Below are 144,179 nucleotides of genomic sequence, written 5' to 3' on the forward strand. Positions count from 1 at the left end.
CCATGCACACACCTTAGCACCATAGCGTTTGGGTGTGTGCATTAGTCTAGCATAGGTTTTGTACAGGAAGGCTACCCTTCCTGTACAAAATACAATGCCCAGACACGATGCAAAGCTTTTCCCACTTTGCATGGGGAGAGAAGTTGGCCTAAAGGCTAGGGCAGTCAACCTCGAATCTGGGGAACTGGGTTCGAGTCTCGGCAATGATGCTGAACATCCTGTGATTCTGGGCAAATCACTTAATCTCCCCGTGCCTAACAAAAAATGAATGTGTACTCATGTAATGCAACTGGTGCTTTGTAAAGCGCTCTGATACCTGATACTTTCGGGAAAGTTTGCGCTATATTAAAGCTCCGTAAAAAAAGTATGTGTGCTAAACAGTGCAGCACACATGTAAAGTCAGAAGAAGATGGAGAAATAAAAGCATTTCTCATCCCTTGGAGGGGCTTACAATTCGAAGGCCTGCATGAGAGTGCATCGCACAGCTGCTGTTCCGAGGAGACTGCGTGCTGCGATGTGGAATCTGGAATCAGGGATGTGTTGGGCTGTGGTGGTGCCGATGTGGCTGCGAGGAGATGTGTCACACTGCTTCACCTCTGAGTACAGTATCACAGCTGGGCCGACAGAGCAACTTCAGGCCCACTCAATGGTCCTGAAGTGAGGTGGCACCTCTTGAGGGGCAAGACACACAACATGTAGAGTCTAGGTGCTGGGATCAAGATGGTTGGAGCCTTATTTGTCCCTGAGGCTCTGATTAGGAGGCCAGCCAACTAGCCTTTGGAGTCACACTGGTGGTCCTGGTATCAAGATTCACCTTCAGTTCTTTTTCCCAGGCTGCAGGGCAGAGGTCAAAAGGGCAGCACAGTGGCAGTTCTTCTTGCAGCGCAGCACAGAAGTTCTTCTGAGTCTTCCACAGGTCCAGGGGACTACTAAAGAATTGGGTCTGAAGGTTATTATATTTATATTGTATTATTCATACCTGGCAACAGTATTGAAGTACAAGAGGGTTCTGGAGGTTTCCATTCCTAAAGGTGTTTAGAATTTTCAGCCTTCCTGCCCTAGCCCCAGCTTATCTGGGGTACAAAGAATTTAGTGTCAAACCCTTTGTAAATGTGCCCAGGCAGAGCCCATGTGATATATATGTGTTGTAGATATCAGCTCCTCCCCCTCATAAAGTCAGATGTGGCCTATTCTGCCAGATCAAAATGGCAGCTTTAAACTGCACACACAGGCTGCAATGTAGTACCACCTTACTAGGGACTTACAAATAAATTAAATGTGCCCACTGAGTGTAAGCCAAACCTATTGAAAAGGCTATGAATGCACAACTCTCAGAATATATTACCGAGCATAGTGGGTTAGATATTACACAAAATGGCTTCAGGGCTGGTCATAGCTTAGAATCTGCACTGATTAAATCAGTGGAGGAAATCAGAGAAGCTTTGGACAATGGAGGCAAGGCCGCACTTGTCCTATTAGACTTGACTGCGGCCTCGATACCTTCTACCATGCTATCTTGGTGTATCGGTTAGCGGCTATTGGGGTGCAGGGATCTGCTCTTAGTCTCTTAAAATTGTTTTTGAAAGATATGACCCAATTTGTGGCCCTAGACCCATTCAAGTCAGAGCCTTACTATCTTCCTTGCGGAGTGCCTCAAGGTTCCTCCATTAACCCACACTTTTTAATATCTATATAGCAGCCCTGGCACCGATTATCAAATCTTTCAGCTTTGCTTTAACATTATAAGCTGATGACACCCAGATTGCCGTAGCAGTCACCAATCGACCGAATACCATTGGAAAGAAATGTCATGACTGTATGAGAGCAGTCATTTCTTGGATGAGCAGTAAGTGTTTAAAGCTCAATTCCAATAAAACAGAGGTGGTGCTTTTCGGAAATGATCTATGTTTCTGGTCTCCGAGTTGGTGGCAGAAAGATTTGGGCTGCCTACCTAAGCTGGTTGATAAAGCTAAAAATGTGGCTGCTCTCATAGATAATAAGTTCTCCTTTGCAGCCAGATTAATGCACTGATATCGTCTATGTTTTTTATTCTGAAGAAGATCAAAAGGATCTTAGCTTTTATCTCCCCCAAACTCTCAAAAAATGGTAATATATGCCTTGGTGTTGGCCAGGTTAGAATATTGTAATAGACTATACCTGGATCTTCAGCAGCAACACCTAAAAGAAAGGCAGGTTCTGCAAAACAAGGCAGCTAGAGTTCTCTCTTGCGCTCCTAAATTTGCATCAGTGACAAAGTTTATTCAAGAGTTGCACTGGTTGCCTGTGAAAAACTGAGTACAATTCAAGTCTCTTTATATCGCATATAAGGCGCTGCATAGCCAGGGACCTTCCTACATGGCACAGAAGTTCAGATGGTATATTCCCAATAGATCACTTAGATCGGCTAACTCTAAACTTGGTAGTACCCAGCCGCGGCCCGTGAAGGGAGTTCCGTGGGGCAGAGAGCCGGGGCGGGGGAGGGGCAGGGTGGGGGGTACTAAAAACTGGAATATGGATAATTGGAGGTAAGTAAACAATTAAATAAACAAAACGAATTTCGTAGCGTGCGCTGCATGGCATTTTGAGATGCAGCGCGCGCTACGAAATTTGTTTTATTTATTTAATTGTTTGCTTACCTCGAAATATCCATATTCTGGTTTTTAGTACCCCCCACCCTGCCCCTCCCCCGCCCCGCCTCTCTGCCCCACAGAACTCCCTCCACGGGCCGCGGGTGATATTACCAATGTTCAAGAAAATGAATTGGGGAGGAAGAAGTCTTTTCACTAAGGGAAATAACTTCCCTTAGGGATCCGCTCAGCCCCCAATTTGCAGATATTTAGAAAGGCTTTGAAAACATGGTTAGTCAGTAATTAAGATCACGGCATGGTCATAAGTTTCCACCAAGTCGAGATCAGGGAGCTATCTCCAGGACACCTAAGGGTAACAGTGCACTCTACAAATCCTATTAACAATAACAATAAGCAAATTTAACCATGTTTAAAGGACAAAGCAAATGCACTTTAGCATTGGTTAGCAGTGGTAAAATTCACAGAGTCCTACAAGCCAACAAAAATGGACTCAGAAGGGTGAAGGAAAAATGTTTGGGGATGGCCCTGCAGAAAGGGCCAAGTCCAACACCTTTTACATATGGTATGTCTAACACAAAGTTGCTGTGTGAAAAGACTGCACAACTGTGCAGGCCATTGAGTCATGTTGTTCTTAAGCCAGAAACTTTCATTACCTTTCCTATTCAGAAAACATATGTGGTTGTCTCTACCTAAACTTACCAGTCATTCAGAAGCAATGACCAATCATAAAACCCCAGATTCCAATATGGCATAGTGCTTTGATTAGCCTAATTTGCTGGGGCAGAGTCATCACAAGGCAGGCACAACTTACATCTGATTGGCATTTCTTCAGCCTACACTGGCCTGCTGTGAAATATAGCCTAGTAAAATAACTGCTGCTCTAGAGATCTCTATTTTATTTGCAGGAGCCAGATATTTTGTTAGGTTCATCTGTTTGCTGCAGAAGGCTGCAAGCACCCCAAGCAGCAGTACTGTGAGTCTGAAAGTATCCAATTTGGTCTGCCATGTCACAGATGGCTACTATAGCAGAATATTCATCTTTTAAAAATGCTTTCATATGTAGATAATCCTGCCATGGTCAGCACACTGCAAATCCTTCACCTTAGACACATTATTGTGGAAACAATAGTCAGGGCATCTAGTTTCCACCCTTGCTGCAGCCGTAAAATGTTTAAAACACACAGTTTGCCACTAATTTCCCAGAATATTCTTGATGGATATGCTCCAAGCTCTCTATAAAGTTATTGTAAGTTAGTGGTGAGTCAAATTAAAACTTCTCTAATGAATTTGGTTGGAATTAGTAAACTCCACACTTCACGAAGCAGATGAACTTTCCTAATTTTATGTGAGGTAAGGTTTATCCTTTCAGACCTTCCACGTGTGATCATTTTCTGATGCAGATTGTCCCAGGTAGGCCATTGTCAAGCAAAACAATTTTGAGTGTAGAGGCTGGACATCCACCATCTGAGGTAAGAGGTGTGGGAGGGATGGCTCTGAGCTGATGTTAGCTTATTGTTTTAAAAAGAACATGATAATTTTGAATTGGTCAAAGCTTGAACACTTTAGAAAATACACAAAGTTGCAAGTCAGACTTTACACCTTCTACTTTAAATCCCTTTTAATTGATAGGATTTAAAGTTGGATTGTGGAAAGTGGATTGGGCGTGCTTTATTCTCTACCTTAAAAACATCCACTTATTCCTTCACAGAGAATCACATGGTGTGCACAAGAATATCAAAACCAGAACATCAAAGGCACAGAATATTGATGACACAATATCATATCCAAAATATAGACAGGTAAGCAAGATTAGGTTTTCAATTCCTTACTGCACATACATGCACCTACACGTTATATATATATATTCATCTTCAAGGTATGTAGATTTTGAATTAGGAATAGTAAATCTATACATCCTATATATGCACTTACCTAATAATATTCTGTCTCCAATATTCTTGTACGGCAGTATTCTGGGGGTCAATATTTAGTAGGATAACTAGTATTTGGGAAATAATACACCTTTAGAGTACAGCTTTAATGTGTGATCATAGCTGAGGGCCATGCACCCCAAAAATATATTTCTCTCTACAGGCTTACTGCCAAGGATTCTAGGAAGGCTAATTCTTACCCGCCAATCTCACTATTGAATGCAGATTGTAAGGTTTTTACTAGTATTTTCGCTGGGAGATTGGCCACGCTAGCCCCCCTCTACCAGTTTATACATCCAGATCAGAAGGGCTCCATGCTAAAGTGACAAATTCATGAGCTTACTCGGCAGCTGATCAGATCTATAGACCTACCCACTGCCCATTGATTCCTTTGGCAGTTGTCACAACAGATGCAGCCAAGGCATTCAACTGAGTTTGTTGAGCGTACTTGTGGGAGGTTCTGGGGGTATTGGGTTTCAGTCCCTGCCTTTTTAATACTCCATTTAACAATGCGTTGGCCAGAATTTTACTCAATTGCTCATTGACAAGGAAATTCAGTATTCATAGAGGTACTCGGTAAGGTTGCCCCTTGTCTCTTCTACTCTTCGATATCTACATTGAGCCATTTGCCCAGCCACTTAGAAGGGATGTTCAGGAAATTCCTTTCTGTTCCTACCATTTTAGTAATTAGATCACTCTATATGCGAATGACCTGGTCATCTATACATCAGATCCCAGCCAGATTATAACTAGGGTGGAAAGACAGGTGGAGGAATTTGGGGCTTTATTGGGATATCTAGTGAACAATTGTAAGTCAGAGTTGATGTGTTAGAATGTAGCAGGTTGGAGATTAAGTACCTGGGCATCATTATTGTTAATCCCCTGAAGGCAATGCCACAGCACAATCTGGGGAGGGTAGCAAAGGAGGTGGATGTATTATTCACCAGAAGGAAGAATCTGCCATCAGGACTGGCTTAAGCGCTGGTGGTGCCCAGTGCGACAATGTTTGTTGGCACCCCCTATCTGTGGTGGAGGTGGTGACCATCTCTACTGTGAATTTCCTCACCACCACTTTTAAGCAGTGCCCCTTAAGTCTCCATAGCCACTCTATTTCAGATGCATGTAATTAGTTATATAGTGCCACTCATACCAGTGTAGAGTGTCAGAGCACTTTGCATCACATGCACATTACACAGAGACAATCGATCAAATGTGTGTAAATCAGTGTGTAGAAAATGTTACATAAACCGGAGGACTACAATGTGTAGGAGTCACATGTCATCCAAACTGTTTGGCAGTATACTTTAAGAGTGCTTGGGATTGAGAAGCACAAACTCAGAATTGAAAATGGAACACCACAGTTGGGGGTTCTCTTTAATAATAAGAACCAATTTCTACCCAAATGAAGTCTTTTTGCAAAATAAATCTATCTTCTAATCTATACTTTGCAGTGTGCATGCAGTTCTTTGATGACAGTTAATAATTCAATGTTCTATATTAGGATTTTAACTTATAAACTGCAAATAACAAACAGATGTCTCTTTAAAAAGCAGTAACCTACTGACCTATTTACATTTTATGCACTTTGTGACCTGCATGGTACACGTTCAACGCAGCAGGCATATTAACCTTCTGTGCTTTTTTAATATCGTTCAAAACCTCAACTAGACAAAACTCCTATCTCTCACCAGGAAAAACATTAATCTGCAGAGTTATCTTGCCATTTTTATTGTTGCCCGAAAATTGGGTGGCCAGAAACAAGGCAGCCGGTGCTTTTAAAACCAAAATAAACCTGCAAACTTGGCCCCCCCTCAAGGCAGCACCCGGTGTAGTGGCAATGGTTGCACTGCCCTAGAACCAGCCGCGCCTGCCATTTACAATTTACAGGCAGGTGAACTTCATGAATATGTTGATACTCCCCGAATTGACGTATCTTTTTAATTGTATCCCTCTTGCATTTCCAAAATCGGTTATTGACAAGCTCTAGAGGAAAATAACAAAATTCATATTGGCCTCCATTGGGTCTAGGCCAGCGTGGAAAAAGTTGCGGCACAGGCTCGAGAAGGGTGGTCTAGCTCTGTCGGACCTGAATTTGTATTGCATGGCCTTTCAGTTTAAAAACTGTAAGATGCTTTTGGGTAAGCCAGACAGCTCAACCTGAGGGGTGTTAGTAGCAGAGATGATTAGAGATCCAGGATCCACTGGGTTCCTATATATCATTGGTGGCCCTAAATTATAAAAAAAAATGGGTAAAGAGTCCCAAAGGCTGCACTGAGGTTGTGATTTACAGTTAGAAGATCTTGTATATTGGTTACTAGTCCAACTTTGTATCCATTTGGGATTACCCAGGTACCCCAGAGTCTTAGAGGAGCCTCTCACTAAGGAGGGTTGGGATAGCCACCTGGGGGAGCTGGTAGCAGTGCAAGGGGTATTACCCTGAGACGTTTTGAGCGCCAAGACTGGCGTCTCCTCGTCAAGGTTCAAATATCCGCAGTTGTCTTCCTGGTTCATAAGTGCTACCCAGAAGATGGAGGGCACCTGTGAAATTGAGTCGACACTACAGAGTGTGAGACCTAAAAGTAAGGAGGTTGCCATTTGATATTGGATGTTTTTTGGGTGACAAGAATAGGAAAATGAAAGCGCCATACTCAGCATGGGAAGGAATCATTCAGGAGACTAAACTGCAACCTATACGGCAAACCTCCTTGAAGTTTTTGTACTCTATGGTTAAACCAGCCAAACTGAAGTGAACTGACTTCTTTACCATTAACAGACTATATTGGACCCCTCAAAAGATTGCTAAGATTGTACAGGAGCCGACCCCTTGATGTAGAAGGTGTGGTCATTTAAGAGCCAACAATGAACACGTTTTTTTTACTTGTTCCAGGATCACGGGTTTTTCGGAGGACGTCAAGAATGTTGTAAAGGATATCTTGGGTGTCAATATTATGTTAAGTCTTGTGTTGGTTCTAGTGGGGATGGATATGGCCTCACATAGTCTGTTGAGTAGAGCACAGAGGGGCCTTCTGTTCTGTCTTGTGCTTTTAGCCAAGTGCGACATTTGTAAGCATTAGACTGATCCATCACCCCCAAACGCAACACAAAAACAATCCAGCCTACAATACAGGTACCCTTGCACCATTGTGCAAGGGTGCCTGTATTGTTGCTAGGCTGCCAAAGTGGCACCAGTGCAAAGGAAAATGTCAGCAATGTGTCGTATTGGATAAATACGGCACATTCCTGCCCTTTCCCTGTGACACAGGGCAGAGCAGCGAGGTGACTTGTTGTGTGGCCCTGTGCCACAAAATTAATAAATTTGGCGCCCAGTTTTATTTTTTTGAGGTGAGTGGGGTTTTTTCCTCTTCTTCATACCTGGAGGAAATAGGGCATGGAAAACTGACCACTTCTCAGGAACACCATGCATAATGAGCATTGGCAGTGCCTGTAGTTATGTATTTTACCTGAAAATGTCATTGAGCACAAAATAAGTAAACATGCATGCATGCTTTCTGTCACTCGCCCTTGCACTCATACATCTATTTATCCACCCACTGACTTATCCTTGCATTCACCCACTTACCCATCTGCAAATAGACAGACACAAAGTCAACAAATGTAGAAGATAAATTAAAGGAATACAAGTAGAAAAAAACATCCACCTAAATTTGACAGGCTTATCAATGTAATACAAAAATACAAAAGTTAAACATAGCAGAATATGGCAATCTTGAATAGTATTTTACAAAGTGTATCTTTGATTTAGAGTTCCAACATTACTGAAGCATTTAAAGGTAACATATTTGCAATCTTGCAGCCAAAAACAATGACACACTATGCACAATATAATTTTAGGACAACTGGTTAGTAAAGATTACACTGGGTGACCATCTTCGAATGCTAAAGTGTATCACTAAGCTGGCCACCATAATGCTTCTAAAAATGGTGGATCTCATAGAATGGTAAACAAATGACACACTATGGACAATACCAATCCAAGATGACCACCCAGTTTATAAAAAGTGTCAACACAGGATGCAGCACAGCAGGGATGAAATGAGCCTTACACAAGTGGGCCAGGAGGACTGTGAGTGAAGCTGAAGAACACTAAAAAAGTATGAAATAAATGAAAGGAGGCAAATAAAGGGAACAACATGGAAAGTTGAAGGACTGGCCACCAGCCAAGATACCTAAGTACACTCATTTTCAGCTGGATGTACACACATGATCAGGCAAAATGCTGTTAATCACAGGGCAATACAGTCAATGGCAAAAGTTGGCTAAGACATTGCCCAATGCAACATGCTGTCTTGGGGAAAAGCTGAATGTGAATGACTCTCAAACAGACAGAAATGGTCTGTCCCAAAGGCCCTGTATGTAAATATATAGATATGTAGAAGTTTTTTTATTACCAAGGCCTAACATACATCTACACCAATCCATCACAGGAGGGAATATCAAGGAGTATTACATGAACATCTTTTACCCCCAAGATTTGTCTAAGGAAGAAACCAATGCCAAATTTCTTGCTTACTGCACTGTCACCCTGTATGGTATCCACACATTGTGCTGGTGTGAGACTAGCAAAACCTAAGGCCTACTGGGACAGGCCTTCAGTTGCTTGAAGAACTAAAAAAAGTGGTGAGGAGGCCCCTATTTTTGTAGCCGAAGGAGAACTCATGCTTTAGGAGCAAATTAGGAGACAACTCCACCACTTGATCTGCTTTTCTGTATGCATTGGATGTGTGCAAGTAGCAGTCTGTATGAGTGGAGATGTTTAGAAGCTTTGTGAAAGCATATGCAATTGTTAAGGTATTCTGGGCCAGTGTTATGTAATGTCTTGAAAGTGTGGGTGAGGAATATGAATTGCGCTTGCTTGTGTATTGGGAGCCGAGGGAGTTCCTTATGTGTGGTGTAATGTCAGTGCCGTGTGGGAGGTTGAGAGTGATTTTGGTCGCCCAGTTCTGAATGGTCTGCAGCCTTCTGGTGAGCTTTTTGTTGATCCCAGCAATGTGATGTATTGGTTTTAACAAATTACTTTTACAAGAAATGTCAGTCCTACTCGGGGGAATCTGTATTTAGGCGGAGCCAAAAGTTCCTCTCTCAGTAGCCACAAAATAAGATCGATTTTTCAAATTACAATTGGCAAAACAAAATACAGCCCTACCTAAATTGGCATAACAAGGATTGTGAAACAGAAAATCTTATATCCTGTGTGTTTATCACAAAAGGAAACCAACTCCAAAGCTCCTGTGATTGTCTGTGAGATTCCCTGTAAGAAACTAGTTATCTCTAAGTTTCTTTTAACATAGTTTAATGCTAATTCACCCTGAAAGCTTATTGGCTATACCATTTGCTTTTTGCAATATGTAAGTCAGCGCTACTGCCTTTCCTTAACTGTTGATAATAAACAGATGAGGCCTATAGCCTTCATTAGTGGCTTGTCACCATACCATAACCAACTAAATCCCATTGTATTATGCACAAGCTTCCCCATAAGTTAAAACGTACTACACAAACACTCTTTTTTTAGTGGAAGCACAGAACGTCTACCCAATCAAAATCTGTACTCAACAACTGTGTGGAGCCATGGTGCATATTTTATTGTTATTTAAAGCCCTTTTCCTTGTCATTAAAGTCGGGGAACACCTGGGGCTGTAATATGAAAGTGCCCAGGGGGCACAACTGGTGTTAGCGCCCACTTTGCGCACCACACCTGGGCACTTTGGTGTTACAGAAGGGGCCGCAGACCCTTGTGCGGCCCCTTCTGATATACCGATAGTGCTGGCGCACTTAAAGTGCCCATGTTATCTTCAGAGGGCGTCCTCTCATTTGCATGAGGGTGTGTCCCATGCAAATGAGGGGATCCATTTGCCTCTGCGGCCGCGCTGTATTAAAGACGCAGTATCAGACCACAGGAGGTAGCCCATAAACCACAGTGAGACTGGGGCAGTACATGATATCTAACAACAATGTCTCAATGTGGAATTCATTGGGAAGACAAATTATTCAAAAGTGAGCCGTATCAGGAAGTATAAGAGGAATCAATCCATACAGAGAAGACACAGGGAGACCAAGAATGTCGGAAAGAATTATATTTTTCAACACATGATGGACATATTACGTCATATGTACATATCATATAGGTTAAAAGCACTGCGTAACACTTAGTGAAAGTGTAACCAACAAAATACTGTGCACAAGTGCTCGTGGAGTTTTGTGACGGCGCAAGTGACACATAAAGTGGTATGTACAGCGGTGAAGGGGCACAAAGAACAAATGGTACATTAAATATGTCAGTGTTAGAGCATTTACACAATTAATGTAAGAATTTACAGAAAACAATAGAGCAAATGCCCATGTAACAAATGTGCCAAAAGTAACGCTGTTGTAGTCGACGGCGTTTCGGCCCGTAACATTCTAGGCCATCATCAGGACGGAGACCGCGTGGTCTGTCAGGTCAGTCCGTGCGAGTCGTGATTCAGCGGGGAGGGGGACGCAATCAATGAGGAAGAATTGTAGGCGAATCAATCACCGAAGGGGGTCCGAAGTTAGTAGCTAGCCAGCACGAGTCAGGAGGTGAAAGATTGTACCTCCTGACAGGACCACGCGGTCTCCGTCCTGTTTCTCCCCGTTCCACCTCACACTGCCCTAAATAGGTGTAACCAGTCCTGATGATGGCCTAGAATGTTACGGGCCGAAACGCCGTCGACTACAACAGCGTTACTTTTGGCACATTTGTTACATGGGCATTTGCTCTATTGTTTTCTGTAAATTCTTACATTAATTGTGTAAATGCTCTAACACTGACATATTTAATGTACCATTTGTTCTTTGTGCCCCTTCACCGCTGTACATACCACTTTATGTGTCACTTGCGCCGTCACAAAACTCCACGAGCACTTGTGCACAGTATTTTGTTGGTTACACTTTCACTAAGTGTTACGCAGTGCTTTTAACCTATATGATATGTACATATGACGTAATATGTCCATCATGTGTTGAAAAATATAATTCTTTCCGACATTCTTGGTCTCCCTGTGTCTTCTCTGTATGGATTGATTCCTCTTATACTTCCTGATACGGCTCACTTTTGAATAATTTGTCTTCCCAATGAATTCCACATTGAGACATTGTTGTATTAAAGACGCAGGCAGAGATGCAAAGAAGATTTTTGGAGGCACACTGACATTGGGCCATCTAAAAGATGGTGCAGTGGGCCCCCTGAGAGAAGCTCTCTGGAGGGGGTCCTATGGACCCACCAGACAGCTCTAATACCCTTTAAAAATGCAGGTGGGTTGCTGCCTGCACTGTAAAAACACAAAGCAGCTTCAAAGCAACCACTCCATTTTTCACAGGAATGGGCTGCACCCAGGGCAGCGTGAGTTCACGGTTGTCCTGGGGGGAGAGCATTCATGGTAATACTGCGCATTTTTATTGTTTGCGCTGGGCACACTTTTCAAAAGGTGCACCTGTAGCAAGAGAGGAAATTGTACCTTCAGTGTAATACGGCCCCTGCACTGTAAAAACCAGACCTCAAAATGGTCACAAATATTGTTTAGAAAAATTATTTCTAATCGCAAGGGCAATGACTCTTGATTGGTTTCACAAATAGGCACAAAGCAATGTGGTAACAGTATTCAATGTGTTCATTTTTCCCCCCATGTTTGCAGAGCTTGCTCAATAAGTATGAATGGCAACCAACTACCCTATGTGAAAGTTAGGACTAGCTGTAAAACTGATTGCTAATATTAAAAACGCATTTAAAAAACAATTGCCCAGTGCCGCAAACCATTTCACTGCGCAGATTTGTGTAATTTTAAAAGCACAGGGATGAATCGTATTAACAACAATACAATTTATTCATGCGCTTTCCCCTGTGCTGGCGCACATTTGGCTGCCTTGAGCCAGCGCAGGCACCCTTACATCATGTTGCAAGGGTACCTTTGTTGTGTGTATGATTGTTTTTGTGGAGGGAGGGACACCTTCCTACACAAAAGCAATCATTGATGGCATGTTCCTCTTTCTATGTAAGCTGCAGAATGCACCACGCATAGAAAGAGAAAAAAAACTAGGAGAAATTAAAATATTTCTTCTTGTTACACCACTCCTACACCTCCCCTGGGGAGCCGTAAGATTCAGACACATTTCCAGCTTTACAAAGCTTTGTAAATCTGGGAATGTGTCAGGTTCCATGGAGGCTGCGTTGCAACACCCACATCAATACCTACAGAATGCCCTTTTCATGCAGAGTAATGCATGAAAGGGGCCCATATTTACAAGGCCATGAAAAGTCACACAGTGTGACTTTATGTGGCTTTGTAAATTAAGACAGGCAAACTGCGCTGCCAGTGCATCAAAAAAGTGACGTACCAGTGGCGGAATTGCCTTGTAAATGAGGACCTCAAAGTTTAAGAAAAACTTCTCAGAATCAGAGCCCATACTGAAATTAACATGTAGCAGTAAGAAGACTTCTGCCCTAATGTATCATGCCATTTTACAGATGTTAAGGCTCCAGTTCATGAAATCAGAGCCTTTTCGAATTCAAAATGGCATGTTTAAATTCATCAAACCCAATTCGCGACTCAGTAATATGTTACCGAATCGCTAATTTGGTTTCGAGATAGATACCGAATGTGTATTTGGAAGCGGCGTGAAAAGGGCATACCTTCTAAATACAGATTCAGGTCACAAAACATTAATATTTTACCTCCTCATCAAAGCAGATAGTAGGCCATTCCCAGATGGGAAAGGAGTTCTCAAGGGACACTTTCCTCTTTGTGAATGTTAAATAAAAACGTTTTTTATGAGCAGGGAGTGGTCCATGAGACCACTGTCTGCTAACAGAAATAGAAATGTGTAATTTTTTTAAAAATACGTCCAGGGTTCCCTTAAGGAATATGGGCTGCATTTAAAAAAAAAAAAAAGTTTGCTTTATTTAAAAGCAATCACATACATGTTGTCTGCTGACCCCAGCAGGCCACAATGCCTGTTACTGCAGTCAATCATAGAATGTACTACCTACCCCATGCATATTAATGAGGTAGGTCGAATTGTGACCCACTACTATTTAGTATTGTGAGAACCAGGGGCCATTTGTATGAAATTTAGGGATTGCCATTTCCTAATTGCGATTCAGATTCTTACTAAATCGCAATTGGGAAATCAAAATTCCCAATGTACAAAAATGAACAAGCATTAAATAGTGATTCCTAATGGGTCACAAATCGAGCTACCTTGTGAATATCAATCAATCAATCAATGCCAGATTTATTCGATTTTTGTGCAAAAATCATAAACCATACAGTTTAAAGCATCCATATTACATGATAAAAAGTGCCTAAGGTACTTTTAAATACAAATTACTCGATAATACAGCGTTTCATTCCTACAATAAGTTAAAAATTAATTTTGTCATCTCCATCGAATTTCATATAAGAATTCCTTTCCTACAGTTTACAATACTTTTTAAAACAGATGCTATTAACTTTACCGAAACATTCATTTTCTAAAAACTGTAGTGATAAAAGCACTGGCCTGCATTGTCTCAATCCTAAAAATCTTAAAATTGGTGAAAATCCATCACCTTCTTTGCATTACATAAAATTTGCAAAATAATACCACGTGCATTGTAGTATGCTGAGATTGTTTATCACATGGGAAGCTACTTAATTTTGTACACCAATCGTTTAATTCAGGGAAGCTTATCAAGCGATGAAAAAATCAGAGTCTGAAATAGGTTAGAACGAAACGGTTATACCCACTTAGTGCAAAGTTTTGGTACGGCTGCATACCATAAGTGGTGAGTATGAGTTAGATTGTACCGACGACATAGCTGCCTCAACAGCAAATCTATTTGCCTCCATATGTGTCAAGCAGCATTTTTTTAAATGCTTCTGGTGACTTAATGTAAACTTTCCAGTATTATTGAAGTATTCAAAGTGGCCCAAATCACTCATAAAGATTTTTATATATTTCAGCCAAGGAATCTCAAAAGCCCGACCTAACAAGAGGCTATGCTTTAAAATGTCACAATTAAAGGTGGTTTTTGGAGAAATCCAGATCTTATGCCACAACAGAAATGGTTGGACTTGTATCAAGTCTGAAATGTAAGGCAATCCTAGTTCTGATTAGCATACATAGGTGGAAGTACTATCTGGGACTGCCAAAAGATATTTTAAGAAAGCGTTCTCCACTTGTTGTATAAGTTTGGTATAGCGATAACCCCACACACCCGCACCATATATCGCTATACTAATACACTGTGCCCTATAAATTTGTAGGAACTCCCCAGGTGGTTTTCTGCCTGACTTCTTCGCAAAATTGGATAGAGCTGCAGTAGCTTTCATAAAAAACAACCTACTGTTTTTTCAGCCTGGTACCATGTCTCCTTATTATCCAATAAAATACCTAGATAAGGAAATGTTTCGGTCGGTTCCACCTTTTTATTGCCGATACAAATATCCCTGCACCTAGAGCTATTTTTGCCACACTTCATTATAAAAGTTTTTGTAATATTAGCTCGTAGACCCAGCTTCTCCATATACTCGGTATAGCTAGTGAGTACCCTTTGGAGTCCTAGTTGTGTTCAGGCCATCAACACAGCGTCGTCCGCGTACAGTAGGGCAGGTATGGGACGCTTATTTATTTGTGGCAAGTCCTGGCACTGCTCTATCAATACTTGTTCCAAACCGTTAGTATAGAGTGTAAATGAAAACGGTGCTAGGACGCATCCCTGTCTGACACCCCTCTCCATGTTGAATGGCGCGGTCCATTCTCCCTTAAGTCCATAGTGAACCCTTGCTTTCACGTTACAGTGCAATTGTCTTAAAAATTGAATCAGTGATGTCTCTACCTCCCTAGTGGCTAAGATCTCCCATAATTTACTATTTATCACGCAGTCAAATGCTGCCGTAAGATCTACGAAGGCAAGATATAATCTACCTTGTTTGGACCGTGTGTACTTCCCTATCAAAATATTAAGGTTTAATCCTTGTTCGATTGTACCCAATCCTGGCAGAACCCAAATTGAACATCTGAGAGCACATGATTATCTTCTTCCCATTCTTGGAGCTGATTGAGCGCAATCCGTCCCGCTATCTTTACTAGCAAATCCAGCAAAGATATTGGATGACAACAAGCTGGATTCTGCCGGTCGCCCTTTTTGAAAATAGGTACCAGAATGGATTCTGACCACGTCTCGATGAATCCAGTAGAACAGCAGACTGCTAAAATCTATGTTTAAAGTGGGCCCCATAAGACCAGATTTGATTTTAAAAGATCAACTGGGACTCTGTCAGGACTAGGTGCCTTACCTCCCTTGCTCTAATTTATTACGCGTTCTACCCCTTATAGGGAGTAAAAAAGATCAATGGGATATTTAACTGTGGTCGTTAGTCCCTGTGATATATGTGTGTTGTTTATAATACTATTCTCCATTTCCAGTTCATATACTTTAGAGAAAAAACCCACCCATTGAAGTTTGTCAATGGCAATCTCCATAGTTGGTGTATCTTTATCTTTAAGAAATGGGGCGTTTGCTGCTCACCAACATGCTGCACTGTCCCTATTCTGTGATGCTTCATGTAGCATTACCCATGTCTCGTCTTCTAATTCCTTTTTACAGGCTTTCTGGGCCAGATTATATTCCCTTCTACACGTCCTTATCTCATTGATATGTCTTTCTGATTTATGCAAAGCATGTTTTAATTCTGTGTAGGCTTTAGTGCAATGCGTGTCAAACCATCCATGGTTACTCTTTTGTAATTTTCTATTCTCGACCCAGAAGGCATCTTTTATTTCACCTGTGAGCTGTGCATATGATTCTAGAATATTAGGTTGGGTGTTTGTCTCGTCCAAACAGATTAAAAAGGAGTTAAAACTTTTTTCCACAATTTTTCTAGTGAACTCTGTTGGATCTAGCTTCCCCCACTGTAAAGAATAGCCATTAGATTTTTCCCATAGATATATTTTTGACCGTGGATACTGGATTATACTCGTTATTTCGCATTCTGTTAGGCCAAGTTAGTATTATACTCAATGGGAAATGGTCGCTTACAGCGATCTTATGAGTTTTACAATTTTTGAGTCTTGTGGCCCATCTGTTAGGTAGTATTATATCATCAATAAGTGAATTTGTGCCTCTCTCGTTAAACGTCTGACTAAAAACAACTGGAGGAGAACAAAGAATATTCACAAGACCTAAATCGAAAGAGAATAGAAGCTCATTTAAAAGGTCACCATATGTTGAATGGGGAAAATGAGGGCATACATCATTGTTCTCTAATTGCAATCCACAATTTATCCCTCGACTTAGCGGGCACAGTCTATTGTTAAAATCACCCCCCCCAAACAACAACCACTTTTTTTGCATTCCCACACTGTAATTTGTTAAAATCCCTAATCAGACTACTTAAAACACCCATAATTTGGTACCTCTTGGCATTATTAGAAAAATGTATCAATGCATAGCAATGATGTTTATCTACATACATGGTCACAATTTGATAATAAATATCAGATGTCATCAGGGCTATCTTATTAACAGTCACTTGTTTTGAGATGTAAATACATAAACCCCCCTTAGATCTCCCATGTATAGCAGAAAAAGCAGGTGTATGAAACGTCTTGTATCCATTAATAAGGGTTTCAGCTATCATCCATGTTTCCTGAAGGCATAAAATATTAAACTTTCAATGAACTCTAAGCATGCTGGGCTTATCAGCTTTGAGCGAAGACTTGCAATGTTCCAAAATAATACCAAAACATTCCCCATCTTATCTTCATTGACTTCTAACCTGTCAGGTAGTTCTAGGTTTGGGTGTGTTAAATCTTGTATCACACCCAACTCCCTTGAGGGAATGTCACCTGGAATACACAATGGAATGCCTTCTGTCGTACCCAGCTTGCTTAAATGGTTTTCCCCCATAGTACTCAATGAAATATCAGGCCCTATATTAGTGTTGCCAAGTGATTCATCTTCATAAAAACTTGAGAATTTATTTTCTGACTTCGGGACACCTTTCAGAGTGTTGCCAGTTATATCTAGTGTGGAACATATATACCATTATTCCATTGGGGCGTGTTTCTACCTTTTCGAATATTGAGTCAATCATCCTCTTCTAACATAGATAGGGAATCAAACCTGTTTTCTACCATCACATTGCATGTATTATAATTGTTCCCTGATATATCTCATCTGTTCATTCTAAAACTAATGTCGAGGGGCAGTTGATAAAAATAAACCAAAGGTAGAACATTAATGCCTTGTATTGTTATATTGTTGTTTCCTGCTTTTCAGAGAATGCTTTCTACTAGGCGTGGTGTTTTAAATGACAGGACAACACAATCCCCAGGTAATGTTTTTCCATCTCGCCCGGGCTAATTCTTCTCGCCATTTTGAGGTCCGTGAAGAGTATCTCGGTTAACCCTGTCTTAGCCCCCAGCCAGTGCAATGTTTTATTTCTTAAAGAGTCCCAGGGTTCATTTTCCTGCGCCAATAGTCTTGAGACATTAGCAAGAATAACTGTATATGGCGTGGCTGCTGGTGGTAAGTCCAGAAAATTAGAAATAACTGGAGTTCTCATTCAAATTGGGTATTTGAGGCGCTCGTTGTTAATTTGAAAGAACTTCTGTTTGTGCAATTAAATGCTTGCGTTGCTTTGACTGATTTACCATTGGACTGGTTAGGAGGAAGAGAACTCGGGGGTTCTACTGTGGTCCGTAGTGTATTCACTGGGTGACTCCCATTGACTTGCATCCCTTCTCTACCACTGGCTTTTCCGTGAGGCTCATGTATGGTGGAGTTGCCTGTTGTGACAATCCTGGTTGGTTGCCAAAGGCCCTCTTTATTCTGGGGTTGATTATCATGTTTAATGTTGTGATAAAAGCCTTGGCCATTATTGAATCTCTGTTCGATCGTGGCAACCCTATCAGCTATTTTTGCTAATATGTCTCTTACGAAAGAGTCTAATTCTTTAACTAAAATAGTTATATTTTCTAGCTCAATAGGGGGAACAGTGGTTTGTGCTTTAAAATGGGGCCTTGACTTTTCTCCCAGTTTAGATAAAGTTGATGTTTTACTGCACTTGCTTGGTTTTTTGCGAGGCTTTAGGAGCGATGGCTTAGGCTCCCCGAGAGGTGTCTTATCTTTTTTTGACATCTATCTTTGGTTTTCTTGTTGCCTCTGGATTTCTTGGGCACTTAGAGGGTGGTTTTGTATTCTGCTCCTGATCACTAACCGAAATATGATCGGACACATTAGGAATGCATCCATTTTGTAATTGTATACCTTTTGAATACCCAGAGGGCCAGCCTTGTTATCTATCTCATCAAGTACCCTGGCCGAAACCCCCTGTTTATCCAAGTGTAATGATTCTTCCACCATAATAATTTGCTTTTCAATGGCCCCAACTGCCCGGTCAGGTAACTCAGTAGTGTTTGGCGAGATGACCCCTTTGCTACTGTAGAGGGAGGTGGTAGGTTATTTGTAGCATTTCTCTTTCTCATCTCCGTAGTATAAACGATCTTTAAAGGATCACCGCGGGTATCACAAATACCCCAAAACCCCAGTGATTATATACAAATCCCCCAAGCCTGTATAGAATGGCCAATACAGCAATGCAGCAATTTTCCCAGATAATGACAAACATACGAGTCGAAAGTCAGTGTTAGAGTTTTGGTTATTTTTTTAAAAAACTTACAGTCGTCACCTGAGTCCAATGTGTCCGTGGTTAGATGTAGATGTAATCTGCCCGGGAACAGCTGGCTTTCTTATGGGTCTTTAATGGTGCAATGAGTCCACAATCCTGGGACCAATACAATCTCCAAGTCCAATATTAATATCACTCAGAGCCAAGAGGGGTGGCCCAGCCCAGCCTCCTTTGGACTCTGACGGGCTAATACTGGCCCGTTTTTGCCCGGTCTTCGCCTGGGCCGAGCCAGGGCACGACCCCGCACTACCGGACCTCCGCTGGACTTTTCAGGCGTCCCACACCCCTCCTCTTTGCTGATATAACAAACAATGGGTCCAGAATTCCTGTGGCAAGTCAAGAAAAAAGGGATTGAAAAAAATCAATAATGTGCAGCAGAGCAAATCCACCATCCACTTAGGCTCCGAGATCCCACAGTGGATCAGAAAGTAAGGCAAGGTGTCAATCAGAGATAAAGAACAATTCCACTATCCGTCTGGAGTCGCCTGCAGCAATGTGTAAAGGAGAGTAGACCACCACCAGAAGGTTGGGGTCTCACTGGAGATCTGCAGCTCAAACAGTTTTGGCATCAGTTAAGGTCCACTATGAGATAATTTAATTGTCCCACCAAATGGGGTCAGAGGCTGCAGAGTGAATCCAGCGTAAGCCATGCGTCAATGGAGTTCTGAATATGAATGAGGTAGGTCGCAATTTATGACCCATTAGGAATTCCAGCTATCACAGGAATGGTGGCCTGCTTGTTCAGCAGACCACCATGTCTGTGATTGCTTTTTTGATAAAGCAAAACCAAAGGGGATGATGGACGGAGTGTTGAACAATGCAAGCACTAACCCCCAGTCAACTGATCTGGGTTTAATCCATCATTATTCTTTAGCTCACTCTGCCACCCCAGTTCAGACATGGCCATATGCAAATCAGTCTGACCCTGTGCCTCATGGGAACAGTCCAGTCTGAACTGCCAGGTCATGTCTTCCCTGGAACGGAAACAAGCATCCTGGGACCGGCTTCTGGCTAATCAGCCGTCATCAGCGAGGCTAGCTTGAATCCAGTGGCAAAGTGAGCAAGGGACCAACGTCTGGGCATACCCTGCCAACTTAGGGTGAACAAAGCAAAACCAAAGGGGACGATGAATGGAGTGTTGAACATTGTAAGCACTCACCCCCAGTCAACTGATTCAGGTTTAATCCATCATCCTTCTTTAGCTCACTCCACCACCCCAGTTCAGACATGGCCATATGCAAATCAGTCTGACCCTGTGCCTCATGGGAACAGTCCAGCACGAACTGCCAAGCCATGTCTTCCCTGGAAGAGAAAGCAGCATCCTGGGACATTTTTCATGTTCATAACCCTCATCAGCCAGGCTATCTTGAATCCAGTGGCAAAGTGAGCAAGGGACCCACGTCTGGGCATACCCTGCTAACTTAGGGCGTGCAATTCAAAACCAAAGGCGATAATGGATGGAGTGTTGAACATTGCAAGCACTCCCCCCCAGTCAACTGATCTGGGTTTAATCCATCATCATCCGTTAGCTCACTCCGCCACCCCAGTTCAGACATGGCCATATGCAAATCAGTCTGACCCTGTGCCTCATGGGAACAGTCCAGCCTGAACTGCCAGGCCATGTCTTCCCTGGACCGAAAACAAGCATCCTGGGACCGGTTTCTGGCTAATCAGCCATCATCAGCCAGGCTAGCTTGAATCCATTGGCAAAGTGAGCAAGGGACCCATGTCTGGGCATACCCTGCCAATTTAGGACGAACAAAGCAAAACCAAAGGGGATGATGAACGGAGTGATGACCATTGCAAGCACTAACCCCCAGTCAAATGATCTGGGTTTAATCTATCATCATTCTTTAGCTCACTCCACCACCCCCGTTCAGACATGTGTGTGTTTTAAGACCACAATCATCTCGAAGTACAAACGCAAAGTATTCACTGTTGGCTCTGAGGCATGCTTGAAGAGTAAATGCGCATCACAATATGTGGAGGTTACATGGCTGTTGCAGGCCTTGTGGTATTTACAGGCCTCTGCTGCAGAGCAGCGGGAGAAACAGACAAGAGCTGTGCGCAGTCTGCAGCCAGGACACCTTGTAGAGCAGGCATGTCTGGGACCCAAGGCAACCACTTAACTCTTCCTCCTGTCCCTGATAGAGTCACCAATCACCAGAGTCGCTCTGTCAGCCCTGCGCGAGGTGACGTGCACGAAACGTCCACCGCAACCTCCTAAATTAGCAATTTGGCGATGCAAGTCTATCTATCCTGCATACAACTTGAAGCCAAGACATGAGCCTCCTTCAAAAAAGAAGTAAAAATGCATCTAATTAACAAATTCACATCCTAAGACTTTAAATCATACGTGACTGTTAGTAACATAATCCTATCTACCACTGTCTACCTCTTTTGTATTGAATGTCGATTATTGAATGTATGTATATTACCCCCCAACCATCTAACATTTCTGAACGGTGTAATGCAAAGCACTCTGATACCCTCTAGGATCATGTTCGCGCTATATAAAACTTTATAAACTGTATAGGAGAGGTTGACAAATCAATATTGTCACACAAATGCATATTATACCTCCTTCAACCATTTCGGAATTCCTTGCCAAAACTTTTGTGTTGCATGTTAAAATGAATATATACTGTGCTTAGTGCTGCTGAGTCAGCTGCAAGAACCACTGACAATTACTGAAGTACGAGATTGTACTCATCGCGAAAAGCATGTGTGTGTTGAGCATTAAGCGGAGCGTTGTGTTTTGCTAGTGTAATATTACTTAAGCAATGCTTCCAAATGCTTCCAAACATACACAGACGCAGTGGGTGGCGGGAGATCATTACGCACAGTCTTCTTCATAACAATGCCTTGGCCTGTGAGGACCTCTGCGCCTGTTTCTGACTCCTGTTTTTACTTCTACTGTTTGTTTGAACCATTCTCCGGTCCAGTTATCCACAGGTAGCCTGCTGGCTGCAAAGGAGCTATAACACGATGCTACCATGCTCCTCAGCGTCAAACTCCGCTGTATATGAATGCATGTTTTGTATATGTCCAGTTAGGGTATTTTGGTAGTCTTGAAGTCTTTGAAGTGAAAGTAGGCTGCTAGGCCACTGCAGAGGTCAGGTATGGACAGCTTAGAAAACATTGCAAGAATGCATAAACACAAATCCAACTGCAGTGCCGAGCTTTTTCAAAGTATGTTATAAAAACAGAATTATGAGAGCAACTTTTTATGGCTTGAAAAAAATTGATTTCTAGTTACAGGCTTCTTTTTCTGACATTCTGTGTAATTAGCTCTCACTGTTCACAAGCTGCTAATCGCACAGCAGCAGACAGTCTTCCACCTCGTGCACAAATCTCAGGTTATTTCAGAATTCATGGTATTCAACGCACGAGGGTTCAGCCAAGGGTAGCGGGGCGTTCAGCTGTGGGTTGCTGATTCGTAACTAACTCTGGGTTTGCCATCCTTGGAAGGCTGAGAGTGTCTTGCCAAGACTGGAACTCATGATACGCCGATGTCAGCAGTGAGCGTTTAACTCCTTGGATAAACTGGCTGTCAGGTGCAGAACACTTTGTGTAACAAGTCAAGAAAAGTGCATCTCACTCCCAGAATGCATTGCTTATTCGGTAAAGGCCCCTGACATGGAATAATCTGGTGAGGCTGCCTTTTTAATCACTTGTGATGATTTGATGCAGACACTAGTGACTATTGTGAGAAAACTCAAATTCACTTTGCTCGCTTATGCAGTGTTCTAATTGTAAACGTTATATGTCCGTAATTAGTAAAATATATTTCACATTTGTATTCCCTTTTCTCTTCATAGAGTACTCTTATTTAAGTGTTTTCCCTTCCTGCTGCCACCTTGTGGCAGTATTGAATATTATTACTCTTGCCTGGATTGTAAGCAGGCCGGATGTTTGTGAATAGCCACAAATGTGTCTCACTCACCCTTTTCCACTGCATTGCCTTTAGCTCGGTGTTGGCATTACCCTGAGAAGGCTCGTCTACTCATCTTAGTGTCATGTACAAATGTAAAGGTTGCCCGTACATTGTGTGACATGTTTTTGCCTGATCACCCGATCACGAACTTTTTAAATGTAGACATTCCACCACTGGGACAGGCAGATAGAAGTTGCCAGCATGGACAGGACAAAAAACAACCTCAAGACATTATTTATTGTTAATACTTTTTTAATATGGTCATTCAGTTGTACATAATGCTTTTTTGGTCATAATCAAGGTAACTAAAATGCTTTTGACACTTCTTTATTATAACTTTTCAGCATGATGCAGACTACTGACAGCACAGCTTAAAGACACAGGCAAAGTCAATATCTCTAGCTAAACACTTATAAGGTCCCAAAGGCGAGACCTATTGGCTATGCCAGTGCTTGTTTTAAGAGCCAACAGTGGTCCTTAGGACCACTGCCTGCTCTTAAAAAATATGTGTTCCGATATCCACAAAGGGAAGGGGTCCTGTAGAGGCTGCTTCCCTTTTGTGAATGGTTACCACCAAATTGATGTTTTACAACCATAATTCGGTCACAAAAGATTCATACATAGAACTGTAATGTGGTATTTGGAAGGGACGCCCCTTCTTAATACTGAATCACTAAACACAAATTGTGATTCGATAATGTTACCGAATCACACTTTGTGCTCTTGTACATATGAAAAAAGCATTTTTGCTGGTGGAGGCGTCGCCATTTTATAATTCGGGCCGTTTCTGACCCCAAAAATTCTCTTGTACATATAACACCAACCTATTTATACATAGGTCAGTCATCAAAATACCTATGGATTCCTTAGATGAGGGTGCGCAAATTGCAACCATTTCTAACAAATCTATTTTGTACACTTTCTTTATGGGATCACAAATTTCGAATCCTTTCTTGTCGCAATTCACGGTTACTTCAATGGAATCTTTGTACATGAGGACCTCAATAACTAAAGAACTCAACTATAGAATGTTATAGATATTCCACATAAAAAAGGCACAATTTTCTTCCCCGCCACCCTGCATCGCAAAGTGTTTTAGGAAGGTATTTGTAATTTTACCGTTCATATTTAAAAGAGATATTCCATCTGTTTATATTTTTTCTCTGGACCCTCCCTCAGTATTCCCCAATGTTCCCGTTTGGACAGATATTGCGAATTTCAAATATTTATTTTCAGTTTCATCCTTTTCATTTTTCAACCCAAATAATTGTTGCTCCATTTAAGTCATTATGGCCGGAGTCCTCACTGCTTCTGCATCTGTCTGAGGCACGCGGCGTATAAATAAAAATAAAAACACTCAAAACTATCTCCTTGTAGGAAAACACGGTTAAAGAAAATTACTCAATAAGGGGCATATCAGCAAGCAGGTGTTAAAAAATTATCGCCGCTTTTGCATCCGTTTTCGGACGAAAAGCAGTGATAATTTTATCGCCTTATCTGCAAGGTCACACTATCGCGTGTAACCTTGCCTTATCTCCATTTCCCTTAACGCCCATCTTTGCATCTCTAATGAGATGCAAAGTGGGCGTTCCTCCCCAGGATAACGGGAGAAATGTCGCTAAGCGACATTTCTCCTATTATCAAGCCTCACGCAAAGCAGCATAGCGACAGGAAAAGTAGCGATAACCTCTGTTATCGCTACTTTCCTTACGCCTGCTTTGAAACTGACTTAGCCATGATATCCTATGGAAGGTGGATATCATGGCTAAGTATGTGAGGTCCTATCAGAAAGCTATCGCCAAACTCCGTGGGATTATCGCTGGGTTTCCAGCGATAATCACACGTTTGGCAGTTAGCGCTAGGATTTTTATCGCTTTTGAGATAAGCGTTGCTAATAGCACGCTATCCCAGCGATAAAAATGCACGCTAGCCGGCGATAATTATCCTAGCGCTAAGTTCGCTTAGCGATAATTATCGTCGGTTGTTGCTGATGAGCCCCTAATTTTTTTCCAGAACAGCCAAAAACGTAAACCGCTTACATGAAGAAATAGCCGAGGCCACGGTGGAGATACTGCACCCCAGATAGTCGTCTGCGTTGCTTTAAAGCGCTTATGCAGTTGTGGCGCTTTAAAAGGAAAATGTACAATGGAATTCATTTAGAGGGAAGCTTATTTTACTTGAGGCAATAGAATGTTAGGCATGTCATCTCGGTATCGAAGGAGGTAATAAATGCTGAAGAATGCTTCCTTGCAGAGATCGACCATTTCACAAATTAAATATGGAGAATATACCAGAAAACGAGCTAAAATATTCCTCTCGAGTAAAATCGGTGTTGTGGAATAATGCGGGCCCTCGCCTCTTTTATATGTCTTCGCGCTTCAGTTTGTTCAAGGGATAAGAGACCTTAATCAGTGCTACCACGGTGTCACACGCCAGATTTCCTCGCGGGGTAGCACATCTGACGGGCTCAATTAAAGTCAAAGGCGCCCTTCTGCGTGGTATCAGACATGATCATGAATTTTGTTAACCTCTCCTGCCCGACTGAGCTTTTTCCTGTCTTTGTAGGGGCTGAGCTTGCAGTAGCACGTGCAGTGCTGAGACTCCTATGGATTAGAGCTGCCACAGTCCTATAATTGTTCCTCTCTACTGAGCATACATTAATCTACGAAACTAGAGGAGTTCAACTCGAAGTATGAGACGTCTTACACACAAAATCAGAGAGAAGAACATGCATGAAGAGTGTCGACAATTTGTGAAGATTCAGGGGCATATTATCTACAAACTGCGATAAATATCGCAAAACGCGCTTAGCGTGTTATTCAGTATCGCCCTCTATCGCTGAATTACCTCGCCGTGTTAGCGGTGTATTAGCAACGCTTTGCTAACAGGCGAAGTACAATCCAGCGATAGACTGCGATAATCCTCATTAGCTTGTGAAGCCCAGCGATGATGTCACAGCGCTAATCAAAAGCTTGGTAACAGGGGAGGGTGTACTTAACCCTACAATCCACCTCCCATAGGCACTAATGCTAAGTCAGGTTTTAATCAGGCGATAGGATCATGCGACAATGGGGGCTTAGTGCACCTTTTCTCATCGCTACGCAGGTCTGGGGCAGCGTTGATAATACAGCGAAGTTGTGTTTGCAACGTTTTTCAATGAAGTTATTGTAAGGAACACCTACTTTGCATCTCATTAGCAAGATGCGTAGCGTTAGAAAATAGGCTGCTAACATGCGCTGATGCATGTTAGCGCCGCCTTGTTAATAGGGCGATAAGAATACCACCGCTTTAGTGGCAAAAAGTGCAGCTAAAGTGGCGATACTGCCCTTGATAATATGCCCCTCAGATCGGTGCATCCTTCCGTTATAATAACACCTGTCAGCTTAGAGGACTTGGGGCATTTTTTAAGTAAAATTATTTATGTGTGAGCACAATTATGCTCCTATTGCAAGGATGACATTTCTGCGAGGGGTATTATTGGAAAAGTGGAACATATTCAGGCACCTTTACATAGGTGCAGACATTCCAATGCGTTTATTGTTTTAAGTAGGAATGTCCAAAATGTGCATAATTATGCGTAATTTCAGAAAAATTACACAAAATTATACGAAACACATATCTAGCATTTAGCTCTATTATGTATGAATGATGTGCATCCTCAGGTTCAAAAGTGACACTAGTATGCAACAAAAATCGCACAAAAAACACAAGAGCCACAAATATGACCCACTTATGTCCATCCGTGTTGTTTACATACTCACACAATAGGATTTTTTACCTGAGTGACCTCCAATTACACCATGTGGCTTAATGATTTAATTTATTGGAATTTATAGTAAAAGCATCACATGAAATGATGGAAATTATGCAAATTTAAATTTTGCCCAAGCCTAGTTGTAGCCTACTCACATGCGCCCAGATGTCATGTTGAATCATTCTTTTTTAGGAGAAAAGCTGTACATCTTGGTAGAAAAAAATCTCAATTGCATTACATATTTGAAAAAGATAGCCTTTAAAGTCATGCATTTTACAGGACTGAAATGCATGGTCTAGTTACCAGTATTGGAGTAAGGTCTCTGCAGGCAGAGGTGTTTATTCCAGAAGTTAATGATAAAGGATGTCCCTTTAATTCTGAGATTATGGAATTATTAATGATTCCTCCTGAGAATCTCCAGAGGAATTACTAGGTGTAAGAAAGTGGATTTTTTAGGGTGGGCGGTCACCCACTATAAACAATTACAACACTAACTCATAAGGGTGAACCCCAAATGTCACAGGAGCTCAACCCCATGGTAGGTATGGAGCGATGACAGCCTTAATTTAGGGCACTGTGTACAGTATTTGTGCAGTACATAAACAGTAACAATGTCAAAACATCAAATAATACAAATAATACAAATCCTAAACCAATTTAGCAACCCTTAGACAGACATAGCCTGGGAGGATCCTGGTTCCTCAAAATACATTTGGAATGACAATCATCAATGTGTCCCACAACTCACACTATCTCTCGCAGCTAGCAGCAATCTTCAGTGACTCAGAAGCTGAGTGATCGACTGGTGAGGCATAGGCTACATTTGCAACATTGTCCTTGAAGGCATAGGAGAGTTTGGAGAATTGCAATGCTGCCTGTTCTCCATCCATGCAATAATACAACCCATCACCTTTGTTGGAGTCATCAGCCTTGATAGTTCAAAAGAATAAAGTTCCCAACCACTTACTCCAGGAACCCTACCCTATATCACCAGGTGGGTAAGTGACTCCCAAGCAGCTCCACCCTTTGCCCACCAATGATGACAAGATGAGACCACATAAGTCTTCCAAATCCAGCATGCCTACAAAGGACCAAGCATAATCTACCTGGTAACAAGGCAAGACTGGGAACCCAAAGCAGCTCTGTAAATTTTGTCAGATCAGCCCTCCAGCCCGAGAGGCGGCAAGGGCAATCATGAAGCACTGCTGCTTAACAGAAACGTCCCACAGCACTGCTGCTTTTGTTACTGGGGGCTGATATCACAGTATTCCTGCAAAATCGGCCCCCACAGCTCCAAAACTGGCCCCCACATTTTCAGCCTCCTGGGCAAAAGCCGGATGGCTGTTATGGCAAGTCTGGCCCTGTCTGTTAATGAGTCACCCCACCTGCATATCAGCCATTCCCTACACTCCATGGTCAACAGGAATCAGGGCTTATTGTTTCGTATTGAGGGTCGAGTTCCAAAGTAGCAGCCCCGAAATATCCACGCAGACTGGACCCTCAGCCCACATGAGGTGCTGGTAGAGATGAGCCAGTTTTCCCAGAACCCCTCAGAGATCTTTTGTAATAATCACTGACACATTTCTGTAGAAGCCCACAGGGCTGCAGGTAGCTTCTATTCCTTCCCTTGAAGTGATTCTCTCACGCCCACTGGGATCCGCGTTCTTGTCATTTATCAGCACTCTCCTCCATCCAAACAAATTAGTCTCTTGGGATTACAGCTCCTTTGTGTCTAGGATACCCTGCCACTCAGAGGGGTGGGGAACGCTCTTCTTGAGAATTCAAAAACTGGCATAGCAGGGATTAGAGCTAAAAGGCCCATTTGGCAGGGCCATGGGAATCCAACCCAGGGAGTAACAGTGATTTAGTTTCCTTGGATTGTGGTGGGTGAGCGTGGGTTTCATCTTGAGAGAAGGTTTTAGCTGCATTTTGCCACCCATTTGACACGATGCAAGATCTCATAGCTGGGGTCTCCACCATGAGCCATTGCCAGCATACCAGTCCACTAAATTTTCCCCATGATGCCTGTAGGAGAGCACCAGACCAATACGCATATTTACAAGAAACTGGTGGAGCGCGGTGTTATGCCAAAACTGGTAACGGCGCTCTCCAGCAGTTTCAAAACTCAAGGATGTGCCTTATTCTCAAGAATATGGCACACCCCTGCATTACCTCTAGGACTGGCACCCTAGTGTAGACACCCTAGAACCATTTTGCTAGGGTGCCGGCGCAGCAGGGGCAATTGTTTATATGCAGGAAGGGACACTTCCCTGCACATAAACAATCTTTACAGGCGAGTGGCTCTAGCTAGGTGTCACATGTTGCAGAATGCAAGTACACATGGAAAGACCAAAATAAGAGGAGAAATAAAGCATTTCTCCTTGTATCGCCTGCTTAAGAGCAGGTATGCACTGGCGGTATTTTCGGTGCTGCCCCATACCCTGTAAATATGGGGCAGCATCAAAAAGCAGTGGGAGTTGCGGCTGAACTTCCATAGCAACACCCATTGCACCCCCCTTTCATGCTAAGTTCTTCATGAATAGGACATTATTTACAAGGCAGTGTTAAGCAGCATTAAGTGGCTCAATGCCACTTTGTAAATAAGGCAGAGTTAAGCCACCAGACCATCAGAAATTGTGACCAATCCAATCCAAAGACAGCTTTATTCGACATTTGTCATAAAAGCAATAAAAAAAAACAAGTACAGAATCAACATGTATACAATTCATAATCGCTAAAAAAAAACAAGAAACAACTTACTTACAATTAGATTTAAAAAAGCAATCCTTAAAATGTATACATGAGTTAAAAGATTCATGTTACAGCCATACTCAGGGTAAATACAAATACACATCCAGGGGCAGCTAGCACATCATTCTCGAATGCTGCAATTTCTTATGATCCACACCCATCCTAAAAATGTTGCCGCAGCTACAATAATAACCGGTGTTGTGCTAGTACATAGGATCCTTCTTGCCTCACCACTTTGCCTAGTGCCCAATTGTTTGCAGATTGGTCTCAACCACACCCGCCTTGGAGATAAATAAGCGGCACATACAAAAAGGATATGGCTTATTGTTTCATCTTGAGACTTACACAATTGGCATAAATTAGCTTGGCTCTTGGTATTACTACTCCACCGGGCAGTGAAAGAATTCAAGGGCAAAGATCCCACCTGCAACTGGAAATACAACTTTCTGTCTAATACTTTAGTAACAAGGTCCCAAAAGAACTCCAACCTTGAGACAGATTTTATATTCAGAAAGTCATCAGTTAAAGAAGGGGTTTAACAATCAATCATTATCTTTGTATTAATCAACTCCCAGTATTTTACTTTCAATAAGGATTTTGTCGGGAAAGGAACATCCGAGGGCGTCACCCATAAATCACTCATACCCAGCGCCTCAAGGGATTTTCTAAGTTCCTTAAACCACCCAATATTGCTAGATCCAACCATGGACAAAACATCCATGAAACCCGCTGCATACTTGTCCACAGTCTGCGCCAAAATAAAATTGGTCGTAATCTAGCTACATCTGCAATAGAGCTCTTCCCCAGATCAAGTCTAAGAGGAACTAGAGGTGTACTCCGGGGAAGTGATGTAATGCCTCGAAAGAACCTGTTCTCTGAAATGGTTAAAGAGGACAAGCTCTCGAAGCCCCACAACTCAGCTCCATATAATGATGCGCTAACTGCTCTGGCACTGTAGACCTGGAGAGAAAAGAGAATTCCCTTGGTTCTACAATTTGAAGAGCATAAAGTATTATGTTAAAGAAAGGTCTATATAAGAATTATTTTTATTTAAAAACGTGTTTCTCATTATTAAACAGATAAAATCACAAAACATTTCATGATACTTCAAATCAAATTAAAAAAACATCATACAGTATATATCAATCCAATCTCAATAACATTAAACAGTGTACCACAATTATGACCAGCATAATATGGAGACAGACACAAGATGTAAGATCCAATTATTCTTCTTTACAAGTGCACATCATATTGAACTCAAGAATACAGCTTGTTATACATTGATAAATCAGTATATTGTTTATCTGTATTGGTTCTTTGATTGTGCTTATCCACAGCGTCGACGCGTTTCGATGGCTTAAACTGATAATACCATCTTTATCAAGACCACATAATTCTGTCTCACATCACAATTTGTGTTTTTCCTTCAAATGGGGTGACGTTTATTCGTGCTCCTGGCTCTCTAGATAGTATGATAGATTCTAGCAAACTTTCATTCTCCTACCTTCGTTATTCATTGAGTAGCATGTTCCGCCTTATCTTTTCATTATTTTAGGAGGCTTATTTTCTCTCATTTACTTCTTCCTGTGATTTTGGTTAGCGGTTCCCGCACCATATGGTTTAAAAATTTTCTTCTTGTTTACAGCGGGTCTATATTTCGCTGTTTGTCCTCCGTCGTGTGTGTTCTCGGATCGGAGCAAAATCACTCCCCTATTCGCAAACTATCCGCATACTGATTTATCAATGTATAACAAGCTGTATTCTTGAGTTCAATATGATGTGCACTTGTAAACAAGAGTAATTGGATCTTACATCTTGTGTCTGTCTCCATATTATGCTGGTCATAATTGTGGTACACTGTTTAATGTTATTGAGATTGGATTGATATATACTGTATGATGTTTTTTTAATTTGATTTGAAGTATCATGAAATGTTTTGTGATTTTATCTGTTTAATAATGAGAAACACGTTTTTAAATAAAAAATATTCTTATATAGACCTTTCTTTGACATAATACTTTATGCTCTTCAAAGTGTAGAACCAAGGGAATTCTCTTTTCTTTCCGGTTTAAAGTACCTTATTTCCCTTGAGTATCAAGGGGTCCCTCTCAAACTTTTTACATACTGTAGACCTGGAGCACAGGCTTAATTGGTTTTGTTAATGATTTCTTAAATTCGCCACTTATTTCTCCAGTGAGCTATCTATGTTTTAGAGCTGCCAATTCCTTCTGCTGTGTCCACTTGAGATTATTTTGGATATTAACCCCTAGATAAGTAAAAGCCTGTACTTGTTCTAGGGATTGGTTAAACAATAAGAACACATTTTTGAAATGTCTGTGGGGAATAAAAGCCATGAACTTGGTTTTCTTTACATTTACTTCAAGTCCACGTTCCACACAGAAATTCTCAAAAATACCTAATGCTCGCTGTAGACCGCTCGGAGACTTAGCGATTCAAAGCGTGTCATCCGCGAGCATTGGAATCGGGATTTTAACACCCGCAAGGTAAGGGGCATCAATATTCTCTGCTAAAAGACGATCGGGTATACCATTAATATATAAAGAAAATAGCGTAGGGGCCATTGCACAACCTTGGCGAACCCCCCGTTCTACCGGGAAGGCTTCCGTTATCTCACCCTGGCCTCCCCACCTAATTCTGGCGGTATTATCCTCATGGAGCCTCTGTATTAGAGACAACAGCCCTGGATGAAGTCCCAAATCTTTTAGCACCTTCCATAATTTAAGACGAGGGACTAAATCGAAGGCTGCCCTTAGGTCCACAAAGACCGCATAAAGGCTTCCCTTACCCAGGATCACAGTCTTCCAATATAGGAGGACAAAACGGAATATCTGGTCAACCTTACTTATGTGCTGTGGAAAGCCCGCCTGAAATGAAGACAGAATATTGTTTGAGGCTACCCACAGATGAACACGATTTAAAATCAACCTGCCTACAATCTTCTGGGTAGCATCAATCAGGCTAATAGGCCTGTAATTTTCCGGGAGCGATCGGTCCCCCTTTTTGAAGACCGGAATTATCTCCGCCAGTTTCCACGCACTGGGAATGGGTGCACCATGTACCAGGGCATTAACAACCAGTTGGATATATCTCCCCCATTTAACTTTATCGTTCAAAAGGAGATCTGCAGGAACCCCATCTGGGCCAGGGGCCTTTCCTGGAGCTACACCGGTAAGGGTCAGAATCACTTCCTCACTACTAAATTCAGGAACCAAAGTAATAACAGCAACAGTATCTACACTAGCTGTTATATCCAGGTGGGAAGCATACTGGGGTTGAAAATACTCTACCCACCTCTCCGGAGCAACATTGTTTTGCGGCCTCTCTGGTTGGCCACCATAGCCCCACTTCACGATACCCCAGAACAGTTTACTATTATTCTTAGTACTTGCCTCTAGTAGATCCAGCCACTTAAGTTCATCCCATTGTCGTTTAGCCCTAGCAATGCTACTTTTATAGTTATATCTACTAGCGCGCACAGCACCTACATCACCTTCCTTTAATGCTTTCCCCAGCAATAGCCTAGACTGTCTACAGTCCTCGTTGTACCAGCTAACTCGGCTCGAAGCCACTTTTGGGCCAGATATCCTTTTCTTTATAAAATGAGATCTCAGGGAAGCAAAAAGACTTGTGTGGATAGTTGTTATGTCCCCTATATCCCCATTTGAGGAAAAAATCTGTTCCATTTCTTGGATAGAACTATTAACCTCTCTTGAAATACTCTGAAGAGTAAGGGAATTCTCGAGTATACAAGACCACCTCAGGCGTCGCACATCGTTAGATAACACGACATTCGAGGCGGACAGCTCTCCAGCTGCCCGAAGAGCACAATCCCCCTTCCACCACTTATGGGATAGACAAAGGGGATTATGGTCACTTTCGGGCAGTTCAAAAACCTTCATATCAACAAGAGTATGCCACAGACTCACAGCCGCAAGTATTTAATCAATACGGCTCCTATTTTGCCCATTGTTAAATGTATGTGCACCATTACGATCACTAGGCATCCTACCATTCAGAGCCCTCAAACTCTTCTCCATACAGAGAGAGTTAATCTGGATTATTATTTCTGTCCACCTTTTTACAGGAGGCAAATCTAGTGTGGGGATACCCCAAAATGCATCTTCATTCTCATATTCGTCCCCCTCAAAGAGTACCAGGGGATCAAAGGTAACATTAAAATCACCTACTACTACCACCTGGGTACCAGTTGAATAGAGATCAAGCAGCCTCATAAACTCATCAAAAACTGAAGATCTAACCCCACCGAACCCCTAGCATAGACATTGTAGATATCTATTCTGCTAGTTCTAGTATGAGCAATTGTATATCTCTACACCCAGTAGGAATAGATTTACTATTTAAATTTAGGTCTTGTCGAAGCCATATCGTTAATCCCCCCGATGGACGGCCATAGGCCCCTTTTGTAGCCGGAATATAGTAGTTTAAATAACCTACGCAAAATCTTGGCTCCAACAACCAAGTCTCCTGGAATAAGCAGATATCCATATTATTAATGAATACAACCCATTCTTCAATGGACAACTTGGCATTCAATCCAGCTAGATTCCAAGATAATAATGAGCCACCCCCCACAGATAAAAACGTATTAATAGGAATAGGGGTTTGAGGAGCAAGGCTAGCAGTATTCATCGGGAGAGTAAGGTCTAAGGTCTGCTCTGGAACAATAATATAAGAACAATTATTAGAACAGATATTAGAACCTGGTCCCGTATATGGGGCAGACATAGTACAAGAACCAATACAAGAGCTGTTAGCACTATGCCATAGGGTCCTATCGTCAATTTCCCTTGGAGTAGGGCAACAAGAATCTATGTCTCCCAAGGCATTCAGTCAATCAACACTATCCAGTGCAGACCCATCCTCTCTGTTATTACTCTGTTGATCACATTTTACCCATCCTGAGCCATACAGTATAGATTTCCTTAGCTGGATAGGGGAGCAATTAGGGGGACATGTCCTAAACTCTAGGGTAAAAAGATTCTCTACAAGTACAGTAGTAATTAAACTTAGTTCAATACAATCAGTTGGGGACAATGGGGAAGACAATCTAGTAGCTCTAATAATGTCGTCTCTGATAACAGAGCGACAACCTCTAACGTGTCTCAGCCAATGAATCGCCTTATTTTTCAGCGAGTCAGCATTCTCATAGCCCTGGCTATTACACAATTTCGGGACATTAGTCATAAAAATGTTATTATTTGTGCAACTATTATCTAGGCCTGGGCGAAGCACTACGCTACGCTCGCGTAGTTTGCGAAGTTCGCGCTACTTCGCACTACGCGAACTGCACGTAGCACAGTGCGAACACACGTAGCGTAGTGTTGCGTAGTGCTGCGGTCATTTTTTGCTTGCTCGCGGTCCTCAACGTCAAGTTGGCGACCGCGAGCAAGCAAAATGACATCCTGGCGAGACTTTTTCCTTGTTCGCGATCGCGAGCATGGAAAATAAACCTCCCGGCGAGATTCACAACGCGAGAAGGTCAGGTTTCTCATTGCGAGGGGTCGCGTATGCTCGCGACCGCTCGCGATGAGAAACTACCAGTTCGCGTTGAGAAAGCTGCAGCTCGAGGAAAAATCTACTCGAGCAGCAGAAAACTACAGCTCGCACTGTGCAAGATGCCATTTTCAATGATTGCACAGTGCCGGTTGCTTGTCCGCACTGTGCAATCATTGAAAACAACATCTTGCACAGTGCGAACATGTTACTTCGCAGTTCGCGAAGTGCTACGCGTAGCTCGCGTAGTGCGAACTTCACTTTGCGTAGCTTCGCGAAGTGCTACTTCGCGAACTACGCCCACCCTTACTATTATCGATAGTCGTAGGCTGCTCTTCACACAGCTCCCTTCCTACACGGGGTCTCTGGATGTTATTAATAGGGACCCCTCTCACATCTTCATTCCTCTTACAGTTCAGGTTGGACTGAGGAGCATCTACGGGAATACCCCCAGAGCGACGTTCACTCCCCCCCTTACCACATCACTATACATTACCTCCTTACTTGCTTCGGTACCTGATTTTGACAACCCCAAAGGATTACCCTGGGAGTGTAACCTAGCATCCCCGGCTGTCGTAAATACTTTCTTGGGGATAGAAGGAGGAGGATGTTGGTCTAATGCACATTTTTCAACAGCAACAGTCAAGGTGTTAATCACAACGTTCAAAGCACTAACTTCCTCCTGCAGTAAATAGACTAACTGAACGAGAGTTTGAAGGGAATCTTCATATACTTTAGCAGTATTACATGAGGGATTTAATAGTGAAGATGGAAAAGAGTCAGTAGGTTCTACACTATTCTCCCTCAACTCGTTCAATAATGGTGCAAATCTATTAAAACACTGAACAGCAGGGACGGCGTCCACAGAATAAATAGAGACACCGGATGGCGGATCAGCCCCTCTGCCGGATGCGACACCCACCTCAACGCAACTTTGTGCCCTAGAAACTTTTATCGATTTAATACGAAACATAGTCGGGATAGTAGGGGATAGACTAGAATTAGTATACACCGGAGCGTCTGTAGGCACATCAGATGGAGCTCCAGCTGATCCCTCATCAGACCCCAGTATAACTTCACACTCCCCCACCAACAGATTAATGCGATCCAATGCCCCCTCTGGGTCGGGGACTTTAGCAGCCCTCCCAGCTCTCTTTCTCTTACGAAGTTTTAATGCAGTGCTACCCTCACTCCCCGCTCCTTGGCTCTCTATAAACTTGTGTTTAGCCATAGCAACAGTTGAGGACTCAATAAAACCACAAGGAACGAAACTCCGATGACAATGGCACAATTACAACTCAAAGTTCTAACAACAGGCGGATTGAAAGGGGGTGGCCCAGTCCAGCCTCCTTCAGCCCCCGACGGCCACAGACGGCCCGCCCTTTGTCCGGGCTTCGTCCGGCGCGCCCGCTCGCGTCCCGCATTGCGGCGCGTGCAACGTGATATATAGTGTTATGGGCGGAGTTCAATTCTGGAGCCAGGTGAGTCAGCCCCTCGGTCCTCTGGGATTCTGAGTCCTGCAGTGTCGGGCACCCTCGCTGCGACACGTTTCCCGCGAAGCGGGAAGCGCTAGGTTCTTTTGAAGGTGATATGGGCGGAGTTCAATTCTGGAGCCAGGTGAGTCAGCCCCTCAGTCCTCTGGGATACTGAGTCCTGCAGTGTCCGGCACCCTCGCTGCGACGCGTTTCCCGCGAAGCGGGAAGCGCTAGGTTCTTTTGAAGGTGATATGGGCGGAGTTCAATTCTGGAGCCAGTTGAGTCAGCCCCTCGGTCCTCTGGGATACTGAGTCCTGCAGTGTCCGGCACCCTCGCTGCGACGCGTTTCCCCACTGCGACGCGTTCTGGTGGCATTAACTCCTTGTCCTCAGTGGTATTGGATGGCTTCTTGGGAGGAGCTTGCCACATGGCCAGTCTTGGCCCAAGCACCCAGCATACATGGACTGTACATAAGATGAGGAATGGGCCTTGTGGCTGGCTGCCCTGTGGGAGGCAGCTCAGGTCCGGCATGCACCGTCCCTCGGGCCACTTTGCCATTAATGATCTTCTGCACATTCACCTGTGAAAACTTTGTTACAACTTTTACTTCCACTAGATAATCAAGCTTGATCGTCTTGTCGATGTTCTGCCTAAGATGTTGACAACCATGGCAGTGTCAATCGACAGGATTTCACTAAATCACCCAGTTGGTAAAAGTGACGAGTGGTGTGTACAAGTGACAAGAACTTAATCACTACAAACCTATGACGTGCGCTTATTTGGATTTCCCCATTTACAGGAAGTGAATGCAATACCCAAGCCCTATCATGAATGGGAATCAGAGGGATGTCCGCATCTTTCAGCAAATGGTGAACACATGCTGATTGTTAGATTTGGGGGTCTCTAGTTGGCACAGGTAGGTACTTGTGACAAATAGGGACCCTTGCCTCTAGTCAGGGTAAGCGGCTACACTCCTAAAATAACCCCTGCTCACCCCCTTGGTAGCTTGGCACGAGCAGACAGGCTTATCTCAGAGGCAGTTTGTAAAGCATTTGTGAACACATAAAGTAATCAAGTGACAACACTACAGGTGGACACCACACCAGTTTTATATCAAAAATAAGTATTCTTTATATAGATTTAACACAAGACCATAAACGACAGAAATCTACAATACTGTTACTTTAAAAATGGTAGAATTTGGCTTAGTTCTCTTTAGATCTTAAATGCGATGCTTTGAGTCAATGTACCTTAAGATGCGACACGCAGGGCAACGAAAGTGTTGCAATGATGGTGACGCTATGAAAGTTTGGCGCAAAGAAATAAAGATGTCGTCTTCTTCTTGATGCGGCACGCTTCCCCGATGTTGCGAGAAGTCTCGACTCGATGCGTCAGCTGCAGCAGCGTCAACCTTGTTCCATGATGCAACAACAGCAGCTTTGGCGGCGACACTCTTCTCTGACGATGCGAGACGCTTTCGCTCGATGCAACAGCTGCAGCGGCGACACCCTTGTTCAGTGATGCGACGACAGCGGCTCTGACGACGGCCCGCTTCTCCATGGATGCGAGGTGCTTCTGTGGTGCAATGCGACAGCTACAGCGGCGACACCCTTGTTCCAGGATGCGACGGCGACACGCTTCTTCTTCGTTGCGAGACACTTCTTGTGATGTGGGGCAATGCGACCGCTACAGCGGTGACATCCGTGATGTGACGGCAGCGGCTGCGATGGCGACATGCTTCTACGGTGTAGCGGGATGCTTCTCGTGATGCAGTGCAATGAGACAGCTACAGCGGCGACATCCGTGATGTGATGGTAGCGGCTGCGACGGCGACACGCCTCTTCTGCTTGAGTCGCGCTTCCAGGTCCTTGCGACATGCAGTCCCTCAGAAGGCCCAAATACAGGTACAGGCACTTCTAAAGAACTCTTGGGGAGCTGGTGGTTGAAGTCTATTGTCCCTGAGACTTCAGCAGGAGGCAAGCTCTTTTCCAAGCCCTTGGAGATCCTTCACAAGTTGAATGAAAATGCACACAAAGTCCTTTCTCCTTTCTTTGGCAGTCAGGCAACCATTGTCGGCCAATCCCCCAAGCAACACTTCAGCTTAGGGATAGTCTCTCCTAAGATTCGTCTGGTTCCACTCCTCAGCAAAGGCTTCTTCTTGTTTCCCAAAGTGATCTAAAGTTCTTGGGTTTGGGTCGCAATATTTATACCCAGTTTCTCTTTCTTCTCTGAAGGCAGAGAGGCCTTTGCCTAGTCCAAACCAGTTCTGGTCAGTCTTGGAGCACTTTGTTTACATCACTCCTTCTTTCCTTTCAGAGTGCAGGGCAGAGACATCAGACGCACCACAGGAGGTGGAGCCAGCATTGTGGAGGGAAGGCACAGCCCTAATCAGGTCCCTGGTGCAACTCCTCCCTCCCATCTAGATGCAGATCTCTCTATTCACCACTGGGCTGACTCACCCTGTCTCCTGGAATCCCCCAGCCTTGTCACTCAAACTCCAGAAAAGGAATACACTGCCTAGCAGAGGCCGATTTGAATGGTTAGACAAGAAAATACCAACTTTCTAAATTGGTATTTTCAAACACAGGATGTTAAAACCAACTTCACTAAAAGATGTATTTTATCATTCTGAGTTCAGGCATACTAAACTCGACCTTCTGCCATGTTCCCTGAGTCAGTTAGGATTATAAGATGTAATAATCAAACTGCCCATTGTGGCCTATGGAGAACAGGTAGCCTTGCAATAGTGAAAAACGAAAATGGCTGTAATTCACTATTAGAACATGCCACACACACCAGGGCATGTCCTACCTTATACTTACAATGCACCCTGCCCTTGGGCCTACCATAGGAGTGTCTGACATGAAGAAAAGGGAAGGTTTAGGGACTGGCAAGTGGGTGCACTTGCCCAGTCAGCATGACAGTACCAGACTGCACGCAGGCTCTGCAATGGCAGGCCTTAGACACACTTTTACAGGATGCTTCTGTGGGTGGCACAACCAGTGCTGCAAGCCCACCAGCAGTGTTTGGATAACCAGCCCTGGACACTCCAGGTGCACTGTACTAGGGTCTGACAGGTAAACCAAACCGACCAATCATGGAATCACTAATTCATACATCAATTTACAAAAGGGAGCACTTACACTGTGGCACTGGACAGCAGTGGCACAATGCCCAAAGCATCTAACACCAGCAAAAACACATGAGGCAACAGCAAAAAATAGAAGGGAGACCCACGCCAAGGTGCCAGGTCTAACACGGGTCCCCTCCAGCTGAAATATGGGGAGAACTACCCTACCTCCTGGGAGATCTCATCACTAAGGCGGAAAAATCTGGACAGACCATCAGCGTTGACGTGTTCTGTACCAGGGCGGTGTTCCACCGTGAAATCCATCCCCTGTAGGGAAATGGACCACCTCAACAGATTTGGATTCTCACCCCTCATCTGCATCAACCATCTGAGGGGCCTGTGGTCTGTCTGAACCCGGAAGTGAGCCCCAAACAGGTATGGTCTCAGCTTCTTCAGTGCTCAGACCACAGCAAATGCCTCACGCTCAATAGCACTCCACCTTTGTTCCTGTGGAAGTAACCTCCTACTGATGAAGGCTATGGGTTGATCTAGGCCCTCCTCATTCATCTGTGCCAGAACAGCCCCCACACCATGCTCTGAAGCGTCTGTTTTACTATGAACTCTCTGGAGAAGTTGGGTGCCAAGAGCACGGGCGCCATGCACATAGCAGTTTTTAGGACCTCAAAAGCTTTCTGACAGGTGTCAGTCCAAATCACTCTCTTAGGCTGCTACCTGGAAGTCAGCGCGGTCCAGGGTGCAACAATGTTGCCATACCGCTTGACTAACCTCCTGTAGTAACCCGTGAGTCCTAAAAAGGCTCTCAACTCTGTCTGGGTTTTGAGCGGCTCCCAGGTCAGGATGGTTTCAATCTTGGGCTGTAGGGCTGCTCCCCACCTGGTGTCCCAAGTACACCACGGAACCCTGCCCGATCTGGCACTCTCGCCTTGATCGTGAGGCCTGCCCTCCACAGTGCCATCAACACCTCCCAGAGGTGGCGCAGATGTTCTTCCCAACTGGCGCTGAACAGTGCGATGTCATCCAGGTAGGCAGCACTGAACTCATGGTGGCAGGGGCATTCTTCATCCCAAAGGGCATAACCCGGAACTGGTAATTCCCATCTGGTGTGGAGAATGCTGACCTCTCTCTTGCCCCATCAGTCAAGGTGATCTGCCAGTACCCAGACGTTAGTTCAAACGTACTGAGGTACCGTGCAGCCCCTAGCTGATCTATGAGCTCATCAGCTCTGGTGATGGGGTGCGCGTCAGTCCTGGTGACTGAATTGAGCCCTTGTTAGTCCACACAGAACCGGAGTTCTGGTGTGGCACCCGGTGTGGCAGCCTTTGGAGCCAAGACCACAGGGCTGGCCCAAGGACTGTTAGAGGACTCAATCACCCCTAACGCAAGCATCTTGGAGATCTCCTCCTTGATGCAAGCTCTCACTCTATCAGTCACCCTGTAGGTTTTGTGCCTCACAGGTGTACTATCCCCAGTGTGACACCAGGAATCAGGGAGAACAGATCAGAAAACTGTCCCAGCAACTGGCAGCAGTCATTCTGTTGCTCAGGGGTCAGCGTGGAAGAGAGGTTGACACCATCCACTGACCCATCTTGCTCTGTTGCTCTGTTGCCAACAGGAGGTCTGGAAGAGGCTCGGTCTCCTCCTCCAGTCCACCATCTGTCGCTAAGAGCATCTCCAAGTGGGGCTTCAGGCGGTTGATATGCAGGACCCTCAAGGGGAGACCGCAAGTCCACCAAGTAGGTAACCGGAATTTTGCGCTCCACAACCTCAAGTGGTCCGGTCCACTTATCCTGGAGCACGCAGGGCTCCACAGGGGCCATGACCCACACTTTCTGACCAGGCTGAAGCTCTACCAGAGTGACATTCTGGTCGTACCACCGCTTCATCTCCTCCTGGCTGGCTTCCAGATTTGCCTCAGCGAGTTGCCTAAAACGCCTAGTTTGGTTCCTAAAGGCCAGCATGTAGCTATATACATCCTGGGGAGGTTTACTGGGAGATTGCTCCCAGCCTTCTTTGACCACACTTGCCCAGTCAGCATGACAGTACCAGACTGCACACAGACTCTGCAATGGCAGGCCTTAGACACACTTTTACAGGCTGCTTCTGTGGGTGGCACAACCTGTGCTGCAAGCCCACCAGCAGTGTTTGGGTTACCAGCCCTGGGCACTCCTGGTGCACTGTACTAGGGTCTGACAGGTAAATCAAACCAACCAATTACTAATTCATACATCAATTTACATTAGGGAGCACTTGCACTGTGGCACTGGACAGCAGTGGCACAGTGCCCAAAGCATCTAACACCAGCAAAAACACATTAGGCAACAGCAAAAAATGGAAGGGAGACCCACGCCAAGGTGCCAGGTCTAACAGTGATCCATTCATTTTAGAATGCTTGCAACACCGCGCTCTGACAGTTTCATCATTGATTTCGATCACCTGAATGCTACTTGTATCTCTTAAAAGTTGAACGCAAACCTGTGGGGGCTCTGTAACTAGTTATCGCTTGTTTGTTATTGGAATTAACCAGACAAATCTCTCCAGCAAGGAAGAATGGCCAAGCACCACTAACCACAAAGTTTATTAGGAGCTATACATTTGTATAAATCCTCTACATTTCTGGATGTGGTTTCCTCATGATGAGTCAAATTAAGCCACAGGCATTACTCCGTGTGTTCCCCCTCCATCAATTTCTTGAGGTTGAAGCATTAAAACCATACCACCACCCCCCTGTGAACCTAAAGACTTTGGTTTCCCGGAGGCTATTTGACAGATAATGAAAATACATCTACCGGATTCCGGGTCTGCATTGTTCGGGTCTGCATTGTTTTTGGTCAGAACTACAGCAATATCTGATCATCTTCAAACCTTTGATTTTAGTTTGATTAAGAAAAACTTTATTGGCAAATGCTTTTGCTTTGTTTTGTCTACTGCTGATACAAAAATTCCAACTGTGATGGAACCATAGGAATGGTCTCAGCCGTCTCTCCTAACCATTTCTCCACTTTTGAAAACCATCAAACTACAACCTGAGTCCTATTGAATTATTCGTAGCTAAAGAATTTGGGAATCCGGACGGCTTTGAACACTATTTTCTTTCAAAGTAAATGCTTTGGACCCCTAGAACACTCAGTCAAGGCAATGAAGAGGCATTGAGTGACCGAGGCTGGGACAGGTAGTAAACAGACTTGTTGTGGATCACTGGCTCAATTCTATGCTCCAATTATGAATTTTTTAACAGCAGTAATGTTAATATATGGTATCAGAACTTACTTGAACTCCCATCACTGCTGCTGCCAGACTTGACTCCAATGGATTCTAAATAAAGGATTTAAAGTGTATTCATTTCAGTTGTAGAGACTTGAAAAAGTCCTCTATTGTTTGTTTTTTTCCACAACCTCACTGAGTCTGGAATCACCTGCTCATTTCTTTGAACACAGTAACAGTTTCCTATGCTCCACCTCCAGAATATAACCCTGTTTTTCCCGTTAACATGGTCAACATGGAATGCACACAGAGTGTCAATGAAACTTGATAAGGCAGACAGATGAATCCATTGTCAGCACAACAGGGATGTGGGATCAGCCGGAGGTTTTCTAGAGTCACCAAAAAAGACTTGCAAGCCCATATTGGTCTTTGTGTGATGAATCAATACACGCAGGAGGCCAGTACTTGTTTTAGGTTTGGATTTCTAGAGCTTGTTTATCTCTAGATCTACTAGAGTTACCTAAGTAAAAGATGGTGAAATCAAAGGAACCATAACTGATTTAACACGCTATTCACCATTTCACTGTTATGAGGCATGCATGACTTAATCTTTGAGACAGCCAAATGCTATTGGCAGGATCAACCAGGGAGCTGCACCTACTTGAGGAGAAGGAAGTCACCTGTCCATTCTAACCACTCAGCCAAGAGCCTAGAGGAGTTAGTGAACAAGGTGAATACAAGGACACTATTGTACCAGCCTGCTATGTAATGATGAATGGGTGTGGGCTGAGCTGTAGCATGAGAAAGGCCTATGCTCTCCACTCACCATCAGTAGGATTTCTAGAAACACCCCAAGGGCCAGTCATTCTGAGTTGCTGTGGAAATGTGTAGAGTAAAGAAGACCAGCAGCTTGGCATAAGGGATCTGGACCACTAGGTAATGTCTGGTGCCAACGCTACCAAGTTCACTCACTCTGCTAAGATCACTTGGTGGGGAGCTGTCAAGCTATTCAGTCTTCACTCTGCAAGTCGGGAGGGGCGAGAGGGCCTCCCAGAGGCATGGTCCTGAGCCAGAAAGGTCCCTGGAGATATAAGCTCTTTTCTTGAAACAACAGTCAGTGCTGGCCAAGCAATCCATCCCTTAATCGACCAAGTATATCTATTTGATAACATTAAAGAGTTTCCATTGGGACAAAATAAAGAAATGGAGTTTAGGCTCTCTAAACTCAGAATTTAATAACACACCTTTTAGTAAAGATGGTTTTTAAATAGTGTGTTTGAAAATGCAACTTTTAGAAAGTGGGCATTTTCTTGCTTATCTCTGATGGGTTGTGTATTGCCTCTCCAGTTTTGAAGTGGCAGGAGCTGGGATGTGCATTCACTGCAGACAGCTACTAGGGTGTTCGGGTGTGTCCTGCCTTTCCGTAATGACTCAGCGCTTAGCTGAATAGACCTGGGCTGCATTTTGACTAGTGGTAGAAGTTTTCCTTGCACCCGAATAGGCCTTGTCTCCTGTGCACAATGCTATTTCCGCCTCCTGTCAAGAAGCTGGACCAGAGATGACCGAACTGGTTTGGACTGAGCTGAGAGACTTTTTGCCACAAGTGAACACATGAAAATGTGATATAATTATTGGGGCCCAGAACCCAGAATTGTACAATACTTCCGGACTCAAGAGGGATCTCTGTCAAGCAGAAGAGCTGGGGAAGTTGAAGGAGAAGTATAGCCCCATTGCTCTGTGGATGCTTTGCTGAGTTGGCCTGCAGTGGCTGCTTCTGCCAAGGAGAGGACAAAGGACTGAACCTTGCTGTGTATCCTGCTTGTGAAGTTTCTCCAAGGACTTGTGTGTGCTTGCCTCCTCTTAAGAAGTCTCAGGGACACAAACGATGTCCTACAATTCACCTGGTGCTGCTGGACTCAGCCATCTATGAGTCCTACCCTTTCCTGAGTTGCAACCCTCCAGTCAAAGGGCTTCAGTAGTGGGTTTTGCAACTGATCTCGGTAATAATTGGAGTGAAGCAATGCAAAGACTCGCAAAGCCTCCCCGAGTCCCGCTGCACGGCTGCTCACTCCTCAGAGCTGATGCCGGACGACGCAAAGCCTCGCCCAGTCCCGCCACACAGCTGCGCACTTCTCGGAAGCACAGATGGATGACAGAAAGCCTGGCTGAGTGACGCCACACAGCAGTGTGCCTCTCGGAACCGACGCCGGATGACGCAAAGCCCCACAACGCCTCACCGTGCAGGTCCTAGCCCCGGCACCGGACAATGCGAAGCCTCTCTAAGGGACACCTCACCTCCGGTGTGCAACACATTGCACCTGAGTGGCAAATCTACCACAATGCCGGTGCCACAGTACAAAACTGATGCATCACCCTCCACACAGTAAGAAACTGATGCATCACCTCCCCACACAGTAGACAACCGACGCATCACCTCCTCTGGAGCAAGGAACCGACGCATCACCTTCCCTGCGGCTGTTTTCGCTTGTGATTTTTGGTGCCTTCCATGAATTTTGTGTAGAAAGTGATTTATCCATAGTTTGCTCTGGACAGAACTCTTTTTACATTTTAAAAGTCATATTTTCATAAATGTATGCAGGATTTTTGTTGTTTTGGTCTTGTTTGGTAAGATAAAGATTTCCTATTTTCCTAAACTGGTGTGGTGTCCATTTGTAGTCTATTCACTGTGTTACTGTATCTGTGTATAAATGCTTTACACATTGCCTCTGAAATAAGCTTGCATGCTCGTGCCAAGCTACCAAGGGGGTGAGCAGGGGTTGGCTCTTACCCTGACTAGAAGCAAGGGTCCCTGCTTGCACAAAGGTGCAAACCATTGCCAACTAGAGACCCCCATTTCAAATACCTGTGGACACAGATTTTTGCTGCTGTTTGTCCTATTGTTCCCTAATGTCAAAACAATCCCCATGAATCTTCTCACCTCAGGCCAGATGTACAAATTACTGCTCACAAGAAATTGGTTGCAATTTGGAATATTTTTGTGACAAGACACGACATTTTTGAACTGCCCTATGTACAAATAGGACAGTTTATAAAATTCAGATTCAAAGTGGGACATACATGTTAGAGGGGAGATAGCAAATAGTTACTCTCTCCTATTGGTAGCCATGACGAGGACAGTGGCCTGCTATGATCAGCATATCACCATGTCTGTGATAATATTTTTATAAAGCAAACCATTTATGCAGTTCATTTTCCTATAAAAGAAACATTGATGCAGTTGGAAAAAATTGTTTACTTTTACAAGTTTGTTTGAGAGTTTGCAGAGGTCCTATGGACCCGCTACCTATTCCTCAACAAACATTTTTTTTAACATTCACAAAGGGGTTCCAAAACAAGCTCTACCCTTTTGCCATAGGCTTGCCACCCTAACTCGGGAGTATGTACTTTTTCAATATTTTAAGACTGGATTTCTAATGCAAACATTGATACATGTCATATTGATTCAGTATGCGGATGAGATGCCTACAACATTTCCCATCCAAATAAGATGGCAATCGCATTTTATGAGTAGGTAAAATTTCAAAAACTCCTAAAATGAGATTCATAGATTATAAAACATACTGTTGTTGTCGCAAAACGATTTTGGAGCTTTTGTGACCAATAAAATGGTCCTTGACCTTTTTTTTACTGTTATGTGAGCAAAATGTCCTAAGGGAATGATAAATGAAGACAACAGTTACCTCGATTTTACCTATAGAATAATGTACACTTTCTTTCCGCGTCACAAAAGGCATCTTAATATTATCTATAAATTAATGAAGCAGACCATGTAATTTAGTAATTAAAACCTTTGCTTTCAATCAATGTTCCAATAGGAAGATGCACTATTTTAAATGTCAAAGACATTCATCTCCTGACTTCAAACATTGGCTTGACATTTCTGTGACTACTCTTCCACTTCATCATGAAAGCTCCTGTGTATAGGATAGAGGGTGGGCTCCTTTTAAATGAAGGGCATATTTCACGAGTATTATCTGATGCCCAGCTATCTGCAAAACGATAACAAATAATACAAGAAAGAAGGAAATCCAGCAATCGCTTCACTGGCTGCAAGCCACCAAGACACCTGAGGCAGAGGATTTCATTTTAAACCATGAAAATCACATTATGGCTCTTTACTCAAAACTCTGAGCTGTCTTTCCTGTGGTTACCTGGAATTGCTGACCACAGGGAAGAATTGTGTGAAACGTAAATAGAAGACACATTAATGTTCCTAGAAATACAAACACCATAACAGGCACACGGAGAACCCTCTCAGATGTCACTTTCTTTCAAGATTCAGTTCAGATTAGATCTTTGCATCTACAAAGAAATGTATTTGATCATTTTTGCGCCTTCACTACTGAAAGAACAGCTGTTATTTCAGAAAGATGGAGGCTGACTATAAAGCTTTTAAGCTTGGGAGCAACATGTAATGAAATTCAAGAAGATTTGTATTCATGGTTTGGAAAAATATTTTTTCCTTGGACAATGAACATGTTTCTGCCATGCAGACCAAATGCCCAATACAAAAACAGGGATCTTGCCTGGACTGATATGTCCTTTTCATTCAGTCTCTCACAGGGAGCAGCACCAGATGCAAGTGTTGCATTGTATTTGTGTGACTTGTTAAAGTTAAAGCATTCTTACATACACATAGTCTCTTTCTCAAATCATCCTGATGCAGGATCAGAAATAATGAACATATCAAGCAGTTTTTGAAATTAAAGCAAACAGCCTTGGCAATAATGGTCATTAATGGTTATTATTATTAACATGCTTAATCCTTGGTTTTTATGAAGTGGTTAAAAACATGGCTTTTCTCCTAACCACTCTCTTTGACTTATTCCTGCATCTGTTCACTCAGCTAGCGCCAAGACACCTATTTGGGCATGCGAACACCCTGTACGAACATTGAACATTAACATTACCATTAGACAAGTTTGTTGATAATAGTCAGGTATGTTGTTCCCGGCCTACTTGTTCTGGACTAGCTGTGCAACATAAAATGAGTCCATCCGACTTTTAATATTCTATGTACTCTAAATTCTTATACATCACCTGGCTTTTTATAGCAGCACTTTTCATTATTTCCTTACATAGCAATAAGCCTTTATCAAAGTCTTAAATGCATTGTGGCAAATGTCAATCCCTTCTGCTACTTTCATTTATCATCAAAATCTGTGACAACTGCAAACAAAATAAAATTTTACGTCATACAGACATCAAGAATAGGGCCTAATGGATTGCGCTCTTCTGGCTAAAGTGCATTACACATGTTTTCATTTAGAGTTGCTCCAATTATCCTCATTTAGACGAAGGACCCATTCTTGGACAATTATTCATGCCCTGACACATGTACACTTTTCTGTGATTTAAGTATTCGTTTAGACACATGAATTGTAAAAGATTGTGTATTACACATTGCATTACTGAGTACCTGGAATATATATAGTACGTCATGAGAAAACCTTGATAAAAGCAACCACTTTAATCGTGCAAATCCGTCTATGCACACGCAGGAGTCTCTGAACCTAACAAGCATCCATCATTGTGGTGGAGGCGCTAAAACCTTGGGTGAATGGCACGTGGGCTGCCACATTTATTTCAACATTTATTTTGTTTTCCAGAAGAACACTCTCAAAGGACCTTGGAATCCGTCTGGCCTTTTAAGGAATTTTTCGAGATCATTTCAGAAGTCAGGGATGCAGGAGTCAGAAAATAAAATCCCCACCACCTCGATCCATACCACGAATGTCACTGGGTGAGTGAAGCGAATTAACCTAACCATCCTAGAACAGGCCCCCTCATCTCTCCTTCAGGCCACATATCTCACCAAAGTCTTTTATCCATCCATCCACCCATTTATCTATCGATCCATCTTTTCAAAGTTCCTTTTATCCATCCTTTCACCATTCCATGTATCCTTCCTTTACCAGAGTACCCGTCCACTCTTCCATCATTACAGCCTTTCATTCATCCATTCTTTCGCATCCATCCATCATTTCACTCTCTTTGGTTAATCCACCCATCCATTCATTCACCATTCCATCCGTGTTTCAATCATCCATCCATGCATTCATTCGGCCTTTCATCGTTCTAGCCATTGTTTCTTTCAGCACCATGCAAAAGTAGTTTTACATCCATTAATCCATTCAGCCTTACATCCACCCTTACATCCTGTTGACCCTTCATTCTTGTCACAGTTTCTTCCTTTTATTCATTGGTACTTCCTTTCACTCTTCCTTCCTGTCTCTTCTCTCTTTTTCTTTTTTTCTACTTTTCACCTTCTGGGCCCCCTTTACTATAATTTGATCTGTATCCCTCCCTGCTGTTATGGTTTTCCATTTGTTTTTAAGAGTTTTTGTCTGCAGAGCTGCTGACAGCACAGGCTCATAAATAACTTATCAGTGTTTTTATTGTCACCACCACCCCATTCAAGATTCCACTGTGGGAATCCCATAGTGACAATGGTCGGACAATATGACATATTAAAAGCTCTGTTATTCGCTACACTCACTTCATAAAAAGAAAATTCCAGGAACTGGATGGGTTCTTGGAAAATAAAAGGCCCCCACGGGACCACTCATGCCCTGTGTCCCCGTCTGTTTGTAAGAAAACGGGCCATTAGTTGTGTGACCTGCACTAGTAATGAGTCAACATTTCTCCTCCACTGGGAACCGCACACCCCAATGTAGCACTTGACTCTCTCAGGGCAATGAAGCACTGAAGTCCAAGGTCTACTTAAGGGAGTTGGTGTGGGCTAGAAATCACCTTTCGTGGAATTGCAATAAAAACACTCAATAAATGATTGTCCAGTCCATGCTTTTTCTTTTGAAAAAGGAAAAGAACATTTATTACACACACCCTACTCAATAGTACGCAGTGTTTACAAATATGCATAAGGCTGATGAAAGTACCTTTCGATGACATTGCGTAATCACTTTTGACCCTCCAAAAGGGGGGTCTAGTTGAACAAAACATATGACAAAACATTATCTTTTACTGAAGTGTATTCTTTGGTAATAACTATGAATGAATGCACTTAATACTGGCAATAAGGCATGTATGTATACTTTGATCACAAGTGGCTGTCAGCGTCATTACTTCAAAAGAGCATTCACAAGAATATTATATGCATATCTGAATGGTTTGTGTACGCATACTAAACCTGCAACATGGAAACACAGCCCGTAAAGAGCATCACATTTTGCTCACAATATTGTTGCATGCACAACATGCACTGGTTAGAGGCGGCAGACCCGTAAGCAGAGAATTGGCCAGGGACCAGGGTTCAATTCCCGACGTGGCAGGGTCGTGGACCAGGGTCAAAACGGACTCGATAATTCTCGCCTCGGTACCTACTCTAACCAGGAACACACTCAGCAACTCTGGGCATTAAGCTTGCCTCATCTCCACAACAGCCCCCCACAGACGCCGGGGATGCCTGGTTTCACCTTGGAGATACCCAGAAAGGGACCATCTCACAGGGATAGCCAGGACGGGTTCCCCAGCGGTCTACAGCGCCGGGACGCCCCGTTGCTGGGGCAGCTGTGCGCTTTACAAGTCTACAACATTTACATTTACATTAATCACCTGCAGGCCACAGGAATTTCAGTCATAGACTTTGCCCCTAGAGGGCGCTGCACTCACAGCAGAAGAGCATATGGTACAGTCTTGGAAATGCTTGAACGTAGGCAAGAAACCCTGTTTAGTCAGATCCTTTTTGTGGGGAGGCTGTGCTGTTCCTGCAGCTCCCCTCATACGTTTTAACATTGTTGGTGATGACCCTGCCATCCTGTGTCACCACAAAGGGAGAAATGAAAAGAATTAGGGCCAGCCCAGCAGGGCATTGTGGGAAGCTCCTTCGCAAGCACATGCATATTAAATGAGTGTCTCTCGGTTTGCCTCAGGGAGAGCCACTGCATTTGTTCTTTGTCGCACAGCAACTTGCAGTGTGGACCTTTTCTTTGTTTTAGGAATGCCCGGTCACACCCAGGCACCATGCACTGCGTTTCTACTGGGGGCTGCCCAGGAAGCCCACCATTGGCTGAGCCCACCAGTTCCCCAAGCAAGCCGCTCTTGCTTTTGCTGACATGGATGCGGATGGTTTCTTCTGTTAGGGGCCACTAGTGGTGGCCTCCTGCTTCCCCCAGACATGGGAATTTGGGGGGGGGTAGCGAGGTCAGGGCAGCGCAGCAGCACTCCCCCTACCTCCTCTTTCTCTCAGGGCCCGGGGATGGGGTTGTGGGCCCCTCCCTGCTTTCCTCGCATTTGCCGCTGAAAGAGCAGATTTATAATTAACAAGAAGTTAATGCTGGTTCTTAATTAATACACAGACATGAATGTGCAAACCTTGATGAAATAAAGTTATTAGAGTTCTAAAAACTGTAAAATATTTATTTATTCGTACTAGGCCTCAATAATGGCAAAAACATGTTTGCTTGAAAAATAAGCTTGAATAGAAAATGCTGAATGCATGTTAAAAGTTTGCTTGTTGACCACACCATGACTATTTGTATAAATGAAAATTTAAGTTGCTTATGTATTTTCAATTATTCTCACAGTTTTTCCACAGATATAAAGATTCCTCTTACATATAACTATTTTTTGTTGTTTAGTGGGGTAATTAATAATTCCAGCAATGTATTGCATAGTTAAAATATAACTTGACTTTCTCGCCTATGTATTTTTTCCCTGCATGATGATTCCGCAGCAATGTTTTTTTTTCTTTATTAAATAGATGTTTCGATTCTTACATACTTTGCTGGTTAGAAACTGATACAGAAACATTAAAGAACATTGTACATAAGTGAGAAAGTCAGCCTCAAGGATGCAAACTCCATGTGGAAGTACAATTGTCAACATTCTATTGAGAGTGCAATATTGTCGTATAAGGATCCTTGTATTGGTGTGAGAAGATGAGGATGATCTTGTTCCAAGGAGTGCATCAAATGTTGAGTGGCTGATGGGAGATGAGAAAAGAGACATGTTACTGAGCTATGAAATGTGAAGTCTATAATAGTGTGTGTTCCTAGAGTAGGATACATTCACTCATACACTCCTTCCCATTGCTTTCTTTGCCCGATTTCCCATTTACCCAGACTACTGAATTTCTTGAAATACTCTTTATGGGAAGTTCTTGCTTTGATTTTTGACCTATTTGAAGGCTAAAGCTATATGCTTTCCCTCACGCTCTCCCGATTTAGAACTCTTTGTGGGCTCTGACTAACTCCTTTTTCTGTCCAATTGTTAGAAAAGGAGTTAATTTCTTTCATGCAATATTTTACTGAATTGATTAAGCATTATTGATTTTATATTTCTGACATTTGTTGATAATTAAGATTAATTTGAGATAAACGTGTGATTTGCAATAGAGATGATCTACTAAAGAATCAATTAATAAAACAATTTAAACCATAAACAACTCTCATTTTTTAGCAAAATCAGTAGAATATTTATTTTAATTATTATTGAGGAAATTTTTTAACCCTCTTCTTCTCAGCCACAGTGGCAAAAGGCTTATCGCAAAAAGGGACAAAAAGGAGGGGGTTAGCCCGGCTGATGGTAAACTGTGTCTTTTAGTCCCTGTTTCTGCTTTAACACTACCATTGGAGGACCAGAGATGGGGTCCCCGGGGCTGCAACTTATAAAACCGCCCGGGAAGATGGGGTCGCTAGGACCACGGGAGCATAGAGGAGGGGGCTCCACGCAAGCCCTCTCATGGCTCCATTTTCAAGGATTCTCTCTCTCCTCGCGGTGACTCATGGCTCACCCCAGTGGATTAAATCAGCCGGGCAGAGGAACTCCATGTGCTCTGGGATCGCACTGGGGAATCAAAGTTCAGAATTCTTCTTAAGCTGATATCTCAGGCCCGGTTGGGCCGTTTTTCTTGGTTCTGGTCATGTTTTGCTCCTGGTTGAGAGCCCTAGTCATCTGGAGCACTCTTGGTAGGCCCACTGTCCTCAAAGGTGGAAGAGTTTGCAGGGAGCTGGTTTTACTGGCTCCCTGCACCAGCCTTTCTCCTTGTTTTATCTCTGGGCCTCTCTCCTCCTTGCACAGAAGCCCAGTCTTTGTTCCAACAAGACCTCAAGCTGTGTAAAGAGACTAGCTTCCCTGGTCCTGGGGAGAGCCCCAATGGTTCTGAGGTCAATTAAATTCAGAGTCCGCAGTCCAGTTCGCCATCAGGGGGTTCTTCCTTCCAATTATCCATGGCAGCAGCCTCCAGTCCCAGTGACCAGCAGAAAAGCACAACCAATAAAGAGCTCTGCCCTCTGCACAGGACCTTTTATGTAGGGGTGGAAGGTTCCAGCAGGGATTCACCTCTGGCCTATCCCGTTGTGCAACATCACCTCACCGCCCCTGTCCCAACTTTCCTGCACAGTCTCCTAGGACATTTCAAAATGGTGCCACCCTGGAGTCATTTGCTACATCTGCTCTGGGGGACCCAGCTCCACCCCTCGCTAACATCACTGCCAGGGTCTTCCACAGCAAATCTTCAAAAGATGCCTCCTACTTGGTCGTCTAAAAAGGTCGGGGCTCCATCCTTTGTTTACTGGGCTTGGGCAAGCCCAACCATGGCACACTGTGACAGCTGGCCGATTGATGCAGAGCATCCAGACCCAACCCTTTCCTCCTCAGGAGCTGAGGGGGCACTGTTAATTGCTCCCTTTGTGTGGGGAGTCCTTTGTTGCTGCTGCTGGAAAAAAATGTAATTAATTTAGCACAGCAGGGTGACAAAAGCCCTTGGCTCTGATCTTGAGCTGAGACAGAGAAATTTGATATTCCTAGATGACCCATAAGCTGTACAGCTATGTTTGGGGACTTTGCAGAATAGATTTTCTTATACATGTTACATCCTAAATCAGTATGTCTCTAGTGACTGTAGGTCAAAGGAAAGAGAATCTGCACTATAAGGCAACCCTCCTCATAGGTGTGTATTAGTGTCAGTGCTGACAAGACAGTAAACCACACTGACTTCCCCAATAAGTTTACACTAGGATTACGAGTAGGGGTGGGTGGTGAACTCCGCTCCGCTGGCATAGTTTGTGGAGTTTTGCCCACTCCACGCTCTGATTGGAATGCTGAGTTTTTTTTCAGAAACTCCGCAAATGGCCAGTGGAGTGGAGTTTACAGTATGCTGCTGCTAACCCCTGCTATTTTCCATGATCTCTGGTCAGCGGCAAGAGTAAGGTTTTGCCACAGATTGGAAAGATTGTTTTCCTTGTTGGTTTTCATCACGTTGAGGAGTGCATTAAGGTGGGCGAAACAGGAAATACAAATGTATGACTTAAGGGCCCATTAGGAACAGCTGGCTGTTGAGAATTAACTGTGTTCCTTTTTATTTTGCACAAAAAAAATCACTAGACTTGTAATTTTCACAGAAGTGAGAGCAGGATGGAGCTAGCTGCTCACCAGTCTTGGGGTAAAACCAGTGGAGCTGAAAAGACCAGTGCTTATTATTTTTAAATCTATAAGCATGTCTTTGCGCTACCAAGTAACGCATCACCAGCCCAAGTAAGACTAGAACTCGGACTGAAATCTCAAGTGCTGCTGAGAAAGTACGAGACCATAAAATTCTGGTACGATGTCTGGATGAACCAAGAGATCATGCTCTATCGAGCTATGTGGGAAACTATCACCAAACATCCAAACTCAAATCACGCCAAGTATCTTAAAACGTCAATAGAGTCAACAAATCTGGCTGGTCTCTGGGAATTTAAGCTCCCAGTACCTTCATTCAAACAGTTGGTCAGGAAGGCAGCCATTAGATACTCATTGCTGGACGACAAAATAGCTTTTAGCCGCCGGTCACATGCTTGGATGACAATCCATTCTTACAAAAAACTAGTGCCGGCACTCTTTTTGGACCTTGCATTTTCACTTTTTATTAAACACAAATACCTTAATATAAGGCTGGGTAATCTACCAACTAATGCCGAGCATCCAAAGTGGAAGCCCCAAGAAAGTGAAGGGTGTGGGTTATGTGGCGCAGCAAGACAAGACTTTACCCACCTGATTTGTATTTGCCCAGCTCTTATACAGGAACGTCGGAATTGGGTGAAAACTAAGTTCAAGGAGTATGGAATACGTACATGTCGGTCCGCTGTCATACAAACCTTATGTACAGTAGACCCACAATTCATTTGCAGGACAATCAAATTCATTGAACATTTTGAGAAAAAGCAAAAAACATTAGTAAATTGTTGAATTTGGAACATGTCACTTCTTACAGTAGAAAGATATTTTTATTTTTTTTAGCTTTTATCATTTTCACAGTAGTGTACATTTTTTGTGTTTTAGCATATCGTCGTATTTATATTTTGTAATGGTTTCTATTAACTATACAATAAAGCATTTACTTACTTACAGTGCTTATTATTATACATTTTTTACAATGCTGCGAGCTGAACCAAGCTAGCAGCACACTGCTTATGGGGTGAAAGCACAAAGGCTAAAAAGAGTAAGTGCTTATAAAATGAAGACATCCATGAAGCAGAGACAACAATCTGCGCTAATGAAAAGGTATACTTACTCGTGCCAGCCTGGCAGACGGAAGGCTCAGTAAGAGGGAAGAGGCGAGGATCCTCTAGAGGCCCTGAACTCTCGCAGCTCACCCCCGGTGTCCCTTGCAGGGTCTGGCCACCTAACTTCCCGGTTAAGTGGGTCCATTTAAGCAACTGAGAGGAGGGGAGGGTTGAGGCTGCCTACTGCTAGCCTTGCTCTACTGTTACTGCTGGAGCTCAGAATGTTTGCAGCCTGCCTGCCTGCTGTAGGAGCTCTCACAGGACACAGTATGTATGTGTTCATTATGTTGCTGCCCCTTGGGAATGGCTCTGTCAGGGGTGCCAGCTTTCTACTCCTACTGCTGCTCATCCCAACTCCTTCCCCGCCACTGAGCCGGGCCCCATACACAGTCGCTGAGGCACACTATGGGGGCTGCTCTCTCTCTCCGGACCCAGCTCCAGCTCCAGGACAGGTCCCCTTACCCTAACGAAACAGATCCCGCATGCCCCCGGGGCCCAATCACTGCCCAGCAGGTAAGAGTGAGATCCCAGGAAAGAGGGAGGGAAGCGGTAGAGAGGCACATTCCAGGCTCTGGTTGCAGCCTGTTCCTGCCTTTTTATAAGCTGGGGCCTCAATTGGGGACGAGGTGCAGCAGGCAGGGCGGCTGAGGATGGACCAAGAGAGGGGAGGTGGAGGAAGGTGGCCAGTGCTGTTTACTTATTTGCTCGGGCTGTGCATGGCACAATGAACTAGGTGGGTGCTGCCGGCACTGTATGCGGTGATGTGAACAGGTTCAGGAGTGGACTCGGTGTACGAGTGGCAGCAGTCAGCGACATTCTCTCTTCTCAATTGGCAATATTAATCACATGGAACCATTTGATACAGTTCACTCGGGTTAGTAGGTCACCTTGCCTCCCTCACTGGTCCTGTGACCCTCCCAGCCAATGATGACCGGACTCTGGACGTTGAGGTGGCTGTGCCAAGCATTATTCAGAGTGATTTGCTAGGTGGTGCAGTGTGATAACACAACTCTAAAATTAGATTTCATAATCAGGGCCATTCGACTTCTGCAATGCTGTGGCATTTTCCACATAATTTTTGGAGTGGCACATGCTATATAACCAACCATTTGATTTATAATGTGTTTGTTTTTATTTTTTTAAGTTGGTTCTAGCTCAATGACATTAAAAGTTGCTCAAACAAATTGACACATGTGGTCACCTTTTAGATTCAGATGTGTGTATTCAGCAGTTGAAACTGTTAATAATGAGGTCAAACAGAAAGACGTGATGTGTTTTAAAAAGGCAAAGTAGTGAAAAGTTCTGCCAAAGAATCTGCTGAGTTTCGCAGCCTAATCTGCTTTTTATCACATAATGTAGTCAAAAATGCAACATGTTTTGGTTCTCCATTCCTGCATAGTTCTATTTGCCCACTCATAATATAATTACTTTACAAACAGTAATTCAAAGTAGTTAAAAGTATACAAATACAGAACATAACACAATATAAGATGTAATATGGTCACCACACAATCAAAACTGGTAACCTTCAATGGCAACTGCAAAATCATGACGAAATGGTAATCCAAAATCCAAAACAGTAATCTCACAATGAAATCATGTATTCGCAGTATGATAATGAAACCACGACCTATTACCAAACACTCTAAATAATTTTGATGGCCACCTAATGTATGCGAAGCTCAAAACATGTACAAGACAAGGAACACAATGCTAGAAACTTTGCAAGCAGCTACTGTTTGCAAACACTAAAAGAATATTCGATCAGTCTGTAGGATCACACATTTCCTGCCAAGAGATAGACTAAATTGTACCTACAGTATAACATCTAAAGCAACCAAATCTGCATTACCTTTAAAGGTATAGGGCAGTGTCTCAAAGGTCTTAAGTGGAGTGGTGAGAACCAGTGAGGGGAAACAGCGTTTACAATGCTGCCGCCACAACGCGGTACCATTACAACGTGGTCTTTACAATGACCGCGCTGTTACCACGCGTGCCATTACATCGCAAGTCGTTTCAACGACTTGCTTTAGGGGGTGCGCTGGTGTGGATTTAGAATCCAACACCTTCCCTGCTGTTGGACAAACTGGAGTCGGAATAGTAAATAATACTATTCCTAAGTCTAGCGCGCCCCCCTACAGCAAGTCGTTAAAACAACTTGCATTGTAATGGTTCGCTTGGTAACAACGCGGTCGTGATTTGTTAATCAAAAAGCAAGAAAGTCATTGTAACGACCGTGTTGTAAAGGAATGTGTGAACAACGCATTCATTGTAAACAGCTATATTTCCAGTGAGGCATGCCGACCCCATGATGTCACAATGGACACGGAGCTCACTAGCTCAGGAGCTCATGTGGCTTTAAATAACCCTGATACTGAGGATCTGGCTAGCCAGTCAAGTGCTAGATCGCAGCACATATGGCAGGTGCTCGCCAGGCACTTTCTGCAGTTTGAAATGCACTTTGAAAACCACCTCCTTCAATGTGCAGCCTCCCTTGTTTTCGCCAACTGGAGTCCACACCTGGAATTCTGAATGTTGTACTGCTGGGCTCATGGCCAGGCTGACTGTTGTGTAGGGAGCTGCTGACATTTATGACATTATTGCAGGTTCTAGTCCATCCTCCATCTAGTTCTCTGTCTGCAGAGATAAAATTGGACTCTTCCCGCTTTAGCAGCAACCTGGCGCCCTTTATTGCTTTTATCTACTGCTCTTCTCACTCACTTCTTTCTTAATGAGTTAGGTGAAGTAATGGTGTAGCTTTTTTTGTCCTGGGTCCTTTGAGAATGGGCCTTCAGTTGCTTTCTCTTGGATCTACTTGTTCTGTGGGGACGTTAAGATCTTTTTTAATAACTATGGGACCTTTGGGTATCATCTTTGCTTAATTTTTGGCAGAATTTCAGGCACGCACACGGATACATTTTGTAAAATGATATTTGAAAGTGCATTATTTTACATGTGTTTAGTTGTTCATGTTCTACACTTACTCATGATGAATGGCATAATTATCTTCTTCTTTAAACCTCAATAATATAGATATTCTTGTAGAGAAACCTCGTCCCATAGACTTCCATCAATTTTAAGGGTGTTCCCTTGATGCTGTGGAAAGGCCTCAATTCTTGTGATTGGTAGTAGTAATCTCCACCCATTTCTACTGTGGGTAAGGGGGTCAGAGAGTATTTTGTGAATTAAAACAAACTCCAAGGTTTGTGGGTGCTCACAAACTTTCAAGGGAAACTCTGGCCTGGAATTCTCACTTCTCTAATCTTAAATCGGATTTACTCATGCACAATAATATACAATCGTGGGATACTATTGCACATGAATAGAAAGATTTAGGGCTGCATGGTTATACTTTCGGAAAATCTTGCATTTGAAAAACAAGCCATTTGCTTGTGTGAGTCAGACTTGCAGGAGCAACGTTTTAGTTTTAATTCAGTTTGATATGTGTCATCTCTGGCAATATAAACATTAATAACAGCTGAAAAATCCCATCTTTTTTTTTTTTTTTTTTTGTCCTCATCTCACCAAAAACTTCCACAGACTTGACAAGCCAGGTTTTGTTCTCGATTCCTGAGGGCCTCTTTGGCTCACTGTTTCTGTCTAGGCCCCATGGCCTTCCTCCCGTGTTGGAGGACTGGTGTAATCATAGGACCATGAGGAAATGAAACATTTTTAGGGATATTGCCTTAATCCATCAGATCAGATACCTTTGTTGTGCCCAACGTATCAATGGTTGCCAAGTACTGGGTTGGTTGTCTACTCCGATATCTTGGTCTAATCGTGCCGCTTTAAAGGCGGCTCTGAGCCAATCTTCATTACCAGGGGGGGTTTTGTCCTTCCACCTGATGCATATTTCTCTCCTTGCCAAGATGATTAAATATAATATTAAGGCCATATGGTTCTGTGAAGGTACACCATCCGTAGACTCATTTTTACCAAAGAACACCAAAGAGAAATCTACCACTATATCCACCTCCAGAATAGATGTCAACACTTCCCCCACTCCTTTCCAAAATGTGGTTAACACCGGACACTGAAAAAAAATGTGTATGTCGTTTGCATTTGTGAGACTACATCTTGGACACCTTGGGGGCGGGATAGGAGCAAATTTGGCAATTTTAGCCGGAGTATAGTATAGCCTGTTTATTACATAAAAATGGTTTTTCTTCAAGGAAGCAGGCTTTATGTGTTTATACAGCGTCTTTACTGATGGATATAGTAGATTCTCAGCCAAGACGCTGAGGAAGCCAGGATCCCCTCCCCAATTTTAGTTTGGAATGACTCACCTTTGGCCGCCCAAATCGAAAAATCACATCCTATGCAAGGGTAATGAGACAGGAAAGTGAGGTAAAAAAAATTTGAACAACATGAATATTTTTTGGGAAATATTGTGGAGTGTAAATATCGAGTGTAAGAATATCGTTATCAAGAATATCGATGTGAAGGTAAGTAATATCGAATTAAAAAATATAGAAGCTTTTAATACCGTTTGCAAAAAAACTAATTGTTTAAAATATCGATTTTTTAAATTAGTGTTTTCTATTTTAGTATATATTTTAAATGTATGTGATGCATTTTTTTGTATAAGAATTGTTTATGTGTTTAATATATGTGTTAAATTTTTAGTAGTTATCAATTTTATTTTAATCCAATTTTGCGTTTTTTAGTTCCGTAGCGGGATGTAGGTTTATTGGGGAATAGGGTGGGAAGTAATTTAATTAAAATACATTAGTTTTTTATTTTTATTTATTCATATTTATTTAATTGAGATTTTATAGTGTTGATTGTGGGAAATCATTTATTATTAATTAATTCTTAATTGGTTGTTAATCAACATCAATTAATTAATTGGTAATTAGTTATGGAAATTGTGTAATTAATTTAAGATGTGGGTTGGGGGTTTGCAGGGGTAAATGGTGGAAAGTAAGTTATATTAATTAATTATTAATTAGTTGATCATTAATATTAATTAATTAGTTTATATATAATTAAGGTAAATATTATTATTTTGTGTGTGGGTAAAGGGTGGGGAGAAAATGAATTTTACTTACTCTATAATTACTTGTTAAATACTAGTTTTTTAATTGAAAATAAGTAGAAAGTGTGTAATACAGTTTTTTACAGTTCATTTTAGCTGAGGGTTGGGGGGATTATAGGGGTAAAGTGTGGGAGGTTAACTTATTTTTATGAGTTTTAATTTGTTTTTAATTAATAATATTTCTTTAATTGGTAATTAATTATGTTGATTATGGAAGTATATATTTTTTCAAATTTAGATGTGTGTTGTGAATTGTGTGATGTTATAGGGAAGAAAATAAAAAACTAAATGTATGTAATAATTAATGTTTTTGTTTCTAATTATTTTCTTATAAAAATATTTATTTGTTTGAATTTATTTTTTAGTTTATTTAATATAATATTCATAGGTATTTGTCATATGTATTTAATCTTATATGTTAATTTGTTTATGTTTAATATTAAATCAATTTGTATTATAATTTTATACATATTTATATATTTTTAATGTATTTTGTTTTTTAAATATTTTTTTGTTGTTAATATTTTGTTTGCTTTTAATTTTGATCTGTCTGAAGTGGAATGGTAATTTGTACCCCTCAGCTAATCATTACTTTCCCTATTGTTGTACTCACTGGAGTGGGATAGTAATTTTTACCCCTCCGCTATCCAACACTTTCCCTACTGTTGCACACACACTGGATTGGGAATAGTAATTTTTACCCCTCCGCTATCCAACACTTTCCCTACTGTTGCACTCACTGGTGTGGGAATAGTAATTTTTACCCCTCCGCTATCCAACACTTTCCCTTCTGTTGCACTCACCGGAGTGGGAATAACATTTTTTACCCCTCCGCTATCCAACACTTTCCCTACTGCTGCACTCACTGGAGTGGGAATCACAATCTTTACCCCTCCGCTATGCAACACTTTCCATACTGTTACACTCACTGGAATGGGAATGGTAATTTTTAGCCCTCTGCTATCTAACACTTTCCCTACTGTTGCACTCACTGTAGTGGGAATAGTACATTTTACACCTCCGCTATCCAACACTTTCCCTACTGTTGCACTCATTGGAGTGAGAATAGTAATTGTTACCCCTCCGCTATCTAACACTTTCCTTACTGTTGCAGTCACTGGAGTGAGAATAGTAATTTTTATCCCTCCGTTAGCCAACACTTTCCCTACTGTTGCACTCATTGGAGTGGGAATCGTAATTCATACCCCTCCGCTATCCAACACTTTCCCTACTGTTGCACACACTGGAGTAGGAATTGTAATTTCTACCCCTCCGCTATCCAACACTTTCCCTACTGTTGCACTCACTGGATTGGGAACAGTAATTTTTACCCCTCCTCTATGCAACACTTTCCCTACTGTTGCAGTCACTGGAGTGGGAATATAATTTTGACCCCTCTGCTATCTAACACTTTCCCTACTGTTGCACTAATTGTGGTGGGAATAGTACATTTTACACCTCTGCTATCCAACACTTTCCCTACTGTTGCACTCATTGGAGTGAGAATAGTAATTTTTGCCCCTCCACTATCCAACACTTTCCTTACTGTTGCAGTCATTGGAGTGAGAATAGTAATTGTTATCCTTCCGCTATCCAACACTTTCCCTACTGTTGTACTCACTGGAGTGGGAATCGTAGTTTTTACCCCTCTGCTATCCAACACTTTCCCTACTGTAACACTCACTGGAGTTGGAAACGAAATGTTTACTCCTTCGCTATTTCACACACTTCCCATACTGTTGCACTAAATGTAGTGGGCAATTTAAGTTTAAACATTCTTTAATAGTTTCATGTTTTAATTTTTAATAGAATGTTTTTTTATTAGATTTTATGTTACTGGTATATATATATGTGTATTATCTACTGGCGGTCGCCAGTAGATAGTTATAGTTAGGACCTAGTTTCCATAGGAAAAGCGTTTTTTCTTTTCCCAATAACTTTGGCGCCAGTTGACAAATCTTCTCGAAATTTTCAAAACTTGTGGCCCGCTCAGGTCAGCTCCTATCCTGAAAGTTTCGGGGTGATTTGCCAAATTTGGCTAAAAGTTTGCCCTTGGTTCAGAAAGAGCCCTTTTTGTTAAATGGTGTAAATCCATTCAGTAGTTCCTGAGCAATTAAAAAAAAAGAAGTCGAAAAATTAATTTCCCATAGGAAACTTTAGACACGGCTACAGCTTGAACTGCTGCATGGAATTACCCCAAATTTGGCAAAAAGGAAGTGCTTGGTTCAGAAAGCGCCCTTTTTTAAATGGTGCAAATCCGTTCAGTAGTTGCTGAGAAAAATCAAAAAATAAAAGTTTCGATATATAGAGGCACGGAGGATCCGCGGACCCTCCCGACCACAAGCTTTATTATAATTGGCTGTCAACACTCCAAACCAGGAAGTGTTGGCAGCCATCTTGTGACTTGGTAGAACTGAGTCACAAGAAAACAGAAAAAGAAACACGAAAAACAAGAAAAGGGGGCAGGGTAGAAACACCCTGACCCCCTTGGCCTGCTCAGAAGGTCCCACAAGGACCCCAGGGCCAAAAAAACATTTAGTTTTTTGAAATTTTGGCGAAATTCATGCTGGGTCCGCGAATCCCGCCGAAATTTTTTTTAAAATGAAGCGCGGGTAATGTACCGTCTACATGGCTAGTAATGGCATATGTGATTCGGGCAAGTCTTATATATAAATAACAAGCACCGTGCAACCACTCAATAATGAAGGCATGTAGACTATGAAATTCATGTCCTAGTAATGTACCTAAATATCTAACAGTAATATGCATAATTCAATCACAATAGTGTAAGTATGACTGCAGTGTAATCGATTCAAAATAGGGAGTTTTTTGGGGGGTAACAGTGTTATAGTGACACATTGTGAGGAAAAATTAAACAAAGAGTGAATTAATAATTAATATATACATGTTAGAAGCAATAGAAGGCTTTTGGATCAATCATCCCCCCAACAGCCATCATGGGTAAAGTCACATAATCATATGTGATATCGGAACCTCTACTATCCTAGATTCCTATCAGTAAATAGAGAATTATACCCGCATTGTAAGACACTGCTAAGTAGGACTCTTCACTCTGTGATCCAAGTCTTCTAGATTCTAAAGAACTAAAAAAGTGTAAGTGATTAAAACAGCTTAGCGGATCATCTTATTCTTGGGAAAATATCAAAGGAAGGAAAATACTATCATATGGTACTTCATTTGTATCCAATATGTGTAGCTAATTCCTCCCCACAATTGAGCCCATTAGGAATTTTTGTGTTAAGCTCAATGATGAGCCAGGATTCTGTTATTCGCAGCAATTTCTCTCTATCTCCACCACGTGGATGAGGTACAATCCTATCTATCCCCTAGAACATTAAAAGATTGGGATTGCTCGGATGTTTTACATGAAAATGTCTGGCCCCAGGATAATTTAGGTCTGCAGGTGTTATGGCTCTCATATGCTGTAAGGTCCTGGTCTTCAGCTGCAATTTCTTGCTGCCTGTATATCTGAGGCCACATGGGCATTCCAGAATGTAAACAACGTAATCACTAGTGCACGTTATGAACTTGGTGATTTGCCTAGTTTTTCCTGGGTAAATGTTGTATTTGTCCCTACTGCGACTATGTTTGCACGCCTTGCAAGAATTACACTTATGGAAACCTTTCATGGTTCCCAGCCATGTGCTGCTAGTGGGTGCAGGTTGATAATTGTGTACAAGATGGTCACCAACTTGAAAAAGGCTTCGCCGAAATGCGTTGTTTATATACACAATAAAGGAATTGTGTTGTCCTTTGGTGTGCCGCTTTGCTGATTTTGGGATTACTCAAAAAAGCTACTTGGATTAATGAAAAGCGGCTGTCACTGCCGCTGCAGGCACCGGTGTCGTAAGGAGGGGAACGACTGAAAGCGGCACTGTGGTTGGACTTACGTTATAGCCGTTCCCGCCGCTCCCGATACATCGACTGATTTTCTGTCGGGTAAGCGGGCGTGAGTGTGGATGTGAAGTGGGTAGCCTAGACGCCTTGTCGTAGGGCGGGGGTCGGGTTTATCTTTCTTCATTCCTGCACAATACCACACACGCTATCGGTGACTGAAATAATTGGAGCAGACACAACACCCGGACTAGTTTATTCCTTTAAATCGTAACTGAGAATGAATTTATGGGAATCCACCAGGAAAGCAGAAGCACTTTCCCTGTTTGATGAAGGACTAGATTCTGAAATCATCCCGTCGACCTCAGGTGGAAGTGGTCATGCAGTGGAGCTATTACTGAAGCAAAAACTAGCTTTATGTGAGAAAATGTCCAAAAGAGAAGTAAACAAGTGGTGGGAAATTACCTCCCTCACAAACTACTTAGAAGTTAACAGAGTCCCTCGAGGTCTAAGAATCACCATTATACCTACCTATGAGAATCCGAATCCAGAATTGTTAAAAGAATGGTCCAGTTACATGGCAAAGACATGCAGAGGCATGTTAGAAATGCTTGTCAAATATGCCAAAATTGACCTGCATTTAACATACAAAGAACTTTCTGAACTAAAACAAGATCTGGAAAAACTGAAAGATAACCAAGCAGTCATTGACTTCTGGAAATCATTGGATGGAAAACTAAAGTCATATGAAGATACTATTAAAATTAAGAAACAACGCAAATTTTTGAGGGACAAGAAAGGTTATGCTGAAGGCAGAATACTCACCTATGCCAACCTCCATATAATCCAAAAGCAAAGACATCTAGAAATCATATCAACAGATTCCAGCTAAGATTTGAGCTCAGATACAGAAGCCATAAATCCAAATACCCCTTTAGGAGTGCATCCCCTGACCTTCTTACACGAATTCCAGATACTCAAACAAAAGAAGGAACTGGAAGAGAAAATCCAAGGGAGGGGCAGAGGATGGGGCAGAGGAAGAGGCAAAGGTCCCAAAAGAGGAAAAGGCAGAGGAACAAAACCAGACGAAGAGTAAAGAATAGAAGAGGAGGCAGAACAGCTTACACTTGGGACATTCAAAGCAGTCAGAACAGCGAGAACAAGTCTGTTGTAAATCTGTCCTCTAGAACATTAACCAAGGAGGAGGAATCACTCCTACAAATAGGGCTATCCTTCTGTCCCACGGAAGATATAGATTTGACCACTACAAGGATTGACCTTTTTCTCTATATAAGACAACTAAAACTAATGAAAATATTCAAAATGGGATCAGAACAGAAGAAATCAATACCTGGCTGTCAATTGGCGGAGGATGCCGCTGATTTCAGAATAGAAGATGTTGACTTCATTTTGGACTTACACCAATCGGAAGAAAATATCACAGATTTATCCAACAAAAACAAGAGTAAAATGCTTATCAAACTGGGCTTTAGACCAGATGCTACATGCCATAGTGGCTTTAATCCCCGGTCATTATTCAATCCTAATGTCCCACATGACAATATAGAGGCATTTAATTCCATCATGATTCAGGAGATCAATAAACTGAAGAATCAACGGGTTTCTTCTATACATGATAATTTGACAAAATCACAGAGAAAAGCCCTGAGAAATCTGAAAAATGATTAAAAAATAATTGTGAAACCATCAGATAAGGGTGGGAACGTTGTTATCATGAATTTTGAACTGTATAATGATGAAGCACTTCGACAGTTGAAAGATCATAACTGCTATGAGGAAGTCAGTTGTGAGGTATACAAAACATCTATTACACTTTACCATGACTCCTTAAAAGAATCATGGGAGCAAGGTCTTTTGGACAGAGATGAATACCTATTTTTGAAAATTGACAAACCACGTGTTCCATGTTTTTATCTTTTGCCTTAAATCCATAAACGCCCCACCAGACCACCAGGCAGACCTATAGTCTCCTCAAATGGGGGAGTTTTTGAAAATACTTCCATATTTCTAGACTTATTCTTGTCACCATATGTGCTCGGACTTAGATCATATTGTCGAGACAGTAGTGATTTCTTACGCCGCATCCATAATATAAGATGGGAGTATTCCTATCATATGATAGCTTTAGATGTGTGCTCACTATATACGTCGATTAACCAAAGAAAAGGTATAGATGCCTGCCTATATTTTCTCAACGACAGACACATTTCGCTATGGAACCATACTAGAATGCTAGAAAGCATGATGCTGCAGTGTCTCACACAAAATATTTTCATCTATGATAAGACTCTCTTCCGACAGAAGACGGGTACGGCCATGGGCACCTGTTTATCCCCCAGCCTAGTTAATCTTTTTCTGGGCTGGTGGGAGGATTAGGTCGTATGGGTGGACACTTATGAAAAACACCAAACACATCCCAATCTGGATCAGGTACATTGACGACCTGTTCCTGATTTGGGATGGCTCTCTAGAGATGACACAGGAATTTATTTGTGAATTAGGCAACAACCAGTTGAATCTGTCCTTTACTCACAATTTCAGTACAATATATTGTGAGTTTCTAGATGTAGCCATCAGAATTGATAATGGGCAGATTGTGACCAATTTATTCAGAAAAGAGACCACCGGTAATCCCCTTCTCCAAGCAAATAGCTGTCATCCCACACCTTTACGTAATAGCATCCCTTATGGGGAGTTATTAAGAGCATGTAGAATTTGCAGCACAGAAGGCGGGTTTAGGCAAGAGCAAAAGACCATGGAACGATGATTCAAGCAAAGAGGTTACAAGAATAAGATCATATCTACAGCAGTACAGAAAGTTCAGGTAGTCACACATAATGATGCCTTATTTATCCCTAAAAAAAGCACGACTAATGAGATCAATATCCCCAGAATGATCACCACCTACAATATGAGATCAGGCAACCTACAACGCACGATGAAACGGCATTGGGCCTATTGGAGACAGATCCTAGTATAGGGAAAAGTATTGGTAAAACACCAGTCATAACTCAGCAATCCAAACCATTAAGGGACCATCTTGTACACAGTTACCAACCTGCACCCACTAGCAGCACATGGCTGGGAACCATGAAAGGTTTCCATAAGTGCCATTCTTGCAATTCGTGCAAACATAGTCGCAGTAGGGACAAATACAACATTTGCCCAGGAAAAACAAAGCAAATCACCAAGTTCATAACATGCACTAGTAATTACGCTGTTTTCTAGAATGCCCATGTGGCCTCAGATATACAGGCAGCACGAAATTGCAGCTGAGGACCAGGATCTTACAGCATATGAGAGCCATAACACATGCAGACTTAAATTATCCTGTGGCCAGACATTTTCAGGTAAAACATCAGAGCAATCCCAATCTTTTAATATTCTATGGGATTGATAGGATTGTACCTCATCCACGTGGTGGAGATAGAGAGAAATTGCTGCGAATAACATAATCTAGGTTCATCATTGTGCTTAACACAAAAATTCCTAACTGGATCAACAATGGGGATGAATTAGCCACACATATTGGATACAAATGAAGTACCATATGATAGTATTTTCTTTCCTTTGGTATTTTCCCAAGTATGAGATGATCAGCTAAGCTGTTTTAATCACTTACACTTTTTTAGTTCTTTAGAATCTAGAAGACATGGATCACACAGTGAAGAGTCCTACTTAGCATTGTCTTACAATGCGGGTATGATTCTCTATTCACTGATAGGAATCTAGGATAGTAGAGGTTCCGATATCACATATGATTATGTGACTTTTCCCATGACAGCTGTCGGGGGGATGATTGATCTAACGCACCTGTATATATTAATTATTCATTCACTCTTTGTTTAATTTTTTCTCACAATGTCTCACTATAACACTGTTAGCCCCCCAAAAAACTCCCTATTTTGAATTGATTACACTGCGGTAATACTCACACTATTATGATTGAATTATGCATATTCCTGTTGGACATTTAGGTACATTACCTAGGACATAAATTTCATAGTCTACATGCCTTCATTATTGAGTGGTTACATGGTGCTCATTATTTACATATGATAAGACTTGCCCGAATCACATATGCCATTACTAGCCATGTAGACGGTACATTACCGATCTACACAAGATATATGTCAATGTGTATATATTTGCCTTTAATGTCCTGGTCATGATGGATTGGTTGGTGAAAGTGTTTGCTTACACAGCATATGAATGAGGAATAGCGTGGTGAGATTACCGCTTTTGATAGAATTGCATTATGACCACAAATGAATTTCTCTATCTGAAATGTCTGAAATTGTAAATTTTGAAATGGGATTTATGGACATGTTCAATGTTGGCGCAAACATGTGTGGTATATTAATTTAAGGTTAAATGTATTTTCAGGAATTTATGAATTGTTTTGCACTCAAGTGCATTATAACACAGTATTTTTTCTCTGTTTTTTTACCGTGACCTGTATTTCTAAGGGGAGTAGGGCGCAGGTCACCAACTTGAAAAAGGCTTTGCCGAAACGCATAGTTTATATTCACAATAAAGGAATTGTGTTGTCCTTTGGTGTGCCGCTTTGCTGATTTTGGGATTACTCCAAAAAGTTATTCGGATTAATGAATAGCGGCTGTCTCTGCCGCCGTAGGCACCGGTGTTGTAAGGAGGGGAACGACTGAAAGCGGCACTGTGGTTGGACATATATATATATATATATATATCACTGAAAAAATCATAGGTTTTAGGGAAAGTTATAGTTAGTTGGACATTTCACTCGTACAAACCCATACAAATTCCCTCGTTATAGTTAGTTCAGCTAAGTGGTGGTGTGAGTTTCTATATAGGTGTATGAGTGCATATGATAGTCCTGTGCTGAGTGACCATAAGTATGAGTGACTACGGGTGAGTGAGTGGATGTGTGTGTAAACCTAAGAATCAGTGAGTGGGTATGTAGTTATTGGTGTTGGAGTGTCTATGGTTTTGAGCATGGCAGTCTGTAATTTAGAGTGGGTGTATCAAAGGTAATATTAGGGTGTGAGAAGATGCATCAATGTATCACATGGATGATGTCATTTGAGATGACATCAGTGATGTCATCAGTGATGTCACTGACCATGTCATGAGTGATGTCATCAGCAGTGCATTGCGGGGGTGCAAGTTATAGTTAGTTGAACTAACTGTAACGGGGGAATTTGTATGGTTTTGTACGAGTGAAATGTCCAACTAACTATAACTTTCTCTAAAACCTATTGATTTTTCAGTGAATTTCAAAGGCTTTTTAAATGCTAATTTCTAACTATAACATGCCTGAAACCTATGGTTTTTTCAGTGAATTTCAAAGGTTTTTTAAATGCTTGTTTCTAACTATGCCTAAAGAAGTAGGACATGTGATGAAAGAAGAAACAACGCACAGAAACCAAAAAAAGAAATGCAGAAAAAAGCAACAGAAGTCCACAAACACAAAGAAAAGTGCAGGAAGAAGAGATGAGTAGAAAGAACCAACAGAGGAGCAGAAAGTCCTCCTTCTGACCACAACTTTTTCAGACGGGTACTGGTGGTAACTGACTAACCAGGCCTAGAGCCAGTGCTATGCTAAAAGACACTTAGAATACAGTGAATCCACCTACATACACTGGGGAACACTATGCAATGGGGTACCCCTGTGATTAGCATGACCTCCTCTGTAAGACCCTAGAACATAATAGGGCAGGGGGATTAAAACTATGTCTTAAAATGTGCCAGAGGGCGCATTTGCACACTGGTGAAGGGAGGGGGGGCCTGAGGTGACATGTGTGCAAACACGCCCTGTGGCCGTATGGCCCCCCTCCCTGGCCAATTATGGCCCCGGGGACTCCATCCCCTGGGCCTGGCCTCTCGTTGGGGACTGTGGGGGGTCCCCAATTTCCCCACGGTCCCGCTGGTTCCCCTCCTCCTGTGGGAGCCGGCATTGCTTTTCCACACGGGGAGCTGCTAAGATGCAGCTCCCCGTGTGGAAAAGCAATGTGGTTTGGATTTTGAAGCAAGTCTCGCTTTCAAAACCCAAACCAGAGTTTGCAATGACAGTGACAGGGCAGGAGCCGCGTTGCTCCCGCCCTGTCATTGCAAACAGCAGTGTCCTGGGGGTGGGCACCCCGGGACACTGCAGGATCCGGCCCTGGGGTGTGGCCATCACTGGCTCCAAGAGGGAGGCCGCGTGGCCCCCCTCCCAACATTAGCAAAGCCTTGGGGAAGACCCCCAAATTTTCATAGTTAGTGCCCCGGAGAGGTGGCTCGAGCCCCCCACACAGATATTTTTTTGTTTAAACAAGCCCCGGGTTGGCAGTCCCCGGGTCTGTGGGGGGGCCATGTGCCCCCTGTAAATATGTAAGGAAAGCCCCGGGGGTGGCGATCCCTGGGGCTTGGGAGGCCTTGGAGGGCCCCCACCCATTTAACATACAAGCCCCGGGGATGGTGGTCCTCGGGGCTGTGGGGGGGGCTGTGTGCCCCCTGCAAATATTTATAGAAAGCCCCAAGGGTTGGTGGTCCCCGTGGCTGCGTGGGTCCCCCTGGGCCCCCACAAATATATTTTACACATGCCCCTGGGACTTGGCCCACCCGGGGACTAATTAATAACGAAGCTCAGGAGCCCGCACTTTGTTTTTTTTATTTTTGTGGCCGGATCCGCGGATCCTCCGCTCATCTCGTGATTTATTTATTTTTTCTAAAAGTTTTTTTGGGCCCTGGGGGTCCTTGTGGGGGTCAGAAAAACACACATTCACTGGATGATGTCATCAGTGATGTCATCAGTGATGTCATTTGAGATGTCATCAGTGATGTCATGAGTGATGTCAGTGACCATGTCATGAGTGATGTTATATGTGACGTCATCAGCAGTGGATTGCGGGTGCGCGAGTTATAGTTAGCTTAACTAACTATAACGGGGGAATTTCATTGGTTTTTTACGAGTGAAATGTCCAGCTAACTATAACGTCTGTGAAACCTATGGTTTTTTCATTGAATTTGCAAGGTTTTTAAAATGAAAATTCCTAACTATAACATGTGTGAAACCCATGGTTTTTTCAGTGAATTTGTATGGTTTTTTAAATGCTAATTCTTATATTTAATGTGTGTGAAATTATTATTTTTTTTCTTTTTGCAAGGTTTTTTACTTCTTTTTTTGTTACTTTATATTCTCTTTAAACACTATGGTAAATTTTTTACAATTCTGCAATATAAAATTTTTCACCTTTTTTTTAACCAAACAGGTAAGATATAGTAGTATAACATAGTGAATCTTTTTTTTTAAATTTTTTTTTACGTGCGCGTACGGTAAGCTTACCGTAAGCGCACGTGTTGCTTTACGAACGTAATATTTCTACTCTGTTTGCGTATAGTTACGCAATTTACGTAGACGTTCGTACTGCGTACGCGACGCGTAAGCGTATACGTTACACGCGCACGTTACGCGGAAGTGTTGGAGCGTGCCTGTTATGCGCATGCGCGCATGCGCGTGTCTTTTATACGCGCATGCGTACTTTTACCGTAAGCGCTCCGTAAGCGTAACGTACGCGTACGGTTGGTCATGTGATCAAGAAACAGCACTTTTGATTGGTTTAAAGTACTTTCAGTTCTAGAACTCTCCTACACCACACCCATTCCCCTCATTTCTGCATGTGATCCCTTAGGAGAAGGAGCTGAGTTGTCTTTGTGATACGATGGCAGAACAGCAATCCTCTTCTGAGAGTGAGCCAGGTAGCAGCATCATCAGAGAGAGAAGGAGGAAACAAAAGACTTCTTTTGTATGGGAATATTTCACCTATCCAGAGGGACAGAAAAAGGTAAATGCTCCTTTAGTCACCTGCTCACGTTGTGAGCGTGTCTTACCTAGAGGGAATCGTAGGAAGAAGTATTCCTTTGGAAATCACTCTATGGTTAGACACATTAAGGATAAACATCCCAGGACTTATGCTAGACATACTGGAGAAACATCTCCAGTAAGTCACCCAAGCACACCTGCAGATGCTCAGCCGAGTACTTCTTGGGCAGCTCAGCCGAGCACTTCCTCTACGGTGGGAGCATCACCCTTTTCTGGTCCTCTGGATATAAACCCTCGTTTTGGGAGTGTTACAATGAGGTGCACAAGATGTCATGGCCTAATTGTTCATGCGGAGACCAGTGTTTCCCTCATAAACAATAGGCTAGACCAGCACATCTGTGGTCCTTGTTAGTATTCCCATTCTTTCTTTTCTCTTTCCCTTTATGAACACAACGGTTCTTTTAAGAGCCAACCTTACTTCTTAACTTTTTAAAAAAAAATGTAATTGACTTTTTTCTTTCTTTTTTTTTACCGTGCGCGTACGGTACGCGTACGGTACGCGCATTTTTTTTTTTTTTTTTTAAAACCCCAAAATTTATTCACCCTACAAGGTCCATGAGGGACTACTACAGAAATGAAAAAAACATAGACAAGAGTAGTGAAAAAGTGAGCATTAAAGTAAATGTGTGATAATTCCTGAAATTTTACACTTACCTGACAAAGAAAATAACTAAAAGAAAAATAAGTGATTTATTTTACTTTGTGAAAAGAAGTTTATTTTTATATTTTTCCTTTCTCAATCTGTAAAAAAAGAAAAATGTATTAAAAATGTATTAATATTTAACAATACTTTTAAGAATACAGTGCACATATTTTCATTTTTCATTAAACATATTTTTGCCCTTTTTTTGCTGTTTTCAGAATATATTGCATTTTACTGTAAATCGTAAAAGCAATTGCATTCATCACTTAACAGCGGGCAAAAAAAAATAACAATCACAAAGATTGTTTAAAAATAGCCCATAATCTCTTCTCATTAAAACATACCGTAATATAATCCTCACATAAATACAATCATTAATTTCAGTAAATATTGTCCGAAAATTCTGTTGCATAAGCATATTCACCAAAATAAATTTTGTCAAAGAAGTCCACAATGCAAATTATTACCTTTCCGTATGGCCAAATGGTAATTTTTATAATAATTTTTGATGACATTTCCAATGGTAATCCAATAAAATGTAAATAATGTTTTGTACAGATGTTGCAATTTCTGTCTAAAATTTTGGTTGCAGAAAAATTAAATAGGAATTTGCTAAATCAAAAGGCAAACGTTGCTTGAAAACCAACTGAGAATCATTACACAGTGTCCAGCCTTTTTCACATTTAAGAAAAACTGTGTAATGACCAGAAGATACAATAGGCCCATCATGGAAAATAATTGCAACTGTGACAAAAGTTTTTCCAGAAATTGATAATTGCTGTCCTGTAAATTTCTTTATTAAAGTGTCCAATTTTGTTCCATCAGCTCTACAACGTTGCATCATTAAAATTACATACTGTCCATATTTCTTTAAAAATAACGTTGAAAACATGTCTGATTTACATTTAGAACATTCCATGTTGTGATTGGCATCTTTAACTAATTTACTAAAAGTCACTGATTTAGTCTCTGGCACTGTTAAATAGATAAACCTTTCTGAATCAACATTAGAGCTGCATGTGTAGAAACAGTTTTCACAACTATGTTCCCATTTATAAGACAGACCAAACATATTTTCTATTTCTACCCCTTCATCTTCAAGTACCAAAAGAATGTACATGAGGAATTCCTGTGCATCTTGCTGGATATTTTGTGAAAACTGTGTTCGTCCTGAACAAATATCTGATAGATTTCTAATTTCATTTGTACTTTCTATTTTTGCTTTATCAACACTCAGCTTCTCATAAAGAAGACTTAGCACAGAACAGAATCTTTTTTCATGATTTTCTGTTATCTGCTCAAGCAAACTTTCAAGATAAAAAACAACATTCAGCACTACATTAGCATAGCAGTTGACACCAGAGCTATTTTCAAAATTGAAACCAACAACCTGTTCAACATTGTCCTTTTTCTTTTTGCTTGCAATCACATGACTCTCTTTTTGTTTTCTCTTCTCTACATCCTCATTATAGATATTCTCAAATCTCCTTTTCCGATAAACAACACGTTTCTCCAACACAGGATACTGACCTAAATGAGGAGCATAGGTTCTTCTTAATCTATTATACTCCTTTACACAATTTGCATCTGCACTAAGTTTTGAGTCATCAAATTCTATCATGAATAAACCAGATAATGTTTTCACTCGTGACAAAGCAACATATGCCATACCTTCTTTGAACACAGTAGATCCAATGTTTACAAATGCACTATCAACAGTTAATCCTTGACACTTGTGAATAGTTACAGCATATGCTAGAGAAAATGGAAACTGCTTCCTACGTACATATAAGTCTTTCACAAGCAAAAAACGGACTGAAGAACGACAAATGTTTATTACCTCTTCAATCTGATCAAATTTTATTTTTAAATACTCAATGCCTTCTTTTTTTCTGGTAGTTAACAAAACCCACAACTTTACCCATAGCTCCATTTACTAATCCTTTTTCTACATCCAAATTTCTTCTTAAAAATACTCGACAGTTCATGCAAAGATATAAATTTTTTTCTAATCCAGCTGTTTTCGAAATGTTCTTCTCTAGAGAATCCAGTTTATTTTTCAGTTCGCCTGTTAATGTAATTGTAATTCTTTCATGTTGGATTTTGTCCACTGCTTCCATTTTCTTAATCTCTTCCTTTTCCAATTTCAAAAGTTCCTCATTGAATATTGACCATTCACGTAGTGTTGGCATTAAGCAGATTACAGTATTTGTTTCTGCAATGTTCTTGTATATTTTCTCTGCAACTATTTCTTCACTTGGAAATAAATTATGTAGCAATCGACTCTGTAAAGCTTTTCTGGCATGTTCTGTGAGTAGTCCAATTCTGATATCTTTTAGAATACTTCCATATTCTTCATCGTTTGCTTGTCTCATATTGGTAGTGAGTTCTTTGTACTCAAAGAATGACCAAATATTTGCATTACCAATGCTTCCTAATGACTTCTTTGTGTCCTCATGTGTCACAGTATTAAACACTGGTTGTCCTTTAACTGGAGTGAGCTGCAGTAGATCCCCAAAAACTATAACATGTTTTCCTCCAAATAGCACGTCATAGTCTCTTTTTAGAATTTGCTGCATTCTTAAATGCACAAAGGCAAGCATTAAGTTTGGTACCATGCTTACCTCATCAATAATGAGAACTTGCATCTTCTTCAACACTCTTGAAACTTCGAAACATGCTTCGCCAGTTAGCTTGTGATATTCTATTTTGTTCTCATGCTCCACTGGTAACATTAGCAAGCGATGGAGAGTAATTCCTTTAATATTATATGCTGCTAATCCAGTTGGAGCAGTAACAACACAAGACAAAGTTGAATCTGTTTTTTGCTGTAGGTAGCTTCTGATGACTTTAATTAAGAAACTTTTCCCAGTTCCAGCTTGTCCACTCACATATAACCTAATTGGTTCAAATGCTGTGCATGTCCACTCTTTATTTTCATGTAGTAATCCGTGATCAATTTTTTTTTTGACTTCTTCATAAATTTGTCGTTGTTCTTCAGTCAGTTGTTTTTCCAAATCTGGTAATTCTATTAAATCTTCCTTTGCTTGATTCATAGCCGTTTCCACTTCAGTCATGGCTATTGCAGCTTCATTTTCTACGATTGGTTGTCCTAGGGGATCTAGACTGAGCGTTCCAGAACTTTGGCTGTCTTGAGAACTATCTCTAGCTACTTCAGCTGCAATTGTAGCTTCCTGTTCAATTTCTTCGTCTAACATTTGGACATAATTCCTGAAAATACTGCATTCAATGGTATCTTTACATGCATTAAATGAATCCTCATAGCTTTGAAATTCTCCAAGTAGTTCCTCCTCTGAACGCCATGGTTTAAACAACTGTAAAAGTGCCAAGTAGTAAAATTCCTTTTTGTCAGTAGTGTCACAACTCAGCTTCCTGTGATTAATCAAACTTCCTTTTGTTTGCTTCACCAAACATCCTTCCTCACCAATGACTTTATATTTTCCATTGTTGATGTCTTCTGTGGCTTTCCGTGAAAAAATGTAGTTCTGCAGCACTTCATAGAGACACATGTTCTCAAGATGATGACTTCTTTTTGGGTAATATGTGTCCAACATGTTTGTTTTCAAAATATCTGTACTTTCTGGGTCGTTTTCGGCCAAATATTCAATTTCTCCAACAGATTTCAGTACCCGATTTCGCATTCCTGCAAGGCCTAAACTGACCCAAATTATTCTTCTGGATTTCGAGTAAAGACTTGCAGATGATAACCTATCTGAACATTCGTAGGATCCAATTTCTCGATGCGTTAACATCTTCAAACTGAAACTGTACAGCTTCTTACTGACACTCTTCTCGTGAGAAATCTCTTCCCACATTTCCTTCAATTCCGTTTTCTCAGATTTAGTAATGTACGATGTGACATACCGAGCAACAGCAATAGAATTGTCTGCCACATACTGAATATCCATGTTTGCATTCCACATGGATAAAATGACTGGGTTGTAGTCATTTATATATTTTGACTCTTCTTTTCTTCTCAGGTTGTGCGTATTTTTGGGAGATTTTCTTGTAATAGTATGTCGCACAGCTGACATAAAACTGTTGACTCTTCCTTTTGAAAGAACAGGTCTAGGAAATCCAAATCGACATTTTGTGTAGAATTTATCTTTGGTCTTGTACTTCCGTCGACAGTATTTTCCACACCGATGACTTTGGAAACGTAAAACTTGCTGTTTTAACTTTTTCTCCTCTGTGCTTTTAGGTATAGCACATGTTGCATATTGTTCAATAAAAGATAACACTGCTTCATCAGCATATGTTCCAAATTTTGGAGCATCCTTGATCCACAACAGCATATGAATGTGAGGAGCACCTCTTGCTTGGTACTCTTTTCTCCAAAAGAAATCCAAAACTTCTCCAAGTGGTGGATTTTTTATGTTGCATATAAAGGACATCATAGCCTCAAATCTATGATTGAAATATCTGCAAACATTAACCGGATCCAATGAGCACAGTTCTCCTGCTGTCTTGTATTCGATGTTTTTAATGTTTGAATTTGCCTCTCGTAGAAAATCCAGTAAATCATCCCAAGCGTATTCGGCACAGCTTAGGGTTAGGAACCATGTTGGAGTTCCTAAATTCCGTAACATACATTTCAATTCTCCATGGCGTCTGTACCAATATTCATTCGTCCCATGCTGACAAGCCATCAGATTGATCAATTGTGATTCCAAATGATCATCTCGCTGCTGCACTTTGTTCATAAAATCCTTAGCAGACACATTATGTAGATGTGTTCCACTTTTTAAAATGTGGTTTACTGCATAAGATAGTGCAGACAAGTCACTTTCAAATAACAGATGGAACAAATAAGGAATACTTTGACGAAATCTGGGATCTTCTGCATATAATCTTGTAGTCCGATACTCAGAAACAGGAATCTGAACTGGACGTTCATCATATCGTCCACCTTCTCCTGTAGGAAACAGCTGGGGAAAACATCGAGCTTCCAAACTCTCCTCCCATACACTCACAGGAGTTCCTTGTGCTTTTTTCATTTGAAATAGATCAATGGTGTTTGCCATTACTTCTTTTGAATGAAGAGGATGTATGCTGAAATGTTCATAAATTTCTTCTTCTTTTGACTTGTCAACTTTTTCAATTTGCCCAGTTGGTGTGTCTGTGTCTCCTACTAATTCTTCTTAATCTTCATCCATATAAATGGGTTCATACCATTTATTATTCCTTTTCAAATATAAATTTGCTCTTTGTACTTTCCGAACATCTACCAATTCCTGCCAAATTTTCTTATTCTTTGTAGGTACACCATTAACCAGAATAACTAATGGTTCAGTTTCCAAATTTTCTGTGTCAATAGTTTCCATATTTTTTTTCAAATCCAACGGCAAATAGACAACTCTTCCTTTTAAACCTCTCTGTAAATCTGAAGGAGGTAATTTGCCTGTTTTTGGCTCCATACGTACTATGGTCTGGAACGGATGAACACATTGAATGAGTATAGACTCATACGTATTTAAATCAGAAAGTTCAGCAGGAACTTCAACCAATTCTAAATTATTATGTACAGCTCTAGCTGGCATTTTATTTTCTTCCAACTTGTTGTAACAGTATTTACAAATATGATGATCTTCACCCAAATCAAAACAATTTTCAAGAAATATATATGTTGCAAAATCCTTCCACTTTAATTATCTTCTTCTTCACTTTTTTTGTAGAGATCAACATTCCTTGTTTGGATTTTGTAATGGCTTCTCCGGCAACAAATACAAGTTATATTTGGTCTTTCATTAGAGATGATAGCAAATTTTGTAATTTGATCTTCAAATTTCTTACTTACGGAGGGTTCTACATTCTCTTCCACATTTTCCTCAATAACTGTGTCATTCCCTGCACTTTCTTGTTCTGGCCCAAAGTAACAAAACTGAATTTCATCAGTAACCTTCTCAACATCTGATACAGATCCACGAAACAGAGCCTTATTCAACTCATTTAACTTTAGTGCTGGACTTTTAGCAAAATACAATCTTCTTAAAAATTTCCTAATTTCAGTATGATGAACTGCCAGCATCCTAAAATGGTGAAAAACACTTTGACAAACTTTCCTAGATAAACAAGCCAGAGAGTGACCTTGCAAACCAGTATTCTCTCTCACTCTGCATGGATCTAGTCCTTGAAGCACCTTAATCTTCAGTTTTACACTCTTTTTACTATATTCTCTTAAAAACTCACGTAATTTATCAATAGATTCCTGTCGCAAAGTACAAATACTACTACATTTCCAAGTATACACTGGAGCTTTAGGACGTCTCCCAATAGCCTCATCTGCAATCACTTCTTCCTCATTTCTTGGAACCATTTTCTCCTTTTCCATTATACAACCATCCTTAACTTCATATGCTCGACCACTGGTGTCAACTGCATGCAGCAAACTATTACTTTGAAGATAACTCTCTTCATTAAAAAATGGTTTAGTACTTGAACTATGCATCCATTCTCCTAAAAACACTTTACAAAAGTTATTTCTTTTTACTACTCTTTTCTTTTTGCTTTGTGACTTCATTACATTAACTATTTTTTCTAATGTACACATCCTGTTCAAAATTAAAATGAATAGTTTCCTTTTTAAATTTAAAGCCTTTTCTACAATGGCTTCAATATCTTTTTTTCTCTTTAAAAATGTTGCTCTTTTCTTATATTTTTTCACATCTTTTAGCAAATTGGACGTCACTCTTCTCTGAAACATTTTCCTACGGATCTCTTTAAATGCTGATTTTCTTTTCAAGTTAATTATTTTAGCTTCTGCTTGTACATTAGTATTTTGTAAATTTTCACTATTCTCCTGTTGTTTTCTACTTGAAACAGTTTTTCCAATGGGGCCATTTTTAAAATGTTTCCTTTTTTTGAATATATTGTTTAAAAATTCCTTTCTCTGCTTACCAGAAGACTTTTTCTTTTTCCCAACATGAGCATCTTCAACTATCTTGGGTCCTCCAGTTGTCTTCAAATAAACCTTTTTTTCTGTTGTTTTCTTTGTCTTGACTTTATAGGCATCTTTTATTTTCTTCACTGCTCTGCAGCAATACCTGAAAGAAACTAAAAAAAAATACCTTTTTTGTAATTTAAATATATTACTATTTTTGTTATGATCATTTCTTTTCAAATAACACTATCTATCCCTTTCCTACAAGTGAAAAACACAAGAAAACCAACATGAATGTAATCTTTAAGATCAATTCCTGTTTGCACACAGACTCTTGGTGAAATTCTAGACAGAACACAATATTTCTTTTGCAATTCAAAAGCACACTTTTTTTTTTTTTTTGCAATTATTAATTACTCTTAACAGTCTGACACATTTTCTTGATAGTTTACAGAGGCAAAAAACCGCACATGTGCAATCTGCTTTTTCCGAGCATATGCATGTGTAACCTGGCATACTGACGGCACTCCTGCAAAGATAATGAACCTTGGTGATGTTGAATGCATTAGCATTTGTCAGGGGGTCCAAAAATGCCATAAAAGACTCATGCTGTGACTTTACGCAGAAAACGAAATTTGCTTGCCAATTTCAAAGCACAGTTACTACTGTTTTTTTCCTGCAAGCGTTAATTACTCTAACAGTCGCATACATTTTAATTACAGTTTTCAGACACAGAAAACAGCACATGTCCAAACAGCTTTTTCTGACCATGAACATGTGTGACCTTGGTGACTGACTACACTCCAGCAAAAGAAATCAGCCTTTGTGATGTTGAATGTATTAGCGTGACTCACTGCTTCCATGAAACACCAGTCTCTTGTGAATACTCAGCCAGATTCTACAGGATAAACTGCTGGGTGTGTGCTAACAGTCTGCTTATGCAGACTGTGTATTTTCAGCAGCAAGAGACATACGCATGGTTACTTCCCAAAAGAACCAGAGAGACTCCAAATACCTCTATGACAGCAATTCCACTATGCTCACAGCCTCATGCTGTGATTTTACGCGTAAAATGAAATTTGCTTGCCATTTTCAAAGCACACTTACTACAGTTTTCTTTGTTTTTAGGCAGAAAATGAAATTTGCTTGCCAATTTCAAAGCAGACTTAGTACTGTTTTTTTCCTGCAAGCGTTAATTACTCTAACAGTCGCATACATTTTCATTACAGTTTTCAGACACAGAAAACAGCACATGTCCAAACAGCTTTTTCTGACCATGAACATAAGTGACCTTGGTGACTGACTACACTCCAGCAAAAGAAATCAGCCTTTGTGATGTTGAATATATTAGCATTACTCACTGCTACCTGAAACACCACTCACTTGTGAATACTCAGCCAGATTCTACAGGATAAACTGCTGGGTGTGTGCTAACAGTCTGCTTATGCAGACTGTGTATTTTCAGTAGCAAGAGACATACGCATGGTTACTTCCCAAAAGAACCAGAGAGACTCCAAATACCTCTGTGACAGCAATTCCACTATGCTCACAGCCTCATGCTGTGATTTTACGCGTAAAATGAAATTTGCTTGCCATTTTCAAAGCACACTTACTACAGTTTTCTGTGTTTTTTGGCAGAAAACGAAATTTGCTTGCCAATTTCAAAGCACACTTAGTACTGTTTTTTTCCTCCAAGCGGTAATTACTCTAACAGTCTGATACATTTTCATTACAGTTTTCTGAAACAGTAAAGAGCACATGTGCAAACAGCTTTTTGAGACCATGTACATGTGTGACCTTGGTGACTGACTACACTCCAGCAAAATAAATCAGCCTTAGTGATCTTGAATGTATTAGCGTGACTCACTGCTTCCATGAAACACCAGTCTCTTGTGAATACTCAGCCAGATTCTACAGGATAAACTGCTGGGTGTGTGCTAACAGTCTGCTTATGCAGACCGTATATTTTCAGTAGCAAGAGACATACGCAGGGTTACTTCCCAAAAGAACCAGAGAGACTCCAAATACCTCTGTGACAGCAATTCCACTATGCTCACAGCCTCATGCTGTGATTTTACGCGTAAAATGAAATTTGCTTGCCATTTTCAAAGCACACTTACTACAGTTTTCTGTGTTTTTAGGCAGAAAACGAAATTTGCATGCCAATTTCAAAGCACACTTAGTACTGTTTTTTTCCCCCAAGCGTTAATTACTCTAACAGTCGCATACATTTTCATTACAGTTTTCAGACACAGAAAAGAGCACATGTGCAAACAGCTTTTTGAGACCATGTACATGTGTGACCTTGGTGACTGACTACACTCCAGCAAAAGAAATCAGCCTTTGTGATGTTGAATGTATTAGCGTGACTCACTGCTTCCATGAAACACCAGTCTCTTGTGAATACTCAGCCAGATTCTACAGGATAAACTGCTGGGTGTGTGCTAACAGTCTGCTTATGCAGACTGTGTTTTTTCAGTAGCAAGAGACATATGCATGGTTACTTCCCAAAAGAACCAAAGAGACACAAAATACCTCTCTGACAGAAATTCCTCTTTGCTCACAGACTCATGCAAAAATCACCACATACATCCCCTCTCAAACTCATAACTCACCTTTTAAATTATTTAGTTGAGAAAGAAATGTGGCACTCAAACTGCAGACTATCAGAATGAGAATATCAGAGCTGTACACCTCTCTCCTCTGAGCAGAACCAATTAATGGCAATGTTTCCCTCTCTTTTTTCACACATATACATGTTAATTACAAATCTCAGTGCTTCCCACTTTTTTTCAAATGAAATCACACATTTCTATTGGTTGAAAACTTCAACCCTTTTCCAAAAGTACCCTTCCCCCAACTTGACTTCTGCCTGCTACCATAGCAACAGCTCTTGGGACACTGCTGTGAGGAGTCAGGTCAGAAGTTCACCACACAATGTTTCATTTCGAAAGAGCAAGAGTGCTTCACCTTTACAACCTAACAGCAAATCCAAACTATTCTTCTGTGGGAACACAATTTTCAGAACCAATACAAAACATGATTCTATAAATTTACACATACAGCCTAGTTTTTAGTGTAGAATGGTGTGAAACAGCCAATGAGTTCTTTTTATTTTAAAAAAACTATGTATGCCTCCATTTCCAAACTGTCTTTCATTTCATTTTGCCATTCTACTGAAAGACACCTTCAGAGTGCATCCAGATCTCCTTGAAAGATGTTCACAGTGTGGATTGTAGGTCACAGCTATGTCTTCTGGAGTGAAAAATTTGCAGAAAAAAGAGGTATGGTGAGAGACCTTGCTTTGCCAAATGTAGACATTAAATGGATTGGTCAGAGAGGGTTAAAGTGGCATCAATTAATGCCTTTGGTGAAAACCTTTCTACATCTCCCACACCCTAACCTTATTATTGTGCACTGTGGTGGAAATGACCTAGGCACTTTAACTGGTGTAGGTCTGGAAATGCTTATTAAGGACACCTTTGTGCAATTGATGTCTCTTTTTCCTCATTCTGCCTTTGTATATTCTAACATATGCCAAAGGCAAAAGTGGAACTGGTCCTACCAATTTTGTCCGCAGATTGACAAAGCAAGGAAGCACGTCAACAAATCTGTTTCTGGTTTCCTCAGAGACTATGGTATGGGTTCTACATACCACAACAACTTGCGTTACAACATGCAAGACATTTATAGAGGAGACGGTGTACATTTCAATGATGAAGGGAACAGAGTCTTCCTCTTAAACTTTAGACTCTGCATCGGTACTTACTTGTAGGTACCAAAAAACACTTAATTAACACAAAGGCTCTTTTTAGAGCCCCCTAATATCTTATCACTAAAATTTGTTTTTTTCTTCTTTTTTTGTTATTTTCTACCGTACGCGTACGGTAAGCTTACCGTACGCGTACCCCGCGATTTTAAAAAAAAACATTTAAATGTATTTTTCATTCTTTTATGGCCTTCTTGGACCCCCTGACAAACGGTAGGGGGTCTGCAACTCTCTTCGTTGCCCCCTTTCCACATTCTCCTCCTTTTTTTTTTCAGTGTGAGACACACAAAATGGAGGCCGACACTTCCTGATTTCGACCGATTCGAATGTTTACAGTCATTTAACCACCAATCAGAATTGAGCTCGCGCATGGCACCGTGCGCATACGGTAAGCGCTCGGAGCGCGCCTATAGATATATATATTGATTTAAATGCTATTTTCTCAGCAAATACTGAACACATTTACACCAGACCTACAAAAGGCACATCCCTGACCTGAGTACTACCTCTCTGACAAATTTCAAGTAATTCTGTTCAGCCGTTCGGGCTGCAGCTTGGACTAAAGGTCCTATGGAAAAATGCATGGGGAAAACGCGTTTTGGGACCCCCCTTTTTTCTCAGCCCCCGCTTGACGAATCCCCCGAGACTTTCAGGGAAGGAGCGGAGCGGAGCGCCCCACCTATTTTGAAAATTTTGCGAGGATTCGTCAACCGGCGCCAAAGTTATTCCAAATAGAATGTTGCGGATTTCCTATGGAAACACGGCCCTAACTATAACTACCTACTGGCGACTGCCAGAAGGTAATACATATATATAGATTCACTTAAAAAACCATAGGTTTCACACATGTTATAGTTAGCTGGACATTTCCCTCCTAAAAAACCAATGAAATTCCCCTGTTATAGTTAGTGCAGGCAACTATAACTCACGCGACCGCAATCCTCTGCTGATGACGTCAGATATTACATCACTGTATTTAGACACCTATTTACCCATGTCTTCTTCCATTAATCTTTAGCTATACATATATTACAAATATTTATTTTTCAGAAAGACACATATGTAATCAGTGATGTAATATCTGACGTCATCAGCAGAGGATTGCGGTCGCGTGAGTTATAGTTGCCTGCACTAACTATAACGGGGGAATTTCATTGGTTTTTTACGAGGGAAATGGTCAGCTAACTATAACATGTGTGAAACCTATGGTTTTTTAAGTGAATTTGCAAGGTTTTTTAAATGCTAATTCCTAACTATAACGTGTGTGAAACCTATGGTTTTTTAAGTGAATTTGTACGGTTTTTTAAATGCTAAGTTAAGTATTTATTAATATTTATTTTTTTTCAGGTTTTTCACCGTGCGCACTTATAGATAGATATATATGTACTTTTAACTGAAATTTTCTCAGGAACTACTGAACAGATTAACTCCAGATATTCAAAAGGCACATCCCTGACCTGAGGACTACCTCTGCCAAATTTCAAGTAATTCTGTTCAGCCGTTCGGGCTGTACCTTGGACTAAAGGTCCCTATGGAAAAATGCATGGGGAAAACGCGTTTTGGGACCCCCCTTTTTTTTCGGCCCCCGCTTGACTAATCACCCCGAGACTTTCAGGGTAGGAGCGGAGCGGAGCGCCCCACCTATTTTGAAAAATTCACGAGGATTCGTCAACTAGCGCCAAAGTCCTTCAAAATAGAATTTTCAGATTTCCTATGGAAACACGGTCCTAACTATAACTATCTACTGGCGACCGCCAGTAGATAATATATCTACATATATATATAGATATATATAAATATATATATACATTTATATATATATATATATATATATATATATATATATATATATATATATATATATATATATACATGAAATGTCTCTTTATCGTTCTTTTCCTCGAACAAAGACACAGCGAACCCAGGTATGGTGCAGTTAATTTATTTCGAACCCATGCACCCAGCTCGTGGGGCCTTGATCACATGACCATATCATTATATATGTTTTTGTTACTTATTCATGTGTTAAGTTTTATATAATTTTAAAATTAATAAATACATTAAAATTAATAGTTTATTAATTGTTTTAAATTAAATATATATATTAATTATTATGTATGTGTGTTTAACTTTTTTAAAGTAAGGTTATTTGTTATATATTTGTTAAAATGTATATTAAATCTAATTTTTTTTCAAATTATTTTTATTATTTAAGTTATTTAATATTTATTATTTTATTTTATATATATAAAAAACGATATTTTGTACAACTATGTTTCCACATTCTATATTTTTACTTCAATATTTTTGTGATCTATATTTTTGTAGTCGATATTCTATCAGTGAACGCTATTCAATCTCCCCTTTTCATCATTTCATCGGGTATTGCAATACATTTCCCCAATTTATAACACAATTAAAAATAGTTGCAGTCCATTACTTGGTTTAAAACGTATTGGGCCATACGAGCTTGGAGTGTTCTGGAAATAGGTAAAGATAACTCTTTTCTTGGTTTAGTTCAAACTTCAAATAATCATTTCACATGCATCATGCACAAAACTATCCCCTGGCACAATGGGTATGTTACTTTGGTCCTTGTTGATTATTCCAAGTACCTCTTATCTCCCTTAATGCAAGATGGCCAAATCTTAAATTCAGAATCCAGTGCTTAGATTCCCTTGAGTGGATACATATTAAGTACTTTTGCGGCCTCCTCAAGATTGACTGGTTTTTTATTTACTCATACTTATTGCACCCTGCACAAATATTCAGATTCACTGTATAGCCCTCCTGCTTTCTCAATGTATTTTGTTTGAGTATTCCATCCTTTATCTTCAAATATTTAGATTAAAAAAGGAATCTAAACTTGTCCATGTCACGCAATGAGTAAATGGTGTTAAATCAAACACTGTAGTGTCATCTGCAGATTATATGCTTTGAATATGCTTTCGGAGTAACCTTGGTGGGAAGTAATATAACAATCTAGGGAAAGCAAAGAGAAAGTAGCTAATAGAGGGGATAATGTATAGACCTGCTTTAACTTTTTTAGTTTCATTATTCTTTGTGATACATTTTCCCCTAATTGGATCATGTCCACAAGTCTTAATGCATTTCTATTATTAGTGATACAAATGGCAGCTGAACACCCCAAGATAACACCTCAGTACACAATAATGTTCTCACTAAAAGATCAAATACTTTAGTTAAATAAATATAGAAAACAGTAGATCTTATTTTTCTATCAACAGACTTGTGTCAATCATGGACAGGTACCTAAACACTATTTGAAATTCCAGCAGCAAGCAAGATTGGTTTACAAAGATTTTTCCTCAAACATAGATAATTATAATCATGATATAATACATAGGAGCCTGCAATCCCTGTATAATACTCCATATCTAATTTCCTTATTATAATATACTTGTGGAAGCCCTAGTCATCTGCAATACTAAAATATTATAGCTGCTCAATTTTAATTTATTATAGTTGAGTTTTGATGTCATAATACCTCCTGCCAGAGCCAGCAGCCAGGGGGAGAGTCGGGTCACAAAGGATTATTACAGATATAGTAAGAAAAAAAGTGAGACACTGGTTTTTGTTCTTCAGATCTGTTTTACTAAAATGAACAGTGATTATTATAAAGGACATATTTATGGGAAGCTGTTTATTTTTACAACCTTAGTTAAGCAGAGAAAATGCACTCTGCTGGCATGTTTCTACACATTCTGAGCTACAGCATTTTTTGTTAATTGAACTTAAATTAATCTGCTTCTAATATCTTTTTGCAATGGATCACCAACTGCTTTTGGTGTGTTTCATTTCCTACTACAAATTCTATTTAAATTCTTCATGTGTACAAACATAGTATCTCTTTCATATGAAAGAGCAAACCACCAAGGATTAGAGTGGTTTTTGGGAAGAGAGATGATGAGACCATATATTATAAGTAGTAATATACCTTCTGTCATATGTTAAAAGGACAACATAAGTCACCTAGCATTCCATGACCTCAACCGACAGAAAATCCAGAAACTACAAACGCAGGCAGAGGCGCAAGGCGCGAATTCGGATCATCAAATCCCAGAAGGCGAGCCAGGGGAAGATGGATGAGAAAATAAGATCAGAAAATGAAGTAAACCAAACTATCATCAATCTGGCAAATATTGATCTGTCTAAAGCGGAAAACAAATCCTAAGCCTAGGCCTATCTTTCTGTCCAGAAAGTAACTTTAATTACTCAAGAACCAGGATGGATATCTACAGGAGCATAAGAAAATTAAAATTAAAAAAACACTTTTTACTACAAGCAAAAGAAAAAACAAAAACAAAAAATGATAATCCTGAGAATCCTGCAATGGTGGGGGAAACAAGAACGAATCAGACTGCAACCAACCAAGAAACATTGTTATTGGATACTCTAAATGATCTATGGTCCGAAAGTAACATACAAATGGACAATGAAGCAGTGAGGGAGCTCAATATCAACATCAGACCAGTGAGAGCAGAAATCCCATCACCATTTAAACCCAAATCTACATTCATACCGATCAGTCAAAGAGACTCCATAGATGTCTTCAACGAGCACTTAACGGGTGCTATCAAGAAACTACATCATAAGGGACAGAATGAAAAAAATCAGGTACAATAAAAAATTAACAGACTATAACAAATTTATGTCAAAACTCAACAGTGATCCCTCCATAGTCATACGAAATGCGGACAAGGGGGGTAATATTGTCATCTGGAACAAAACAGAGTACCTAAAGGAGGCGTTGTCACAACTCAATGACAGTGACTGCTATACAAAAATAAATGGAGCAGACTTAAAAACAATATACCAGCAATATAATACCAAACTACTAAACTGGAGGACCAAAGATCTTATAACCAAAGAAGAATATAATTTCCTAAAAAACGACTACCCAATTACACCATCAATGTACTTCATCCCTAAAATTCATAAGGACAGGAACAAACCACCCGGTAGACCAATTATATCGGCCCGTGGGAGTTTGCTAGAACATGCCTCACAATATGTGGATTTTTACCTACAAAGCCATGTGCAAGGTCTAAACTCATATGTAAGGGATACAAGCGACTTTTTATATAAGCTCAAAGATGTAAAATGGCAAGAGGACTATCTAATGATGGCACTAGATGTCACATCGCTCTACACGAGTATTAAACACAAGGATGGACTACAAGCACTTCGATACTATTTAAGTTTAGAGACATTAGAATTAACAGATCATAGCAAAATGTTAATAGATATGGTCAAATTTAGTTTAACAAACAATGTCTTTATGTTCAATAACATGCATTACCAACAGTTAACAGGAGTAGCTATGGGAGCCAGCTTCTCCCCCAGCTATGCATGTCTTCACATGGGTTGGTGGGAGGAGCTGGTTCTGGCCAATGAATTCAGGGAAATTATGAGAAACAATATTGTTATCTGGTTGAGATTTATTGATGACCTTTTTATTATATGGAAGGGAACACAACAGGAGGCAAAAAATTTCCTAATTCTAATCAATAACAACAATCTAAATCTCCAATTCACAGGTATTATTAACAACACATCTGTAAATTTCCTTGATACCAGTATATATATTGACGAAAACAAAATTCAAACAAAACTTTATCGTAAAAAAACAGCGGGAAATTCAACACTACACAGCTCTAGTGCCCATACCCGACACTTGATCAACAGCATCCCCTACGGGGAAATGCTAAGATTAAGACGAATAAACAGCGATGAGGTGGTCCTCAAGCAAGAACAAGAACAAGCTAAAAGCAGATTCCTCGCTAGGGGCTATTCCCACAACACCATAGAAGGGGCGATTGACAAATCCATGAACAGGGATCGTTTGGACCTAATAAAACCCAAACCAAAGAGACAACAGTCATCAGTAGTAAGCTACACTAATGACAATGTCAAAAGTGAATTTCGATTCATTATAGATTATAACAACCAACATAAAGAACTACTTAACATTATAATGAGCAACTGGCCTTTAATTCTAAATGACCCAGTCCTAGGACAGTTCATGCCCAAAAAAGTGTCCATCACATACAAGAGAGGAACATCTATGAGAGATAAACTTGTTTCAACGACTCCTGAAGTAATCGAAACTTGCAGTTGGCTTAAAACCCATTATGGTTTCTACAGATGTAAAACATGCAAGGCATGCCAGTTGGGCATAAACAGAATTTCATATACAACACCCTTTAGTAAGGAGGAAATCAAAATAAGAAAACTACTCACATGCAAGACAGAATATGTAATATATGTTTTAATATGTCCCTGTGGGCTACAATATATTGGCAGCACTAAGCTACAAGCTCACAAACGGATTTTACAGCATATAAGAGCAATTAACAACCACGACAATACATACCCTGTAGCTAGACATTTCCGTGAATATCACAATTCAAGAAGTCAATATTTAAAATTCTTCCTAATAGACTGTGTACCCCCAAGTAGACGTGGAGGAAACAGGGAGGTTAAGCTGAGAAAATTGGAAACACAATATATTCTGAACCTCGACACGAAGACTCCAGGGGGTCTTAATATCACGGAGGATCTATACACCTGCATAAGAATTACTCTTTACACGTCTAGCATGTTTTCTTAAAAATTCAATAATATTTTAAGAACTGTAAATATATGATTTTTATGAAGAATTTTAGGAAATGATAAATATATCTCTCTTATGTGTATGTGTATATTTATATGTGTATTTATATATTTATTTATTTATTTATATATTTATATATATATATATGTGTATTTATTTTAGCACTAGTTTGCACCACATGTTTGAGATGTATGCTCAGTTTAAAAAAATATCCCAAGTTTGGCCAAACCTACATTAGAAACCTGTTCATTTCCAACGACTATATATACTTGAAATTAATTAGACAGACAAGAAACAACAACTCTAAAAGAATACATAAATAAATGGCAATAGTTATTAACATCAGCATCGCACAAAAAAGGAAAAATGTCCAGTGTAAACATTTATCAAACAATATATATCTTTTTGCACAGTTAATTTTAGCACTTGTACTTTGCACAACTAAAGCATTATTTGCACATTGATGAATTCAGGTTTTCATTTCCAACATGCCAGTACCACCTGATATTACGATTATCAATATACACATTTAAGTATGATGATAAGGATCATAGAAATTGCATTCAAGCATGTATTTATTTGGATTATATTGTGTCGTAATACATTAGGACTTTTGAACGTTGAAAAACTAGAAATAATGGTACTATTTCTCCTACATTTACGCATTTATGCAAGGTATTATTATTATGAGATTTGTTCGTAAAGCATATAAATGTTTTTACAAAACCTACGGAGGATACCTCTTCTATGTCTATAATCATGTGCAAAGTACCAGACCAATCACTGAACACAACGTTACTTTAAATATGCATTAGCCGTAAAAAACGTTACCATGTGAGTAAGACTCGAAGGAGTTGAAACGCGTTATGGCGGCATCGAAATAAACACGAAAATTTGGCACCAAGTCTGTGGTCCGTGTCCGTGTGTTGCTGTGAAAGCTGAGACGCTGCTGATTCGCTGATATATATATAGATACATATAAATATATATCTACATTTATATATATATATATATATATATATATACATGAAATGTCTCTTTATCGTTCTTTTCCTCGAACAAAGACACAGCGAACCCAGGTATGGTGCAGTTAATTTATTTCGAACCCATGAACCCAGCTCGTGGGGCCTTGATCACATGACCATATCTTTATATATGTTTTTGTTACTTATTCATGTGTTAAGTTTTATATAATTTTAAAATTAATAAATACATTAAAATTAATAGTTTATTAATTGTTTTAAATTAAATATATATATTAAATATTATGTATGTGTGTTTAACTTTTTTAAAGTAAGGTTATTTGTTATATATTTGTTAAAATGCATATTAAATCTAATTTTTTTTCAAATTACTTTTATTATTTAATATTTGTTATTTTATTTTATATATATAAAAAACGATATTTTGTACAACTATGTTTCCACATTCTATATTTTTACTTCAATATTTTTGTGATCTATATTTTTGTAGTCGATATTCTATCAGTGAACGCTATTCAAGCTCCCCTTTTCATCATTTCATCAGGTATTGCAATACATTTCCCCAATTTATAACACAATTAAAAATAGTTGCAGTCCATTACTTGGTTTAAAACGTATTGGGCCATACGAGCTTGGAGTTGTCTGGAAATAGGTAAAGATAACTCTTTTCTTGGTTTAGTTCAAACTTCAAATAATCATTTCACATGCATCATACAAAAACTATCCCCTGGCACAATGGGTATGTTACTTTGGTCCTTGTTGATTATTCCAAGTACCTCTTATCTCCCTTAATGCAAGATGGCCAAATCTTAAATTCAGAATCCAGTGCTTAGATTCCCTTGAGTGGATACATATTAAGTACTTTTGCGGCCTCCTCAAGATTGACTGGTTTTTTATTTACTCATACTTATTGCACCCTGCACAAATATTCAGATTCACTGTATAGCCCTCCTGCTTTCTCAATGTATTTTGTTTGAGTATTCCATCCTTTATCTTCAAATATTTAGATTAAAAAAGGAATCTAAACTTGTCCATGTCACGCAATGAGTAAATGGTGTTAAATCAAACACTGTAGTGTCATCTGCAGATTATATGCTTTGAATATCCTTTCGGAGTAACCTTGGTGGGAAGTAAAGTAACAATCTAGGGAAAGCAAAGAGAAAGTAGCTAATAGAGGGGATAATGTATAGACCTGCTTTAACTTTTTTAGTGTCATTATTCTTTGTGATACATTTTCCCCTAATTGGATCATGTCCACAAGTCTTAATGCATTTCTATTATTAGTGATACAAATGGCAGCTGAACACCCCAAGATAACACCTCAGTACACACTAATGTTCTCACTACAAGATCAAATACTTTAGTTAAATAAATATAGAAAACAGTAGATCTTATTTTTCTATCAACAGACTTGTGTCAATAATGGACAGGTACCTAAACACTATTTGAAATTCCAGCAGCAAGCAAGATTGGTTTACAAAGATTTTTCCTCGAACATAGATAATTATAATCATGATATAATACATAGGAGCCTGCAATCCCTGTATAATACTCCATATCTAATTTCCTTATTACAGTATACTTGTGGAAGCCCTAGTCATCTGTAATACTAACATGTATAGCTGCTCAATTTTAATTTATTATAGTTGAGTTTTGATGTCATAATACCTCCTGCCAGAGCCAGCAGCCAGGGGGAGAGTCGGGTCACAAAGGATTATTACAGATATAGTAAGAAAAAAAGTGAGACACTGGTTTTTGTTCTTCAGATCTGTTTTACTAAAATGAACAGTGATTATTATAAAGGACATATTTATGGGAAGCTGTTTATTTTTACAACCTTAGTTAAGCAGAGAAAATGCACTCTGCTGGCATGTTTCTACACATTCTGAGCTACAGCATTTTTTGTTAATTGAACTTAATTTAATCTGCTTCTAATATCGTTTTGCGATGGATCACCAACTGCTTTTGGTGTGTTTCATTTCCTACTACAAATTCTATTTAAATTCTTCATGTGTACAAACATAGTATCTCTTTCATATGAAAGAGCAAACCACCAAGGATTAGAGTGGTTTTTCGGAAGAGAGATGATGAGACCATATATTATAAGTAGTAAAATACCTTCTGTCATATGTTAAAAGGACAACATAAGTCACCTAGCAGTTTCATGACCTCATAAAGAATCTCATCCTTCTCCCTCTCCCTTCTATATAGTCATGTGACTTTCATTTTCCTTATAATGTGAGGAAGGGGGTACTTCATTTCCAGGATAAGCCTCATCACCTTTTTTGCAAAATAGTATTCCAACACTTCCTCTCCATGACTCAGGATTAGCGTAATATCTCATAACAGCACCTGTGAGCTATGCACAATGAAATGCAGAGAGTTCAGATTGTTTCTACAGTATATATGCAGATACTCAATCGGAAATCCAAGTTCGGGGTGCACTAGCAATCTAGTGTGAGGACAGGGCGATGAGCAAGATGGCTTCTGTGTACCACACCCATCGCTCCCAGCTATTTCCATACCTCCCCTGTTCGATGGCTGACTGCAATCATGAATCATGTGGGCTCTGCTGATAGTCAGCTAAAATGCTGGAAAAGAGGTGGAGCCCTGATTTCGCCCGAAGAAACACTGAGCGCCACAGCTGCTGGTATCCGTGGTGCAGTACAATCAGAAAGTGTGGTGTGGTGCTAATTGCCGTAGCTGTGGCGGATTATCATCTAAGCCTTTGCCGGGCAAACAGGCTTTCCAGACCTGATGGGCAAAGGGACAAATGCGCTGAAACCGAAGTCCTCGGCCACAGTGTCCACAACCGCGGGCTCACTCCCAGTCGGCACCTCGAGGACAGCCGTGCACCCAGTGCACTCCCAAGAGACAAGCCCGGAAGGGAGGGGCAGGAGGAAAGGAGATGATCCAACCGGCACAGGAAAGAAACATGCCCAATGACCGGTTCATGGGACTAACATCACGGTGCCAGCAGAAGGACAACCTGCAATCTCCAATCTGTTTCCACTTATGCTTAACAAGGGCACGAAAAACCAGGAAGTGGCTGCAGCGGCTCCTCTGTCAGTTACCTCAGCTGCATCTGTCCTGGTGTCTGAGGCTGTGGTAGAGGATTGGCACTCCACCGAAAAAGAAAAAATAAGTGTGGATATGGATCATGCTAAATATTCAACTGCGGCTCTAGGGACACCAGTGGTTGAGCCACTTTTTGGAACAAGTTTTGACTAATGCCCCAATTATCGACAATTAACATGGGGGGATGGATGATCCCCTTCCCATTTCCACAGGAAAAGTAAGCCCTACCGTGCTAGAGTACAGCTCTCCGGGGAGCACGAAAGTGATAGCATCTCCAGAACTTATGGGGGGTGGGGAGAAATTTTTCTCCCTAACTGATGAATCTGACTCCCTCAATTCCATATCTAGAATCTACGACCCCCACGCTGTCATGTTCTAGTAGCTGTAGCTCCCTGGATGGATCCGTTGTTGACATCAGAGTAAAGAGCCGGTCCAGCGGAGGGAAGTGCAAGAGGAAGTCTATGAGCCTGAGAAAGAAACATACGGCAAGCGATAAGAATACAAGCTTACAACAAGATGGCTCAGCCCTGAAAGATACCCCCAGACTTAGATGGGACTACTCAGCAATTTAACTACTCAATCAGCAAGAGGGGAGAAAGGAGAGGCCAACTATAGGGGATCCCGCACAAGCGATTGGCACCATAGCAGGACCGGCGTCTAGCAGTGTCATGGAGTCCTCACCTTCTGTTATCTTGGCTACTATCAAGCAGATGCAGGAGGAGGTCAGGCATGACAATCATGGGGCTTGGCAAGCCTAAAAAAAACCTATAGGGCGCTGTTAGAAAGATAAGCATAACCTGCTCTGAGATAACAGATAGGATGACTATGGTGGAAGCTCGTAAAGAAACCCTTGAAATGGAGGTTGCGGAACAAAAAACTTATGGCAGATTTACAAGCCCCTTGCGCCTCTTTTACGCTGCCGTTGCGTCACTTTTGTGATGCAGCAACGGCGCAAAACCAGCACCATGCTGCGGGGTATTTACAACGTGACGCATCTGGGAGATGCGTCATGTTGTAAAGCCCTGCGCCAGAAGTAGAAGTTCCTGCGCGGGGGTCGTTCCGTCGCAGGAACACCTCCTAAAAGTGGCTGAGTGAAATCTACAAGATTTCACTCAGTCATTTTTGAGCCCATGCTACGTCAAAACCCTGCGCTTGCTTGAAGCAGGCATAAGGATTGACGCAGCATTGTAAAGATAGGGCACCCCAGAGTCTTGCTGGAGCTGCGTCACGCTTCGACGCATCTCCGGCAATGCGCTGCCTTTACGGCACAGATGCGTCACGCATCTGTCCGTTTTTGCCCCATGGTGCGCCGCATTGTAAATGCGGTGCATCTATGGTGGCGGAGCCGTGACGCACAATAACTGGCGCATCCCTGATGATATATAGGGATGCGCCAGTTATTGTAAATCTGCCCCTTTGAGTATCTCCCAGGACCCCAAGCTTAGGGCTATGATATAGAAACCTGAGGAGCTGGAGAATAGACAGAGGAGAAACAATCTGAGACTGCTGGGCATTGCAGAAAGTGTTGAAGGAGGTAACCCCAGAGGCTATATAGTCATACTCCTAAAGGGTGCCTTCCAGAGCTCATTGACTGGTACTAGGAAAAAGAAGAACAGAGGGCGCACTGATTCCCCTTAAACCTCAAAAAACAACAAGCAGGCAATACCACATACCCTCGAGTGGTGTTGTGTACTTTGGCAATTTCCTACTAAGGCAGAGTATTTATGATGCTGCACGCCCCAGTACTAAAAGAGAGTTTGAGGGAGTCTCCTTTTTGCACTGCCTGACTTTGCCCATGCCACAGTAAAGCAGACCTGGTGTTTAAGACAAATGTTTTATCCTTTTCAGAAGCTAGGGGCTGAAGTATACTTCCACAATCCAGCTAAATTGAGTGTGTTGTTTAAAGGGCGCACACAAACCTTTATCTCGGAGGTGCAGGCTCAGAAGTATCTCGATGAATTGCGGGGTGGGGGTCTTGATTTAAGAGCTCAGCAAAAGAAGCAATCCGAGTAGGGGATGGGAAATATTACGGTGATTCACTAGATTGAGAATACTTATTTAAAAGGGGAAAAAATATAGAGAGAAAACAGTGTGGGGGAATATATTCACCTTCATTGATAGGTGGTCATAAAGGAGTGTTGACTGAGGAGATGAGGGAGGATGAAGAGGTGGGTTTGGTATTTCAGATGTCTTCACAAAGGCCAGGCTGATTACTCACTGTTTGGGCAAGGGTCAGGGAGTGGGGGCCAGGTCTTGAAGGGAAGGGGGTCCTCACCGCTGGCTATAGGTCTATGGGAAAGTAGGTGGGGCAGAGCAGGGGAGGGGGAGAATGGATCTTACATGTTCAAGGGATAAATATTAAGAAATAGGAGGCTTGTCAAGAGGGAGAATAAGATCTGGTGTGTTATTTCTGTAATGTCAATAGCTAGGATTCAAGGTTTCTTCACTAAACAAGACAATGGGGATACCCAGAAGGTACACATTGCCTCTATCAACATTTGTGACCTGAATGAACTTAAATAAATATCAAGAAATTCAATAGGGCTCAAGGTACTGAAAGCAGACATTGTTTGTTTGCAAGAAACGCACATTGAAGCCTCACAAAGAGATGTGCTAAATACTATTAGTTAAAGACTAATAGGCTGACCTCACAAGGGGCATTTACCATATGGGTCGCTATTTTGGCCGGTGGTAATTGGTTAAAATTTACACAAATTAAAGTTGATTCACAGTGCTGATGGGTAGCTGTAGTGTTTCATACTTGCTGTGGAGATACATTCCCCCTATGCACAATCTATGGTAGCATACTTGGCGACCCCTCTGTTCTTAAGCAGATATCAAAGGAATTGACTAATCGGCCATTACTTATAGTCTTATGTGGGGATTGCAACATCAATCTCTCTGGTAACTGGGATATAGGAGCACAACTAAAATACACCGGCCGAAAACCCAAAATATAACAAGCCCTAGAAGGGGTGTGTAATGATCATGGTCCTATTGAAGTTTGGAATAGAAAAATATTGATACAGCACGGCTAAACGTATTTTTCTGCTCCACTCTTCACAAACACGCTTGACTGGAGTATTTTTTGGTGTGAAATTTACAACTTGTAAAATGGAGCGATACCCGTGGTTACTCTTGGACCATAATTCCATTGGGATTAGAAATACAGGGAATAGGGGGGAAAACACAAAACACATGGAGTTTATATTAGAGATATATTAGAGAGTGGATCCCAATATTCTTTAAAGAGAATAGTGGTAGCACCCTTTGAATACGGTATGGGATACATTCCAGGCTTGCCTATGGGGGGGGAGACACTCTGGTCGGGGGAAGAAAGAGAGGCAAATTATACAAACCAAACAAGACAGTTTAGTGGCAGCAGAAGAAAACCTGATTTGAGTTTTGCAACAAGGAGGGGATATAAAAGCAGCCCAAGTAGGGGTAATAACAGCTAGGGCAGCAATAGAGTCGATTTTTGCAAATAGGGCAGCGGAAAAGTATACAGCTTGGAAGGAACAAACGTATGAGTGTGTCAGAACCCATCACTGTCTAAATCTAACTAAGGGTTCTGTTCATGCCATTACCTTAAAGACACCCCTTAACACTAAGAAAAAGGTGCATTACAAATTAGGGAAGAACACTATATGCAGATCGGCAGTCTAGTGTTTCCTTAGTAAAGGCACAATCAGAATGTCCAGGAGTGTCTCCTCTGGAATCTCGCACTTCTCCTGAGATTCCAGAGGAGTAGGACACAATCTCGAGTATCGGCATGAAAGTTTAATCAGGGAAGAGCGTCGCAAATCCTAAAGACGTTTTAGTTAAGCCACCCTGTAAAAGCTTACCTGCAGGTTGGAGCTGACAGCAGTATTCAAGTAAGGTTGTTCTTTGTTTTGCCTCAAGTGAGTCTGCGCATAATCCTGTCACTGTTTTTTTGTGGTTGCGCAGCATCGAGTAACCTCGTAAGTGTTCCAGTAAACACTGTGAGGCAACTTGTGTTTAGTCTTGCGCCTAAAGACAAACGTTTAGCCTTGAACATGCGCTATTACAATTTTTAAATAAAATAAAAGATTGCGCTTGCGTATAGAGGCTACATCAGTTCGAGAATTTTGGCAGTGTTGTCATAGGAACAATGAAGACTCTTAGTTTGTTTTTCTGTTAGAGTTCAAGTTTATTTCCACAGGAGTTTTCAAGTTCTATTCCTGTGAATAGGAGAATAGTGAGAGAAAATCTTAGTTTGGTCTTAGGAAATAAAGAGAGTTATTACACTTACCTTAATTCCGAGACAAGAGGTCCTTAATACATTGCAGTAGTATCTCATCCTCAAAAGAAGCAATAAGATACAAATTAATTAGGAATATTTTAGTCAAGCTCATTCCTAGTTACTACTCTATTGCATGAGTCAAGAAAAACCATAAGGGGAAAAGAATATATGAAAATGAATGTAAATTGCTGAAGAATTTTAGAGTAGAAGCTTGAAAGTAATGTGACATGTTAATTACAGATTCCCCTAAGTACTGTGATTGAAGACAAGAGGAAAATAGTGTGAATAATCTGCTAGACACAGTAAACCCCATTTTAAAAACAGAAGAGAGGCAAGAGCCGAGAAAATGATAAGTATGTAATTAAGACAAATGTAAATATTTAAGAAATTAGAAGTAGAGGAAAGAAAGTAAGTATTACCTAGTTATTATAGTAAACACCATGGGGTCTATTAGGATGGCTGGCGGTGGCACCACCGCGGTGCCTGCGGTGGCGGAAAATGCCTTTTTCCGCACGCTAGCAGCGGTCCTCACGCCCGTCATATTAGTATGGCCAAACTCAGCCCATTTCCCGTCTGCCGCGGAGCGACGCACACCGCCATCAAAGCCAGTGGAGACTCACCACCGTGCGGAATGATGTCCCGTCCGCTGTACAACTCAGGATGCCACAAAAAGCCAGTCGCACTGCAGCGGAGAAACCGCCCAACTAGAGACGGCGGAAGCTCGACAGCGGAGCGCGAAACCTGATTCCCGGTCCAGACTGCAATGGATCCAGCTCTTCACGTCTTTCCGGTGCTGTACCTGATACATCACCAGCAACTCATGGACCGTCACGGACGCTGCCGCATGTACGCAACAACACAATCCTGCTCACAACCACAACACACAGCTGATACAGGGTCCACGGCCACACCAGACACCATGGTGGGGACTGGAACACATCCACAAGTGTACCCACACAATCCCTACCTGCCACCAATTCACCCCTCCGCAGCCAGTTCACGCATCACCGCTATCTCCAAGTAATGTCCAGGTCACGTCACCGCAGCGGTGAAAACATGGGAAAACATGCGCACAATGCAGAAGGCAGGGCCAGCGCCAGGCATGGGCAGGGCGCAAAGTACACAGGGCCGCACCTCCACTCACTGGCCCCCCTGAATGGACATGCCATGTGCAACCCCCTGTGCACCCCCATGCCCGACAACAAGCTAGGTGAATCCACACCCTGCACCACACAAAAAACAACTAGGGAGACAGCCACAGCAGGAGTGGCTGCAGAGGAACACACAGCACAGAAGCACAGGCCCAGGGCAACACACACACCACAACAACACCACAGTCAAGGCAAGAAAGCTGAGTACAAACACAAAATATACACACATACATACAATCAACAAACATCCTACTGGACACACAGCCTGCCAAGTCACAGAGACATACCCCACATACACACACCACATGCCACCAGCAATGGAGAACAACACATAGGAAAGCCAAAGTGAGGTGCACACAAATGGGAGGTCAAGGAGACAACCAACAAGCATGTGTACATCACATGCAAGACAAGGAACATAGAAGAACACCCTCACCCCATCAAAGCACACATGGCTGGCACAGTGAGTGAACTCAAACACAGTCACCCAGTATAACAACTCAGGGAGACAGCAAGGCAACCCATGTATAGGCACAGGGATGAAAGGAAGGCCCTGAAGTCAAACTGTGAACAGCCACACATATGTATACAACAACTTCACAGGAGTATGCCAGCAGCACAACACACAGGGCACATTGACACACTCCATGACTGTCAAACACAAGTAGGATTCTCCACACATACCCCCTCACACCTGCAGCACACAACCCCAGTGCCAGACACACAGAAGGGTGTCAATAATGTCCAGTCAATACACAGACAAACAATCACACTCCCTGGGGTATCCACAAACATCACACACACACAGGGGTGCCAGAACCAATGTCTGCACAAAAACAACAGCCAAACACATAACTCAACAGAAACACACAGAGAACCACAGCAAGACCACACATGACCTGTGCAGCCAAACTGTGGGAAGGCAATGGGAGCACAGACACAACAGGAGTGCACAACCACATCAGTCAGGAACAATGCACAGCAACACACCACAACACACACAAGAAGCGCACCACCACAGAACAACACAGCCACATCAAACACACAACAGATGCACATGACAATTTATCACATAGGAAACACAGCAGGACATCAGGGGATGCACACCAGGCCAGGACAAGGCAACATACACACACAGCACTGCATGCACAACAAGCAGTGTGTGCACACAGAAAATAACAGACCCACACAGCCATGAGTGACACACCATGAACACCCACAACAACAAGCAAAACAGCACACTGACAACATCACACTCAGGAAGTCAAGCAGTACCCCAGCATACACACATACACCTAACACAACACCCACAGATGCCCAAGTCTGCGACACAAAAGTAGAAACAACTTGACCAGAGGACTGGGCAGCACAGACAGTTGAACTGCACATGAGCAGCCATGACTGCTGAACAGTACTACAACAACACAGATAACCAATTGGGGAAATGCCATGAGTGGCACAGTGCTCCCTGACAAAGATCTGCACCGCAAAGCACAGTGTCACAAATGAAGTGATGGGGAGGCACACACACAGGCAGCACAAGGGGACAGCTGACATCAAAGTGAAGTGCACTTCAGTAGTGGACATGTCAGGAGTGCACCATACACAAATAGAGGGAGTGTTGACTCACAATGTCAAGGCATCTGAAGCACAGATAGGGGATGGTATGACACCGCACACCACATGCCACACTGGAGGCAACAAAGCACCATGTGAGAGCAATGCATGAACACATCATACCCACAATGTCAGTGTGGTTGAGCCAGTATGAACAGTGAGTACAAACAGTATCAAGACACACGGCTGTTCAACAAAACAAAAGCCTGACTTGCCAGTCACACACTCTGCATACTCACAATTGGCTAAAGCAACAAGTAGGAGTCAGCCAGATCTGCAAGGACACACCAACACACTGTACAGTGCACAACATACAACTTACACATGTGCACACAATCACAATCACAGGCCTGAACAATCACACAAACAGGCACTCTACTCCTGGGTGACATATGTGTGTAGTTGACATTGCAGGGGCACACACATCAACACTCACGACAAACACACCCCCTTCACACTGCTCACTTCTTGACCACCCAAGTGCACACATTGAAAGTAATCCATGTAACTAGGATGCCTGACCATCACACCATACACCTACACTGTTGGGCACACAGAAAGTAAGAATACACTTACATGATGATCCTGGCTATCCTGCCTGCAATCCTGTGGAAAGAATCACACACTGTGCTGGCAGTGCCCCCAAACCTGCCATGTGACAACATAGCTAACATGAAGAAAGAATGATAATGATAACGGTATTTCATCGTAAACCACCATCATTGCACCCACAAGCATCAGAATCATGAGGAAATGAAGTCCCTATCACACCTGTAAAAACTAGAAAAAGTGAGACAAGCCATTGGCAATGTTGAAGTGGCATACAGAGCATGTGGCACAGTAAACCATATACACACAGGAAAGACTTTATTCAGTAAGGACACTAACAAAACAGACAACAGGAGCAACTGTCTCTATTCACAAATTGCACAGATAGGCCCCATTAGAGAAGAAAAAGGCATAAAATGCAGAGCTTGTCCATGAGAAGCTGCACAGGCAGGGGGCAAACAGCAGTGAACGACAAGGCCAGTGGCCAGTCCAAGGTGCAGACTGAGTCCATGAGAAGCTGCACAGGCAGGGGACAAAAAGCAAGGCCAGTGGCCAGTGCAAGGTGCAGGGTGAGTCCACGAGAAGCTGCACAGGCAGGGGGAAAACAGCAAGGCCAGTGGCCAGTCCAAGGTGCAGGGTGAGTCCACGAGAAGCTGCACAGGCACCGGGCAAACAGCAAGGCCAGTGGCCAGTCCAAGGTGCAGGGTGAGTCCACGAGAAGCTGCACAGGCAGGGGGCAAACAGCAAGGCCAGTGGCCAGTCCAAGGTGCAGGGTGAGTCCACGAGAAGCTGCACAGGCAGGGGTCAAACAGCAAGGCTTGTGGCCAGTCCAAGGTGCAGTGTGAGTCCATGAGAAGCTGCACAGGGAATGTGTGCGAACGTACCCTGCCATGGTCAACAACACAGTCTGGTGTGTCACAATGGGTAGCACAGGCCCCGCTGTGGGAGAGACAGGTGTGTGAGGTTGACCAACATTCGGACTTGGCTGTCAGTTGAAATGGGAGCTGGCTGTGTGTCGGGCACAGTTGGAGCTGGAGGGCTGCTTGGACCAGGTGGTGTAGTGGCATGTGGAGGTGGAGTCATGCTGACGTGAGACAGTGTGGGAGGGAGATTGTGGAGGGGTGCCTTTCCACTTCTTGGGGATTCGAAATGGCTTGCCTGACTTTGGATCAATGGGAAGTGGTGTGAACACAACAGGCACACTCAACACCAAGTCTGCAGCAGACGCTGGCCCTCCCTCTGGGAATGTGCTGGATCCAGCGGGACGCTTCGCCTGGCCTTGCCTCTGCCCCTCCATCCCCTGTTTACCAGGTGTTCCCCCTACAGTGCCCTCCTTTCCCTGCTTCACTGGGCTTGGAATGGGAGTCGAGGTAGTGGGTGAATCTCCTTGGATCCCTTCTTATGTGTACCCTTGGCAGGGACCACCTTATCAGTGGGCACGGAAACTGTCTGCTTGTCTTTGCGAGACGCTTTTGGGACAGGAGAGTCCTTGGCTGGGGATGGTTCTGAGGCATGTTACCCTGAGGTCTGCTTCTTTGCTTTTTGGACTTTGGTGTCGCCTGACGGGGTTTTGCTTTGCGCTTTGGGGTGACTTTGGTTTTCTGTGGAGTTGGTGTCTGCCCCCAGGACCGCTTGGGCTGCTGCTGCTGTGTGCTACGTGTGCTGTATTGTGATCTTGAGGTCTGTGGAGCGTGGTCACTATCGTCAGATGTGGCCACTGGCATGGGGGTAGACAAAGGGATTTGAACTGGACTACGAGATTGTGCCAGTTGAAGGGCTGCCGTCACTGCGGAGGACATTGAATGGACAGTCCGGTGCAGCCCACCCACATCTGAATGTATGCCCTCCATGAAAGCAACCACCTGGGCCATTATTTTGTCGTGGTCTATAAATGCATTGAGGAGAACTGTCTGGCCTACACACAGCTGGCACAAAAGGTCCACAGACTCAGCACTGATGGCAGCAGGGGGGACAGGGGCAGGGGCTGCAATGCCTCGGGTGAAGGACACTCTTCCCCTCTTACTGGTGCGAACACGGGCAGCACCAGAGGAAGTGGCTGGAGAGGTGGGCACTGTTTGCTGGGTGGTGGAAGATGATGCAGAGTCCCCATACCCTGTGCCCGCCAACATGGATGCGTCACCGCTGGCATCAGATGAAGTAGAACTTTGCGTCTCGGGCTGTGATTCCTCCAGCAGACTCCTGTCCCTCTCCGAAGCGCTGGTCACATCTGTGTCACTGGGCTCCTGTGCAGCTGTTGTGCTTGTTTCCCCACCACTGGTGTCCGTCCCCTGTCCCTCCATGACCATGGGAGCTGCTGCATGAGAGAGAGTGATGTAGGGTCAGTTCAGTGGCAGCAACAGAACAAACATATGCAAGCAAAGCAACACTGAGGATGACTAAATCTACATGTTGCACGCCACCCTGTGCAATAACATTGTGCAAACACACTTTTGTTACTCAAACAGTGAGTGTAAACAAGAAAACCCGGCATAAGTGAGCCATGTGATGACCACACAGGACAACATCCTGCATGTGGCTCCGTTCAAACAGTAACACAAATAGCTCCGACATGAAGCCCACCACCCAGAATGCTATTGAAATGCCCAGTACTCGAATTCCCTTAGGAAGTACAGGTAGGACAGATGCATGACAGCTTCACCTAGCACAGAGGCCACTTACAAGCCACTGCATCACACTACCAACATCACATAGCCCAGCGCTTGCACAGGTTTGGTACACATGCTGCCACTCACAGCCAAAGTCACCCTTCACAGAATACTCACCCCTACTTTGCTGCTGACGCTCCTTCAATCGTGCATCCAGCTCAGGATGAGGCACATTAGTGGTGTCATGTGCGACGTGCCAACCTGCCACAGCGAGGGAACAGCCCCAGTGTCATCTCTGCAACGTTCTTTGCCAGCCGTGAAATGTCACCCCACCTCTTGTGGCAGCGGGTGCGCCGTCGGCTTTCGACACCCAGAGCCCGCACCCTGGTTGCAATCGCCCTCCACACTGCCTTGCGCTGGTGTACTTTGAGCTGCAGGCATGGGAGACAAGAGGGGGTAAACATCAGTGACACAGTGTCATGTAACAAAATCTCTCAGTACAGTAGAATGATACTGACTCTTCCCAATTCCACAGATATGTCTTGCAGAGACAGGAATGCATCTCACAGGGTATATCTGCATGTGAGAAGCACATGAAAATGCATGCAGGTGTGAGGGGGACAGAGTACCTGCACATCTCATATACAAGCAGGATGCTAGCACCGAAAGCCATGTGTAGCCTGCCCACATCTACTGTCCTTTACCAGGTAGAGCAAGATATATGTCACGTATCAACATGTGTTTGGGGGGAGACTCACAGTGTCCAACACTGTGCAGGCCTCAACGACCTTGCCCTGTGAATAGCTCACTGTGTCATGTATGTCACATTGAGGGAAATGATCTCACAAACCCACACCCTTCTCACAGGGCCAGCTGTGTGCAATCTAGACGGCTGATATGGCTCATTGAGGAAGAGTCCGGCAAAAAACACATATGTAACACTGTACATTCAGTGATGTGTCCTTGTCAGATTGGGCGGTGACTGTGCAGGCCAGGATGCCTCACACTGAGATGGACAACAGGGACCCACACAGCCATTCACACTAGCAATCACTGTCCTGACTCCTGCATTACCAACAATCTGCGTCACTGTATGGCTGACAAGACAATACATGTTCCTCAAATCTTGAGGTGCAGGCAGGGAAACGTGTGGAGTAGGGTACACCCCCCTTCACCCTAGGAAACAGCATGTTAGGCAGTGCATGACACAACCCCACACTCTCAGGTACATACTGTATCAGACCGACTACATGTGTGCCCCCCTGCACTCTCACCCCCACTGTTGAAGACTTACCACAACATTTGGGACACCATGTAGCCTTGGGTACTGTGTGAGCACCTCGTCCACCAGGACCTCCAGCTCCTCACTTGTGAAGGGACTGGCACGGATCTTTTCAGTCCTTGCCATCACTGTGGACATGAGACAGCAGCGGCGGCAGTAGGTGGTGAGGGGTCTCAGGCAGCAGTCCCTGGATTCAGTAGCAGGTGAGGGGTCTCAGGCAGCAGTACTTGGAGGCAGCAGCAGGTGAGGGGTCTCAGGCAGCAGTCCCTGGAGGCAGCAGCAGGTGAGGGGTCCCAGGCAGCAGTCCCTGGAGGCAGCAGCAGATGAGGGGTCTGAGGCAGCAGTCCCTGGAGGCAGCAGCAGGTGAGGGGTCCCAGGCAGCAGTCCCTGGAGGCAGTAGTAGGTGAGGGGTCCCAGGTAGCAGTCCCTGGAGGCAGCAGCAGCTGAGGAGTCTCAGGCAGCAGTCCCTGGAGGCAGCAGCAGGTGAGGGGTCCCAGGCAGCAGGCTCTGTGAGCAGTGGCAATGTGGGGCTCCCTCCCACACATATGTAGGCCCCTGGTGTCGTTTCTGTGGTTCTAAGCTGCTGCAATTGGTGTTCCAGGTCAGCCTTTTTCAAATGCAGCCAATGACCGGCTCCCCGGTGGCAGAGCACGCATATCGAGATGTTCAAAATTGCATCATGCTACCGCGATAGCGGATCCCATTGGCTGTAAGGGCATGGTCCCTGGCGGTGACACACTGCAGGGGCCATGTAGGCGCTACTGCGGTGGTGCACCTTTCAATTGACTCCAATGACCGGCACCATGGTTGCGGAGCACGCCTACCGCGATGTTCAAAATTGCATCATGCTACCGCGATAGCGGATCCGATTGGCTGTAAGGGCATGGTCCCTGGCAGTGACACACCGCAGGGGCCAGGCAGGCGCTACCGCGGTGGTGCATCTTTCAATTGCATCCAATGACCGGCTCTGCGGTAGCGGAGCACGCCTACCGCGATGTTCAAAATTGCATCATGCTACAGCGATAGCGGGTCCCATTGGCTGTAAGGGCATGGTCCCTGGTGGTGACACACCACAGGGGCCAGGCGGGCGCTACCGCAAGTTGGGTGCCATACAGTGACCGGGATTTGGGTGGCAGAGTCTCAGCCCATGACTCCTACATCCTGCGGAACAGCATTGTACCCCAGCTGATGGCTAATCTGCTTGCCGAGCGTGCATTTCACCATGTGCATATGCCTATCACTACTGCGATTGTGTCCCGGGCATTGGCGGTGACACACTACAGGGGTCAGGCGGTAGCTACCACAAGTTGGGTGCCATATAGTGACATGGGTGACCGGGATTTGGGTGGCGGATGACTGTGACAGCACCAATGGATGCATCATGCTGTGTAAATGGCCATCTGTCAGTCATCCACAGTGCACAGTGTCCCCATGGTTGATGGCACATCACAGTGCACACAATATACAAAGCCAATGTGCCATGCATCCCACTGCTGAGCACACATGCCATGTCTGTGTATGTGATCACTTAAATTGGCATGTACTCCCTCGCATGTCATTTGTGATATTGATGTTCCTGTACCCAGGACAGTGTTGTTATGGACTCCCGAATGTGTACACATGCTAAGGTGTAAAAGTGCAGGGAATATCACTGTGATGTATTACAAGTTGAAGATTGTCCATATGTGCCTGCGAGCTTATGTTTGACCATGCACACACTCGTCATGTACGCTCAGCCTGTGGCCACTGTGTTGTTGATGTGCGGCAGGTTTGACTAACGACTGAAGGTGTGTCAGGTGCAGCAGCTGGGTGTGAGACAGTGGTGTTGCTTTTTTACCAATGCTGGATGACATACTCCCAGGCGTGCCCATGGTGAACGTGGCCATATCCATATGTGCATTCTCATATGGTGAGTATGATTTGGATGTACTTGCTGGGTGTCAGTTGACAGGTGTACGATCAGTGTAGCTGAAGGAGTCCCTACATGTCAGCTGGTCTGTAACACAATTTAGATGACAGTCACTGTTGGCATTGTGTCCGCCAAAACGTGAGATGCTGTGCCCATCTCATGATGTATTACATTGACATGTGTCCATTTTCATCTCAGCTAGGAGGAGACCAAATCTGCATCGTCCCTTTACGGTGCTGGCAGACATGGAGAATGAGGAGATCATCCGTAAATTCCGTCTGGATAGAGCCACCCTACAGACCCTTTGTGCTCAGTTGGAGCCCCACCTGCAGCCACACCGTACATATCCAACTGCTTTCACCCCATGTCTAAGGTGATGGCGGCCCTGCTTTTTTTGCCACCGGATCGTTCCAGCGCACGGCGTCCTGTGCAGGGGGGATGTCGCAACCCATGTTCAGCATGGAGCTACGGGATGTCCTGTCCGCCATGATGAGATACAAGGACACATATATCCATTTCCCCAGGGGGCAGGAATTGGCTGCTGTGAAGGGAGATTTTTATCCCCTTGGATACATCCCCCATGTGGTTGGTGCCATTGATTGCACCCATGTTGGGCTTGTACCACCACAGGCACGTGAGCACATCTACCGGAATCAGAAACATTTCTACTCCATAAATGTGCAGGTGGTGTGTCAGGCAGACATGATCATCTCGCATGTGTGTGCCAAATTTCCAGTCTCGGCCCATGACTCCTACATCCTGCGGAACAGCATTGTACCCCAGCTGATGGCTAATCTGTTTGCCGAGCGTGCATGGATTGTGGGTGGGTATGCCTAGTCAAATGGCGTGCTGTGTGTGTGACATGCTGTCCTCTGACCCAGCCACACTGCAATGTGTATCTGTGTTTGTCACACATAGGTGACTCTGCATATCCCAACCGTCCTTGGTTGCTGAGCCCACTGCGGAATCCCAGGACAGCAGCTGATGTCCGCTACAATGATGCACATGGGAGGACACGTTGTGTGGTAGAGCGCACCTTTGGTCTGCTGAAGTCACATTTCCGCTGCCTGGACAAGACCGGAGGTACACTGATGTACTCGCCCGGGAAGGTGTGTCAGATTGTAGTGGCATGCTGCATGCTCCACAACCTAGCCATTAGCAAGGAGATCCCCCTGCTCCTGGATGCTGATGAGCAGCAAAGGCCCCCGCCTGCAAACCAATCTGTGTCCAGTGATGAGGACAGTGGAGAGGAGGAAGGTGTTGACCTGCGTCAACAGCTTATCACCCGCTACTTCACTTGAAGGTGAGTGACAATGTACAATGGATCCATTGCCTGATGATGATGCTATTGTTGTGAAGGTGTATGTGGGCTTTGTGACTGCAGCCGGTTGTTGACTCTGTGGTGGTTGACAATGTTTCTGGAACAGGGCAGGTTTGTACTTCAACGGATGTGTGTGTTGGCACTTCTTGACCATTTTGATGAGTGCATGTTGGATTATCTTGATGGTAGGTGTTGTGTGATGTCTGTGAAGCCACACCCAGACTAGTAAATGTTGTTCTGTTGTGTTTTCCTAGGTGCCTTCAAGCTCTGCTTGCCTACATACATTCCATACTCCTGGTACATTGTAATCATGTTGAAGACAGTACATCCTGTATTAAAGACGGAGCAGACACAACAACATGTGTGTAAGTATTTTTTATTTACAATGGTGACATCTGAGGGGGTGAACATTTACATTGAGGTGATTAGTGGAGCAGTGAGTTGTCAGTTATGGTAGATGAGATAATCGAGTTGCCACCACATTGATGTGGTGACCCAGTCCAACAGACAGATGCCATTCACAAGGCTGTGTGGGGAAGGACAGTCCAAAAAGTCAATGCAGTAGTGAAGAGGGTTGCCATCAGGGATGGCTATGTGACTGGCGTTTGGCAGGTGCTTTGCCTCCAGATATTCCCAGGGTTTTTTTAGGATGTCCCCATCGTCGCTTGGCAGGGGGGCCCTGCTGTAGGGCCAGTGGGGTCTGAGGACTCACCCCTCTCTGTGGATGCAGGGGAGGATGGTGAACTGTCATCCTGCGGCCCACCAGGGGAGGTGGAGGTGTTGGTTGTGGCGCAGGCCTGTCCCTTAGTGCCGCAACTTGCTGGCCCAAGAGGTCCACAATTTGTCTCATGCGGGTGTCAATGGACCTCATCAGCAGGATGAGCTCACGGAACAGTTCGTCCTACCGGCCCGTTTGTCCCTGGGCCCATTCATATGCCCCAAGGACTCTTGTGATGTGTTCCAGGGATTGGGTCCCAGCCTCTTGTTGTCTGCGGGTGACCCTGCCCCTCCCACCTTCCCTGTTGCCACGGACCTGTTGCCTCACCACTGTAGGCACCCGCATCCTCTCCCTGCCCTCCTCAGTCGGTGGTGTGGGGTGGTCATCCTCTGGGACAGGAAGGGTGTTGCAGGCAGCACTGGTTGATGCACAGGCCATAACAGCAGGGCTCCGCAGTGACGTTATTAGTGCAGCAGATGTGGTTGGGGGGACGATGGGGACCTGGGACCAATTGCACCCTGGCACACCAGATTGGCCAGCTTTGAGCTCATCGTCCAGAGAATCCCGGGAGTCAACATCCGAGAGTCCATGTACCGGGCCGGACTGGCTGTGCAGGTTGCTGGTGTTGTCCTCTGCAGTGAGTTCTTGGTCACCTGTGGGTCAGATGGGAGATGGTCACTGTAGTGCACACCAAAACCTCGGTACTAGGAGTATGTCATTCACTGTTGGTACACCACACAGTTGACTAATCATCAAATTTTCTTGTATGTGCACTGCTGTGCCTCCTGACATGGTGCTGTGGTATATGCATTACTGCAATGTGCATGATTTCTGAGTACAGTGACATGTTGCCATCTAGGGACTAGCGCATGAAAAATTTCTGTGTGGGCTCTTTTTTGCCCACTCTGCCCTGTCAGACATTACATCTGGCCATGAACAGGCCATTGTCATCTCCTGCATACCTTTGTCTTGTCATGTGCATATTTGGATTTGTACCACCAACCATGCTTTCTAGTTTTTCATTTGGTCCTTGCTGCTCTGGCCCCATGGCACTTACACGTGGAATTCAGTGCTGTGCATGATTGTGTTCAGACTTTCTTCTACATGTGCATTGGTGTGTCACACTTTGGTTGCTGTGACAGTCTCATTGGCTTAGCTGTGTGCACACTGTGAGTGGCATTAGGATCTGTGTATATGTGTGTGCAATGAGAGGGCTGGTGTTGTCATGTGGCACCATGCTTTTTGCAGACACTGGCTGTGTGCACATACTTGCTACTTACCTGTTCTGTTTTCATATCTGCCTTTGACTTGACAAATCTGTGTGTGTGTGTGGTAGAGGCTTGCATCCTGCTCAGGTGTGTGACTAGCAAGCATGATATGTCTACCTACCTGTTATTTTGTTTGTGGTGATGCAATGGCTGGCACATGCATATGGGTCGGAGGGGAGGCTCCATCATGATGGTCTGTGGGTCGAGTTGGCCTTGGGTGAGTTGTTGTTCAGGCATCCCACCCCCAAACAGACCTCCCAGGGAAGATGGCTACCTACCTGTTAGTTTGTTTGTAGTGGGACCATGGCTTCCAAATGCTTCTGGATGGTGTGGGCTGCAACATTCTGCTCAGGGGTGGGACAGGGGGCGTGGTGGGGGTTGTAGTGCAGTCTTCACACCCACAAACACCCCTCACTGTTAAGATGGCTACCTACCTGTTATATTGTTTGGAGTGGGACCATGGCTTCCAAATGCTTCTGGGTGATTTGGTTTGCTACATCCTGCTCAGGGGTGGGACGGGGGCATGGTGGGAGTTGTAGTGCAGGCTGCGCACCCCCACACAGTCTTCATGGCAAGATGGCTACCTACCTGTTAGTTTGTTTGGAGTAGGGCCATGGCTTCCAAATGCTTCTGGGTGGTTTGGGATTCTACATCCTGCTCAGGGGTGGGACAGGGGGCATGGTGGGAGTTGTAGTGCAGGCCTCCCACCTTCACACAGCCTCCATGGCAAGATGGCTACCCACCTGTTAGTTTGTTTGGAGTGGGACCATGGCTTCCAAATGCTTCTGGGTGGTGTGGGCTGCTACATCCTGCTCAGGGGTGGGACAGGGGGCATAGTGGAAGTTGTAGTGCTGGTTGCATGTGCACATGCCCCCATGGTGATGTTGCTAGCTATGTTTGGGGTAGATGTGAGTGAGTGAATGTTGAATCTGTGAGACATGTGTTGGGGAGTGTGTGGTGCATATGAATGCACTTGTGCCTAGGGGGTGTGGCTTTGTAGTTGTACAAGCCAGTACATAGCAGTGTGGTGGTAGTAATTTGTTTGTACTTACCAGCCTCCACACCCCCGGCTACTCCTGTGAGACTCTCTGGAGGCAGTATGGAGAGCACCTTCTCCTCCCATGCAGTGAATGGTTTTGGTGGGATGGGAGGGCCACCGCCAGCTCTCGGTTCTTGCTCCTCTTCTGTTTGACAACCCTCTTCAGGTCATGCCACCGCTTCATGATTTCCTGCTTGGAGCGTGGGGTGGTCCCTACTGCATTGACCCTTTCGACTATCCTTGCCCACATTTGGGCTCTTGTGGCTAATGGTGTCTCATCTACCATTACCTTCAACTCACTCTCTGTGAATTTTGGCATTTTGTGTGTTGCCATGGTGTGTGATGTGCAAAGGGGGTGTGGGTGCAGGGGTGTGAGTGGTGGAGGGGGTGATGTGTATGGTGGGTGATGTGCAGGAGGGTCAGAGGTGCAGGTGTGGAAGTGGTGGTGATGTGTGTGTGTGTGTGTGGAGTAATGTTGTACCTCTCCTTTCTGTTGTGGTTCAAGCCCTTCTCTTCTGGCATGTTGCAAAGGATTGTGGTCAGGGAATGGGCTGGATTCATACCCAGCTATGTGGGAGTGTCCAGATGGGTTATTTCTGTCAGGTGTGTTGTGTGGGTTGTCCTGGGATTTGTATTTTTGTATTTGCCATTTGGTTGTGTCATTGGGGTGTGTTCTGTGTTTTGGGGGCATGGCTGCTTTGCTGTGTTCACTTTGTGGCCTTGTTGTGGGTTTTTTGTTTTGTCTGCCATGTTTGTCACGGAGTGTCCGCAGCGGTGGGTGTGCTGCAGCTCTTCCGCCGGCTCTCCCATTCATCACTGTTACGAGCGCGGCGGTCAGAAACTGCGAAACGTACCGCGGGAGCATCGGGTTTATCCTAATTTTATCGTGCGGTGTATCCGCTGTCCTGGTGGCAGTTTGATTGTTTGCCGCCGCGAATGCGACCACCGCGGACAGGTTTTGGCCAACTCTGCCCGCTACGATTGTTTTTTCTTGGCCTCGTTCTGCCGCGGTCGGTGTTTATTGGCGGTTGATCCTAATTTAGACGCCAGATTTTCCACAGTGCCGGCAGGCGTTTGATTTCCGAATCCATGGAGGTCGGGGTGGTTTTCTGCCCGCCATCCTAATAGGCCCCCAAGTACAGCACTCAGAAGATTGAAAAAACAACTGAAGAGTGTCCAAAGATAGAAGAAGACCTGGTGAAGACTTGTCAGTCTCTTTTCTGTCCCCAAACCTTTTCCCCCTTTGAGTTTCTTGTTGTGCAAGTTTAGTATTGACGACAAGTAGTCTGAGAGGGGCATTGGGTCCTGACGTCGTTCATCTCCTGTGCAAGTGGGTTGAGAGGCCTTCCTGACAGAGTGTAGTGAGCAAGTAGAGCACCATTTGGCTGATGGGGCAAGGCAGAAGAGCATGATCAGTGAGATAAGAGAAGTTCGGGACCCTATTCTCGGGTTAGTCTCAGACTCAAGTAAAATTAGGGATGCATTTAAAACATACTATCAAGCTCTATATACTGAAGATGCCTGGGATAGCCCACTGCACACTGAAGAGTTCTGTAAAATGGCTCTTGTAAATAAACTGACTATTGACAAGGGGTAGTCTCTAGAAGGTGACCTACTATAGGAAGAGATCTGCTAGCAATTTCCAAACTTGCCTCGGGTAAAGCAGCAGGAGTTGATGCAATCCCCTTTACATTCTTTAGAATATTCGCTCCCCAATTGAAAGACCAGTTGACCGCACTATTTAATCAAATATATAGTAGAGCCCCCCTCCAGTTTCATTGTCCATCACTAAAATTGTTGTATTTCTGAAAAAGAATAAGTCCTCAGTAGAATTAGGCTCATATCGTCTGTTAACGTTATTAAATAGATATTCAAAAATCTACGCTAAAGTATTAGACACACGATTAGCTCAGGTTATAACAAAATTAGTGGTTAGCCAACAACATGGATTCATTGCGTGGAGGCATACAACAGACCATATTAGGAGAGTAATCTTGTTTTTTGATGCAGTGCAGGTATCAGGAGACCCTATGGCCTTGATTTTACTAGATGCGGAAAAGGCATTTGATAGGGTCTCCTGGCACTATATTTGGCGTCAATGCAAGCAAGGGTCATCAGACCATGGTTCATTCAGGGCATTAAAGCCTTATACTATAAACCTGTTGCAAATATTTGTATTTCCGAGGATATGACAGGGCCGGTGACGATTGCTTGTGGAACTCGAGAGGTATGCTCCTGCTCCCCACTCTTGTTTGCATTGTATATTGATCCGCACATATGAAAAAATAGAGCAAAATGTCGCAATCCCCCAAATAATTTTTCAGGGATATAAAAGTAACATTTTGGCACACACAGGTGATGTTGCTGTAGCGACCCCCAATCCAGAATTTGCTCTCACAGTAATCGAGGAGGAAGCCTCTTTTTTTGGGAACATTTCTGGCTTCTCGTTGAATAAAGAGAAAACTCAAATAGGGGCATATTATCAAGCACGGTGTTAAAATTATCGCCGCTTTAGAGGCAGAAAACTGCCGCTAAAGCGGCGATAATGGGCTTGATAATATGCCCGTGAGAATTCCAATAGAAGCCCATGTTGACACCAGAACATGGGCTTCTATTGGAATTCTCCAGGGCATATTATCAAGCCCATTATCGCCGCTTTAGCAGCAGTTTTCTGCCGCTAAAGCAGCGATAATTTTAACGCCGTTTCTTGATAATATGCCCCATAGTTATTAATGATAAGATTTTACTGTCAGACAAACAAGTCGTCGAAAAAGCAGTATTGAGAAAATTGTAAAGGAAAACTTAGAGCCCCTGTTAGGTAAGAGCTTTCAAGGCTACATATTCTTCACCTCACAATGATCAGCCGATGTAATCTCATAAAAATGATCTTCTTCCCAAAAATGTTATATTTTTTTTAGATCCATCCCGTTGGAAATCTCGAATGAATGGTTAAAAGCATTTGATACTAATTTTACAAGGTTTTTATGGGTTTTTAACCAAACCTAGAAGGGCGTTGAGGTATCTATCACTTCCAAAAGAGAGTGGAGGCTGGGCTCTCCCAAATCTTAAATTATATTATTGGGCACTATGCTGCAATATAGCTGTATTTTGCTGATAGAACCATCATTGAACGATTTTCCACAACCCATTCCCACTATATCTGAATTGTTAATTGGAAAGAAGGCATATGGTGCTTTTGGAGACAATTAGAACCAATTTATTACAAAAAAGTAAGTTTTAAGTGTCTCCTGAGAGTTTTTAAGGTATGGTCTGCTATTCGGAAGCTGTTGGGCTTAGGTAGAAGGAATTGTTATACACCGAACAACCCAAACCTGCCAGAAATCTTTAGGAATGGCTACATAAAAAACTGGGCTCTGGCAGGTGTAGATAAATTAGGTACTTATTTTTCCCCTTCCGGCTTGGTCACCTTCAACGAACTGAAGGCAGAGTTCGGCATCAATAATAAGGAGATCTTTAAGTACCTGCAAATAAAGGATTATCTACAGCGTAAGGGGGGTTGTCCCAATGGCTTTGACAAAAAAGAACTGGTGAAAATGTTAATAGCACAGAACCACATCCGCTTTGGCGCAATATGTAATTTGCTAAATAAGGAAATGATGGATGATGTAGACAAATTTTATCTTAAATGGCAAGAAAAGATGGCAATTTCAGAAGCCGAGTTTGCTAAAGCTCCTAGTTTATCTCAAACGGTTTTAATGGCGGCTAATGTACAAGTGCAGTTTTTTAAGACCTGTTTTTTATATTATACACCTGCTACAATTGCAAATTGGGGTACGGGCAGGGTAACTAATTGCTCCCGGTGCACAACCTTTTGCGCAGATATAGTCAATATGTTCGCTACATGTACTTCCTTAAATCCCGTAAAGAATGAAATTCAAAAATGTTAGATTGTAAATTAGATATAGAAGTTCCATTGACCGCAAACTTAATTTTATAAGGAGTTCCCAATGGCGCAGGAAACAGAATACTTTTTTGCTGTTGCAATGGCGATATTAAGACTGGCAATTGCTTCGGCATGGCTAGACCCGCAACCTCCACTGTTTCAGCAGTGGTTTGCTCGCCTACTAGCAGTGGACAATTTAGAGAAAGCAGTATATGCTAGAAAATGCCATAAGGCAAGAAAAAGGGCAGTTAATTTGGGCACCTTTATCCAAATGGGAAAATTAATGTAACATGCAAACTTATGGCATAGTATGGTGGAAGTTCAATAATCTCCTTCTCTTTAGCACAATGCACTTTAAATTGTTTGATGTATATTTGCGTCTTGTATAACCCTGGGCGTAGTTCGCGAAGTAGCACTTCGCGAAGCTACGCAAAGTGCAGTTCGCACTACGCGAGCTACGCGTAGCACTTCGCGAACTGCGTAGTACCTTGTTCGCACTGTGCCAGATGTCGTTTTCAATGATTGCACAGTGCGGATAAGCAACCAGCACTGTGCAATCATTGAAAATGGCATCTTGCACAGTGCGAGCTGTAGTTTTCTGCTGCTCGAGTAGATTTTTACTCGAGCGGCAGCTTTCTCAACGCGAACTGGTAGTTTCTCATCGCGAGCGGTCGCAAGCATACGCGACAACTCGCAATGAGAAACCTGACCTCCTCGCGTTGGGAATCTCGCCGGGAGGTTTATTTTCCATGCTCGCGATCGCCAACTTGATGTTGCTGATCGTGAACAAGGAAAAAGTATCGTCGGGATGTCATTTTGCTTGCTCGCGGTCACCAACTTGACGTTGAGGACCGCGAGCAAGCAAAAAATGACCGCAGCACTACGCAACACTACGCTACGCGTGTTAGCACTGTGCTACGTGCAATTCGCGTAGTGCGAAGTAGCGCGAACTTCGCAAACTACGCGAGCGTAGCGTAGTGCTTTGCCCAGGCTTAGTCTTGTAGTGACTTGTCTAACGGAGGCGTTTTTAACGCCAGATAAACGGAATGAATTTTTTTAATCTTTATAATATTCTGTATGTCTATTATAATTCTGATTGTTAAGAATTATTTGTTCTACATCTTTTCTACTATCTGAGCATGGGGGGATAGGGAAGATGGGGGGAATGGTTATTTGTATTGGAAGAAAATGTGCAATAAAGATGTTTAAAAAAATAAAAAGCAATCGAGCGTGAAAAGATGGTGTGGCTTTTACTATTCCTGCCAATTGCATTAATAAATTGACATATTAAATAGAATCGGAAAAAAAAGGAAAACTAGACTCTGTTTTTTATAGATTTGATAAAGAAATCCAGTTCTTTTTTCAAGGGTAGCTGAAGTTCATTAACTCCTGAGACTCTGCAGATCTACCAATTTCTTCTGCATAGATAAAACTCAAGGCTGCTATCTCTTTACTACTAACATTGGGGGGTACATTTAACATTTTGCCCTAGGTTAGTGTCACAAAAGTGACGCTAACCATCACAAAATGTATTTTTTCTAATTTACTTTCCAGCACAAAGCTTCTTTTGCACTGGAAAGTACCCTAACAGTAACACAAAGCAGTGCAAAGGTCTGTTTCGTGTTACTTAGCTCCAAGGGGGCATTACATGGCTGGTACATGGGGGTTCCCATGCAACCACCCATGCCTTTTGATGCAAAAGCCTATCTACAAACAATAGCAGATAGGGTTTAGTGCCAGATGTTAACGCTATTTCATAGGAGGAATTAAAAAAAGAAATGCTTTTATTTTTCCTTTCGTTTCCGACTTTGCATTTACAGCACACATACACAGTAGGAAAAGTTTAAAATTAAGTCTAAGCATAGTATTTTGTACTGGAAGGGTATCGGAGGATGAAGTCCACTTGTGTCTTGAGGTCCTAAGGACACAAGAGGATGTCATCGCCCCACCACCAGTGCACCAGAAGTCGTGTTTGCAGAGTGGTGTAGAAACGGGCGTAGCCTCGGACGACCTCTCTGCAACGCAGCTCTGTGGCGCTTACTGGATGTACCTGGTGGGCTAGTTGGCCCCCAGGGACCCTCAGGATTGAAGGGGACATAATCCCCCAATTTACAGCATGCTAGGGAGTGTGTTTGCACACTTGTTTTATCAGGCCCCACCCCCTTCCTGCACCACTGTGCAAATGCGCACCCCTGGAGCGTTGTAAGCTGGGGTATTAAGTCCCTTCGAATCCTGAGAGTCCCTGGGGTCCAACTAGCCCACCAGGTACCTCCAGTAAGTGTCACAGAGCTGCGTTGCAGAGAGGTGTAAAAAAGGGCGTGGCCTCGAACCACCTCTCTGCAAAGCAGCTCTGTGGTGCATTCTGGAGGTACCTGGTGGGCTAGTTGGCCCCCAGGGACCCCCAGTATTCAAGGGGAATTAATTCCCCAATTTACAACGTGCCACGGGGAGCATTTGCAGAGTGATGCACTGAGGGGGCTGGGCCTCCGGTGCATTGCCGTTTTTTATTTTATTTTTTAGAAGGGGGACTGTGTGGTCCCCCTTCTTTTCCTATTTTTTGGGCCATGGAGACCCCATCCCACAGGGCCTGACCCCTATTTTGCAATTTTTAAAAACAAATATGGAAAGGGGCCATGTGTCCCCCCTCCTCAGGTCATTTATGGCCCCGGGGACCCCATCCCCCGGGGCCGGGCTTTCCTTTTTTGGGGGGAGAGGGGGGCCACGTGGCCTCCCTCCCGGGCCACTTTTAGTCCCAGGGACCCCAACCCCCGGGAACTGGCCACTCTGTTGGGGACCGTGGGGGGGCCCCAATGCCCCCACGGTCCCGCCGGCTCTCCGCCTCCTGCGGGAGCTGGCATTGATTTTCCACACGGGGAGCTGCTGACATGCCGCTCCCCTTGTGGAAAAGCAATCTGCTTTGGATTTTGGAAGTGAGAGCAGGAAACCTGCTCTCGCTTCCAAAATCCAAACCAGTGTTTTCTATGACAGGGCGGGAGCCGCACGGCTTCCGTCCTGCCATAGCAAATGGCAATGTCCAGGGGGGGGGCACCCCGGGACATTGCAGGAGCCGGCCCTGGGGGGTGGCGGTCCCCAAGGCCATCAAGGGCTCCTGGAGGGGGGCGCACGGCCCCCCACCCTTAGTTTTGAAAGCCCCAGGGAGGTGGCGGTTCCCAAGGCTGGAGGTCCGTAACGGATCCCCAAATTACAATGATTATGTGCCCGGGAGGTGGTGGTCCCCGGGATGTGTGGGGGGCTCTTACCCCCATACATGTTTTAAAATATTTTTAAAAAGGAGCCCCGGGGAGGTGGCGGATCCCGGGACAGGGGGGAGCCTTGTGCCCCCACGCATATTTAAAAAAAGCCCTGGGGGTGGTGGACCCCGGGGCTTGGGGGGCCTGGTAGGCCCCCCCACAGATTAAAAAACAAGCCCCGGGGAAGTGGCGGTCCCAGGGGGCTGAGGCAGGGCCGCGTGCCCTCCCACACATAATTTACATTCGCAGCCCCACTTCCTGGGGCTGCAGGGGCCCCAATGGGCCCCCACTAATTAATTGGCACTGCCCCGGGACCTGTCCCACCCGGGGGCTTTTTGAAAACAAAGAGCGGGAAACAGCGCTTCATTTTTTTAAATAATTTCGGCGGGATTTGCAACCCCAACGTGATTTCCGCTGAAATTATTTAAAAAAAAATATTTTGTGGGACCCCCTGAGCAGGCCTAGGGGGTCGGGGTGTTTCTACCTTGCCCCCTTTTCTGTTTTTTAACCTTTTTTATACTGTTTTCTTGTGACTCGGTATATGAGTTTATACTGACCTGGGAAATAGATACATTAATAGGATAAAGGCAATCGTGATAAATGCATAGTAGTTGTAAAAAATAGTTGTTGTTAAAACTTTAGTGGTATAGACTAAGTAGTGGTTAAGGAGTAGTTGTTTAGACTGTAGTTATTCAAATGATAGTTGTTCCATCATACAACCGCAGTACTTTATGAGATACAATGCAGTGTTCTGGAACTCTGATATGTACTAGGGCATCTTTAAATTTCTGGTGCAATTTCAGCCGCTATCCAAACCTCATTCAAGTTTTCAATAAACCGGCTGTTCTGAGCCATGAATTTATTTTACTCTTACCTTGTCATTTTGGATTACTATAATCTGCTGAGGCAATTTCTTTATGAAATCACTTAATTTATAATACAAGTATGGGCAGTGTTTAGGCGAATCAGTTCCTGAAATATTATTTATATTATGGCATACATTGTTTTTTTACAGAAATTAATTGGGTCTTGGATCTTTCTCTGGGGAGCACACCAGTGTAATATATCCTGACTAAACATACAGGGGCAGATTTACAAGCCCCTTGCGCAACTTTTGCGTCACTTTTCCAATGCTAAAAGTGACGCAAAAGTTGCGCAAGGGTTTCGTAAACCTGCCCCACAGTTTTTAAACATTTATCTGTGATAGTTGTTCGATTTAAATACACTCATGCTATCAACAATTTGTTTTTGCCCATCTTATCATTTACAAAGGTAACCAACACTCGTTTTTCCTATGCTATACTGCTTAGTTTATATATTGTGTGCAAAATATTCGAAATTCTCTTCTGATTTGTTGATGCAGAGTCATTTGTCATAACGTGTCCTCAGAAAGCAGGAATGCTGGTCTAATTCTTTCAGCACATATTTATTACATTTGACCAAAATGGATGACTATTATTTTATCGGCACAGCATCAGTATTTCCTAGTCCTTTTCCACATTTCCATTAATTTGATAATCCTACTGTGCATTTCCTCTGCTTCCAATGGAAGACTCAGACATAATATTATTGTTTCCTGATAAACAAATGATTTGCTATGTCTTATTTTTTCTGAACTTCAATGTACAGCTCCACCCCTATGCATGTTAATTTGATTTTTCAGTTGTATTAATAGTTCGTCTTTCTTAACTTTGGAACGCAAATCCACTGCCACTGTTTGCTTCAGTACAGCTTTACTAGTTGAACCAATGTTTGTTGTTGAGACATCTATATTGCGTTTTTGTGGTAAATGAGTCTCCTTGAGGATTTAGGGGCAGCTGTAAGACCCTTACAATATGCAAGTCGCAAATTGTGTCGCTTTGCGACTCGCAAAATGTAATTTATAACAGTGTCTCAGACACTGTTAGTGATTCCTAATGGAGTCGCAAATTGCCTGGATTGGCTAGCACTCCCAGGGATTGTGGCCTGCTGGGATCAGCAGACCACTATGCCCTAAAGGAAAACGGGATGCATTTAGAAAAGAAAAATGAAACGTTTCTGTTTAATTTTTTAAGAGTAGGAGGTGGTCCGTCGGACCACTGCCTGCTCTTAAAAAATATTTTTGCACACACTCACAAAGGGGATGGGGTGGCCTGTGGACACCTTCCCATTTGCGAGTGGCTTACCACCTACCTGAAGTGTTTTGTGACCGTAATTGCGAAACAATCCTACATTTAAGTGAGACTTGCTATTAGGAAGGAACGCCCTTAGCATGCCCCTTCCTAATAGTGAGTCACAAACCTTATTTTGTGAGTCAATAATAGGTTACCAACTTGCAAAATAAGATTTGTACATGGGGCAGACCAATTTTGTGGTCGCAAACGGGCAGATATAGTCGTAAATCTGGCCCAAGTCATTTGCTTAGTCCCTCATGCAGAGATGTTTCTACTTGAAGGTTTCAGTCAAATATAATTTTACATTGGCAGTTTTTGGAAATGTCTTTGTTGGTTTCTTCTTTTGCATATTTGGAATTTCACCTTACCTGAAACTTGAGTCCCTGTGTAAAATACTCGGCATGCTTACTCTACCTTTTCTTCTTTGTCAGGTTTCTAGCAATCCTATTTTCTTTCTGCTCTTTGCTGTCCTCAGTTAGTATTTATTGCTTTACATTTTCCTGATTGTCACCAAGATTTTCTACAGTCATTATTTCTTGTTTTACTTAGGTAAATGAGTAACTTACTGTCATGTTACACCCAGCTCGACCTTTTCCAAAGATATTTCTGTCTTTCGTTTTTCTATTGTTTCAACTTCCTTTTCCATTCCATCTCACTCATGGTCCTTCTGAGTGATAGTTGCTCTCAACAGGTTTCTGGCTTATCATATTCATGGCCTGATTATGAGTTTGGTGGTCCGCCGGCCGGCCAAACCCACGGTTGCAGTGCAGCTACTGCCGCACCAGCGGTCCAACCGCCCTATTATGATTTCAGTGGTTGGACCGCCATGGGACTGCTGCTACCACCAAGGATCCATGATTCCTCATGGCCTTGCAGTGGTCTGAGGCCCACAATATGCTGGTGGTGCCGCTGCAGCACTGCCACGCATATAACGAGTTTCCGCACTGCCAGAGTTTTCATGGCGGTGAGCCCACCATGAAAACTGTAGCAGTGAGGAATCTAAGTGGGCCCTACAGGGCCCCCTTTTGCCTCAGGGCCACTTGTGCATGTAGGGGGCCACATGTTGTGTCTCCCTGTGTGCATGCACCCTACTTTCTGCACGTCATGGACTGCACCAGTCCATGCCTTGCAGGAATGGGCTTTGGCACTCCCATTGGGGTGCCTTTCTAAGGCTCATCCCCTGGGTCTGCTATTAGCAACACTCACCAGACCACAAATGTGCTGGTAAACTTGCGGGTAGTATGCGACCGGGTTTTGAGGTGTGGGAGTAGGGTGCTGGTGTGGAGGCCTGCTCCTACACCACCAAACTTGTAATCAGGCCTTTAGTCTTTTCTGGACTTGTTTACATTCTAGGTATTGTATTTTCACTTTCATAATGACATTTTTTGTTTGTACAACAAATGATATGATCATTATTTAGTTCTTCCTTAGTACACAATAAGGATTTCAAAATGTTGGTTAATACCCCCCCCCCCCCCACACTGTGATCAGACTCCAGATCCACATATGAAAGGATATATTCGAGAAACAAGTATATTGACCTTAGCATTATTGGTCCCAAGACTGAATCAGATACATAATGTGCCTCATTAATCCTCCTCTAGATGGGAATAAGGAAAAGGGTTCCTCTAGCTATGTTAAAGAAGTATCAGAGTTCAATATTATAGGTTTGACAAGCAAAACTCTACAGATTTGTTTTATATCCTCTTTATTGGCTACGTTTGTTTGTACATCATGTTTAGTGTTCACAAATTATTTTGGAAACATTCAATTCTGATCGACTGCTTTGATCATAAATGCATATCTTTACCTTCTTTGACGCAGCATCTGGTATAGAATTATCAGTGAAAGAGTTACTGTATGATGGGATGTTTATTTTATTTTTTAATTTATTGACTAGGTAGTGACTCATTTGACTTTTTTCATTTACTAGTAAATCTTCACCTTTGTTGTAACTCAACACTAGAGGAATTCTCGGTGTGTATTTTCACGGTAGCTATAATACTTTTATTTGTTTTATATCCCTTGTCTAGCTTCAGTATTGTTGGGTAAAATTTCAGCCATATGTGGTTCTAATTTTTAAAGTAATCTTTTATAGGTTAGATGCCCATCTGCTGATTTTTTTGACTTCCTATAAATAGTGCTTCCTGCCTGTCTAATGTTACAGGTGCCTCAATGGAATATTTTAGTTTAGGACACTTTTAAAAATCTGTGTTATTTCCTGTTGATGTAACAATAATTATAGCCTGATTACAAGTTTGACTGTGTAGGAGTGGACTGTCATGCCATCAATCCATGCCCACACTGCCAAACTCATCCACCTGCCAGCTTAGGAGTTTTCTCCTGGTCTAGGCGGGCGGTGCTTTGGCAGTCTCAGGAGGTGAGCCTTGGAAAGGCACTGCAATAGGAATGCCTAAGCAAGTTCCTGCACAGCATGGACTGTGAAGTTCATGCTGAGCAGGAATTGTGGGTGCATACAGACTGGGAGGCGCAACATGTGCCCACCTGCATGCATCCACTAGCATAGATGCAACATGGATCCCTGTAGGTCTCCCCTAGTTTCTTCACTGCTGCCCTTTTCATGGCAGGCTCAATGCCATGAAAAGGGTAGATGTGAGGAAACTCGTAATAAGCTTGACGGTGCCACAGTGGCACCACCAGCATATTGCGGTGATCATGGATCCCCTGCAGTTGCAGTTGTCCTTTTTTGGTCTGACCGCCAAACTCGTAATAGGGAGGTCGGACCGCCGGTGCGGTGGTGCCGCCCCGCCACCATGGCGATGGACTGGTAGTTATAATTAGGCCCTTAGACTCTTTCCCTCTCCTGTCTATATTAACAAAGACAAGTACATTTTTTAACAGCTTTAACAAAAGCATTTGATGATCTATTTTTTTGGGTGATAATTTAGAGTTTTAACACCAGATTCAGTAGCAGGTACTCAATTTTACTTCCTCAATTGCTCCTCATTTTCTTCTACCATACAAGTTGGAATCTAGGCTGGTAAAATTGGACTTAGATATTGAAATAAACCCACCCTGCCACTTCACGGTTGTGATTTTTTCACCTTATTATGATCCACCATTGCCAATTGAGATTAGATAGCAGTTGAACCAGTAAACCAGAGACCGAACAAGCCCTCTATTACCAAATAAGTATAAACCTTGGCCTATTTTACAAATTCCAGTAACAACCCATTGAGAAAATACAAAATCAAGCTTTAAAACTGTTTCTCTCCACTCACCAGTGCTACAAGATTATAAATTCAGCTTTGAAGTGCTGTTCGTACCACCTTCAAGATTCCATGTTCCGACTTGAAAGTCGACCCAAGTCCACCACTACAGCTTCACACAATGTGAGTTGTTTTGTGAGAAAGCAAGGTATATGTAGAGTTGAGTGAAGTTAAATAGGGCCTTTCATATTGGCTAGCATGTGAGCTGGAATGTCCAGACAGGATTTAGATTATTTATTCATAGAGTTCTATGTATGACTCATTACTGTTAGGCAGCGCTGTGAGCTGGACTGCTGTGCTGAGGATACCAATTCAGAATAAACAAATCTGAATTACACTTTTGGATTTATGTAATTACTACATTTTATGGCGACGAGGATGGAATCCGTGGGAGGGACAGACTACAGATATAGGGGGAAGAGTTTAGAAGGTGGAGTTACTCCTACGATTTCTAGTTGGATGCTGTCTGTTTTGGAGTATAATTTTGAAATGGAATATTTGAAAGGTCATAAGAATGTAGTAGCAGATTGCTTATCATGACCACCTATGAAGAATGAAGCTACAGAAGTTAATGATCTTGGAACTGAAGTAAATGAGGAAAGTAAGATTCATGAATGTGTGGCATTGAGAAAAGAAATGTGGGATGTTGCTATGAAGAATGATCCAGTGTTAGTAAGAATAAAAGAGTACATCAGGAATGGTTGGGAAACTAGTGTAAGTTGTGATGAACACATAAGAGAATATTTGAATATTAAGGATGAGTTGAGTATAATTGATGACAAGATAATGAGAAGGGATCGTATTGTACCTCCTATAAGTCTTTGGAGTTAAATTATTGAACTAGCTCATGAAGGACACCCTGGAAGGAGCATGACGAAGAAAAGAATTAGACAAACTTATTGGTGGCCAAAGTTAGATAGCATGGTTGAGGAAGTGATTAAGCATTGTTATGCATGTGCTAACAGCGACAAAGTAAAGACATTGAGAGAACCGCCACTTAAGTGTGTTGAGTTACCTGCTAGGCCATGGGAAAAATTAGCAATGGATTTCTTGGGTCTTATAAACAAATTGGGTAGTGCAAACAGGCTTATTTTTGTACTCGCTGATTATCACACAAAATGGTTTGTGTACAAAACAACAAATGTCATCAACACTAAAACTGTGATGGGATTTTTAGAGGAGGTTTTCATGGAAGAAGGTGTACCAAAAACCGTTGTATCTGATAATGGTGTACAATTTATATCAAGTGAAATGAAGGAGTTTATGGAAAAATGGGGAGTTACTTATGAGAGAGTAGCTTTATATAGACCACAAGCCAATGGAATGGTAGAGAGGATTAATCGTCTAATAATGGACAATATCCAATTATCATTAGCAAATAATTTATCTTGGAAGGAAGAGTTAAAGAAACTAGTCTGGGCACATAGGACTACTCCTCATGCTGTTACGGGTATTTCTCCCTTTGTATCTCTTAAAGGGAGAGAACAAGGTAGGAAAGATAATCCCTCTTGGTTGGTTGTCAAGGATCATTTATGGATAGACCACCATGTTGTCAAAGCTAATGTCACTCAAAGACAAAGACTTGCTGAAGAATACTACAATATGAGAAAAGGGGTGAAAATGCCAAGTATTGTGGTTGGAGATTGGGTTGTAACTAAGAAAGGTGGTGTGGTCATTAAAGGGGATAGTAAATTCTCTGTTCCCTTAAGAGTAGTTGAAGTAAGATGCAATGTGGTAGTACTAGAAAATGGGACTGTATGGAGTGCTGGAAAAGTACCTAATGTAATAATCATCATTTTATGTCATGTATTACCAGGAGATTTCATTGTACAATTTGTTTTCATGTTTTATAAGGGGGAGATATGTAGAGTTAAGTGAAGTTAAATAGGGTCTTTCATATTGGCTAGCATGTGAGCTGGAATGTCCAGACAGGATTTAGATTCTTTATTCATAGTGTTCTTTGTATGACTCATTACTGTTAGGCAGCGCTGTGAGCTGGACTGCTGTGCTGAGGATACCAATTCAGAATAAACAAATCTGAATTACACTTTTGGATTTATGTAGTAGAAAAACAGGTTGCAAACCAGCAAATCCACAGACAGTAGAAACTGCATTTTTTCATTAAAACTAATAAACCCAAAAGTGAATTGCATCTATAAAATCAAGTGCTGAGCTGCTTTTCACATATTTTCTGTGATTTTAAAGTACTCATAGAAGATCAACACCTGCAATCAATTGTTGCTTCTTCACAGTGCACCCTAGCAACACTTTAAAAAGAAAACACTGAACCTACCTGAATATCAAAAACATAGTAGCATTAAAATATGTTCATGCTGCCCACAATTGTGATTCAAGTGGTAATCAAATGACTATAATACAACACATTTCTTATTTATGGTAATTTATGTGTTGGGTTTCCCAAAATATTCTAATCCAAATCTCAGCAGTTTTAAAGTGACATTAGTTGAATAACTATTGTATAGCTGTGATATAAGCCTCCAGGTATACATGGCTCAGTATACTATAGAAGCATGCACTTTTACTTTTGACTTGTGTAAATTATATTTTTGGTTGGGTCACTCATAACTTGGGGGGTGATTACGAAGTCCGTCTGCCATCGTTGCGGGGAGTGGAACCGTCTGCCTCTAAGGCGACGGTACCGCACATGAGATTATGATGCGACCATTACCGTGGAGGTCGCATTGTCTATCTCTTACATTGCGGCGGGTGCTGCTGGCTGCAGCACCCACCACAATGTCCAAAATGCACTATTTGCATTTCCCTGCACTACGTGGCAGGCACCACGCGGTGCCTGCTACTTGGTGCAGGAAAATGTTGGGGGTACCATAGGTGTCTTCCAAGTGCACTGCCAAACTCCCCAAGCACAAGGAAAGGCTGGCGGGGATGCAGCATCATAATATGGTGGACAGTGCCTGCTAGGCACCGCCACCATTCTTTTGATGCGAGAGGTCCGAAGGCAGCAATCGTTACGATTGCTGCTGTCGGACCCATGGCGGATGGACTTTCCTTCCTCCACCTACACCGCCCGCCATCGCAATCTGGCGGGTGGGATTTGGCCGCACAATTTCGGTGAATCCGCCACCGGCAGACTATGGTACTAAAGTGGAAACATCAAAAATTTAATGTTTTTATGTTAAAGCTCTCACTTTACCTATAAATAAAGTAGCAACCAGGAACATTTCCACCAGAGTAGGATGTCCAGGATGATCTAAGAGCTGGTCTCCTCATCCTCCATTGTTCTGCCTTTCTAGATAGGATGCAACACAGACAGCACTGCTCAAAATTATTAAAACACAGCAGTCACTGCCTCAATTTCACTCCACAATTGTTGTCGGTAGTGAGGCCGGATTTGCTTTGATTTTGGATGTGTTGTTCGCAGTCTCAAGGTTTATGAACTCCCACACCCAGTCAGAAGTAATTGAACCATGGCAGTCTGGGCATGACTTATTTTATAGTGCAGGCTATAATTACTGTAACTCACCCTGTGAAACATGTTACATGTGCTGATAGCCTCACCAATAGCATGTTGTAAGGCCTCTTCAGGGAGTGGGCCTTACAAACATTTGCCCAGTCACTCCCTCCACCCACTGTCTGAGGGTTATGAACATGCGTTATGAAGCAGGAACTGTTTCACAATATTTGATGTGAGATTTGTTGTTGACCCTATGGGGCAATTTTCGAGCACCAAAGCATGTCGATGGAAAAGAGAAGTAGGGCCTGTTGCTTGGCTTTCCTGTTTGTAATCTTGTGGTAGACACCAGTGAAAAATATTTTAAGTCACTTGCATACAATTGTAATATAAGTTTGACAGTTCAACAAAGGGAGAACATACTGTGATGACGTGAGTGACATAAGTCACACAAATTAGTTAACCCATAATTAGGAGACTGTACAACTAGTGAACAGTACTCTTGACTGTTTGCCAGTGCAAGTTATTGAACTCCCTGTTAAAGCATATCATGCTAGGTACATGATTGTTCATCACAGCACAAAGACAATTTTGTTAAATTTTAAAAAATAGCTGAAAAGTATCTGATTTAGGCATTTTTGCCAACAATATTGTGTATGCTGTGGCTTTGAGCCCATAAGGAAACCAATGAAAGCAAAACTATAAGCCCCACAATGCAACATGCCTTTGTTTGAAAACAATTAGGCTCTCAATACTAGAGAATGGTGTCCTATATTGTTGTGTCAAAGTGCAGAATAGTGAAATGCAAAATAAAATGTAATTAATTGCTTTCTGCCTTTATTCTTGAAGGCTATCATGGGTTAAACAGCCCTTTTGGGTGGAAGGGCAGAGATAGCCTTTCAAATAAATATGCACATCTCACTACTGTGGAGCTAACATTAACACTCTTTAGAAAACCTGAAAATTGTTACTTTTACCAGAACAATGTGAGCAGTAGCACACAGAGACACACAGAAAGGAAAAACAATCTCCTGTCACTTCTATTTCAGAAAACATCATCACCCCCTTTTGGCCTCCCCGCATCGCAATCTTGGAAATATATCCAATTGCAGCACTGCATGAGGAAATACCTAGGCCCCCGTCCCTGGTCCTTGTCGGCCTCATCGGTGGTATCGTACCACCACACATAGGGGAAAAACAAAGGAGAAATGTCAGGTCTATATGGAGTCCTCTCCTCCCATCTCTTCTCAAAACCTATGTCGCGGGCTCTCTGTACTAGATAGCAAGCATGGCTGTCAGTCTCCTATGAACAAGATGAGTGGGCAGATACTCTAGAAGCCCTGGGTAGGGGCACCAACAAGGCGCAACTGAAATTCTGTCTTTTTAAGACTGCATGACTGGCACTGGACGCCGATGAAACTGCATAGAGCCGGTATGCTCCCGCATGCAAACTGCTGGAGATGCGCAGACACATGCTGTGATACAACACATATTATTTGCGAATGTCCTTCGGTGCAATCCTTCTGGTCTTATGTAGGCCAGACACTGAGCGCCTCTATACAACTCACCTCCTGACATTCTTCTGCATGACCTGCGGCACTCGCAAGAGCTATCGAGGACACAATGCAGACTCTTCCATACATCGGCTGCCTGCATGACCAGTCCGACCAGTTTTTACAGATATGGGCATCTTTCCTTTGCACAGAGGTGAACGCTAAGGACAATCACACAGCGGGGGGCTCGGACCCCCTCTCTCCCACAGGCGACCCATGAAACACAGCATCTAATGCTCCTCTGAGTATCGAGATTGCGCCCCCCCAGCCCCCTCTCTCAGTGCTCTTCTTGAACTAAAAACGCACACTTCCCCCTTCCCCCTAGCTTCCCAATACACTTCCAACACTCACCCTTTACGGCCTGTACATCTACACCTTACCTGTCTATATCCACTCATCCCCCACCTACCTTTTCTCTCTACCTTTTCTCTCAAACTGCTATGTCGACTCCTGGCCTCTCCTCTCTCATATCTCAAACTGTGCATGCACTCATTCCATGACTCAGCCCCAGAGTCCTTCTTACCCCTTACCCCCTCTATTTGTCTACCCGACCTCCCTTTCCCACTCCCCATCCCCTACCCGCTTCACCACCCCCTCCCCAATCCCACCCTCTCCCCTCCTCCCCCCGGCATCGCCACACAGCACCACAAGGGAATTGTCATGAGCGCCCTCACACCAAGAATAGCGGACTTAGAGCAGTAAATACCCCCTGTCCCACTTCCTCATGGACCGCTCCCTTTCTTCATACATGTATACCACCATATACCTGATACAGATGCCCCTCTACACTTCCAGATGAATACAGATACACAAACAACAGCAGCACTACCACCGTTCCCACAGAACACTCTGTGCATATACTCACCCCCAGGGTTATGTCCTCCTCTCTTGAGCTTTGGCCAATGGCCAACTGCCGTTGGGGATACTTCTGAGGTTGCATAATGGATATGCGGTCCGGCCCTGTCGGGAATACTGGAATACTGATCAGCCCCTCCCAACGGACACACTAAACTGCTAGAACACCCATGCGTGACACTCTTCCACTCATGGAAATCAGTGCCATCAAAGGAGATAACTGGGGAAAAGCAGAGGAGAGGAATTCAGAATCATCTTGCCTTTCGCAAAGCCATAAAGACCTGGCTCTTCCCGGCCTGACTCCCTTCAATCTCTACAGTCTCTAGTCTTGGGATGCGCGGGGACGCCCTGTCGCTGGGGCAGCCATGCGCATTACAAAACCGACAATAATAATAATAATGCCCTGACATCCCGATGTCCTGCTGCCCTCGTATCCTGATGCCCTGCTATCCTGATATCTCAAGAACTTGGACTCACGTGATCACCTAGCCCGCCCAGCCCAAACTCGCGTATACTAACCATAAGACCAGCAGATCGTCCATAACTCCTTTTTTCCCCGTTAACCCCCATCCTTTATCCTCTATTCATTGTCTTATGTTACTGCATTATCATGTTAATATGATGCGAATGGCCATTCATGTTTTCATAATCATATTTTCATATTATTATGGCTGCCCGCTATTGCATTTAGGCAAGAGGTTGACTCCTCACAATGTTCTTCTAATGATTCTGTACTATAATAAAAAATTGCAACACAAAAAAGCATCATCATCCTAGAATATTGTAATATTTAGGTGGCACCCTTACAACACCACTGTGAACTGCCCTGTTTTTAACAAGTGCAGCACATACTGCAGGTGCTGCACCATGAGGGCCGCCAGTGGCCCCTGTGGTAGGAAAGGGGAAAAAAACAGATATGGATTCAATTTATACATGTCAAATGTTCTGCCAGGATGAGATTTGAGGCACATTTGCATTAGTACATATCACGGGGGACTCAAAAAGGTTAACTATATGTGCATATTCACTTACGTGTAGATCTACTCCCATACCTCAATGCAACTCTCCACTTTTTAGCCATTCTCTAATTCTGAGTGAAAAAGATTTACACATATGTGTGGACTTACATGTGTACACCTCCTCAATGCAGCCTCCTGCAACAGAATTTGAGTGTAACTGTACTACTTGTACCTTACCACCTGCTTTCCCCACCGTGGTGATCTCCCTATAGAAAAGTATAGGAAAATGTAATAAAGTTTATTATGCGTTTTAAAGAAATACATATTTAATGTTGTGACAGTGGGACAAACAACATATGGCTTATGTTCGTTTTCCAACTTTTTATTCAGGGGTTTTATAGTCAAGTCGGTACTCTTGGCTTTCTTCCGTCAAGGGACCTTCTCTTTCGGCTTCTTCTTCTTCTTGGGACATCTCTTTGGTCCTTGGGGGAAAAGCAAAACAAGAAAGAAGGAGGACTGTCTCCGTGCCTCGGTTTTTTAGGGAAAAAAGGAGTGAGGGGATAGGCTAGCCACCTGATCCACCATCAGCATTACGCAGGCACCCCTCCCTAGGGAGACCCCAACCCCTGGTTTTCTTCCTGTGCTTGTCAGGAGCTAATAACCGCCCCCTCCCGTACACTCGGCGGAAACTCCTGTCTCTCCGGAATCCCTTAAGAAAAGGCCCCGCAGCCTTGCATGTACCTCTGACAGCCACGCTACTCCTGGAGCGCGGTGGCCTAATTCGCAATACCGGGTCGGGTCCAGCTCCCTCTCTTACGTTGTCCTCGGGGAGTTGGCTTCTACACATCAGGGCTCGTTCCGGGATACTTCAAGTTTCTCCCCTCTTTCTGCGTCTTCTTGCTGTCTCAGCCGGTCGGGCGGGGCGTCCTTCCTCGACTTCCAGTCACTTTTCCATCCGTCAGAGGAAGCGCAGCCTATCAAGGGAGCCGGGGCGTACTCCTCGTTGTCAATTGGCTCTTGTGATGTGGTCACGTGCTGGTGGTCCACGTAAACACGGAAGTCCGTGTAGGCAACCAAGATCGCGTGATCTCTCCTAGCCGGATCCTGTGAGGAAGAGAGATACAAGAGAGGAGAGACGTAAGGGGGGAATATGTCTTCACCCTCGCCCTCCATCATGGCGTCTACAGGTACGTTATGACAAATGTATTAAAAAAATAAGGAATAATTGAAAATATTTAATTTAACTAATACAATAACATGTACAGCACATGAACTCCTTATCAAACTGAGTAAATATTAAAGAAACTATTTATATATATAGTAATATAATTTATGAATCTTAATTTTTAAACAATAAGTTAAAAAAGACCCACCTTTTCTAACTTTTCCTTTTATTGAATTTTTAATACACTTGGTTAAAAGTTACATTTTGGTTAAATGTTCTCGGTAACAGAGATCTCTGCACATAAAAGAGAGGAAAGATGGAGGCAGAGGCCTTCAATGTTATGTTTGTGAATGGTACTTTGTAGCATGTGAGTAGCACTACTGCAGTACTACTTTATGTACTACAAAATGTGGATTGGTGCGCACATTTTTGGTCACTTTGCCACACGAAAAACATGATTCCCTGTGGAGAACTTTTCCTACATTCAATATTTGCCAAGTTATTTACAAGGGTATGAATTTCATTTGTCTTGATTTAGGATTGAGGGTTAGCCCTTGCAAATGCTATTACAATAATTACAATAAGTGATCAAATAATATTTGGTCTGATTCACAAACTGAATTTGTTGTACGTAAAGTAGTACTACTGTAGTACTACTTACTTCAAAGTGCAATCTACAAACATAAGGGTTAATATCGCCACCTTCACCTCTCTCATCTTTTCTATAGCGAGATTGCCACCTATGTAATATTGCTACTTGTAGTAAAAGTGGGGGGCACCGGGGGTGTAGTAAGTAACGGGAAATAGCTACTACAAAATGGGAGGAAAATAAAGAAAAGCAAAGAAGAGTTTAAGGAGGAATACGCAACTACAATCACCCAAAAAAGAGTAAGCTACTTTCTATTCACAAACTACAATTTTAAAGTTACTATATTCCTAAAGATGACAAAATAGTAAACGCTAGTAAAGGTACTCCAGAGCAGTCTGGAGTAAGTCAAGTACCATCCATGGCCACTCATAGATATTGAAACACACTCCGGCAGAAAAGAATAGAGGTAGGGTCTAAAAATAAATAGGAAATATGTTAAAAATAAAAATGATACTACTGGTCAGAATTTTTGTAATTATTCAATCAATTAAGTTGTATAGCCTGGCTTATCACCCAAGAGTGTATTCAGGTACTGTGATTCAGTTATTAGTCAAAGAGTCAGCTCTTGAGTCCCTTCCTGAAATGGGTCAGTGAAGGTGAGGTGCGGAGGTGGAGTGGGAGTGCCTTCCAGGATTTGGTGGCAAGGTGGGAGAAGGAGAATCCTCCGGAGCAGTAGAGGCGGATGCATGGTATCTGTATGAGGGCAAGGTGTGTGGAGCATAGGTTCCTAGGAGGTCGGTGGAAATGCAGGTGGTGGTTTCTGTAGGTAGGTCCTTGGTTGCAGAGAGCTTTGTAGGCATGTGTCAGAAGATTTTAATTGTGTCTCACCTGGATTGGAAGAAGGTGGAGGTCCTTCAGGTGTTGGTTGATGGGGGTCCTAATGGGCAGGTTGAGGATCAGTCTGGCAGCTGAGTTCTGGATCATTTTGAGTTTTTTCATGAGTTTGGTGGTGGTGCCTGTATAGAGTGCATTGTTGTAGTCCAGCCTGCTGGTGATGAGGGCCTGCATCACCTTTTGCCTCGTGCTGATGGGGAGCCTCTTGAAGACTTTGCAGAGTATGTGGAAGCAGGCTGAGATGACAGCGTTGACCTGATGTTTCATGGTAAGTTTGTTATCCAGGATGATGCTGAGGTTGTGGGTGGGGTCTTTTGGAGTGGGGGTAGGTTACAGTTCAGATGGCCACCAGGAGTCATTCCAGAGGACGGAGTGTCTGCCGAAGATCAGAACATCATTTTTGTTCGTGTTGAGCTTGAGACAGTTGTTCTTCATCCAAGTGGGGACGTTCTTCATACAGTTGTGGAAGTTGGTCTTCATCGATGCGGGGTCCGTTGAGAGCAAGAGGACCAGCTGGCGATTGTCAGCATAGGAGAAGATGTTGAAGCTGTGCGATCTGACAATGTCTGCGAGTGGTGTCATGTAGATGTTGAAGAGGGTTGGACTGAGGTATGAACCTTTGGGGACTCCGCAAATGATGGGCTTGGGTTGTGAGTTGAAGGGAGGAAAGCAGGCTGTCTGGGTACGCCCTGTGCGTCATCTGTGATTCCAGTCTGGTGTAGTCGATCGATGAGTTTGTAGCGGAAGATGGTGCCGACGGCTGCAGAGAGGACGAGCAGGATCAGAGGGGCTGATTCTCCTCTGTTGAGTAGGATGTGGATATTGTCTGATGTGGCTATCAGGGCAATCTTGGTGCTGTGGTTAGCTCTTAAAACCTGATTGGAAAGGGTCCAGCAGGTTGAGTCTCTCCAGGTGTTCTGTGAGTTGAAGTCTGATTGCCTTGACTTTGGCAGGGAACAGGAACAATGAGATGGGGCGGTAGGTCTGGAGCTCACTGGGTTTTTCAGAGGGTTTCACCTTTGCATGTTTCCAGGTAATGAGAAAGGTGGCTGTGATTATGGAGGTGTTGAGGATGGTGTTGAGCTGGTGTCTGATCTCGTCTCTTCTGAGGTTGAAAAGTCAGTGGGGGAATGGGTCTGTGGGTACTTCCAAGTAGATGGAGTTCATTAGAATGGTTGTGTTTGGTGTGCTGAGTTGCTCCCGAAAAGTGAGCAGATGGTCGGCTGTGGTGGTCGCTGGGATGCTGAGGAGGTCAGTGGGTTGAGGTTCGACGTTTCTGTAGATGGTTGTCATCTTGTTGTGGAAATGGTCAGCGAGGGCATGGCAGAGTTCCTGTGAAGGGGCGATTGGGTTTTCGGAAGCTGATGTGCAGGTGAACTCTGACAACTCTCTGACTATTCTTTAAGAAATATTATATACATAATAGAGAGGTAACATAAAGTAGGGTATGCAGTGAGAAGTTTGTTGAAAGCATAAAAGGACAAATAGATCCTTGGTGATTTTCTTTTTTTATTCTTATTCCTTATCAAAGAATACAGGCAAGTATAGCCTATGCATTTTGCCTTGCCACAGGCTTCCTCAGGGCAAAATCAGTAGAGGTTGTTGCATTGTACTTAGTCACAGTCTTAACATTCAAGACGTTTGATCAGAAATTCCAGAAACACTCTAAAAATCGAGCAACGATCTTAAGTGAAAACATAGATGTCCAAAATAGTGGTATCATGTATCAAACTACAGAGATCTCCACCTAGGTGTGAAAGATTACTGGTAGTAACATGAGACTCATCAATTACATCATAAATGTCTGTACCCCCTGAAGTAAGGGGTGGAGACTTGTAAGTCTACATTTAGGTGTGAATCTACACTCAGACATGGTGACTAGCACAGAAGTGTAGATTTACACTTAAGTGTAGGAGGACACTTGTAAATTTACAGTTGTGAACAGGCTCCTTTGTAAGGAAGAAAAAAGGAATAACAATATAAGAAGGCATTACAGAAATTCAGAAGTGGGTCAGGAATATTTCTCACCCAGACACATAAACATCAGAACAAGCGAGAGCAAGACGTTAACATGAGTCATCTACTAATAAGTGGAAGAGAAAGATCGAAAAAAAAGAGCTTGTCAGGCTTAAGTGATCACACTGGAACTGGCGGAAGACAGGAAATTGATACTTTAAGATTAAGTATCATATGAAACCAACAGGCTGCTTGTAATTAATTACATATTTATCCTACTGCCACTGAGTTAATGCCATACAATTACATTGATTGCATGAGCCAAATCAGTGATGCTGTGTTTCACAGAGTCTTTCTCTAGCAGAGGGAATGTTGAAAATAAATTTTTTATCCTTGAATGCAACTCCAAGGCATGATGCATCTCTGTGAAAGGAGCTGGAAAAGTGAGATGGTTGCATTTTCACTACGAGGAGATAGGTTAGCAAGCTAGTACCCTGATTAAGCTTAATTAGAAAGCAGATTTTAAAATGTGGTCTGTTGAAAGAAGTGGGAATAGGTATCTTTAACAAATACAGAATTCAACAGACTGCAATCAGAACTACAGTACAGAATCATAAGTTGCCAAGATAATCCACTTCTATTTTTCCTGCCAATTCCCCTATTAATTTGTCATCATCATACTGTGAGGTAGAAGAAGAAGAATATACTTTTATTTGATTTCGTAAAAAAACATAAAAGGGTGGAAAAACCACCATGAAGAAAACTTACAAGGATATACATTGTAATTATTTTTGTAAAAGATATAAAAAGGCGGTGTGTTTATACATTTTTTCTTTTTTTTTTGAGTTAACATGTAAGCAGAGCTTTCGGATGGTTTCAAAGCCAGATGTTCTAACGCTGCATGAGTTGGTTAACAAGTTCTGCATTGGCCAGGTCTCTTGCCGCGTTTTTTAAAAAGTTTATGGCTCTGCAAGACAATGGGATAGATGAGCCTGTGAGACAGTGAATCACTGCTGCTCTACAAGTTCTTATTTGTTCCTTCCTGAAGAGCTCCCGAAGGCCCTTTTTGCGCATTTCTGCCAAAGCAGGGCAGATGCATAGTAGGCGCAGTAAGGACTCATCCCAAGCTCCACACAGGCAGCATTCCTTTAATTGCCATACGTATTTCCATTTTGGGGTCAGGTCCTTTGATGGGTATGACCCAAGCCTTAATAAAGTGAAAAAGTGTTTTTTCTGGTGCGGAAAGTGATCTAGCAGGTAGGATTGGGGTTGCAGCCTCTGGTATGACCGTATCACGGCCCAGGCGTGTTTGTTTTTTGCTAGGGCAGTTTTGTCTAATAATATAGAATGACGTTTAATGGCTTTCTTGACCAGTAATTTAAAGCCGGAGTAGGTGGGAGCTGTAAGCCATGCCTCCTCTAACGTCAGTGCTGGGAGGGAGGCCTTCAGAGCTTCGAAGATTGAATTTTTGAAGCTGGCTTGCTTTTCGATTTCTGCCCAACAATAGTGTGCGAGTGTGTTTTCCTCTACATCCTGCATCCTCCAATAGTACTTGACTAGCATGCCTTGTTTGTCAGGGATCTGTATTTTTTAGACCATACTCAAGTCGGATTTGGGCTTGCGGAATGTGGCGGGGATTGCAAACAGCTTCTTAAAAAGGATTGATTGTTCCCGGTTCAAGCCTGTAGCGTTCTTACCATTCAGGATTTCTGTGCCATATCAAATAGGTTGCAGGAATTTTGCTGCTATAATAACCTTTAATAGGTGCCCAATGGAGCCACCTGCAAGTTTGTTTTTTAAAATTTTGAAGGCAAACTGCAGCTGTTTAGATTTCGTATGACCTTGGGACAGATGAATCTTGAAGGTGAGTTTGCGATCAATTTGGAAGCCAAGGTATTTGTATGAATCCACCTCAGTCAAAGGTCGCTTGTCAAAAGTCCAAGTGAATTTCCGATCGGCTTTATGATGTTTGTTAAAGCACATCACATTCGTTTTTTGGTGGTTGATGGTCAATTGGACCGAGGTGGTATAGGCTCCGAGTTTAGTAATTAATCGTTGCAAACCAATTGGCGTTTGCGCCAGTAAGACGATGTCATCTGCGTATTGAAGGCTGGGTATGGGTGTTTTGCCAAGTTTCGGAGGGTCACATTGGATTGACCGAAGGTGCTCTTCCAGGTCAGCGGTGTAAATGTTAATAAGGCACGGTGCCAGCACACACCCTTGTTTTAGCCCGTTGAGTGTGTGGATCTTCTTAATAATGCTGAGCCCATCTCCTTTCCTAATCAGGACCCACGTCTGGGAGTACAGATTGGTTATGGCCTCCAGCAACTTAGCTGGGACCCCCCAGTTGAGCATTTTTGCCCATAGCTTGGATCTTGAAACCTTGTCAAAGGCCGCTTTAAGGTCGATGAAACATGTGTAGAGTGGCCTTGATTTTCTGAGGGCTGGATTGGCCATGAGTGTTACTGCAGAAATATTCGTCAGGGTGCCCATCCCGGCCCTAAATCCGGTTTGCGTTGGAGGAATAAGGTTTGTTCACGCCGCCCAGTCCTCTAAATCTACCAGCAAGTTTGATGCGAAGATTATAGCCTACATCAATTAACGCGATCAATCTGTAATTTGCAGGATCGGAACGAGAACCCGATTTATATATTGGGCTTAGAATGCTTCCCCTCCAAGAGTCAGGAATCGTATTAAAAGTTAGAATGTCAGAGAAAAGAGGAGACAAATGATCTGCCCAGAGTGGTGGGTTGTGCCGAAACAAGGCGTTTGGAAGGCCATTAGGCCCAGGGGCACCCTCAGATCTTAATTTTTTAATTGTTTTTAGGACTTTTTCTTTAAGGATCCGCGGGGGAAAGTCTGAATCAGAGGGAGACTTGTTTTTCATTAAGTCTCTAGCGATATCTCCGTTACTAAGTTGGAAGCCGCGATCAGCAATGCCTAGATTTAGTTATATAGTGATTCAATGTGGGCTCTCCATGTTTCCTCCATAATGTCCGAGTTATGGTGTTGGTTCCTGCCGTTTGTTAACTGGTTGATGATTTCCCAGAAAAGCTTGGAGTCTCTTTGTTTGCAAGAGTAATGGAGTTTCGCCCAGAGATGTTCCTGGAATACTTTCTTGGCCACCATGATGTCTCTTTTAAGGTCTTTTCTGGCTTTGGAAATTAGAAGCAATTGGTCTATGGTAGAAGGTGAGCCCTGTGTTCTTAGTTTTCGTCGATTTTTGTTCAGTTGTTGTTTTTGAATTCTGAGGTTTTTGGAAAACCATGCTGCCCCCAACGGTTTTCCTGCTTTTTTGCCAGTAGCTGGTTTAGACCATTTTTGATTTAGTTCAAAGGTGAATGACTCCCAGGCCCAAATGCTGGATGGTACGAATTTGGATTTCTCCAAGATGCTAATACATGTTTCCATAAAGTCACTTATATTATCCTTTTTCCAAATGAGGCGTTTGAGATTATGGCAATGGAGTTCTTGCGACATTGCGTTAGTGAGGATTGGATTTGTATTGTTTCTTAGGAGTGTGAATGATTGCGGTTGATGGTCGCTCTCTGCTCTGTCCAAGATTTGAAAGTTTGTGATCTGGGGAACGAGGTTATGATCTGTGAAAGAATAGTCAATGATTGAGGCTGACTTTTGAGTGACCCTTGTGTATGCCGCTGGGGTGTCAGTCGGGCTGTGACCATTAAGCATTCGCAGTGAGAGGTCATGCAGATGAACTGCGCATTGCTTGCCGAGAGTGTCGTGTCGAGTTTTGGCCTGAGTGTGCCACCTGGTGCCATTTGTTTCTTGCAATAAAGTCATGTTGGAGTCCCCTGACAGAATGATGTTAGCGTCGGGGTAGGCAAGTTTTAGAGTGGCAAGTGAGGCTAATAAGTGGTCAATGCTTGTCCGTTTTTGTTTGGGCGCGGGATGAATGTAAATGTTTATGATCAGTAGACTGGTGAGAGGCGGAGTGTCAAGTTTGATGCATAGCAGCCAGGGGGACTCAAGGTCTATGGCAACGGCGAGTCCAGAAATATCGGTTGAAATGAAGGTGGAGAGGCCCCCTTTTGCTCTCCCTTGATTAGTCCCCTTTGTAGCCAGATTCTGGAATTCCTTGTAACCTACTAGGGGAGTAGATTTTATTAGCCAGGTTTCCTGGAAGAGGAGTATTTTGTACTGTATAATAAACTCCATGAAGTCCGGGTCTTCTAATTTCATCCCAAGACCAAACACGTTCCAGGAGCCGATTTGGTGGCCTTTGGGTGAATTTGTGGCAACTTGTAGATTTTTTCATGCCCCGGCTTGAAAGATTCCTGGCTTGTTAAAGTGCTGGGGTCCAGTGGGCTGACTGACTTCAGGGTGAACAAAGGTGATTGTGATTGTCCTGGCCTTGGAGTCTATGCCTGGAAGGGGACTTCAGTTATCCGGGCCTTTGGCGCCTTTTAACAGACCCACTGGATGTTTAGGCATGTGTAATGGACTGGGATAACACGGGGGGGGTCGATCTTTTTTAACTCAATGCCCAATTTTTCACAGGAGACCCTCTGCTGCCAGATTTGCTCAGTGAGGAGAGAGTCGGTGAACATGGCGGTGGTTGATTTTTGGAATTCCACTGAATGCTGATTCTGGTCAAAGTCAAAGTCAAAGTCAAAAATTTTGCTTTATTCGGTTAAAATTTAAAACCATCAAAGCACGGTACAATAATTCATGGTACGGGCAGGTACAAAAAGAAATTCACAAAAAATATAATGCAAAACATTGGCACAAAACACAATAAAAGTATGTCCAATAAATAAATCTAATTAATTACAATTCTCTAAAAACATTTCTACATCACATTCCAAATATCATGATTAAAAAACAGTACTCCGAGGGCCTGGGGATCATTACTAATAGGGTTAAACCCTATTTCTGCGCCTAATAGCACCTGTAATGAAGCTTGCTACCCCAAAACATACCACTGGGGAGTCAAGCATTTGCAAATATACCAATGCAGGCCTCACTTGTACAAAGTTTTGCTTCTTGAGGATAGGCACGATGTATTTTTTACGGAGTATGGAGTAAAAATCACAAAAGAAAACCATGTGCAACAAATTTTGTTCGGAAGTATTATCACAGGGGCAAGGCCCCAGGGTTCCTTCTTTGAAAAAACCCTTAGGGTAAGCCAAGAGCCAGGGAAGCATGCCATGCTTAAACCTTATTAACAAAAACAGATGAAAAGGTTTGTTTATAAAGGTCAGGTAAGATTGAATCCCTCTACCTGCACTTAGCATGACAAACCTCCTAACTGTCGGCTTTCCCAATTCTTCTTCTTCCCTTAGTGACATGGCTTTGCTCAAGAATTGACTCTTCAAGGTTTTTATTTTAGTTTTACTCAGTGCGCATGGCCTATCAAACAATTCGGAGCACCCAAGTGACTTCAGATTATTTCTAACGTAACTAAACCGAGGGATAGACAGAGCCTCATCAAGGGACAGGCAATCTTGTACGATAAGTTGTCCTAAATTTGGGGGTTGCTGAGCCCAGACTCTAAGCCAACCTAGTAATGGTGCGACAGAAATCTCATCAGTAAGATAACCCATCCCGAGGTCTTCGTGAATATTGAAAATTGAAGTGGAAGGAGGAAGGGACAGCAGTTTACGGAAAAAACTATTTCCCACTATTTGCATTTCTGCCGAGGTCTTGTAACCCCATACCTCACTACCATATAGAGCCATGGGTATGCACTTAGCTCTGTAAATTTTCAGTAATGCGGGTAGTGGTCTACACCCCAAACGCTTTGCAAAACCCAATAACGCTCCTGTGGCTCTATCAAAAATAGTCTTTTTCTGGGAGCGTTGCATAACCCAGGAACTTTTATCATCAAATAGAATCCCCAGATATGGGAAAGTCTGTACTTTTGTAAGTTCCTGGCCATTACAATAGAATTTAACCCTTTTGGCTCTCCCAGCTCCTATTGACATGGAATGTGATTTTTTAAAATTAATTAATAAGTCTAAAGAGACCATAAAATCATTAAATCCGTTTAAAAGCGCTTGCAAACCTCTTGCGGTTCTCGCCAGTAAAACAGTGTCGTCAGCGTATAGTAACGCGGGAATCAATTTTGAGCCGGCTCTAGGAATGTCTTTACTGGTTGAGCTTAAAACCTCACCCAAATTATTGATGTAAAGCGAGAAAAGCAGAGGATCAAGAATGCACCCCTGTCTAACCCCTCGCTTCACCTGCCAAGCGTTTGATAGACTCCCGTCTTCACTATAGCGGACGACAGCGGTAGTGTCCTCATGCATGATGGCCAGGAAGGATATCAATACTGGGTCAAGCCCTAAAGCAACTAATAAGGCCCATAATTTTTGACGGTTTACAAGGTCGAAAGCAGTTGACAAATCCATAAATGCTAAATGCAAGTCTCCCTGCTTCGCAACCGTGTTTTTCCCGATAATAAGGTGCAAATTAAGGCATTGACCCACTGTACCCTTTCCCTGTCTAAACCCGTATTGAAGGTCGGATATTATAGACTTATCTTCCAACCAATTTGTAAGGCGAGCAAGGACTACTTTACCCATTATTTTCATGGCGGAATCCAAAAGAGAAATGGGCCGGTAACATGCCGGGTCTTCTCTTGACCCTTTCTTAAATAATGGAACAATCACAGCTTTGCCCCATGATTTAGGTACACCAGCCTTAGAAGCAGCATTAAAAACAACAGTTAGAAGTTTTGCCCAGAACCCTGGGTCTGCCCGATAAAGATCCGCGGGAACGCCATCCGGGCCTGGAGCTTTACCTTTGGCCATTGTATTGATTGCCTTTATCACTTCTTCCTCATTAAAAAGAATTTTTGAGGCTGAAATGCTATTCGCGTAGTTCACTGGATCAGGGTCATCAATTTCTGAATAAAGGCCACTGAAATGGTCCACCCATCTCTCTGGTGGGATTAAACAATCCTTATTAGTATTCTCCAGTTCATTGAAAAGTGGGCTGTTAATCACCTTCCAGAACTGGGTACTACTTGTCAGAACACTAGCGTCTGACAATTCATCCCATGCCAGATTTCTTAACTGGGTTTTCCTGTGCTTTATAGATTTTTTATACGTCCTTCTTGCCTCTACAATCTTTTTTAAATCTTTGTCTCTTTCTTTCAATACTGACATCAGCGTGGAGTGGGCACTAGAACAGGCATGGTCAAACCAGCTTTTATATTTCTTGGGCCTTGGTTTCCCATGAGTTAGCAAATTACCCGAAACTTGTTTGGTTATCCTGTTGAAGGCACTCAGAACCTCCGATGGAAGCGTCTCCGACGACAGACATAAACTGAAATCCTCATTGTTGTTATTGTATAGATTCTCAAAGAAAGCGACCGGCGTAATAACGTCCCATCTCAAGCGCCTACCCTGACTAGAAGAAACTAGATTTGTATTAGATGTCAAAGGCAATGAAATTTCCTTTGCTAAGGCATTCACTTTAATTTCCATTGTGAGCGGGTTGTGATCGCTTAAAGGATTTTCAATAACACAAAAGGAACCTGCCATGACCCTCAGTGGATAAGGTAAAAAAATATAATCAATCGTGCTATAATGACCCTGACCAGTGAATGTAGGAACACAAGACAAAGAATCTTGGTAGAACCCTATGCTTTCAATGTCCCTGGAGTTAATGTGACTGAAAGTAGGCAGTGCCTTGAATAACTTTTACAGAACACTTCTGTTGAGGAAGTCATGGTTGCCCCTTGAGACATAGTGGGGTATAAAGTCCAACTTTTTATTATTTGGGAAGATCTCTGTGGCGTGCAGTCAGAGCCATGTTCCATTTTGGTTGCTCCCTCTGTGGGCCCTGGGAGCGTCAAAGGCAAGTTCAGAGAGACGTTAGTATTGTCTTGTGTTGGAGTTTTATTAACCTTTATGTTAGTGGTGACGTTGCATCCCGGACTTGGCTTGTCAATTTTTTCAAAGTTGCGGCAGTCTTTCCAGGCGTTGTCCTTTAGCATGTTGTCCTCACTAGGGCACATTGTGGTTGGATAGTTCGGTTCAGTCCTGGACGGAGATACAGAATTTGCTGTTTGTTTAAAGGAGGTGTTAAGGTGTTGCTTCTCTTTCTTGGTTGGTGGTTTGAATAAACTGTATAGATTATCTGGCAACGTTTGTTTGATTTTGGTATAATTTGGACTGCTGAGTGTAGCGACGGAGTCAAGTGGGGCAATTAGGGATTCCTTGTTGCTTATAGCTTCCAAAGTATTTGGGACCTCATCATTGATGCTTTGTTTCCTTCCCT

Source organism: Triturus cristatus, chromosome 9 (genome assembly GCF_964204655.1).
Source record: "Triturus cristatus chromosome 9, aTriCri1.1, whole genome shotgun sequence".
NCBI lineage: Eukaryota > Metazoa > Chordata > Amphibia > Caudata > Salamandridae > Triturus > Triturus cristatus.